This window comes from Cyprinus carpio, unplaced genomic scaffold (assembly GCF_018340385.1).
Source record: "Cyprinus carpio isolate SPL01 unplaced genomic scaffold, ASM1834038v1 S000006746, whole genome shotgun sequence".
NCBI classification, from domain to species: domain Eukaryota; kingdom Metazoa; phylum Chordata; class Actinopteri; order Cypriniformes; family Cyprinidae; genus Cyprinus; species Cyprinus carpio.
Window position 1 is genome coordinate 1,868,464 of NW_024879345.1, and position 144,179 is coordinate 2,012,642.

General features: G+C 36.6%; 4 protein-coding genes and 1 long non-coding RNA gene across 8 annotated transcripts in view; 2 read left to right on the top strand and 3 right to left on the bottom strand.

Moving 5' to 3' along the window:
* The window catches only part of LOC109106380 (E3 ubiquitin-protein ligase HACE1-like), an 18,948-nt gene extending 13,683 nt beyond the window's left edge, over window positions 1–5,265 (bottom strand). The window contains exons 1-5 of the mRNA XM_042755735.1: window positions 4,947–5,265; window positions 3,444–3,498; window positions 3,030–3,119; window positions 2,758–2,862; window positions 514–589 (exon numbers count right to left, since the gene is read on the bottom strand). Coding sequence (XP_042611669.1) covers window positions 514–589; window positions 2,758–2,862; window positions 3,030–3,119; window positions 3,444–3,498; window positions 4,947–5,037 — 417 coding nt within the window. The 5' untranslated portion in view covers window positions 5,038–5,265. The remainder of the gene's footprint in view (window positions 1–513; window positions 590–2,757; window positions 2,863–3,029; window positions 3,120–3,443; window positions 3,499–4,946) is intronic.
* Window positions 5,266–15,376: 10,111 nt separating this feature from the next.
* Window positions 15,377–30,513, bottom strand: LOC109102428 (DLA class I histocompatibility antigen, A9/A9 alpha chain-like). The gene is made up of 7 exons (XM_042755759.1): window positions 30,264–30,513; window positions 26,235–26,492; window positions 23,919–24,197; window positions 16,602–16,892; window positions 16,376–16,504; window positions 16,161–16,205; window positions 15,377–16,072 (listed from the first exon to the last, which is right to left on the bottom strand). The coding sequence occupies exons 1-7, from the start codon at window positions 30,310–30,312 to the stop codon at window positions 16,059–16,061; spliced, it is 1,065 nt and encodes a 354-aa protein (XP_042611693.1). The 5' UTR covers window positions 30,313–30,513; the 3' UTR covers window positions 15,377–16,058.
* A 3,646-nt stretch (window positions 30,514–34,159) lies between these two features.
* On the top strand, window positions 34,160–41,365 carry LOC109104908 (cytochrome b5 reductase 4). The gene is given in 15 exon segments (XM_042755739.1): window positions 34,160–34,270; window positions 34,418–34,571; window positions 35,192–35,292; window positions 36,058–36,178; window positions 36,530–36,602; window positions 36,961–37,018; window positions 37,115–37,208; window positions 37,301–37,333; window positions 37,608–37,730; window positions 38,342–38,482; window positions 38,596–38,745; window positions 39,202–39,352; window positions 40,172–40,258; window positions 40,400–40,561; window positions 40,689–41,365. Coding segments are annotated over 15 exon segments (1,584 nt in total). The 5' UTR covers window positions 34,160–34,189; the 3' UTR covers window positions 40,744–41,365.
* Window positions 41,366–49,389: 8,024 nt separating this feature from the next.
* On the bottom strand, window positions 49,390–71,624 carry LOC109104913 (granulocyte colony-stimulating factor receptor-like). Of its 4 annotated transcripts, none has more exons than XM_042755730.1 (17): window positions 71,477–71,624; window positions 66,669–66,763; window positions 66,002–66,070; window positions 65,322–65,633; window positions 64,875–65,004; window positions 61,405–61,565; window positions 60,463–60,620; window positions 60,233–60,383; window positions 58,676–58,740; window positions 57,657–57,855; window positions 57,368–57,556; window positions 56,716–56,814; window positions 51,931–52,076; window positions 51,714–51,849; window positions 51,162–51,258; window positions 51,002–51,083; window positions 49,390–50,863 (listed from the first exon to the last, which is right to left on the bottom strand). In XM_042755730.1, exons 3-17 carry the CDS (start codon window positions 66,057–66,059, stop codon window positions 50,381–50,383), a joined length of 2,466 nt encoding a protein of 821 aa, XP_042611664.1. In that variant the 5' UTR covers window positions 66,060–66,070; window positions 66,669–66,763; window positions 71,477–71,624; the 3' UTR covers window positions 49,390–50,380. The 4 variants fall into 4 exon arrangements, with proteins under 4 accessions (XP_042611664.1, XP_042611661.1, XP_042611663.1 ...); XM_042755727.1 differs by having other exon boundaries at window positions 66,652–66,763; XM_042755729.1 differs by lacking the exon at window positions 71,477–71,624 and having other exon boundaries at window positions 66,669–66,899.
* Window positions 71,625–95,289: 23,665 nt separating this feature from the next.
* On the top strand, window positions 95,290–97,651 carry LOC122144644. Its single transcript, XR_006159800.1, has 4 exons — window positions 95,290–95,507; window positions 96,742–96,808; window positions 96,982–97,078; window positions 97,194–97,651. It is a non-coding gene; the product is annotated as an uncharacterized LOC122144644 (long non-coding RNA).
* The last annotated feature ends 46,528 nt before the right edge of the window (window positions 97,652–144,179 follow it).

The following is a 144,179-nucleotide window of genomic DNA, read 5'->3' on the forward strand; positions in this document are numbered from 1 at the left end:
TACTATATATACACATTAGACATTTGATTGTACTTGGTGTAATAATAAACATAATCCACATATGTGTTTTCATTTTAATTTAATTGCTGTAGCCATTGCTGTGCTGTAACCCTGTTTATACCTTCATATTAGTTTCTTTGTTAAATTGATTAATAAATGTTAATTTAAAAAAAAAAAAGGTTTTTAAATGGGCCAGCAGAAGTGAATAAAAAGCAGGTTTCCAGCATACATATCTGTCATAACTGTTTACAAATAAAGGCAACTGGCAACTCTGTTTCTTTTGTGTTATATCACAGCTTTGATGACTTTACTATTACTCTAAAATAAAGAAAAAATACAGTATAAAAAAACATTATATATATATATATATATATATATATATATATATATATATATATATATATATATATATATATATAAACAATTGTATAATCATAAGTATGAAAATGTGTTGTCATTATTATTGCTGTTGTGAATTGTCTCTTAGATGTGCAGTTTTGTCACCATACTCACAGCAGTGAGACCTTCATTATTACAGATATTAACATCAGCATTGTACTCTAACAGTCTGCTCATACACTTCTTCTGTCTGTGAAAATATAAGACAACATGAGAAAATGGGACATCAAGGGACTCTGCATAAATGCATTTCTAGGTTACAATTTTTGCATGCAATGCACACAAATGCTTATGCTATGTAAACAAAGCATGCATACAGAAGTCCTAAGAGGCCATGGATTATGATTATTTTTCTTTCTTGTTCTTCTTTTCTCGACATAACAAAAGTTGTTTGTTTGTTTTTTGTTACAATGATTGTTTGATTTTTAAAACACAATGCGACGTGAGTCTTCTGTTGCTATAGTACAAACGCATTTGATCGACGGAGCCGTGTGAAACACTTTTTTATTAAGGATGGGCACTTTTTATTTAACTTCTTTTGAACTGAAGCACTGCAAAACCCACTGAGTGGCATTAAACAGCTTGAAAGATCAAAGACAATTTTAATATAACTCCGACTGGATTTGTCTGAAGTCATATACACCTAGGATGCCTTGAGGGTGAGTAATTTATGGCCAAATTTTCATTTTTGGGTGAAATAACCCTTTAACATTTATAAGTTAATTAAATGTCAGTAATGTACAATACTGCACAAATTATAGGAGGAAGATCCTTATTCTGTCCCAAACGTGTACAGTGAAGTGGATACACAGTATACAACACCTCATCAGTTATATTCTGGTCTACATTGCCACCTGTTGGGGAAGTTGTGTAACTTGGAGAACAACTTTTATATCGAGATCACGAGAAAATAAAGTCTTGATAACGAGAAAACAAGAACGAAAAATAAGAATTATCCATAACCTCTAAAGCCTTCTACACACTGCACGATTTTAGCAATCCTATAAGATCACTGCTGGTCACACTGTGAGACATGGATCTAATAAACTTGGGCACGACATCCATGTAGACTGTACGATGATGACACCTATTGACTCGTAGGCTACGACGCACATTTCTATAGAAGAATAAAACATCATTAGCATGTGCTAGTGGTAAACAAAAAAAGCATGATGAATCACACTTTGACAGTTGTAGTTTTTAGGTGTGCTGAAAAAAAGTGGGATCGGCGAAAGTGGAAGAAATAAGTGCTTGAGGTAAGCAGTTTTATGTTTTAGCGCCATGTCGAGTTGATTTCATTTCAAAATTTTACTGGTTGGTCAGTAAACGTGGGTCATAACTACAAACACACTGTGCAATGAACATGCTGAATTTCTGACACTGCCAGAAAATTATCGTAGGCTATCTTTGGTCGCAAGACTGTGACAATGGTCATCTTTGAACCTCTCTTTGAACCTGTATGACATAGGACCACCGATTAGGAGCCACGATCACAGATATCGCCACGATTGTTTCACGATGCCAATCTTTTGTCTGGGTCAGCTGAAAATCGTGCAGTTTGTCTCGGGCTTAAGACAGTGATCCTCAATTCTGGCCCACGAGATCCACTTTCCTGCAGAGATTAGTATGAGGCAATGACTCTGCAGGCTGTGTTTTTGCACGAAGGCACCTTATGAAACTGATTTCGGACAGACTTCTGAGGCAGCGTAATGGTTTAAAGGTCTACAACAAAATAGAACAAGTTTTTGTGATAACTAAACTAATATTTAATACTGATTTCTCGCTATAACATCAAAAGTGCAAAAAGTTAGTCAGAAATATACATTTACACACAAACGCAACTTTCAGATGCCATCTTTTTTTTTTTTTTTTTTTTTTGCTCAACCATCATGGTATGGAACGCACAGGATTGTGGGATATCAAAGGCAGCGAAGGATACATCTATGCTGCCTTCAAAATTCGATTAGAAGAAGGTACCTCCTGAGACAGGAAGTAAAGGAGAGTTTAGATTCGAATGTGCCTTGATGCCTTCCTGCCTTGGATTCAGTTTTTGGATGCGGCCTTGGTATTTTTTCCTAATCAGACACACACCTGATTTAGTTCTTGCAGTCTCTACTAATGAGCTGATGAGTGGAATCAGGTGTGTTAGATACGGGAGACATACAAAAAGTGCGGGGTAGGAGGGCCTCCAGGACAGGTTTGGGAAGCACTGCTGTAGCGCACTGGCCCTCCAGGGTAAGATTTGAGGAGCCCTGCTCTAGGACTTCTTTACATGCGGGATAAGGACTAAGATATGTAATCTGTTATGCTCCCAGCAGGTGGCAGTACTGCACAGACTTTATAAAACCCTCCATTTACCCATTTCTTGCAGCCAGATGCAGAGGTGTGCAGCCGGAGATATCCTGATAGTTTGGATTCGCTCCACGCCTTAACAGCAGGACAAGACACTCTACTGATCCACAGCTGAAACAACAACACAAACTTCAGAGAACATCATCAAACTATAAAAATAATCTGTTTATTTAGGAAACACCCAGAAACCACTTTATCAAGAGTTTAGGAATTTTAAAAGAGCAAATGTAATTTTGTTCTGTAATTTTGTGAGAATGTGAAAAGAAAAAAACTCTTACTTGGCAGCAATATGTAGAAGGCTTCTTTTAACACGTCCAAATGCGTAGTTGACATCAAACTTTGAGTTTAAAAGCAATTCAGAAACTGATCTATATGCAAAAAAAAAAAAAAATGGCAATAAACATAACACAATTATTACATTCAGCTGTATGGCCCAAGAGAAGTTTAAAGGAGACAACTGCCGTCAAAAGATGATGTTAAGCTTGACATCCTCTTCTTTAACTTCCATTAAATGTACAGCTGTTGATCATTGAGCCAGTCATACATTCTTTACTGGGGAAGCTGCAGGAGTGGGTGGTATTTTTTGTTTTAGACCGGGCCTAGACAAGTTATTGACTGTCTGCTTCTCTTTGCCTTTTGTTAAGTCATCGTTTTTGCTCCAGGTACATTGACAGGGTAACAGTGACGCTTACCTGTGCTGGTCAGCCATGACCATGGGCATGAGGGTGTACACGGCTGTTTCACTGTCTAGAAGAAAACAAAATTAAACATATTTCATATAACATTTTCTGCCAAACTACTTGCAAACAGCTTTGGAAAATGGAAAATCTTGTTTTTAATGTAAAATATGCCACAATAGTATGTATACCGGATCAATTTTTTTTTGTTTTACAATAAAGAAAATAAATTGAGCATCACTACAGAGTGCGAAAAGTACATTTTGCAGATGCATTATAGACATTCATGAGAGTTATTCACAAATCTTACACAAATAATTGCGCACTCTCTTTTTCAATTTGTTTTAAATTACCTTGACGCTCTGTTCTTTCTTAGATTAAGTTTAAATTTAAGAAAATATTTTATTTTGTTCGTGTCCACAAAAATTCTGTCAGCTATGTTACTGAACAAACAACCTCCTGCAACTAAAAATGGTTTATTAAAACACCATGTGACCAGCATCATACAATGCTATTTTCTTCTGTGGTGGACAATTTCAACACATTAATGTAAGTGTCCTCCCACTTTTCCTCATATTTTATCTATAATAATATATTGTCAATGAGTATATCAGTTGAATGTCATTGTCATGGTTTGCAATATTTTTATGACTTCAATTCCAATGCATATTCAAATTTGAGGTTAACCTGATCAAGAAAATGAGTGTGGTTGGCAAAAAAAGGCCCCCCATTTAAATGAATCAATATGGTGAAACTGTCAACTTGGTTCCCAGGTAAGTAAGCTGCCCCATAGAGACAATTTTAAGATAAAATGGATGTCATGACACTTCTGCATGACTGTGTCCACGGATGATAATGAATTGTCATAAATTGTTTATCATAATATTTTTATGTGTCAGAAAATTGTGTGTGTGGGAGCTAACAATGTGTGCGATATTTAATGTGTCGTTTTATAATGGTCCTTTGCCATAATTTTATTGTACATTTTTCATTCACACAGTTTTGCATACATATATACATATACACACACACTTATACATATATACATACACACACACACACACACACACACATATATATATATACACATATATATATACACACACACTTATACATATATACATACACAAAGCAAATAGTATTCTTAAAATTAATTTAAAAGAAACACTGTATTAAAAATCAGTCTGTAGTGATACACAGTAACATTAAACATTTTATTTGCAGAGCATATTTTTTGTAATTTAATAACGTCAATTTTGTTTTTCTTCATCGTTTGATTTTGGTGTGAAATATGACTTGACCGGAAGTGTCTTCGTGTGAATCACAGGAATATAATTTCAAGAATTAAGTAGTGCTTGACTATATATGGATAAAGCGGGATGAACGTCTGTGGCCGTGGACTGGAATTTTTCCCGGAAGCCGAGATGATTCGAATGTAACAAGGGTCTCCTTGACAACCTCAGTAGTCCTCAGAAATAAGGATATTTTGTAAATAGATTGTTTAGCGTGACGTCTCACCTTCGGGGAGTTCCACAGTCCTCGCGCGGCGCAGGGATCGCGTCAGTCGACTCAGCTGTACATTTAAATGCTCCATCGCCCGTTCCATCATATGGGATGCGCACCATAGAATTCAGCTCATTGAAAACACGTCCTCACTCTTTCCCTCTCTCTGAAAAGCCAAAGCCTCGTTCTCTTCCATCTGCTGTTGGCTAATGCGCATTGTTCACGAATCATTCCACCGCACAATATCCCTCCATCGCGCTCTGATTCATTTTGGGAAAAAATTTCCTCATGGTGCCTTTCTTCCTGTTTTCATTGTAATGCAGTATGGGAAGTGTAGTCTTTGGACAGATACACATGTAGACGTAAGAGTCCATGACGCGACGTCATCCAATTAATTGGTCACTGACTTTAAACTATTCAAAGCTTATTTTTAATTTTAATTTAATTTTGATGAGTTTTTTGAATGAAATCCTCACAATTACATAGATCAAATCAAAAATGATATAAATCACTATAAAATGAAAATACACACACATATACACACATATAGAGATTTATATATATATATATATATATATATATATATATATACATACATATTACAACAGAAGCAAAATCTTACTAAAGAGGAAAAGCTAAAATTCAGTCTCAACAAGATATGTTCTGTTCTACTTAGATTTAGCCAAAGGTGCTTTTATTTGTTCAACGACAAATAATGTATGGACCCTTGAAAAATTTCGGTTTTTTTTTTTCATTGAATTTTATCATTCTAAATTTGATCTTGTGAAGATTTCACTCAAATACTGAATCTCAAAGCATTCCTATTATTGATAAAAAAATTCAAGTCCTCTGAATCAAATATAACCTCTCTTGAGATCAAAGATGCACTTTTTGGAATGAAAAAAAAAAAAGGGAAAGCACCAATAGATGGGTTGACCATACAACTTTATTTACATTTTTGGATTGAAAATGCTCTATATAATACATATAATGAATATACTGTATTAATAGTGGTGTAATGTAAGGGTGCTCTGATCGGGATTTTTGGAGCCGATCGTCGATCACAGGATACAGTTTCTGCTGATTCAATCACCGATACAACCACTTTTTGAAGCCTTCTTTTTATCATGTAGAATTATTTATAATGATGCTCCAATAAGTATCTATTTTTACAGACATGCATTCAGGGCCCAAATTTCATTTTTGACAATGGGGGGACTCTTGTGGGGGGGATTTTATTGAAAAACTGGCACTGTTGTTGTGTGTGTGTGGCTACTCAGCATTCCATTTCTGTCATATACTCTGCTCTGCTGTCTAAGATTTGCATTCAGTGCTGTTAATAAAGTGTGTCGACTCGAGTTTGTTTTGAAAACGTACTGATCTGTCGTGTGTTTTATTAATTGCTAAACCTAATAAAGATCCACATTTGATAGAAAATTGGAGAATGATCTCTCTTTTAACAGTTGATTATAAACTAATTATAATTATTTGCACTACTGTATTTAGACATACAGTAACTGATAATTTCCCAGAATGCATTGAAAATCTATGGTAACATACTGCAAACCGTGTACATAGTATGGAACTGTTGAGAATACAATAATACTGTGGAAACAAAAAGAAAACAGTATAATACTGTGAAAATTTGCTAACAGGTTACGGAAAATAAGATTATCAGTGAGAATCAAACAGGCTTTCTAAGAGGTCATCACATAACTAATATTAGACTAGTGCTTGACCTTTTAGATTTTACAGAGAATGTATAACATTTTCCTTTTCAATTTTACAAAGTGTTCGATTGAACACTAATTCTTGTTTCAAGCTAAAGCTTTTTGTTTTAAGGAAGTTTTTTTTTTTTTTTTATGTTTTACACAGATATTAATAGTTCTGTGATACTACATCCATCTCTAAATGGTTTAAGATTAATCATGGAGAATGTCAAGGTTGTCCAATTTCTGTTACATTGTAATGTTTTGTGTAACATTACATTGTGCTATGCTATGCTTTGTTTTGTTATATGTAAATAATAATATTAATATTAATAATAAACTATTTAAAGCATATGTTAAGGTCTTTCTGTGTTAAATGTTATACAATATTTTATTTTGACAACTTATTTAAATACTATCGGAGAAGGTTTTTTAAGTAGCATATTACATCACTGTGTTCTCACAAAAAGTAGGCTAAATAATTATGCAAAAATTCACTTTCAGTATTCTTATAGTTAGTGATAACTAAAAATATCAAAAGAAGCTGATTAATAATATTAGCTAGGTAAATTTAAATTTAAAATAAAGGGTAAAGATGGGGGAGATATACAGTACACCTTAAGAACAATGTCTTACTTTTTGTTTTCCAAATTTACTTTTAAAATGTGTAACATTTAGTTATAGGTTAAGCATGTGCATGATGATGCATCAGTGTTAAACATTCTATTAAACTCTCTCTCTATATATATAATATGTATATAAGTGATATATATCTGTTAACATAAAACAAAGTGTTACCTTTCTTTTAAGTAAAAAGGGCCAAAAAGGAGATATAACGCACTGAAAAGTCAAAAATCATTACATGCCCATGAGAAGGATACAACACTAGTCTAGAAATTGCAAAAAATAAGGTGGGGTCATTGGACAAGATATCCTCATTGGGTCAGCATGGTCTAACTAAGTATTAACTGCAAAAGACTTAGCCTATATAGACTTAAAATAATTAAAGTGGAGAATCACACATGCATACACACATGTACTATATATTCAAATTCAAGTTTGAAACTGAAGTGATCAAGTAATCCCACCTTTACTGTGATCAGGTATGCCAGTCTGGATGGTTTAAAAGTTGTCCTGGTCAGACCAGTATGCACATGCCAATGGACAGGTGCCCTAGCCCCATATTTGATTTCAATTGTCATTAAACTGTGATCTGATTTCAGGATTACATTTATTTACAAAGAGGATGGGCTTATCGATCCTGAAGTATTGATATATATCGAAACTGATGCGAGTATCGAAAGTATCAATACTCAAATAAAAATATTAATACTAAGGTGTTTTATTTACCAGCATTTTTTTTTTTTATTTTTTTTTTTTTTACAAAAAATAAATTATAATAATAATGCATACAATGCTCATTGAATTGGACGAATAACCTATGTTAGCGAATAATTGTGTAGGTTCATATTGATCATGTTTTACTACAGAGTTGGGTATAACACATTACACAGTGATGTGCTATTGGTATCTAATTACTTTTTCTGGTAACACAGTAATGTAGCGCATTACATTTTAAATTAAATTTGATTACAGTTACTAAAGTCAATATAATTGTGTTACTTAAGTTACAAATGTAGTGTTAAGAAAAAAATAAATAATTATATGCCTTTTAAAATCACGTTTTGTGCAGCAGCATCAGTTAACCCCCTGGGTGCGATCACTTGCATTTTTTCCTGATAACAGCGAAAAGAATGTAAAATGCTTGCCATTTTTGATCGTACATATAAGTGTTATACATCGTTTGAATATGTGAAGGGTCTACTTTTATTTGTGTTCACTCTCAATATCAACAAAACATTGTGCCTTTGTAAAATAAAGAAAACAAACAGGGTGCGCTTTCAGCCATCTCAGTCTTCAACTTCTTTCTGAAACACATCACTAAAATGAACTAAAACTCAGAGAATACTTCACACAAAGACATGAGAAAAATATCTATGGAAAGCATGAAGTGTCTCATGTTAAATGAAGTAAATCATATTTAAAACAAATGTTCTCTGATGAAGTAATCCGTATGAAACCAATGCAAGGTCCAGTCTTTCCCGTCCAAGCTCATTATCTGTAATGTAATCACGCCCATGCACAGTGCATGCTATCTATACGGTAATCATCCACGTGAGATGCGCGAACCTGTAAATACCCACATCACCTCTATAAACAAAGCAGCAAGGTTAATTTTTAGCATTCAAATATAAACTGTATGTTCATCAGTACTGTTTTCAAATGTAATCAGGACCATTTTCAAGCACTCTTCAGCAATGTTGTATATAAAACACTGTATAGGCACATTTAAAGGTACATATTTAAAGTTTTAGAAATGGATTAAATCTTTAAGTTGCTGTTTTCATACTTTTGTAATATTTTTCAGTCAATATTGAATTACTGAAAGAACTACAATTTGCACTTTGTAGTGTATTTTTTTTTTTTTTAGGTTTGATATCTTTTCAAAGTAACTTGAAAGTAAAGTAATTAGTAATCTGATTACTTTTTACATGCAGTAATCAGTAATGTAATCAAATTACAATTTTCATGTAGTAATCAGAAATTTGTAATCTATTACTTTTAGAAAAAGAAAAAACGATTATGCAGGAGGGAGATGCAGGGAACAGGGATTGGGTGTTCTTATGCTGATGTTGTGGCTGGTCAAGCAAATGTTTGTGCTTGTTTCTGTATGATATAATTGTTCATATATCTATTAAAATACTGATATTCTGGTCTGTACCTTGGTCTCTCATTGACTGTAGGTCATTGCCGATGTAGTTTTTAGTCAGAAATCATTGCACACAGCGTGATTGTGAATAGCCGACAGGTCCAGATATTTAGCATGCCAAATATTTTGCCGTTGTTGGCGACATGTCTGCGATCCCCTCAGGTCATGTCTTTGATAATTCACACTGCATGATTCTCACTCAGGTGAACGAGCACCGATTTGCCTCCGATTTCGGGCATTTGTCAGCAATTTCGCAAAACTTGTCAGCGAGTGAAAAACCAGCCTAAAATCGTGCAGTGTGAACTCGGCATAAGTCTAAAAGATTTTTTTTTTCTTTTTTTTAAGAATATAATTAGAATATAGAGGGCTAGCGTTAGAGGGTCAAAAAAGATTGAAGAGATGTGTATTTAGCCGATTATTGAAAATGGCTAAGGACTCTGCTCGGATTGTGTTGGGCAGGTCATTCCACCAGAAGGGAACATTTGATTTAAAAGTCAGATAAAGAGATTTTGTGCCTCTTTGGGATGGCAAAATAAAGCGATGTTCACTTGCAGAATGCAAGCTTCTAGAGGCCACATAAGTCTGAAGTAATGAATTTAGGTAAATGGGTGCAGAGTCAGTGGGGGTTTTGTAGGCAAACATTAATGCCTTGAATTTTATGTGAACAGCTATTAGTAGCCAGTGCAAATTGATAAACAGAGATGTGACATGCATTCTTTTTGGCTCATAAAAAATTACTCTTTCTAATTATTATATTAAGTAAATAAGTAAGAGCTGATGGAACACTGATGAGAATGTTACTTCAGAATAATTTGCATTTACAAAGTAAATAAATTTATTATTAAATAATTATTATTAAATAATAATAATCCCTTTTTCTTCCCAGACAATTAATATTTTTGCTTAAATAAGTGAATGACTGATTTACTCTTCAAACATTGTCAAAAGCAAATGTCATGTCGATCCCTTCAACATGTATCGTGGCACATGAAGCATTTTAGTTTGATCTTGTTGTTATTTTCTTGATTCCATGGTCAAAATATATATATATGAACAAATCTCTATAAAAGCCACATTCCATAAATAAATATCCTGACATGCAACATACAAAAATACTTTTGGAGTTTGTGTAATAATCAAAGACAATAACAAAATCACATATTAACATTTTATTTATTTCTTTTGTTTTTTTAAAGGATAATTTTTCTCGCTTAACGATGTGGGAGTGACGCTTGGATCTGGAAATTCTGGCACTGTGTATGAGGGGATTTGTAGGTCCGATGGCCAGAAGGTAGACCACTATTGCTTTATTCACCAAACATTTTGTCTCTTGTTCTATTTTTTGTTCCATTTTCTCAACTATTATGTGCTGAAAAAAATTATATTTGGCAGAATATAAAGTGGCAAGTTGTAAGAAGTGTAATCTTTTTAATATTGGTTTCTCACATATTTGAAAAATGTTTATACCATCAATAATGTGTTTTATTATTATTATTATTATCATTATTATATGTCAAATATTGTGTAAACATAATGTAAAGTGAGTAGAATACCTGAATACATTCCAGAAATTAATTCACTTGAGAGAATCATTATTCATTATAGTTTTCAAGTTCCATCCATCCATCCATCCATCTTCTTCTGCTTATCCGGGGCTGGGTCGCGGACTTCCCTCTCCCTAGACACTTCCTCCAGCTCTTCCGGGGGGATACCGAGGCGTTCCCAGGCCAGCCGAGAGACATAGTCCCTCCTCACCCTATCTCTAAGGGAGCACCCAGCCACCCTACGGAGAAAGCTCATTTTGGCCGACTGTATCCGGGATCTTATCCTTTCTGTCATGACCCACAGCTAATGACCATAGGTGAGAGTAGGAACGTAGATCGACTGGTAAATCGAGAGCTTCGCCTTGCAGCTCAACTCCTTCTTTACCATGACAGACAGGTACATGGACTGCATCACTGCAGAAGCTGCACCTATCCGCCTGTCAATCTCCAGCTCCATCCTTCCCTCACTCGTGAAGACCTCAAGATACTTGAACTCCTCCGCTTGAGGCAGGAGCTCTCCACCAACCTGAAGGGGACATGCCACCCTTTTCCAGCTGAGAACCATGGCCTCGGACTTGGAGGTGCTGATTCTCAACTCGGCTGCAAACCATCCCAGCGCACGCTGAAGGTCCTGGCCCGATGAAGCCAACATGACAACATCATCTGCAAAAAGCAGAGACTAAATCATGTTGTCCCCAAACCGGACACGCTTCGGCCCCTGGCTGCGCCCAGAAATCCTGTCCATAAAAGTAATGAACAGGACCGGTGATAAAGGGCAGCCCTGCCGGAGTCCAACATGTACTGGGAACAAGTCTGACTTACTGCCGGCAATGCGAACCAAGCTCCTACTCCGGGCATACAGGGACAGCCCTTAACAGAGGGCCCCGGACCCCATGCACCCCCCACAGGAGGCCACGAGGGACACGGTCGAATGCCCTCTCCAAATCCACAAAACACATGTGGATTGGTTGGGAAAACTCCCATCAACCCTCCAGCACCCTGGCGAGGGTATAAAGCTGGTCCAGTGTCCCACGACCGGGACGAAAACTGCATTGTTCCTCCTGAATCCAAAGTTCGACTATCGGCCGAATTCTCCTCTCTAGTACCCTGGCATAGACTTTCCCAGGAAGGCTGAGGAGTGTGATCCCCCTGTAGTTGGAACACACCCTCTGGTCCCCCTTCTTGAAAAGAGTGACCACCACCCAGGTCTGCCATTCCAGAGGCACTGTACCCGACCGCCACCCAATGCTGCAGAGACGTGTCAGCCAAGACAGTCCCACAACATCCAGGGACTTGACTTCTTAACATTTAAATAGGCTTCTTAACTACCTCGGTGACTTCAGCTTGGGTGATGGACGAGTCCAACTCCGAGCCCTCGGCCTCTGCTTCCTCAACAGATGACATGTCGGTGGGGTTGAGGAGATCCTCGAAGTATTCCTTCCACCGTCCGACCATATCCCCAGTTGAGGTCAACAGCTGCCCACCTCCACTGTAAACAGTGTTGGCAGGGCACTGCTTCCCCCTCCTGAGGTGCCGTACAGTTTGCCAGAATCTCTTCGAGGTCAACCGATAGTCTTTCTCCATGGCCTCACCAAACTCCTCCCAGACCTGACTTTTTGCCTCCTCAACCACCCAAGCTGCAGCCTGCTTGGCCTGCCGGTACCTGTCAGCTGCCTCAGGAGTCCCGCAGGCCAGCCAGGCCTGGTAGGACTCCTTCTTCAGCTTGACAGCATCCCTTACTTCCGGTGTCCACCACCGGGTTTGGGGATTGTCGCCTCGACAGGCACCAGAGACCTTACGGCCACAGCTCCGAGTGGCCGCATTGACAATGGAGGCAGAGAACATGGTCCACTCGGACTCAATGTCTCCAGCCTCGGTCAGAATCTGGTTGAAGCTCTGCCGGAGGAAAATTTCTCTGACAGGGGGCTCAGCCAAACGTTCCCAACAGACCCTCACAATATGTTTAGGTCCACCGAGTCTGTCCAGCTTCCTCCCCCACCATCGGATCCAACTCACCACCAGGTGGTGATCAGTTGACAGCTCCACCCCTCTCTTTACCTGAGTGTCCAAGACATACGGCCGGAGGTCAGACAAAACGACCACACCCTAGGTCGACCGGCCTAGGGTGTCCTGGTGCCACGTGCACTGATGGACACCCTTATGCTTGAACATGGTGTGACTTGCAAAGAAGTCCAATAACAGAACACCACTCAGGTTCAGATCAGGGGGGCCATTCCTCCCAGTCACGCCCCTCCAGGTGTCACTGTCGTTGCCCACGTGAGCGTTTAAGTCCCCCAGTAGAACGATGGAGTCCCCGGTCAGAGCACTTTCCAGCACTCCTCCCAGAGACTCCAAGAGTGGTAGAGAGTCCAGCCTCTCTCAAGGGGCGTGGTTCCAGAACCCAAGCTGTGCATGGAGGTGAGCCCGACTATCTCCAGTCGGTACCTCTCAACCTCCTGCACAAGCTCAGGCTCCTTCCCTGCCAGGCCAGTTTCTGTGTCCAGAGATCAGGTCGTCGGGGCCCCTGCCTTCGACCGCCACCCGATCCACAATGCACCAGCCCCTTATGATTCCTCACGCAGATGGTGGGTCCACAGGAGGTCGGCCTCACGTTGCTCTTTCGGGCTAAGCCCGGCCAGGCGACGTCCTGGTCCTTGTTTTTTGATCGTTCATAAAGAGCTATTTTCAAGTTATTTTTCAAAAATCATTCATTTTTGAGTCATTAATGTCATGACATTTTCTAGGAGTTCCTCTTTTTTATATAAAACAATTTACAGACTGCCATTATTCAAACATTGTGTCACGCTTCCACTACTGTGAGGAGCGCAGATTAACAGAGTCTGACATTACTCCCCCCTCCCGGAAGGTGCGTCCCCCCCCCCACCACAAAAAAAAATAGGCACCGCAGCAGGAGCCGTCAATGGGCTAAACTCAGGGACAGGAGCCCTCACTGGGATAAACTCAGGGACTGGAGCCAACACTAGAGTGAGCTCTGGGGCTGGGATGAGGGCCGTGAACAGTCTTTTTTTCCTCATCCTCTTCCCTTGGTTACAGGTGAATAGGGTGGCCGGCGGCCCTGACTTCGTAGCACCTGGCGGGTTGACAATGGCAAAACTCCCCATCCAGGGTCTCCCCATCCAGGGAGCTGGCGAGGGCGGGCGGCACAAATGCTTAAATAGTAAACATTTTAATATCAAATATTTAAAATGTGTGTATAATATTTATAAATATCTTGACATTTGTACTTTAATAATAATAATAATAATAATAAACAAATTAAATTAAATTAATTTCATTTCATTAGAATTATATTTTCACATTGAATCTCCAAATGAATGTGGAAACAAAATAAATACAGCATTTAAAATATTTTAGATTTTAAATATCTGTTTAATGGAATATTACTACAGTTAAGTACTACTATGAATGAAAGCCAGTATCACTGATACTAATATTGATTCCTCTTTTATATGGATTTCTTTTTTTCTTCTAATTTCTGTGGATAAAATGAGTAATTATTTACAGTCATTCAACAAGCCTAAACTCAAAATCTTTATTTAATACTTAAATGTAATACTTTACAGTATTCATATATTCCTATTACAATGCATGGCACATTTAGCTTTTAATTAGAGTATTTGGTAATGTTTCTGTCTCTTTGAATACTCTATCAGCACTTGAATAAGAAACTTACATGTAGTTAATTATTATTTTATATTATAATATATTATTTTATTATCTTTCACCTTAAAAAAAAAGGAGTCGTGGCCTAGTGGTTAGAGAGTTTGACTCCTAACCCTTAGGTTGTGGGCTCGACTTCGGGCCGGCACCGAACCCCCAACTGCTCCCTGGGCACCACAGCATAAATGGCTGCCCACCGCTCTGGGTGTGTGTTCACGGTGTGTGTGTTTACTGCTGTGTGTGTGCACTTTGGATGGGTTAAAAACAGAGCACGAATTCTGAGTATGGGTCACCATACTTGGCTGTATGTCACGTCACTTTCACTTTTTTTCACTTTTTTTTAAATTATCACTTAAATGTGTAATTACACTGTAACAAGGGCACCATAAAATAAGGTTTAACCAAATAATGTAATCTGCACATTGGTACTGTCATTACGTTTTTAAAACATTTTATTCAAAAATACAACCAGGCCAAATCTTCTATTCTGTTTGAGTAAGTGTGTGTAATAAAACTAAATAAATCAAACTTCTCAGGGAAATAAAAATAAAACAAAATATCAGCAACACTTTCACATTTAAGCAGTTTAGTGAGATAAAACACTGCATCCAAATCCACTGTCAAAAGGACTTAAAGGTTTCATTTTTGAATTTTCATTTTTGGGTGAACTATCCCTTTAACTTATATGATATAGAAAACATATTTGCAATAAGGAAATAAGCAGGAATAAGCATGCAGATGTGAGGATCTAAATACAGGGTATTTAATATAGTGGCAAAGTAAGCAAATAACGAGGAACACTGGGAACAAAGAACAGAAATATACAGCAGAATAGAAACTATATCATTCAACAACTGCCAAAGTAACACGGGAAACACAAGGGCTATGTATACACAAAGGGTAACGAGCTTTACAAGATAACTAGTTAACAAGACACCAGACCTGGGTAGACTAATCAAGTAGAAAATCTACAAACTGACTACAAACATGGCACAGGAAACACTTCGGCTCTGTAAAATCTTTACTTGCATTTTTATAACACCAAGAGTGTCCCATCACAAAATCAAATGTTCTACACCTGCTTGTGGTCTTCACACCCACTTGAACACTTGGGTCAAATACTGAAAATATGTCATGTAAGTAGACAAATGATAAAGACCGTAAGTGTGGGTATTGGGACAGGCCCAGTGAAACATGAATGTTAAGGACAGTGTTGTGGTGAGGTCTTGTGCCATAGTGGTTAAGAGGGAAATAAAATCTGCATTTTTGCCCAGTGAACCCTTATAACCATTTTAAATAGGGTGCAATGGGCATAAAGATTTACCAGTGTAACAGGAGGACTTTATATTATTTGCTTCATATAGAAGAAAATATATGAATATGTTAAATATTTTGTAATTTGAGGCCATATGTAGGCCAATTTTCATGTATCTTGTGCTGGAAAAGAGAGTGTCATTATTAATGTATAATTTAAGATAAACAAGTGTTATTGATTTGTACTTGTACTGCTGTAATGTATACTCACTTGGAGTAGGGGAGTAATCACTCTGTGACGTTCTGAAGTCTGGTCCTGAGTAAGACAGAATTTACATCTTACACAGAATTTAATATCTTTTTATTTATTCACCAAATTTTCAACTTAAAAACAGGCAGAATATTTTAAATATTGAGCATTATTTCTTATAATATAATACAATGAAAGTATACTGTTATTTCCATTCAGACAGCAGCTAAATTTACCAGCAGAATGTCTCTTCCTCTTCCATATGATCAGACCAGTTATTATAAGAGACACCCATATTAACACCACCAAACAGGTACTGGTAACCACGGACAAAGTTGATGATCCCAGGGCAGTTTCTTCCAGGTCTAAAATAGAGAGATTAATCATTCACTGAGATTAAAAACAGAACTTCACTATATTGAAGGTGAGCCTCATAAGACCTGGCTGAATGATTTTCTGTACCAAACATAATGTCCAGTGTGTTGTCCAGACTTGGGTGATTTATTGCACAGCTGTAATTATGTCTGTCATGTAGTTCCTTAACACTGACAACCAAACTCTTCCTTATCTGGTATGTTCCATCTCCATTGGGCAGAGGATATCCTCCTGTGATTTTTCCATCAACAGCAGCCTGACCATCTCTGACCAGGGTCAGGTTAATGTCGCGGGGATAAAAACCTGTCACCAGGCATGTGATTTGAACCTCATGAGATGCTGCAAGCACCTTTTGTAGGAGTCTGACTCTAGGTTTCACTGAAAATAAGGACAGAAAAAAATGAAGTAACACTTTATTTTACGGTGTCCTTGTTACACAGGTTACATTTAATTACTATACTAATAACAAAAACACATGCATAATTACAGTACATGGAACTAACACTAAATCAAACCCTCATCCTAACCACACAGTAAGTACATGTAGTTAATCAATATTACTCAGTACTTAAATGTATAATTACACTGTAACAAGGACACCATTAAATAAAGTGTAACCAAAAATGTAATTAATTGCATCATTCATTAATGTATGTAACCATAATTTAAATGGCAAGATGACAAGATGATCTATTTCGTCATTTCAATTAGTCATGTCCGAAAAAAAAAAAAAAAATTCCCTACCGAAGAGTTTGGTGTCCTTGAGTTTCGTGTCGAGCTCGTAGAAGATTCTGACTCAAAATATTTCCCAGAAAGTGGTGAATGAATATGGAGTTAGTGATCATTTTATTATTTTTTTGCATAAGAAAGAGTTACAAAATCAAAATTTAAGGATCACAAAACTGTACGGACTAGATTGTTGAAATAGCATCTCCAGTACGCACTTATCCACAAATTACTTAAGTTATTCAGTTTATAAATGTGCCTTACACTCCTTCTGACGCGAAATAAACCAATATCGCGAGTTATTCAGTTACTCCTAACAGTACATTGACTGAACAACTAAAAGAGAACCGATGATGGGATGTGCACGAGCAGAGCAGCTCGACCGAGTCTCGTGCTGCTGGCCTGGGAGACGGCATAGTATGTTAAGGGGCTTAACATTTCCGTCACACGCTTGAGGCATTCGGACCAATCACAACGCACTGGATAGCTGGCCAATCAGAGCACACCTCGCTTTTTCAGAATGATGAGCTTTGTAAAAATCGAACCTTAAACCACATAAACACATTGCAGTACACCAAATACACAAAATAATGTTCTTTTAGCAGCATCATATGACCCCTTTAAAGGTCAAATTAGGTCAGTTAGGTGGGAAAATATTTATGATGTTGAAGAGGCTTTGATGAAATTTAAGAATTCATTTCTTAAAGTTGTAGATAGTAAATCCCCTCAGAGTGATGAGAACAAAAAGCCAGTCCTTGGGTGAATCAAACATTAATTGAATTAATAAAAAGATTAAAAAATAAAATAAAAAATTATCTAAATATAGGAGGACAAAGGATTAAAATGAAACTTATAAAATATTTAAATATTTAGTACAGAAGAAGATAAAGTTAGCAAAGAGTAATTTTATGAATGATCAATTAAAAAGAATGTTTGGGGATTCTACATTTTAATGGAAGGTTTGCACCAATGGCAAAGTCTGATCCTACTTCAACCAATATAAGGTTAGATGTTGAAGGCAGGATAGAATTTGATAAAAGTAAAGTTGCAAATAAGTTGAATAATTTATTTACGTCTGTTTCAAAAACTTCCAGTGAATAAAGGAATCTATGGTATTGAATCTGGTAGATATTTATCTAAGAAAATGTGTGTTGCCAAAATCATTTTCACTTAGTTAGGTTTCAGTAGAAGATATTAAGGTCATTTTAGAACAATTAAGTGTGTCTAAATCAATTGGGTTGGATAAAATTCCAGCAAGGTTTTTAAGGGATGGAGCTAGTATTATTGCACCTCTCACATAATATATCATCAATATTTTATTGGAGAAAGGTATTGTACCAGTAGATATGAAGATATCAAAAAATTATTACATTTTTATTTTTTTTTTTTTAAAGGAAAGCAGAGAGGATCCAGGAAATTATCCACTAGTTTGTATATTGAGTTTGTTTCTAACATAATAGAAAAAGTGGTGTTCAAGATGCAAGATTGTGTGAAGTGCAGATCAGAGCGGGTGTGAGACTGGGCTTTTCAAACCAGCACTAAAACACATTCAGATTTCAGCCAGTTGTTGATTCTCCACAGACTGCGGGGGTTGTGTCTTGTACTTGGTGATGTTTCTCAGTCCATAATGTCCATACTAACTCCTGGTTGTTGGTTGTAAAGGTTTTTTTTTTCAGCTTTTCGGAGTAGCTTTTTTAGTCACACTGATCTCCTTTGTTTGTTTGTTTCTGGCTTGGTTTAAAAAAATATATATATAAAAATCCCCACTTATGCATCTGTTTGCATTTCCCAATAAACCATGGTTTATCATTATTGAATGATAGGAATATCCTGGAAAAAATGCACATATCTTCACAGAAACTGGTATATGAAGTTACAGTATCTGTGAGCTCATTCAGTTTGGTGGCTGCACCTTCAAAAACACTCCAATCAGTGAAGTGAAGTGACGTCTGAATTTGTGCTCTGCATTTAACTCATTCAAATGCACACACACACTGTGAACACACACCATACTGGGCAGCCATATTGCTGCAGTGCCTAGGAGGCAGTTGGGGATTCGGTGCCTTGCTCAAGGGTCTCACCTCAGTCGTGATATTGAAGGTGGAAGAGAGCACTGGTTATTCACTCCCCCCACCGACAATTCCAGCTAAACCTTCGGGAACCCGCAACCTTCGGGTTACAATCCGATTCTCTGTCCATAAAGCCACGACTGCTTGTGCAGATTAAGCAGGCATTTTACAGTCTTTAATAAAGGGTTAGCTAATTTCAGTTTCTGCCTGTAGGTTGGTATAAGATGAACTAGACTGTGATGAGAGAGCCCCAAAACTGCCTGTGGGACAGAGTGATATGCATCCTTTACTGTGGTGTAACAGTGATCCAATATATTACTGTCTCTGGTGGGACATGTAACTTTCTGTCTGTATTTTGACAGTTCACGGGAAACATGTTCTTTTTTTAAATCTTCAACAATGATTAAAAGAGAGTCTGGGTTATTTGTTCAGCCAGCTGTTGAGCTTAACCTGCGCGCCGGCATGCTTCCCTCTTCTGCATCTGATGTAAACAAGCCCAACATGCATGAGCAGCATGGCGGAATGAATGAAGAAAAAGCTTCAGTCCCCCATTGTGTTGTCATTCCCCTTGTAGCACGCGCAAGTGATGATTCTCTGTCAACCAGTCAGCATTCTGCAGTGAGACTAGCTGCACCCTTTAGGTACCGGACTACCTTGAGGTACCGGACTACTGTGCTGGGTACCCCAACGGAAGGATCCCAAAAAAAGTGGTACGGTATGGTTTGCTATTTTGGTGCCATTCACAACTTCTGACAATAGAAACGGACATAATTGCGTACCGTACTGAACCGTACTGCTCAGTGGAAACAATGTAATATAAAAAGGTTACATATGTAACATTGGTTCCCTGAGGACAAGATTATGGTGGAAGATTTGCTTTCAAAACAAATATGCAAAAGTACCTAACTGTTTAGCAATATTTTGGATTTTAAAAAGGCCGTTGACTTTTGCTGTTTTTTTTAAGATGATTTGGAAGTTTTTTTTTTTTTTTTTTTTATTTATTTGGTTCCACAGTGTTTGCTGATTTTCAGTTTGTGTAAGTTATTTATTTTATATCAGGCCTATAGCATGGTGTATTTTTATTTGGTTTGTTAACAAAAGTTTTGTTGTTTTTCATTCAACCAACTGACGCCGAATTGCAGCTAATTTAAAAGTGAAAGTAAAATGTGCACAGGCATTTACAAGCCATTTTAAAGTGAAAGAAAGTTTAGAAAGAGGTAAAACCCCAACAAACCCCACCTCCAGTGATACCGGTATTACTGGTGTTGTCGATTAGGAAAATGCTGGGAAAATTTCCTCACTGTCACAACCCTACTGGCTAGCCAGGCAAATTTCAGTTTAGTTTGTACCAAAACTTGGTTTTAAGCACCATGACAGTGGCTTTTATTGGTGTTTGTTGCTATAGTAACTTATGGTCCACTGATAACCTAGGTTATGTTCTGAGTAAGACATTTTAATCAGCTTTGAGCAAAGTGACACATCCCTAATGCATTAAAGTCACTCCCCAATGTTTTGTTTAAATTAATATAAATATATACAAATGATATGTAATAAAGAAATAAGCTCCAGAATCAATAGATAAACCTTTAATGGGGTCATGAACTGCTTTTTTTATTTTATTTATTTTATTATTTTTTATAATGTTCTCTGAGGTTCATTTTCTCTTATATTATTATTATTATTATTAATAAAGATTATTATTTAGTAATTGGGTTTTTTTTTTTCTTTTTTTTAACTTTTTTTTTTTTTTATAGTGCTGTGATTGGCTTACAGTGTTGCTTATTAAAATAAACTTACAGTATATTAAAAACTCTGCTGTGTCGTACTCTGAAAATAACAGTTGTTTGGGTTAAAAACTTATAAATACTCAGCATATATCAATATATCAAATATTTGAACCCTTTCCAGCAGTGACTGTATAATTTTGAGATCCATCTTTTGACACTGAGGACAATTGAGGGACTCAAACACAACTATTAAAAAAGGTTCAAACATTCACTGATGCTCCAGAAGGAAACACGATGCATTAAAAGCCACGGGGTGAAAACCTGCAGGACGTGCTTTTTCTGAAGAACAGTGCTCAGTTTAACGGTTCAGAACAAACAAGGGACTCATGAACAACCATCACAAAACAAAAAACAGTTGTGGATCATCCAGGTAACCACACACAGTATTGAGAAACTTTTGAATTTTATTTTTTTTTTTGTTGTCTTGTGGACTAGATGTAAACATATTTTATGTAAAATATCTTACCCAGGACAGTACTAACTAAAAAAATAACATGCATTTTGTATGATCTTTCTTATTTTGTTAAAATTACTCACATTTTCACAGACTCTGCAAGGGGTTCCCAAACTTTCAAGTGGCACTGTATATACAGTGCCAGTTAATTAATATAAGCATGTCTTTACTTTTTGAATGCACACTTGTTTTGAAATTGAGGAAGACAAATGTAAAAAAAATTTGTGCATGTGAACAGAAAGGGTCTATCACAGCGTGCGAGTACCACACTAAAATCTCTTTCACGATGTGTCATGCTTGAATGACTTATAACACTTTAATGTTTAAACTGACATGGCTTAAAACATGTGAGAACGATAAACTTTCTTGAGGAAGCAGCACTAGCCCGATCATTCAGATTATTTAAACACTGGAGCATCTGGTTAACAGCAGGTAACGTTAAGCATATTGTATTCACAGGTGAACATAAAACATCTTACATATCACTACTGGTGAACGAGCCAGTGTAATGCCAAATATGTCTGAAATGTCTGACATATACCAATAGCGCGAGGATATCACTATGTTCTCACAAGACCAGTCGTATCTCGTCACACCCCTACCTGTTATATGTCAAAAATCAAGGGAAGTTTGTTTCCTCAGTTCATTACACCTTTAAAAAGTTTTCTAGTTTGATTTTCTGTGTACTGTATCTATATACAGAGGGTATAGAAAAGAATCACCCCCTTTTAAAAAAAATCATATTTTGTTGCTATGCTGCCAGAAATGAAGACGGACACAGTTTTTGGTTTATCCAGCTCTATTTACTCAGTTCAACTTATAACATCCAATTCAAAGATATAACCCCAACATGTCAGACGAAAAAAAATAAAAAATAGACTGAGTTGGAAAAAGGATCACCCCCTTGTGTTAGTACTGTATTTTGGTGAACCACCTTTTACTTTACAGGCTTTGGTCTGTTGGGATTTGTCTCTACTAACTTTTCACATCTAGACTTTGCAATATTTGCCCACTTCAGTTCAGTTCAATTTGATGGTGAGTGTTTGTGGACTGCAGTCTTCAAGTCATTCCACAGTCTGGGCTCTGACTAGGCCATTCACCTTTTTCTGCTTTAACCACAGTGTGCTCAGTTTTGCTGTGAGTTTTGGTCATTGTCATGTTGTTATTTAAACCTTCTTCCCATTGATAACTTTCTGGCAGAAGGCAGCAGATTTTCCTCAAGAATTTGACGGTATTTGGCCCCATTCATTTTTCCTTCTATCCTGACAAGTGCTCCCATTGCTCCTGCAGAGAAACAGCCCAGAACAGGATATCACCACCTCCATGCTTTACTGGAAGAATGCTGTTATTTGGATGCTGAGCTGTATTGGATTTCTGCCAGACTTATTGTTCAGTGTTTGAGGCCATATAAATCAATTTTAGTCTCATCTGCTCATCTGTGGCCTTTCTTGAGGAGTGGCTTTTTTCTTGCAACCCTCTCATGCAAGCCACATTTGTGGAGAATTTGTGATATCGTTGTCACATGCACACAATGACCAGTCTTTGTCATAAATTCCTGCAATTGCTTTAGATTTGCAGTAGGCCCCTTGGTCGACTCTCTGACCAGTTTTCTCCCAGCTCTTTCATCCAGTTTGAAGCGACGTTGGAGCAATGCTTCTAGGCATTGATAGAGTTTGGCATTTTTTTTTTTTTTTTTTATCCATCTCCTGACTTGTGCCTGTCTACAACTTTATTCTGGAGATCTTTTGACTGTGTTTTGCCACCCATAGTTGACTGTTTGATTCAGTTGCTGTACCAAGGACTGAAATGCTCCAGGAAAGCTCCTTTCATGCTGAGCTCATCAAAATGACCACAGCTGATCACAGGTGAAAGTCAAATGGCTTTTTGTGCCAATGAGAAGATGATTAGCCTGACTGAGTTTACAAGTTATATTTAGGAGGGGGGTGATACTTTGTCCAACTCAGTGATTCAGTTTCTTTATGTTTTTATTTATTTATATTTTTTTGTACATGTTGGTGTTAAATCTTTCACTTTGATGTTCTAAGTTGCAATGTAGATTTCTTTTAAATGTCCTCTTTCATGGACAAGTATTTTTCTATTGGTATTCTTCCCTTTGCAACTTATATTTTTCATGCTCTTAATCTTCAGCAGAAGATTAAGAAGCGAGAAGAGAGTCACGGTTTTTCAGTGAATTTTTTTTTTGTGGACCAAATGTGGTAGGCAGTATCACCTTGAGAGGGGAATCGGCCAATCACTGGGACAGGGAAACCTTGCCCCCGTCATGTGATTTTATGGCTTACTCTAAAAACAATGTACTGTAATGTAATGCACTTCTTGTACTGTACTTAATCAGACAAGTTCTCTGTACCTTTTTGCAGAATGCTGCTTTTCTTCATGTTCAAGTTCCTCCTCAATATCTTCAGGCAAATAGGAAGATAAATGTTTTCATACAGAAAATTTACATAAATACTTCTGTGCTGGTCCCATCCACGTATTAATGACAAGTTAATCTGTAATTTTTTTGTCTCTGCGTCAAAGGTACCCCACTCTTTCATTTGACCATTGAATGCATCCCATGTGTAAACTAGACCCGGTTTGTCATTTTCCAACAATTCACATCCAGCAAGCCTCTGATGTACATGTACACCTTCAAATGGAGAGAAAGAAAGTTTATTTAGTTACTTTTGTGGTCCTATTATGTAAGCAATTATGTAAGAACATATTTCCTTACACAGCAAAATTTCCACTAAGTGGTAAAATCAGAATGTGGGGTACAATTAGGTGTGATACTGTGCAACATTTTTGTATCATGTAATTTTGTCTACATCAATAATGCAGTAATATACAAAAAAGCAAATACTGCAACACTAAAAAAAATCAACTGAAAAGACTGATCAAACTGAACAAAAGATTGATCAAATCGCTATTCACTATGGGTCTGTGAATTGTTTTTACCATTGCATAAATGACTAAACGTTAAGTTTATAAAATGATTAATACATTTATAAATTTACTTAGCATACTGATGTTACACATGTTCATTCATGCCTAACATACATACAGGGGTTGGATAATGAAACTGAAACACTATACAGGCCAGTAGAGAATCAGTTGGAATTTGGAATGACTGATACAAGTCCTGCACCATGGCCAGAGGGATTTTCAGCTATTTCTCTTGCATAAGTGTGGCACCACCTTCAAGGTACATACAGTCTTTATACCATTGGGTACACATGGTTCTCCCTGCAGAATAGTTCAGTAGGCAAGTCCTTGGCATGGATGCGCTCATCTAGCACAGTAGGGGATGCCATGATATTGCAGCCCAAACAATTAATGATCCACTCCTGTGCTTCATTCTGGGGAAGGTTCAGGTGGTAAGTCTCGTTGAGGCTTCTCCACACTCTCAAGAGCCCATTCACAAGGAGACGTGTTAAGCTGTATACATAAATATTTTGTAACGTATCAGCATTTCATCCAGACTAAATCCGCCGTTTTGGGAGCCTGAAACCACTGTTTTTTTTTTTTTTAAACCAGGTCTCAGAGTGGATAAATCTGAAAACGACACTCTTACATCTTTGTGTGTGAAACCATGATGTCATCACCCCATGTCTCGTCCCTAGTCAGACACCGCTACGTCAAGTAACAACAGTGGCGGACTATATGCCGGTGTTCATGCTGCAGAAACTACTGAGCCTATTAGCTTTACTAAAGCAAAATCAGAAATTACTAAAGCAGAAATGTTTGTATACAGCAGCAAGGTTTATGTGCATGGTCCAATTCTTATTCCCATTTTTAGTGTATCTCTGTGACAGCGCTGCATACTGGTCTGGCATGTATACTACATTTCTGTATCCAAGTATTTCTTGAGATGACGCTGTGTTGAATGAATATGATTTATTTTATTTTTTTTTTAGAACAAGGGGAAAAAAAGATTGAACAGGGAAAGCTCTGGTTTCATGTGGATGTTGCCTAACTCTCTCTGATGAGTCCAACTTCACTTCACATGTCTTTCCCACATCCAAGAACATCCGAGAAGAGTACATTTACAATACCCTGATTTAAAAACTAGTGTTTGGTATTAGCATGAGTTGGCCAAAGGTTTGGCTATAGTAGCCCAAGCATGAATATTGAACCTGTGGAGCTCCTGATGATCAGTTATGGTGGAAAAAGGAGAGTCAAGGTGCGCATTTAATTCTGCAGTGAGTGGGGCAGCTGTGGATTTATGTCCCTTTCAGACAATCTCTTACATTAACAGTTACTCCTGCTGGATGTGGTAAATACTTCATGGTGGTAGGCCGACATTACCCTGGATACCATGGCTTGCAATACACCAGAGACTTGCTGTCCTGGTCACAGATACACCAGCAAGACACTCACCAACATTTTTTTTTCTTTCTCTTGTTTTTTATCTCTCTTTTAATTCTAATAAGCTGTGTGGATTGCAATATTTTATGTACAGCAGTGCTAACCTTTACACTCTGCTCTTACTGATGGAATATTAAATTAGTGAAGTTTGGCCACTAGTCCAAGCATATACAAGTGTGTATCCTCCAACACTATATCGACCATTGTTTGAGTTTCATTGCCCAGTTTTTGTTTATACTGTATTCTTTTTTCTTTCTTTCCCAAGCCTTCAAATAAATATCCAAACAATATAATTTGAGTATATAGACAGGGAACTCACCATCAGAGAGATTTAGATTGTCCTTCAGATAATATGCTCGATCTTTCAAGTCGTAGTACATATCACGAAATATAACAACGTCATCATTTTGCTCTTCATCATAGTGTTTGGAATCATTCTGAGAGTGACTTACAGCTTTCTGTGTAACTGAGTCATAGTACCTTACTTGCACATCATCAACCATTCCCACAACTGTGAATTCTGGAAAAGGTGTCTGTCCAATTATATATGTTGCAAAATACATCAGTAAGTGAGAGCCTGTGGGTACACAAGGACAGGCATATATTAACTGCAGTGTCATATGAGTAAGAAAGTAAGAGTAGAAATTAAGTAAGGATTATTTCAATTTATAGAACAATAGTTTGATTTATTAGGCAGTAAAGTAAAGATGTAAAGAAGAGCACTTCCTGGTGAAAAGAACAGATTTTTTATATATATATATATTTATTTATTTTTTCACTAAAAAGCATTTCTAAACGATTTATATATGAACAATAAAATATGTGATGTGGCCCAACACAACACTGGAAGACATCTTCCACCATCAGACTCATCTTGTTTCCATATGTACTGTAAGAATCACTATACCAAACCTCTATGTTTAGTAAACTGTGACATATTATACCCAAACATTCCTCATACAGTGGACTACCAGTAAAATTGATAAATAAATAATTAAAAAATAATAATAATAATTGGGACCAAAAATTATTCAGACACTTTGAACTGACCATGTTTTCCTCAAGTGTTATTGACATTATCAAGATTAATTTGTAATGACACAGTTTAACTTTTCATATTTTATTACCATTTTCTAAACTATAGTGAATAAACTGTGATAATGTGTAAAATGTTGAAAGATAATAAGATCTAATAAGACACTCTCTCTCTATGAAATATATATATATATATATATATATATGTGTGTGTGTGTGTGTGTGTGTGTGTGTGCGCGTGCACTATATAAAGACATTGGTAGGTGTAAACTGTAATACATTCCACTAGAGGCAGTGCAGTGAGAATCCAAGTGCAGAATAACATGACAGGCAGAATGCTTAGAGATGGCCTCCATGGCCATGACAGGACAGGCAATGGGTTCAGTAATGACCTCCTTGGACGTGGCAGGACAGGCAGAGAGATCAGGGATGGCCTCCTTGGCCACGATGGCAGACTGTGAGTTCAGAGATGGCCTCTTTAGCCTTGACAGGACTGGCAGAGGGTTCACATGTGACCACTGTGGTCAAAACATGACAGGCAGAACACTCACAGTTTGGTGCCAACACAGTACTGAGCTCTAGGGCTTGAGCAGGCTCTGGAGTGGGTTCATGGGACTGGAGCAGGCTCTGGAGTAGACTCATGGACTGGAGAGCAGTGTACAGCCCATAGATACAATCATGGGCAGTACAGCTGACGAAGGGAGGACTACGGTGGCCCAGTAGTGCACAACACACCGAAATCGCCACAACACATCGGACACAAGCCACAACAAAGCGAAACTGGCACAACACAATGGAAATTGTCTTATACACACCAATATATTGCCGAGGGATTTAATGCAGGGTCTAATTTTGATATCCAATATGTTTTCACAAGCCCTTGAAGTTTCTATGGGACAGTATATTTGTATCACCCCATATTACATTACATTTACATTTAATCATTTAGCAGACGCTTTTATCCAAAGCGACTTACAAATGAGAACAATAGAAGCAATCAGATCAACAAGAGAACAACAAAGGTATACAAGTGCTATGACAAGTCTCAGTTAGTCTAGTACAGTAAAGGTTTTTTTTTTTTTTTTTTTTTTTTTTTTAAGAATATGATAGACAAGAAAAGAAAAGGTAAGTACTAGTATTAGTTGGTTAAGTGCAGGCGAAAAAGATGAGTCTTTAGATGTTTTTTTGAAAATGAGTAAAGACTCACCTGTTCGAAAAGGTCCGTGAGAGTGATTTTGAACCTCTTTGGGATGGCACCACAAGGCGTCGTTCACTTGCAGAGCGCAAACTTCTGGAGGGTGCATAAGATTGAACTAGTGAGTTTAGGTAAGTTGGTGCCGTGCCAGTGGTCGTCTTGTAGGCAAGCATCAGTACCTTGAATTTGATGCGAGCGGCTACTGGTAGCCAGTGTAACCTGATGAGGAGAGGAGTAACATGGGCAGGCGTTGGGCTCATTGAAGACAACCCTCGCTGCTGCATTCTGGATCAGTTGCAGAGGCTTGATAGTACATGCAGGAAGGCCCACCAGGAGAGCATTACAATAGTCCAGTCAGGAGAGAACAAAACTTGGACAAGAAGTTGGGTGGCTTGCTCTGACAGGAAGGGTCTAATCTTCCTAATGTTGTTATATGCAAATCTGCAGGACCGGGTTGTTGTAGCAATATGGTCTGTGAAGCTTAACTGATGATCCATCACAACTCCTAGGTTTCTGACTGTCCTGGAAGGAGTTATGGTTGACGAACCCAGCTGTATAGAGAAGTTGTGATGAAACGATGGGTTAGCTGGAACCACCAGCAGTTCAGTCTTAGTAAGGTTGAGCTGAAGGTGATGGCTATTCATTAGTATTACGGTGCCATTTCAATACCAGAGTGTTTACATTAAGTGTAAATAACCAGCCTTTTTGACATATACTGTAGGCTATTTACACTAATTATGCTCACCAATGTCTGGTTGGGCCACATAAAAATAAAAAATTTCACGCATCCGTGGCGTAGCAAGTAAGGCACGTAAAAGTAGCACCTTTTGCTGGACTCGCTCTTCTACTTTTCCCCCCATCGCATATCAGATCAGAAAGGCATTTACTTTCAATGTAGAAAATATTTGAAAAGTGGAAATAATGTTACAATAATTATATAATAATGACTGTTTAATAATGAAGTACATCAGGGTTAGAGGTATAGGTGTATGAAGGGCTTTATTGTGCCAATAGTGGCATCCATTTAATATTTTTAGTAAATACAATAATTTACACTCTACATCACTATTGCATTGTTAATATACATCAAAACAGAGTAAAAGTAGCACGTAAAAGTAGCATTTTGACGTGAAAAAGTAGCATTTTGACGTGATTGACCTGAGTTCAAGTCCACCTTTTGCTGGACTCGCTCTTCTACTTTTCCCCCCATCGCATATGAGATCAGAAAGGCATTTACTTTGAATGAAGAAAATATTCTAAAAGTGGAAATAATGTTACAATAATTATATAATAATGACTGTTTAATAATGAAGTACATCAGGGTTAGAGGTATAGGTGTATGAAGGGCTTTATTGTGCCAATAGTGGCATCCATTTAATATTTTTAGTAAATACAATAATTTACACTCTACATCACTATTGCATTGTTAATATACATCAAAACAGAGTAAAAGTAGCACGTAAAAGTAGCATTTTGACGTGAAAAAGTAGCATTTTGACGTGATTGACCTGAGTTCAAGTCCACCTTTTGCTGGACTCGCTCTTCTACTTTTTCCCCCATCGCATATCAGATCAGAAAGGCATTTACTTTCAATGTAGAAAATATTCGAAAAGTGGAAATAATGTTACAATAATTATATAATAATGACTGTTTAATAATGAAGTACATCAGGGTTAGAGGTATAGGTGTATGAAGGGCTTTATTGTGCCAATAGTGGCATCCATTTAATATTTTTAGTAAATACAATAATTTACACTCTACATCACTATTGCATTGTTAATATACATCAAAACAGAGTTGCAAACATCTATTTATAGACTTGCATGAAAATGTTTTTGTAGAAAAAATGTAGTTTTTATAGCTACTATATTGATTATTACAATTTAATTCAATCATTTTTCTACCAATGGCCTGTCTCCACCTCTGTATAATGTACTGAAGTAGGCTATTTTAAACATCTACTTATAATGTGTCTTCTATTACTTTAATATAACTTGGTTATACATTGAACACTATTTAACATGTTCTGCTTTTAGAAAGGTCCTTGTTTCACTAAACATGTCACATGTGCTGCAGTAGCAGTAAACACAGTAAAGAGTATCAATAAAAAAGACTTACCTGCATTGACAGCTTTCAAACATAACAACAGATACAAAAGAATAAGCATTTTCTTGTTGATTCATTTGTGTTAGAAATGAAAAGTGTCATGCATGTTCAGCAGCTGATTGTTGTGAGCGTTCCTCCTATGATACAAACCACAAAAGTGGATATGACATACTGGTTTTACCAGTTTCGGCTTATATATATATATTTCTCAGTAATACAAGCATGTCAGTCATTGGTTACATAAGTGTTTATATATGGTATGAAATGTTAATGGCTTGGTCAGCGACAGAGAGAAACTAGTATATTAATTTAATGTTTTTATTTTTATTTTATTTATTTTTTTATTCATTATCTGTCAGATCCCAGATAGTACTTACAGTAGATTCCCGGTTTCTCTTCTTCAGAAGTGGTTTATCTGTCCTACATAGAGCTTTGAGTTTTTCTGTTTGTTTGGATTCATTGTGTTCGACAGCCCTCATCAAACAGGTTATAGTCCTCTGTTTGAAGACAATGGCATTTAGTAAATATATCTCCGAGTAAGGACATGCATGATACAGTAAGTGTGTTAAGTTCTTGGGCTATGATCACACTCAAGTGCTGCTTAATGGCTTTATCAGTCTGCAGTTTTATGTAAAAATTAATTACAGTAATGATCTTAGTGGGGAAAGTACAGCAGTGTATAGCGTAATGAGTTAATGTAATGGACATCAGGCAAGATGGCAACACCTTTCCACACCACGTGTGGAAATATTCATTTCAGTGTGATCAGGCGTATACAGAACTACAAAAACAGATGCCTTTTGTCTTTAGACAAAACAACACCTTCTGCGGAAAACAGGAAAGTTCACATTAACATGCAGTGACAACCACACAGAAACTGTCTTGTTTTTATCAGTGTGAATGATCGTAAATTCATTAGAACCAACAGAAATAACAAGGATTGCTGTGTGGCTTAAAGCCACAAAGGAATGACAGATTTTCACAGACTTTACAGATAATACAATTACGCAAACATTGTAAAAAGTTAATTTGTTAAGTATACTTAACTAAATTATGCAAACTTGTTGCCTTAATTTAATTATCGTACGTTTATTGTATTAAATGTCATCTGAGTCTTATTTACTAATACATTAAAATTGTTATGTACTTACATCAAGTCACGTTTTACTTTTGTAAACTTAACTGAATCTGTGATCTGAGGAATGGTGCCAGTAAAGTCTACTTAGGCAACAGTATATAATAATCATTATCATTTATTAATATTAACAAAATTATATATGCTTGTGAGCAAACCATGCTGATTAATACTCCACAATATAACATTAATACAAGGATGTAGTGATCCATTAACATACATGTCAAGCAACGAAAATAACAAAAATCAGAATTGAAATGTGCTTAGTCCATTAAACAAATATGAATACTGAATAAACAGAACTGAGTCCATCAAAAAGTGGAACTGAACTAGCATGTTTTTTCTTATGACATCATGTTGTGAATGATGTCATCTCAGTAGTGGTCACGTGAACTGCAGGTCAGATGATCTCAACCGTTTAATCTGAGATGTGCTGATTCAGGCAAATAATTGGTTCTTCAAATTATTATGTTTTAGATGATCTCAACCGTTTACTAGATCAAGCATCACTTGCATGAAGTTGAATGTGTTCTTCATGCACTTTGGGTAATCAAGATGGAGTGCATATGAGAGTCCCTGACATGATTCACTACAATGGCTCCCTCTATTATATGTATATTATTAAATCACAACATGTAGACATTAGGCAGGGCTGTACATTAACTTTTTTTGAAAATAGTATTGGTGCTACACAGAGGTTGAAAGTTTTGTAGCACAGGTCACACAAGTGTATCGGATATGTTACATCTCTGAAAATAACCACAATAGTGCAGTTAATCACTTAAACAGGCACCTAACTGACAAAAGACATTAATCTTACATACAAGGCACACAAAATACAAACCTAAACAAGAAGTGTTTTCAGACAAACATCTTCTTAGTTTGCCCAAAATGGAATAGTGCAGGAACGTAACACTTATTACTTAACATTCCTAATATTGTGTATATTGCCCATTACTAATCACATCCAGACATCCATTTAACATTCAACCTCTCAACTATATTTTTTAAATTTAATTAGCATTTTTTAAACACAAACTCATTAGCTCATTAGCCATAATTATTTTTACGTTTATCTTATGGATTATAAAATTAGTTTTATAACAAATTATAGCAGTTTTATTGTACTGAATTATGATGTACAGTATAGCAAGTGCCAGAAAAGTCACAAAGTCTCATGCAGTTTAGATGAAGGATTTAAATATTCATTATATTTTTTTTACAACTATACTTACAAAGCAGACCTTGAAATATTCTGAGGGGTTGTCCCCATGAAGGACAGGGATGCCACGGAGAACTGCAGTGCATCAAAGTGTAACCTCAGTTCCCTGAAACTTTGCTGCAGTGTAGATTTTAGTTGCATTTTTTTTTTTTTTTTTTTTTTTTCTGTATTGTTTATTTTAGTTTGTTTTTTTTTTTTTAATTTTTGATACTTTGCTGGTACTATTTTATGACCCATGAAAGATAGCCAGGGACAGTCCACCCCAAAATAAAAATTCTTAAATCAGTTACTCACCGCCATGCCCAATTTGACTTTCTTTCTTCAGGTAAACACAAAACAAAGATTTTTAGGAAAATAATCACATTTCTGTGAGTTTATATAATGCCATTGACTCAACTTTTATAAAGAATATCTCTTTGGGTTTGAGACTTTAGTCTTTGCAACTTTAAAGATCTTTTTTATGCATCAAGAGCTTGTAACACTGCAAAGAGAAAGGACAAATTGAAATAGCATTATATGTGCGTTACTAGGCATTAATTTAAAGGATGAGTGTTTGAGGAAAGGTGGAAAGACATTAGATGATGTTATCGTTTTCTTGTGGTACAAAATTGTTTTTGTTCACATTTTTAAACGGATTCTTTCTTTAAGTTTGAGACTTTTATTTTAAAACTAACTCTTACTATAAAATCCTATTGGCTATTAATAAAAGTCATGCCGATCGGCATGCACCCCTTCTTATCAAAGAAGAAGAAGAAGAATCAAAGAAGAAGATGCACCCTTTCTTCAAAATGCCATAGAGCAATGCATTCATTTAATCTGATCGATAGTTATGTGTAATATATTTTAAAACCACTGATCGCAAAAGTATTATCACTGGAATGTTAAAGGAAGATGATGAGGACTTTGAGGAAGAAGATGAGAAAGATTGTAGATCTGCAAACAGAGGGAGCATTTCAGCTGTCTTTTCTGTCATCTTCAGTGTTGTGTCTGGTGAGTTTTTAAATACACAATTACTAACAGATTTAAGAAATATTCTGGATGTTGAGACATTAGTAGCAGTTGTAGGATAGCCAATTATTGCACTTTCAATAAAATATGTCAAGTTGGAAAAACATTAAAGTAAATAATACGCTCATGCAATCACTTCCTGCTTTTGAAAACTAATGTTAATATTGATAGATCAATTACATTTTGAGCCATGTCTTTTATTTTGAAATCGCAGTGCTCGCCAGAGGACGCCCAGACGTCATATTTCGGCGTCGGTCTTTTGAATGGGAAAGTGCTGCTCTCGGTTCTGTTGTGAATCACAGCAGTATAATCGCTGGTGGTCGTTACGTTTCTCCGTGTTTCTGTGTTTTTAGAGCAGCTGAACTGGATCATGTCGTCACGTCGGACAGCTCCAGAAGAATAAACCCACCTGCCAAAATGAGGAAGTCGCATTTCACAACACTCCCATAGCACTTCCTCATCAGTGTAAACTCCTCTGATCAGTGACATTCAGTGTATTTTCATCAAATCGGTGATATCTAGTGTGTGTGGGCAGATTTTCTCGGGAACTGGATTTGTTTTAAAGCACCAGAGATGTTAAATGTGCCATCTCAGTCTTTTCCGGCAGCTGGATCCCAGCAGAGAGTCGCACCAGCCGGTCAGTCCAGAAATAAGGTTGGTCTCCTGAACTACAGTATTGTCATAGAAATAATGTAATGCGTGGTTTAAATGCATAGAAAAACGAGACGGCTCTGTATTTACCATTCAGATGTCCTTGTGTGTACAGCGCTGGATGTTTACTGCTGTGTTTAACGAGTACAGGTGGCGCTAAAGCCGGGTCACAGTCTCCTGGACTGGATCCGACTGACCAAGAGTGGACGCGATCTGACCGGACTGAGAGGTCGACTGATTGAGGTGACAGAAGAGGAGCTGAAGAAACACAACACCAGAAACGACTGCTGGACCTGCATTAGAGGTATAACATCAAAATACACATCATGAGCACAACTCATCTCAGTAAAGCTTTCTGCATGCTGAGGTGAATTTAAGGAAGCTTTTGGGAATGTATCTCACTCAAGTTTGGATTCGATAGGACTTTTAAAAAAAAAAAAAAAAAAAAAAAAAAATTTAATAAAATCAAGAACATTTAATTTATTTGATGTAATGATAAAGTAATTTATTTTGTGATGTCAAGTTGAAGTTAATAAATAAATAATAAACCGCTGTCCTTAAAAATCGTGGTATCCACAAAGATATGAAGCAGAACAACTGTTTTTAACACTGATAATAGAAATGTTTATTGAGCAGCCAATCAGCATATTAGAACGGTTTCTGAAGGATCTTGTGACACTTAAGACTGGATTAATGATGCTGAAAATTCACTTATGCTAACAGATAAATAAAAAATACATTTAAAATATATTAAAACTGGAAACCGATATTTTTAAATCGTAATAATATTTTTAACACTATTTTTCATGAAATAAATGCAGCCTTGGTGAGCATAAGTGACCTCTTTCAGTTCGGTTTGTGTCCAGACAAGAGATAAAAGATGTTAGAGCTGTGTCAGATCAGATGTTTGTGTGCTTTCTCTAGGTATGGTCTATAATGTGAGTGCCTACATGGATTTCCACCCTGGTGGGGAGGAGGAGCTGATGAGGGCTGCTGGGATTGATAGCACTGAGCTGTTTGACCAGGTAAATGCTCTCTGGGCAGAGCGTTTGAAAACAGGGCTTTCAGAAAACCATATTTTATGTCCATATTTTGCTCTCAAATGATTTTTGTGTAACACTTCATATAAAGAATACAGTTACAATTACTTCTAAATAATGTGTGTAAAATAATAAACTAGTTAATTCATAGTTTATAAATAGACTTTGCACCCCCCCCCACACTTTTTAATTAGCTCATATGTTAAGAGTTACAGTAGGTTTTTGTTGTCGTTTTTTTTTAACAACATGATCTCATGTGTATTTGTATGTATTTTAAGTGTGGTTCTACTATATGTACATTTACTTACTACTTTATAGATGTGCAGATGTCTGCAAGTATTTATTTAATATGAATGTTGAATTCATGGAATTAATCTGTTGATTCTGCTGAATTTGTGAACAATAAAATAATAAATAAAAAGTTGACTCAATTGTATGTTGAACAGCTGTGCTTTACATTTCACTATGCATCAATTTTTTTTTACATGTAAATATTTCATATGTGTATCTGCATATAAACAATGAGGCTAGTCTGATTTTTAAACCAGAGTTGTTAATAGTTAATGAGAACATTAAAAGTTATTAATTAATACTAAATAAATTTAAAGAAATGTTTATGTAAAGTGAATTGATTCACATTTATGTGAAAATATTCTCTTCTCTTTAGACTTCTCTTTATAAACTATGAATTAACTATAAACTATTAGCTTGCAAATGATTTGTAATTATTGCTGATGTTTGTCTGCCTAAGTCCATCGGTGGGTGAATTATGAGTCCATGCTGAAGGAGTGTCTGGTGGGGAGGATGGCAGTGAAGCCCAGTCCTGCTCTTCAAGGTTCTGTCAGCTCTTTTGATAGTAGAAAATAATTCAGTGAAATTCATTCATTTTTGTGAAAATATATAATTATTCTCATACAAAAATCCTGCCTTTTGGCCAAGTTCTTGTATGAAATAATCAATAGTTTTATTTGTTTTTGTTAAAATGTTTTTATTTTATTGTACAAGAATATTTCTTTTTTTTCAGGTTCCGAAATAAGATTTTTGATGTTGTTGTTTCAGTTTTTGTTGTTATGTCTGATTAGATGTTTATTTGTTTCATGAACGGTATGACATCAGAGCCGTAGTTCAGCTATGCAGATTTCTAGTTATAAATGCTGAGTATTACTTAATTACTTATTTGACTCATGAGGAGTAATTATGTGTTTTGTACTCTTCATACCAGGTTTGTCTGTCCCTCCACCTTCAAGACAGGAGCCTTTATCTGCTCCTCTCCCTGCCAAAGATCATCGCCCTCGGTAGGTTTTTTTCATTATGTCATGATTATGATAAAAATTATACTGAGTGAACCATTCTTGGTACAGTATCATCTGGTCTGCATTTTATGCAGCATTTAGGGCTGGTTGTGGTCAAATGAATAATGGTCTTGGCTAGTAATGTTGAGGTTACATTTAATCCCAGGTAGATTCAGCCTGTGAACCAGAGGTTTTTTATTATTATTTTTTAACTACTCAGAGAGAGTTTAGTAACAGCGCTTCAAAGTATTCGTATTTTATTTATATATATATATATATATATATATATATATTAAACGTATTTTATTTATATATATAGTCACTCTGGCTGATTCTCTGTATATTTATTCTTCATCTTTAGATATGATTGGTTCCAGACAGATGGCACTGTCAATATCATTGTTTACACCAAACGAAAGGTTGGTGTCAACTCATTCTCAAAATGCAGTGGTTATCTGGTTGTCTTTTCTCAAATATAAAAGAAGTCAAATCTGCTGTTATTTTCCCCTCACCAGATTCCCAGTGCTGGCTGTTCAGTGGTGGATCTTCAGGGAGATACTCTTCGGGTGGAGATGCTTTTAGGGGGGATGTCTTACCTTCTCTACTGGCGTGGGTCTTTTTGCATTTCTTCAGCCACTGACATGGCATGAACATTGTTGTGTATTGCTCTATATCAAGTTTATAACACTGTTTCTTTTCAGGCCTATCTAGTGAAGTTCAAGGACGTGTTGATGGTGAGTTGTATGTTTAATTAGACTTTTTTGTGTTGAATCTAGAATTATATTGAAAATTATCTGTACAAAAAGTACTGTGGCCGTACCATGGTGGAGTGATAGTGTCAGCTAATATTACTGTGATTCATTGAAGATTACAGTACCTTGCTACTGATTTTAATTTACTGTGACATTTACATGGTACTATTATTTAAGCTTTATGCTTATTTTAAATAATCAATCATTTATTTGTCTCATTCAAAATAAGTGTTTCCTTGTTGTCCTGTGCTTATAGTCCAGACATCCCACACTGTAGGAAAAGTTCAGGTGTGTCTGCACAAATCTGTGAAAGACAAGTGGATGAAAGTGGGGCAACCACTAGAACACCATGACACATTTATTCAGTGTAAAGATCGTGGTGAGTAACAAATGTATGATCCTAATTGTCAGAAAAGTATCTAAATTTCAGATAATTTGCAGTTTCATTTCAAAAAGATAGAGGCATAGAGGAACACATTTGAGATGCTGTATTGTTTTGTAACATAACATGAAGTAAAGGGGTACCACAAGGCTCAGTGTTGGGCCCTTTATTATTTGTTCTCTATGTAATTAATTTAGTTTTAAATTATTTACTAATTGTTCCTAAAGCAAATTTCAAATTTGTATGTTGATGTTTTTACCATGGTGCTTATACATTAATTTTTTTCAAATCAAATATGCATCAGTGGCTAAAACAAGGAGTCATTTTGGAAAGGTGTTCATATCTACTTTCCTCTTCTTACACAATTAAACTCTGAAATTACAAATCTTAGTACCCTTGTACAGTTCTAGGACAAAGTAAAATAATTTTTAAACACATATTTTGGCTCATACAAATATTTTAATATATAACTAGTTAGTTTTTTGTTCCTTTACCTTACTCCCTCCTCACTTCCGCATTCATTAATTTATTTATTTAATAAATGAAACTTGGTAAAACATAAATAATTAATAATTTATAATAGTTTATTAACATTTGTTTCATCACAGAGCTCTTCTACAGGGAATGTGTGTTGGTTTCGAAATCAGACGTCACACACGACACGCAGGTCTTGTGTTTACAACTTCCTCCAGGGTCACATATGCAAGTTCCTGTGGGGAGACACGTCTACCTCAAAACATCTCTCCAGGGTAATACCACACTTTGTCACACAGCACATGCTCTGCTGATCTGATGAGAACTGATGGAAGGTGATGGTTTTATGGAGTGTTCAGCAGGCTTGTTCTGTGTGTTTGGTGCACAGGTACAGATGTTGTGAAACCCTACACACCAGTGGATCAGTCGCTAATACCTTCCTCACAATCCAGTGCTGAAATGGGCTCAGACTTAAATCTTATGATAAAGCTGTATCCTGATGGATTGTTGACCTCACATCTCGCCAGCCTTCCTATTGGTTAGTAACTTCTCATATCTTTTTTTTTTTTTTTTTAACATGATTTTACACCATGGTTGGGCAATTCATTAGCTGGAATTTGAACCCCTTCCTTGTCCATAAACCTGTTTGCAAGATTTGTTAAACCATTTATTAAAGTTAAATGGATTTCTTTGAATTTTAGTTCACTTTTCTTAACTTTTTTATTTTTTATTATTCAAACTCAAATGCTAATGATAGTACCTGTTTAGTATCTCAGTTCAAATTTGGATTGAATAATAGCTAAAAAGCTTTCTCATTTCATGATACACAACCCTATTTTGCACATACAGAATGAACAAAAAAACAAATAAATAGTACTTAGTAATTAATAGTACAAAAAAAAAAAAAACACACACAAATAGTAAGTTTCACTGGAATTGCATTGGATCACAAACAAAACTTTCTAACTCCTGTCATCTTTCTGGCCTGTTCCAGGATCCTCTCTGTCGGTAGGTGGTCCTGAGGGGTCCTTCAGTACGCGAATCCTGCATGATGTCACTCATCTCTACATGTTAGCAGCCGGCACAGGCTTCACACCCATGGCTCGTCTCATACGGCTGGCTCTACAAGACCTCACATCAATCAGGTCTGCCCTGTACAAATGTGAAAAAGGAAAAAAAAAAAAACAATAACATGCACTATTTACGTCACCAGCCGAAAAGCAAATGTAGCAAGAACTTTTGCTGGTGTCAAGGTGGTTTTAATCGATGAGTAAAGTCAGTTACCCTGGTGTCCTAGCAGCATAAACGTAGCAGTTCATCACATTAAAGTCACTATGAAATCTGAAGAGCTAGTTGTCTATCAAATTATATAATGTTAAAGCCACACTGAATGGTATAAGTGTGTTAGTAAGTCCACTGTTAATCATTAGAGGTTTAGTTTATTCTGTGTATTCAAAGGTTCATCAGGTGCGAGTTTATTCATTATTCATAGAAAAATACTCATACTCATTTACAAAGCTTTAAAACCATTGTTGGTTATTTAAAAGATACTTATACCTCATTTGGATTAATAACGTGCAGTCAGTTGTGATAAGCTTCCCGATGTTATGGACATTGCCATCTTTGATGCCATCGCTACGGTTACCTGTGTATGGTTGAGACTTTAATTGTTCAATTATTAAGATTTGTTTTAAAACAGCTGTTTGTAATCTGCTGAATGAACAAAACTTTGAAGACTCACATACAAGCAAATGCAGCTGTCAATGCCAAACAGTTATCATGGACATTTGTATTACTGATAGATGCCTTTTAATTCTTGGGGCTTTCTTTCTTTCATTAGGATTTTTTTTTTTTTTTTTTTAGAAAATGGTTGTTTTACTGTAAAATGCTTGTAAGATTAGTTGACTTATCAAAATGATAACAATAATAATAATAATAATAATAATTTATGTTTATCTTTTCAGAAAAACCAAGCTGATGTTCTTTAACCGTCAGGAGCGGGACATACTTTGGTGCTCTCAGCTGGATGAACTTTGTACAAAAGAGGAAAGGTATCATTTATCCCATTATATATCTGACTGTTCATTCTATCAGCAATGTCACATTTTTGAATGACAGTACAGTGATCTCAAACGTTGATTCCGTTCAGGCTGTCATTAGGCAGCATCCTAACTAGCATGTATGTTTCTTAGGTTTGACGTGGAGTACGTTCTGTCAGAGCCTACAGACTCTTGGAAAGGCAGAAGAGGGCGGATAGATGCTTGTATGCTGCAGAACTTCCTGGAGAGACCAGAAAAAGCCAAGTGTTTAGTGTGTGTGTGCGGCCCAGCCAAATTCACAGAGTTAGCAGTGCAGTGAGTCATTTTTTAATGGTTTGCACACGCAAACATTTGATATATCTGAAACTGTTTGAGTTATGGCATGTTTTTACTGTTTGGTTAAGGTATTGATTTGTTTTTCTCAATGGATACTCTCTCACAGATTGGTCAGACAGCTGGACTTCAGTGAAGAGGAAATTCACATTTTTCAGGGCTGATTGGGACCCTGAAGTGAAACATGGATTTCTTATACACATACTTGCGGATTATATCTATGCATATAAAATGCACTTCCCAGTCAAAACAAAAGCTGTAACGCCATTCTTTTTTGTAGAAATCTATTGGCACAATCAAAAGCCTGCACTGACAAACATCAGAAGTTTGTTTCTCAACATTTCTGTTATTATTAACTATTATATTATTTTGTAATTTAAAATAATGCTCAATAATTCTCCTATGTTAGTTTTTGCAATGAAAAATATGATCAGTTGGTGTTTTCAGATACATTCATGACATGGAAGATTTAGAGCACTTGTGTAATGCAGCTAAAACATAACATAACTGAGGAAGCAATACATGCAAACAGTTTTGTTGCTGTGTGTTCACATAGCAAATTGAAATGGCTCAGTAAATCAGGATGCAAGAGATGGGTTATTTTACAAGTAAAGTTATTGCTGTGTGGAAATGCTAATCTGACTGCCGTTTTTTTATTTTTAAGTTTATTTTATCTCAGTGTATGTACAGATAAAATTGTAATATGTTAAATTATCAAACTGGAATGCAGTTTCCCTACTGAAATGTAAACTACATAAATATAGTTTGTGAACTGAAATCTGTAAACTTGTATCACGGGTCTGATGTCAGTTTAGAAGGGGATGAAAAGTTTCAATGGGTAAAAAAAAAAAAAACTACTATAGCAAAGCGCTTTCTGTTATATCAGCAAACCAGGTTGTTCTTGAAATTAGGGATGGATAAATGACGACTCTTGAATATTTGAAGCTTTTCCCTATAGGCTATAGTCTTATATTAAAAAAAAATCTTAGTAAATGGACCTCAATAACTGGTTTGGGTTCAAATATTCCGACACACAAGTGGTGCTTTTTCACTGTGTGGTACGATTTGGTTCAACTCGCTTTTCCACTGCAATTAGTGGGTTTGGATTATAGACTAGTTGTGCTGCCTCTGCTGCCGTGATGTCATTGTAAGCGCGTGAAACAAGAGCAAAAGAGCTGATTCTCGGCATGTGGATGTTTTTCCCTGCAAGATGAAAAAGTTTGTTTCAAAGGAGGCTGATGGCAACAAAGAAAAATACAAGAGAGTCTGGGAACTCGTACAGCAAAGCGTAGACGACGACATTACTTGGTTTGCTGTATCACCACAAAGCATATAATTTACTTAGCTGCCAATATTGCGTATTAAAAAAAAAGTATTTTGTGTATTTCAGATCTATCATATTTTGTACAGTGTACTTACTGTGTTCATATTGTATTGCAATAGACTTTTGCTGCTATTGAGGTGGGATACGGATAAGGTTAGGGACAGGGTTGGTGGTATGGGTAGGATTAAGGATGGGTTTAGGTGTAAGGGATGGGACAACAGTGTAATTATAAATGTAATTACAGAAATTAATTACAGATGTAATTGCATGCAGGTATTTTTAAAATATAAGTACAATGTAAAAACATGCATGTACACAATAAGTGCATTGTACCAAATGATTAATTAAAATGTAAGTACATAGTAAGGCCACTTAATATAAAGTGGGAGCCAAATTTGTTTTCTAGATAAGCAGAAGTTTCAAGAAATGGCTGCCTACAACAGGTGGGGGCTCCCACAGTGTATTGGTGTCATTGATGGATCACACATTCCCATCATAGCGCCACAGGACTATCGCTGACTGTTTTAACCTTAAAGGCTGGCAGTCCATCACCCTTCAAGGTGTTGTAGATGAGTAAAGGACTTTTCTGGAATGTTTTCACAGGACTGCCTGAGAGCCTGCATGATGTTCAGGTTTTGAGACTGTCCACACTATGGGGAACTACATACCAGCTTACACCAGCAACATTGGTGGGGTGAATGTTGGCTACTATCCTAGGAGACTCTGCCTATCCCTTGTAGAACTGGCTCTTAAAACCATTTGTTGACACTGTACCGCTGACAGCAGAACAGCAGGTCTACAACATGAAAATCAGCAGAGCACGTGTAGTGGTTTAAAATGCTTTTGGAAGATTAAAGGGTCATTCTACAGACACTTCCACTTTTGGTATGGTAAAATGTCTTAAAATTGATTCATTTTTCTAACATTTAAACTTAGACCACATTATTAGATTACCATTTGACTTTATGAATACATATTAATGACAGCTTGTTTATTTTGCTTTTTTTGTGCAATTATTTCAAGACCACATGTACCATTTTTGTCACTGGTGTTACCTTCCATATTAAAAGATTTTATCAATATTAAAAGATTTTATGAAATATTTGTTTTTTTCAGATGTTGTAGTAGTTGTTGGAGAATAATGATGATGATGGAAGTAATGTGATTTTGTTATGTTTTATTTAATGTGAAAGAAAAAAAAAAACAGTACAGTAACAGTAACACAGCACAGTAACACCAGTGACACATAAGACCTGATATACTGATCTAAAAAAAATTTCACGAAAAATGCAGTTTACAATATGTCTGCTGTAAGGTATCAAACCATATGTTGTCAATCATGGTATACTCACTAAATTAAGTAGTTAAATCCATTTGTATTGTAGTTCTTTTTTTTTTTTTTACAATTCCCTAACAATAAATAGGTCATACCAGTGACGTCAACTAAAAGAGAAAATTTCTGATAACTGAAAAGAAGCAGTGGACTTAACATGGGCCTATTTTTAATAGATCTTTAGAAAATAGGAACAGGAAGTAAAGTGATGTCAGTGTGATTTTTATTTCAAAATAACAGATTTTTGTCAAATGGTAACACCAGTGACACACCTTCAGGGGACCACTGTTTTCATTATATATTTTATAATATTTATTCAGCATTTTTTTATTATGCCATTTATATCATATATTTGATAGATATGAATGCATTATTGTATTTTAAATGGTAGAAAAACCTGTTTTTGACTGCAAAATAAAGCACCTCTGTACATGGCTGTGGGGACGAACAGTTTTGTGGAGCTTGGAATTCTTTATAATTAATTAAAAACAAATATTGCCACATTGACAGCGCAAGAAGGTCTAATTGTTCAAATAACACATTGTTTTATTTTAAAATATATATAAAAAAAGAAAATAAATTGTATCCCTAATGTGTTTTTCAATTGTAATATTTCTGTAAAGGCTAAGGAAAGAAAAATGGACGTTTCTGTAGAATGAGCCTAAAAGGAAATGACCGTGCAGTCAACCTTGTGAAATCTATGGTGCTGACATGCTGTGCTCTACATAACCTTTGTGAGAGTCGTGGAGAGGCCTACAAGAATGCATGGGATTCACCTTCAGCAGCAGAGCCTGTGGTGGCACTGGCACAGGCTGTAGAGGAGGAGGGCAGGGATGTAAGTGAGGGTCTGATGCGTTACTTGAATGGTTAACTATTCATATAGCCTCAACCGAGATGGTACTATTTAAGCGAGCCATACCTTGAAGTGGGAAAGCACCAGAAAGTGAGCAGTGTCGTGCTGTACTGTGCTTTGCAGTGGAAAAGCGCCAAAGCAAGACGTAACAGTGGAAAAGTTCCAAAAGTGAAGCATTCACTGAATGGGAAGAAAGCGAGGCTTCAATTTTTGTTGATGGTGTGTTTGTCTGAAAACAATATGCGCTCCGGCACGGAGCTTCCTGAGAAACTTTGTTGAGTATTCGATACATGCTTTGAAGCTTCAGTGTCATATGTAACATCACTACTGGAAATCTCTGTTCATGGCATGATACATGGGATAAAATGTGTTTGATACGTTGCATTCCAAATATTTATTTCTTGAAGAAAGCTCTGAAATATGAATGACTGTAAAAACTGATGATTGTTTGACTAACTCGTTAACCACTGATGACTTCCAACAGATAGCTTCAAGGTGAGGGTGGGATGTGGTACTAAGCTGTAACTGGAAGAAAAAAAAAAAAAAATACATATATATATATATATACATATATATATATATATATATATATATATATATATATATACATATATACATATATATATATATATATATATATATATATATATATAATATATATATATATATATATATATATATATATATATATATATATATATATATATATATATATATATATATATGTATATATATATATATATAAACCGTTTTCAGACTGCTTGATTAAATGAAGCATGTCAGAATCTTACAGAATAAACCTACATTTTTATGTCCATATTTTAACTATCTAAGGGCATTGTCTAAAACTCAAGGCGCAAGTGCACTTAGGGCATGTCCGTATCCACTTTTGCTAGTTTAAGGACGGGAAAAATGGTCGGCGCACCCCAGCTCATGGTCTAAAAGGGTTGTCCTTATTCTCTTAATGAGTAATCGGTGTGTTTTGGGCATAACATGCCATAAACCAATCAGAGTCTCATCTCCCATTCCCTTTAAAAGCCAGTTGCGCTCACGCCATGGCGGATTCGCTATTTACATGGCGGAATTTGCATAAGCAAAGACTGAATGCTTCTCCAAGTGGAAAGTTTGATCTATGGGGCACAATAATAATCTTTTATATTGTAATACTTTTTTATTTTTAATATTTGCCCTGTTTTATTTGCCCTGTTTTTGAGCTACTGCGCATCCTTGTTTGTGTAATAAGCAGAGTGTACGCACGTTGTTCACCCACCTATAAGCACATATTATTAACGCATTCTTTAATTAACAAAAAAAAAAAAAATGTAAATAATTGCTTCATTGATTTTAGACCAGGTTTCATTAGGTCAATGACGCAGCCTATTTCAGTTGCCTAAAAATGAAATGCAGCCTATTTCAGTTGCCTAAAAATACCAGCATGCCAACAATGTGCCTGAACACACCTTGTTTTCAGACCAGAATGCCCATGGGCACACGAATGCAAGTAGGGCTCAAATGCATTTGCTATTTATACAACGTGGCGCAGGATGTGAAAATGATAACTGTGTCGGGCTGAAACTAGCAAAAACACTTGCTTCGTGCCTGGCGCCACATTGCACTGGGTGTATGATCATCATCAAGGGCCCTTGATGTTTTATGCTCATTTCTGCAGTCTTGTAGTCCATTCCATCACATGCTCACCAATGGATCCTCTGAAGTGAATGGGTGCCGACAGAATGAGAGTCCAAACAGCTGATAAAAACATCACAATAATTCACAAGCAATACACACCACTCCAGTCCTTTCATTAACATCTTGAATTGAGAGGCTTTCATAGCCTGCAATCTAAAAAAATTATTGTATTACATTAAATTCAATGTAAAAAAAATAAATAAATTAAAAAAAAAAAATAAGGATCTTTGTACCAAATATAATGGTAATGCAAGAAAAAAACTTTTTTTTAAGAAACTGGGTTTATTAATGAATCATTCACTAAATGAGGAACAATTGCACTCATTCTCTACTATAGGAAAGGAAGAATTGTGTAAACTTGTTATCATCTAAACCAACAACATGTTAGACCCTATTCCATCTATGCTCGTAAAAGAGGTTATTCCAGAAGTCATAGATCCTCTTCTGACTATTATTAATTCACCATTGCCATTAGGATATGTCCCCAAAACCTTCAAACTGGCTGTAATTAAGCCTCTCATAAAAAAAAAAAACAACAACAAAAAAAAAAAACACAACATTACCCCAAAGAACTAGTTAATTACAGACCTGTCTTGATTGTAAAATTTTCTTTTTAAGGTATTTGAATTTTTATTTTCATGATACTTTTTGTTGTTTTTTAGTGAATATTTTTTTCTTTGTTGGTTTATAGTAGTGTTTTTGAGTGTATCATTGTACTGAGACGGCTCTAATTAGAGGTACAAATGACCTGCTCTTATCATCTGATCGTTGTATCTCTCTATTAGTGCTATTGGATCTTAGCACTGCGTTCGACACTACTGACCACAACATTCTTTTGAATAGACTAGAAAACTATTTGGCATTATTGGAAGTGCATTAGCATGCTTAGAATCATACTTATCTGACCACTATCAATTCATAGTAGTGAATGAAGAGGTATCATATCGATCACAAATGCAGTATGGAGTACCTCAAGGCTCAGTACTAGGGCCATTACTCTTCATGCTTTACATGTTACCCTTGGGAGATATCATCAGGAAACACAGTGTTAGCTTTCACTGTTATGCTGATGATACTCAGCTCTATATTTCTTCGCGGCCTGGCGAAACATTCCAATTTGAAAAACTAAAGGAATGCATAGCTGATATAAAAAACTGGATGACTAGTTATGTCTTACTGCTAATTTCTGAAAAAAACAACAACAACAACAACAACAAAAAAAAAAAAACGGTTGTGTTAATTATAGGACCTAAAACTCTGCATATAGAACACTCTCTATGACTTGATGGCTGCTCTGTCAATTCTTTGTGATCAGTTAGGAGCCTATGTGTGCTGTTTGATAGCAATCTTTCCTTAGAAAGCCATGTTTCTAGCATTGGTAAAACTGCATTTTTATATCTCAAAAATATATCTAAATTACAACCTATGCTCTCAAAGTCAAATGCAGAAATGTTAATCCATGTGTTTATGAACTCAAGGTTAGATTATTGTAATGCTTTATTGGGTGGTTGTTCTGCACACTTAATAAACAAACTCCAGCTTCTCCAAAATGCAGCAGCTAGAGTTCTAACTAGAACCAGGAAGTATGACCATATTAACCCGGTTCTGTCAACAATGCACTGGCTCCCTATTAAACATCGTATAGATTTTAAAAATATTACTTATAAAGCCCTGAATGGTTTAGCACCTCAGTATTTGAACTACCTTTTACTGCATTATAGTCCTCCATGTCCACTGCATTCTCAAAACTCTAGCAATTTGATTATACCTAGAATATCAAAATCAACTGTGGGCGGCAGGTCCGTTTCCTATTTAGCACCCAAACTCTATAACCTACCTAACATTGATCGGGAGGCAGACACACTCTGTCAGTTTAAATCTAGATTAAAGACCCATCTCTTTAACCTGGCTTATACATTACACATTCATAATATTCAAGTCTGTTAAAGGATTTTTAGGCTGCATTTATTAGGTCAACCAGAACTGGGAACACTTCCCATAACACCCAACTACTTGCTACATCGTTGGAAGAATGGCATCCATGCTAATATTAGTCTGTTTCTCTCTTATTCCGAGGTCACCATAGCCACCAGATCCAGTCTCTATCCAGATCAAATGGTCACTGCAGTCACCCGGATCCAGTACGTATCCAACCCAGATGGTGTATCAGCACCTAGAGAGGACCCTTTACAGCCCTGAATGTCAGCGGAGACCAGGACAACTAGATGAGCCCAAGATACAGATCCCCAATAAAGACCTTTTCTCAGACGGCCACCAGGACAAGACCACAGGAACCAGATGTGTCCTCTGCACAATCTGACTTTGCTGCAGCCTGGAATTGAACTGCTGGTTTCATCTGGTCAGAGGAGAATTGGCCACCCCAACTGAGCCTGGTTTCTCTCAAGGTTTTTTCTCCATTCTGTCACTGATGGAGTTTTGGTTCCTTGCCGTTGTCGCCTCTGGCTTGCTTAGTTGGGGACACTTCATTTGCAGCGATATCATCAACTTGATTGCACAGATACTATTTAAACTGAACTGAGCTGGATGACGACATCACTGAATTCAATGATGAACTGCCTTTAACTGAAAAATTAGTGTTTACTATTGTCATTTTGCATTACTGACACACTATTTTCCTAATTAATGCTGTACAGTTGCTTTGACAATCTGTATTGTTAAAAGCACTGTATACATAAAGGTGACTTGACTTGACTAAATGAGCTCACTGAATCCATAAGGGATGCACTTACCAAAAGTACTGTAAAAGAGAGAAGATCGTAGAGACAATTGGTGCCATTCTACGTAGGCTTATGATGCTTTTGGGAAATGCAGCCCAGAGCGATTACAGAATCTGCATCTGACTCAACAAACTGCATGTTAGGATGTCTGTTTCAAAATAATGTTGTGAAATTAAGTTTTGTGCAAATTGCTGATTGTTAGTTCATATGTTTAAAACACACATTTATAAAATATATACATTTTTTTTTACTCTTTTATGGTTTCCTTGTTACAGTGTAATTATACCTTAAGTACTAAGTATTTCTTCTTTAAATATACCGTCTTCCAGAAGTGCTGATATAGGACCTCTGGTTCAACAGCATTGGGACATCCCAGTGTTTGTATAGTTCCTTTTGTGTTCCAGACAAGAGTGTTAGTATGTGCATTGGTGGGGTATTTTCAGATTTTTGAAACTCTCTCTGTGAGAGCATTTGTTCAAACTGCTGATTCATTCAGGTACAAAAGTGACTGAATGTGTCATTGAACCAGTCACTCAACCAATCTGTTTAAAACACTTAACTATTCAGCAAAAAAAAAAAAAAAAAAAAAACTCAAATTCCCCATTGGCAAACATTCCAGAACTAACTGGCATTGCCTCGAAACATCTGCAAAACATAATTAATTCATAATATTTAATATTAGAAATTGAAGTCATGAAATTAAATACTGTGGACTGCACTTTTCATGCTGTTTTATAACCCAGCATCACCTTTATAAAGCTCTACTGTCTGTAAACACAGAGACCATGCTGAGCTTCTGCAGAGCTTCAAGAAAAGAATGTTTTCTAACAAAATTTGCGTACTTAAAACATTGCACTGTCACACATTCCAGTATGAAATTAATTGAGAAATCATTTATTTTGTCCTTTCCAGAGAAAGTTTTGTAACATTGCCAGATGTCACCACAATCTGTATTCTTTTAAAATGTTTAAAAAAAAATAAAAATACTGAATGCAAAGCACCATAAAAGAGATGAATGTATAGCATGTGGAAAATTTTAAGTAACATTAAGAAGTAAATGAACGTAACATTTATCACATTATCAAAATATTTTGAATTAAAAGTACAGCAAAAAAAATAAATAAAAAATAAGCCAGCATTTTTTTTTTTTTTTTTTACAAAAAATAGTCTCATATACGCCCACAGCCCCAACAATAATAACAAACCAGAAATGTGCTCTTTTTTACATATTATACAGGATATCATGTAGCATTATCCTAAATATTATAATTTTTGAAATGCTGCAGAAATTTGCTACAGTTTCTCAGTGCTAAGAACACATGAATGTATTGTTCAGCTATAAAGAAAGAATGAACTTGGAAGGGCAGGATAACATAAAATGCAACTCTGCGATTTCTCAAGACATGTTTTATATAAACACCAGGAAGTGATTTTGTTGACTGGATCTTTAGCTTAGAAAAAGGTGGGATATTGTTTATTAGAGCTGCCATTTTGGGAGTTCCATTTTCTCCCATTCATTGAAATACCAGTGGTCTGGTCTGTTCTACTATATGTTATCTGTTTAATCTATATGCAGTCCCTGGCGATAAGTTAATAATGAAACGAAAGCAAAAAGGAACTGAGTGGCTCTATTAGTCACAGACAGACTATTTTTGCTAATCACTTTCGAAACAGATCTGTCATGTGAGCCAAATCAGTCAAGTTTAGGCCACATTCACATTTTTTGGGGCCACTTCTCTCTCTCTCTCTCTCTCTCTCTCTCTCTCTCTCTCTCTATATATATATATATATACTCAAATTCAAATTGTGACACACATCCTTAAAAAAAAAGAAGCACATAAACAGGAACTTGATGAATTTATCTTTAGATATGATCAGTATTCCTAATCTCTAAGGATCTGAGCATAGGAAAGTCATCCCAATGTTCTTCATTCTCCTCACTTTCAGTGGATTTCTGAAGGAATGTAGCGAAGTGTTGCACTTGAGAAACACCGCCGCTTGGTGACACATTCTCATATGGTGGGGGGCTGCCAGGGTTGTTAGCCCCTAACAGAGGCTGTGTGGAGTCAGAGCGAACGTAGGCTGGTGGAGGGGATGAATGGTTTTGATACGGACCACCGAACACAACTGTGGCATAAGGGACAGATTCCTTGTCATGCTCCGTATCATATATGACACAGGTCTGGAAGGAGGGATGACTCTCATCATGGCTATCGATATCATGTGACCACTGGTCCTCCTTGACATAGTCACTCTTGAATGGCTTGTTCTCAGCCAGATCAAGAAGACTGAAATGGGACAGATACATCAACACAGGCTCCATGTCTTCTTTACAGTGAGGCATGCCCTTGGACAAAAACATGTTAAGATATGAATTTATTCAGCAGTTTGGTTTACTTTTGAAGCCATTTGATTATTATATATTTAAATTTATTTCAGATATTGAGCTAATTATAAAAATTATATATAAGCCAGGGTATCATACCTGCAATGAGTCACTGTCTGTCCACCTCTTAATACTGCTGTTGGCAGGATCAGGAATTATAGGCCACAAACACATCTTCACACTATGAAAAACAGACATAAATTAAATTATAATAGTACTGCCCTTAGTACACGATAATAACAAGCCTGTGGACCCTCACCGTTCATGTTTCCCAACACAGGCAAACACAACGATGATGACGAGAAGTGATAACCCAATGCATGCTGGGATAACAAACAGCACCATTTCAATTCCATCTGAAAAACATTTTCAGTAATGATAAGACAATCACTGTGTCTGAATATTCAGACTTTCTCTCTAGTAAAAGTCTAAATAATTTGTCTGGTGAACTGCATTCACTAAAAATTCTGGTGTACAATCAACGGAAACCAACTAAATCAATGGAAACTTTGCTCGCTCGCTCTCTCTCTCTCTCTCTCTCTCTCTCTATATATATATATATGTATATAAAAGGTTATTTTATTTTATAAATATCATCACTGCTTTTCATATGTATGTGTATTTGAGAGTTATATGTTATTGCCAAATAAGATTTCAATGACAATTTACAAATCATAATCACTGCATCTGAATTTTCATACTTTCATAGTAACTGATAAAGTACATTTAGTCATGTATGAGTGTATATATATTTATATATGTTTAAACAGTATGATCATGCGATCAGTATGGTCATAAAATAAATATTCACCAATTTTTCCAGTTGCTAGGGTCACAACTGATCCGTTTAAACTTCCGCCCATCGTATGAACAGTCACAAGGGCATAATATTTGGTAAGTGGTTGAAGATCTTTCACCTCAACACTGGTCTGCTCAGTCTTTATGACGAAACAGAATAGAAACATTATGGTTAATGATAATACTAATAATCAAAAAAATCTGTTATCAACTTTGAATCTTTGAATACCTTTGATTTTGTCCCTCTCATGCCAAACGAAAACGGTATATCCTTGAATGATCCCATTTCTCTGCTCAAGAGGAATTTCATCCCAGTGAAGTTTGATATAGGAATGACTTATTTCCGTAACATTCAAATATGGGGCCACAGAGGGTGCTGTAATAAAATATGAAAATGCAAGTCTGAGCCCACTAAATGGAAGTACAGTGGGTGGCCAACCTAGAATGTGCTTTCTAACGCTGCGAGCGCCGCCGCCGCTGCAGGGTCTGCAAAGTGCCTTTGCAGCTTTTGACCGCTGAGTGGCGCTTTAACCACAAGTTATCAAACAAAGGCATCAAAGCACATTTTCACAAATAGCCGTCAGCTTAGCCTCGCTGGTGTGTTACATTTGATGGCTGCAGTCGGGGAAAATGAAATAAAAACACTGTAGTTAAAATATTTAATATTCACAGATGAAAATTTAGTAGCCTACTTATAAAGCTATGTGCGTTTCTTAGAACGAATTCAAGCAGGATAAATGTCAAGCCTATGAGCTTGTGCATAGATTTACTCTAAGCTACACAGTATTACACCATATTTTAGATTTGAAACATTTAACTTTTAACATTGTTATATTATCGTAAAGAAATCGTGGTTTACTTTTCCTATTTTAGTGAGCTAGACTACATAAGCAAAATCAAAATGTAAATATTCTCACATATTAGGCCTATATTTGTCACAAGTATTTTTTTTTAATCTATATTTAAAAATAATTTTAATAAAACAGCATGCATTTAAAAAAAAAATAAAATTGCAGCCACATTTAAATGCAGGAATGTATACTATTCCTTAAAATATCAGAGTGCAAGATTTGTGAAATCTGATAATGAAATAAGAAATTGGGGTGCCACACATACATGAGAAATATAGCAAATGAAAGCTTGAAATGTCTACTTTTAAACAAAGCAATTCAAAATGAAAACAAATACTCCCTGATTATGTAATCTGTGAAGGTTACATTTCTCTCGAAAGGCGCGTCAATGTGGTGAGAGTCAGCATCGTGAATTTCATCTTGCAGCCAACAAGAAAACATTAGTCTATTAATAAATAATTATAATTTCTCATTTTTCACAATTATTAGGCTGATTCTTTCTTTGCTTTGTGGCAAACTTAATGCGTGTGCTTGAACGCAGAACATATTAAGGCTCATTATTGATTAGACTGTGTTAATTTAATATAAATGTGCGATTAGTTGAATAATGACTTCAATGAATGACTACTAGTAACTTAAAAAATCTAACATGGGGGTAGCCCTATTAAATTCCTTCTAGACATTTCTGTTAAAGTTTTATAGTTTTATAGCATTATATACGCGTTTGCATATATTCTGCTTTCAGAACGGTCTGTAACGGAGAGATGGCACATCCTTAAAATTGATTTTTCCTCTGAAACACAAAAAGGAAAATTTAAATAAAAGGCCTATTTTATTTTTTGTGAATGGTCAACCCTTCTCCATTCTGCAGATATTGTTGCTTCTGGTTTGTGCATTGTAAATCACAGAAAGTCTACAAAATATGTTGTCTCCCAAAAACTCGGGTCTTTTTTGTCGAGTTCGTAATGCATGTGTATTTCCCAAATCTAAAATAGACTCAAAAACACATTCATAGACAGATACTTTTCTGATGTTTGGACTCTGTTTGGGATTTAGAAAAACATAAAAAGATATATTGGTAATGAATACATTCTGTTAGAATTTATATTTCAGGTTTTGATTGAATGTCATGTCAATAATGCTGGAATTGCCCAATAATGAAACTAAAAATGATTAGGCCTAATGTCTCGGGACGTTTTTCTCTTTGGCAGATGCGTGTCTCTTTTGCCAGTTTCTTTGTTTCTCTCTCAGAGTCTCCTGAGAAAAAACAAACCATATTATATTGTATGTAATACTCTGTATGCCATTGCAAAAATTGCAAAAGCCAAACCAAAGAGTCATTTGTCCTAAAATACACACTTTGACTAAACCTGCTCTGTAAGTTTGAAACACTCAACACACTCTCCATATGAAAGAGCAAGAGATTCACACCTTTATTTCAACCCCCACAATCTATACAGAACTAACCCCAAACCCCTCCAGTGAACAGTGAACTGCAGAATACACACATCTGTATTAATAATTGTATATATTATTTTATTAAAAAACAAAACAAACAAACAAACAAAAAACAAATATTGAGATTTCAGAAATCACTTCTAGCACTGGACAATGGATTAACTTGATAAACCAAACTTCCCTTTTCCATTGTGTGTTTGCGCAAGACATTCATCTCACTTCACAATATTAAAATAACAGTGTCATCAAGCAGATAATTATTGTGTGTTTATTATAGTGTTCTAATGCTGATCTAATAGGCCTAATATGAGAACTGGGCTGCAAGTGAGCAAGCTGCTTTTTTTTTTTTTTTTTTTTTTTTTTTTTTTTCAGCCTGTTCAAAGCACGATAATATTAAAGTTTCACTGTCATTATTAGCCCTTTATGGATTCAGTCTTATATGTATTATATGTAGCTTACTGTGAATATAAACCATCAGTTTCTGACACGGGAAAGCTAAACTGCACCTGCTTTTAGAGTTTTGCATTTCAGCCTGAGTTCGACATGTTCACGCAGACATAGACGGTAGAAAGCGCATCCAGTTTATTTTTCTATTTTACAGAAGCACAATGTTTTGTTGAGTTTACACAAAAAATAAGGGTAGGCCTACACCATTTACAGTTCCAAATTAAATATTAGTCTTATCTGTATGAGCAAAAATGACGGCATACTAAAAGTTATTGCCACTGTTATGAAGAACAGAATGAAGGTATCGTACTGGTGCCTCCGCGCAACTTCCACATTCTCTGCACAAACGCTTAGATATACGCCTAACAGTGCACTTTTAAATGTTTAAACTAACATTGTAATATGCTTTAAGTGTTCTATCTACAGATTTTATTTTAAGCAAGTCTTGATGATTTGAGAAGGCTAAATTGATCAAATGTGATCAACTCAGAATTAAAAAATAAAAAGTTCCAAACATTTTTTCTAATTTAATAATGAAACAATAATAAATATAATTTTTAAATTAAAAACAAAACTGAACTATTTTAATGGCGAGAGAGAATGGGCTCCAGTTGATCTCGGGCTGAGGATACTGGTAAGCTGTCGGCCAAGGGCTGCTATAGGGCTTAGGCTTGTGGCCCGTACAGGGCTCTACCTGATTTCTGTGTTTGGAAACGAATGTTATGAATCAGGGGTTGTTTTCTAATTAAATTACAAAAATCTTAAGTTGTATTGTGTTGTATTATTTATTTATTTATTCATTCATTCATTCATTCATTTTAGTTGTTGTTATTGTTTTTGTGGTTGAAATTCATTTTTTTTTTTTTTTTTTTTTTTTTTTTTTTTTTTAATGATAAATGTAATGATAAATTTCTTAATTCGTGGACATAATTTTCGGCTTGTCATGGGCTCTGTATATGGGAATAAAATGTGTTAAATAAAAGGCCAGATAATGAATAAATATTTATGACCTCATGTAATAAATAAGCAAATTATTAAATGTAAGTTTCAAGCCTTTCATAATTTGTGACATTAATGTGACTATAGTGCCAAAATATGTGTTAGAACAGGCATAGCCTATAACACGCAACAATAAGCCACTTTTTCAATCCTTTTATTTTTTTATGGCTTAATGCACACATCCTTAAATGTAATCTATATATTCCAAGTTAACATCCCATTTTTTGTATGATTTCTATTTTTTCATGTCGCAGGTTTAGCCTGTTATTCTTGAACTTACTTTATTCAAGTTTTTTTTAACTATATATTTATTTATTTTTATGGTGTGCGTCAGAGAAAATTGTGACGCGAATAAAGTCTCATGAACATGCAGCCTTGTAAACATTGATATGTATGTTGTACAGTAGACCAACGGCAGAGGTCAAAATTTTTCGTTCAAAAACTTTCATTAGCCTGTAGACCTACGATTTTTTTATTTGATTTTATTTTGCTATAAGTTTGATTGCGTCATATAATAATTGCTGTTAATAGTGTTCATCGTCTTTTTGATTACGTCTTTAATTGATTTTTCCGTACATTTCTGCCATATGCACATAAACTGACAGTCACCACTGATAAGCTAATACTAAATATTGTAGAAACTTGATTTTCTGTAAAGTTGCTTTACAACAATTTGTATCATAAAAAGCGCTATACAAATAAACTTGAATTGAATTGAATTGAATTGAAATTGAAAGATCAAAATGAAAGCCCCTTAATACAACATAAGGAAATTGTGTAGTTTTAATGGTTTCATAATGAATGTTTAATAACCATAACATGCAGTAAGAGCCTTTGTGTAAATTACTTCTTTTTTAATGCATTAGGATGCAGCCTTAAGGACTATCTCATGTTTTGAAATTAACTTTCTAAAAATTAATTTTAAATCAATTTTCTAATGATTTTTAAGGATGTTGTAATGTTATATTATAATGATATTTTTGTTTTATTTTGTTATTTGATCTCCGTTTACAAAACAAAATATAATTGCAGTCAGTTTGCAAACTGTCCCTTTTTTCGCCACCTGGCGGTAGTTTCGTGACCGACTTTAACACGGGACTGACTTGCAGTTAATGCCATGGCCCTGCAGCGGCGGTTTTAGGCATTTTGGTTGGCCACCTATGTATTGTATCATTATCCAGCTTTGCTTTATTCTACATCACTCCCCCAATTTACATGAAGCACTGAGATATTCATTACTGATTTCCATGCACTACGCACCTTTCTGACTGCTGTATGCCATTAAGGTTTGAGGATGTCCAATCCCGTCAACATATTTGGGATAAATAGAGATCTCATAGGGCTCGTAAGGCCTCAACCCTGAAATTTGAAATAAAGCAGCCATAATTATTTGTACTTGTATTGCATTATTGTAGTGTAAACCATAAGAGATCAAGAAATTTATTTTACTCATTAGGCGCCAAAGATGTCATTTGACACTTGGCTACAGTGTCTAAAACCTAAAAAGTTTGGAATAATTAAGATTTTATGTTTTTGAAAGAAGTCTCTTCTGCTCATCTAGGCTGCATTGTTTTGATCCCAGCACCAAATATATTAAGCAGCAAAAAATGAGCAGCAAATTAGAATATTAGAATGATTTCTGAAGGTTCATGTGGCACTGAAAACTGGAGTATAAATGCTGAAAATTCAGCTTTGATCATAGCAATAAATTAAATATTAATATATTATATATATATATATATATATATATATATATATATATATATATATATATATATATATATATATAGATTTAAAAGTGTTTTACTTTATTTTTGATCAAATAAATGCACGATGAGTGTAAGGCACTTCTTTCAAAAACTTCATTATTAGTAGCGTTTATAATAATTACTATTATTTATTATAAAAACACCTGTTACTATGGTACTGGAGTTGTTTTTGTCCATCAGAGTAAAGGACAGGGGAGCTGCCGGTGTCTCACACAGAGGTCTCCACTCAAGCACGTATCCTGTGACATGGGGGGACGCTGGTCGTCCCCATGTGATGAGCACTGACGTCTCTGACTGGGGATGAACACTTAAATTAGAGACAGAGCCCAGCCCTAAAACAACACAATAAAAGTCATTAAACATCAGCATTTCAGTGGTAATACACTGTGAATAGAACATTTCTCTGAAATATTACATCCAGCAATCAAATACCTCTGTTCGGATACACTGGTACTTTGGTATGATCCGAGCTCCCTATTGCATTAGTGGCTCTCAGGTAAACTGTTTCAACCAACTCGGGGAGATTGAAAAAGCAGTGGTTTTCTCGTGTAACACATAAAGCCTTTTTTGGTTTCTTTGATTCGACAGTATATGACAAATCCCAGCCATTGGCACTGAAATCTTCTGAGGGCTGAAATAAGATGACAGAGAGGTGAAAGGGAACTCGCAGGTTTAAAACAAGTTAGGCTCTGACAGCATCTGACATGCTGTCATTTTTTTATATAAAAATAAATAAATAAGTTTTTGACCTGAATTTGCAAAAACTGACGAACATTTCTAAATATAAGTTTTGCCTCATGGCGCTTCTCGGTATCCGTGCATGTTTTGTGTGAAAGTCACCAGGTTACCAGCATGGCAGAACAGGTTTATTATACCCAACTAAAACTAAACGATTGTCCATTCGTTATTGATCTATCTGTCTATGTAACAATATGTTAACTGAAAATAAAATAAATGTTAACTGAAATAAAATATAATAATAAAATACAATTTTTAACTTTTATTTAAGTTAATGTCAATGCAACATTTATCATTTTCATTTAGTTTAACTTCAAAATAACTAAAACATACAAAACAAACAAAAAATAAAAGTTAATTAAAAAGAAACTATATAGATAGATAGATAGATAGATAGATAGATAGATAGATAGATAGATAGATAGATAGATAGATAGATAGATTTAATAACAAATGACAAAAACAACTGACAGAAAACATAAAAATACAAAAGTCTAATTGAATTCTATAGTAACAAAAACTATAATAGCATAAATTATACTAAAATAACACTGACTGGTCACATATGTGTAGGAGAGTATAATATAATGTTAAACACACACACACACACACACACACACACACACACACACATACACGAACACAATGTAGGCCTATAATTTTAAAATTAGACGTTCTCCAAATTGTGTCAGGACTGTCAGAAGGACCCTCACCTTCCAGTAGAGTTGTGCGGTCTGATCATTCACTTTAAGCCATGTGTCCAAGCTGCCAGTCGGAGCTGAAAAGGAACAACTTTTTAAATATGTTTGCACAAATGTTTTGTTTAATAGAGGACTTTAGAGGTAGTGGAAGAAATGCTGTTGAATGGGTTTCAAAACAAAACTTTTGCTGAAAAACATGCTGTCTTCATATCAGGACAGTTGTGGAACTATTACTCTCTCTCTCTCTCTCTCTCTCTCTCTCTGTGTGTGTGTGTGTGTGTGTGTGTGTGTGTGTGGACATTAGGGTAAATAGTCTTGTTCTGCAATCAAGAACACATTCAAAATGTTCCAGACTGCCAGCTGAGAGTACTATGTGTCAAAACGATGTGTCAAAAATATATTGTGACTATTTTGTCACATATTGCAATTGCAATCTGAACTGTGATATGATAAACATTTCATCATTTCTAGGAAAAATCTCATATTGTTGCTTATGAAACACTGCTCTCTGATGATTTTTAAGGGTGATTGTTTTCACTTTTCTCACCTATTTGAGTGATACTACTACTACTACTACTACTAATGTTTTTACATTATTTTTAATAATAATTATAAAAAATTTAGACAGAAATATATTACCACTATAATAATACAATTTTAAATAAACTGTACTTTAAAATTAATATTTAGTAATTATACAAATGTAATTTTACACTAAGAGTAACAACACTAAAAAGTTTTACATTTTAATGTTAAAAGTAAGCTTTTATTAAACTCACAAGCTTTTATTTTGGCGGAACTCTGCAGGGAGATAACTGAGTTTTAGTTGACAACAGATTTATATGCCTTTTGTTACAAAACTAAAAAAATGATGAAAACCTGCATCCATAAATATGTGTAGAATTATGCAAATGTGAAAATAAAGTAATCCTGATACACACTGTATTCCCAAATGCACATGCAAAGTTCATGTTGAGCAGAGCAGCATTTACTGCGAATAAGACACCGGAACACAGTATAACTGAACACAGTGCCACACTTCACTCTGAAGAATCTGATGATCACGCTAAGACATATTGCTATTTCAATTTTATTTTGATTGCAGTCCTATCTATTTATTTTAACTGGACATTTTATCATTTCATTATTAGCTTTCAATGAACTCATGAAGCCCCCTGCATTTCCTTTGCGAAATTGTTTGGGAAATCATGGCCTATATTATTTAAATGTTAAGGCCTACATGTGCAAATTTTTAAACTTTTCAGGCAAGAGTTTGTCAAGTAAAAATCAAAGTTTCTTTGGTAACACTTTATTTTGATAGTCCACTTCTACAAGTGCCGTTGCAACTACATGTCAGCTAGCAGTCATTAGATTGTTAGCAGACTGTCTGCTTAACTATCCCTTTAAGTTTAGTATGGGGTAGGATTAATTCTAAAATATGGTCATGCAGAATAAGGCATTAACATGTGCTTCATAAGTACTAATAAACAGCCAATATGCTAGTTATATGCATAAACAACTAGTAAACAGTGAGAAATGGTAGTTTATTGTAAGATGATAACTTCTTACCCTTCATAAGTGTGTTGGCTATTTTCAGATCACTCCAATTACTCCATTTACTCAATGAATTATACTTCACTCGCATTGTGGTGCTGTAATTTGTCCCATGAGGAAGGTCACATACATTTATTTTGTTTTCTTGTTTCCAGAGTGGCAAAACCTAGAACAGAATGAATATTTGAGACTCACATACAGTGCAGCTTTTAGACAAACATTTGTCGTGAAAAGCAGTTGCTTACCAGCTCTTTGATTAGCTGGTTGTTCATTGTTTTCAATCTCAACTCTACACATAAAGGTGTCACCAGCCATGTCTGAGACTGTGCAAGACTCCAGCTGTAATTTAAGCAGCCAAACGCATCTGCTTCTATCCTCTTAATCTCCGGAGGGTCGAACTTTGCTGAAATACAATAGATTGAATCAACAAGTGTTGTGATTTTGAAAAGATGAATTTGAATTCATGAATTCATTTGAATACTTCAGGCAAAGTTTGACTAATGCAGCATCAAGCAGGATTGCAAAAAAAAAAAAAAACAATATAAGAAATGGTACACCTAAAATTTTATTGATTTTTTTCCGCAAGATATTGAACTGGATTTGCAATTTAAAAAAGTTCTGATTTCATTAGTGTAACAAAATAATGCATAATTCATTTTGATTAATTATTATTTAACATAAGTTTTTTTTTTTTTTTAATAAATGTATTGATTAATTTATTTTTTTTACAATTTTAAATAAAACAAACTGACTATTCATTCATTATAGCACACATAATGAAAATTACATTATATATATATATATATATATATATATATATATATATATATATATATATATATATATATATATATAATTTAAATGTTTCTGGAAAAGCATGCCCATATTCTATGTTTATGATAGCATGCTTAATGTATTTGGAACAATACAATTTCATACATTTATTCAAAACCCAAAGTACTTTTCTTTCCAAATTTCTTTCATTCCATTTAAATTCATTTCATTGTATTGCTTTACATTCATATTCAAATAATTCAAAATCCTATATAATAATTCATATATACAATTTCAATTTAAAACTATTTCTAAATTGAATTTTAAATAGAGCACAGCCTTGGTATAAAGCCACTAAATTTACATTAGTTCTTAATTCTTGATAGACGAATAAAGCTCATTGCTCTTTTTACCTGTTTCCAGAGGAACCAGCTTCAAGGTTTCAGAGGTGGCGTTCCCAAAGATATTCACTGCTGTAACATTAATCTCCATCTCTAAAAATAAACTATCAGATGGAATCGAGTAGGAATGCATTCCACGTGGGATCACATATCGATCATTTTTCGACATCTCCCTGGAGAAATGGTACATTTATCAAACATGTCAGCAATCAAATTTAATTGACCCAAAATGACCGTAAGAATGAGGCTCACAAAGGTACATGTCATTTTTAACCTCAAAACCCCAAATATTACTGTAATGCAAAATATCACTATATATATATATATATATATATATATATATATATATATATGTATATATTATATATATATATATATATATATATAAAATCTTGTAAGTGTATATATATATATATTAGGGGTGGGACGGTTCGCTGAAAAAACTCGAACCGTTCGGTTCTCCACACACAGTTCGGCACGCGCTGGGACCGCGGTTAAACTTAAATCTGACAACGCATCTGTAATATGGTGTGATATAGATAACACGTAAAACAAACTGGGTTCATGGGTTCAGCTAATATATGTTTCTGTTGATGGATGCGCATTCTGGCTTCCCAGACTACAACAACAGCGATGAGAAAAAAAAAAAAATCCGTGGAAAACCATTCACTCTTGTTCAATGTGAATGAGGTGTGATGGAATATGAGCAGTCATTTATTCCGATACCACCCGGGTGCTGATAGCGCGCGCACAGGTGAGACCTGAACAGCACACATTAATATGTGTTTAAACTATACTCATTTAAGCGCGCAGTGAGAAGATTTGTGCGTGCGCTCATCCGAAGCGCGCAAGCCCGCACCTCAGAACGCGCGCAAATATTAAGCTCTCTCTGAAGTATTGTGTTTAAATGGACAAATTCACACAAACATTATGTCAAAATGCCCGTCTGGGTAAGTATCCTATAGCAGACATAGCCGGCTGAACGTACTGTATCAGTGCACTGGATCAGAATAATCTTTAATTTATACAGCCCAATATGCAATGCTGTTTTACATTTGATTACTTTATTCAATTTCTGTACCTAAAAACTAATGCAAGACCTAGCTAAAAAAAAAAAAAAAAAAAAAAAAAAAACCGGAAAATCACTGTTTATTTTATTTTATATATTTACTCTATTGTATTTATTTGTGCTGTTGCTTGTAGGTCCGTGTATCTTTTGGTCATTCGATTTTTTGTTTAATTTTGTAAGTAGAAAAATGAAAAACAGCTCCTTTTTCGTTTTTTAATTTTTAACAAGAATTCGGCTTAATTTTTAGTTTTTCGTTCAGGGTTAGAAAAATGAATAAACAGCTTGAATATTCGATTTCTACACGTGGGCGGGAATTAAACTCCCCTTTCTGCTGATTGGTCAGACAAAAAAAAAGATCAAACCATGCTGTCATCAGTCCTTCTGCAGTTCCGCGCGGCAGAATAATAATGCTTTGACTTGGGTATATTCAGAGCTGGGTAGATTACTTACAAATTGTAATTGTAAAACCCATTGGTTAAATGCTGTATAGCCACCGGATTAATGACTGATAACTGTGTGAATGTCAACAAACTGGAAAACTTTCTGAGTGTATATAAGCGGTAGACTATTTTAGAAAGGAACATTTAAAAAAAAAAGAGGAATTAGAGAGAATCAATAAACGATGAATCATTTATTTCTATTGTGTGAATAATATGTAATCTATAAAAAAGTAACTGTAGTCTTATTACTGTAGATTTAGTCTGACACTTGTGCACTCGCACACAGGAATGTCACACAAGATTTACATAAATTTAATTAATTGCCATTTGGTTTGTTTCTCACCAAACCTTACTGTATACCTTCAGAACGTTTGGAATATAGCATACGCCACGAGATGCATATTATTTTATGACAGATTTGCATCCGCTTAAAGAATGAAAAGTGAAAGTCACCGTTCTCTCTGCCATTAAATGGGTAAGTGCGAGCAGGACATTTTGTGTGTGTGTGTTTCGGAAAAAAGAAGGTAGACCTAATAAGCCTTTAGAACAACATCTTACTAGTTACCCTAGTTAAAAAAAAACAGACAAGCGCGACTACTGTCAAGCACAGACCAGTATTGAAGTGCACAGGATATATGCAGCAATCTAAGCAGTTTATTTAATTAATATTGAGAATTAGTTGATGTTCACCTGGATTTGTTCCTCAAGAGGGGAAATAATTTAATAAGTTGTCATTTATAGTCATATGGTAAAATGCATATTTTTTATTTGTGTACATTCAAAATGACTACAAAATGTCTTCCCATTGAAAAGTAAAGAAAACAACAGAATGCACTGCTTTAGCGCAAAACATGAACCAATACACAGCTAGTAAGCTGCTTGATGCGCCTATTTTTAAAAGTCTACATTAAGGTTATTTGACGTTAAATTCATTATTTAAGTCATTTTAGAATAAATCACAGTATATATCATGATAAAAAGTGACTTTACAGTTTGGAAAATATGGCAGGCTATGAAATCCCCCCCAGCAGCAGCAGAGGACTAGTATTCTGTCGCGAGGAACTGCAGAAGAACTGATGACAGTTTGATCTTTTTTTTTTTTTTTTTTTTTTTTTGTCTGACCAATCAGCAGAAAGGGCCGTTTAATTCCCACCCACGTGTAGAAATCAAATATTCAAGCTATTCATTCATTTTTCTACCCCTGAAAGAAAAACTACAAAATTAAGCCAAATTCTTGTTTTTCGTTTTTTGCAAAAAAATTAAAAACGAAAAAGGAGCCGTTTCTCATTTTTCTACTTTCAATATTAAACAAAAAATCCAATTACCAAAAGATACACGGACCTGCTGTTGTGGATCGAATATTCTTTTTTTAATATTTATTTTTATTTGAAGGTATAGTTTTTTCATAAACATAGCACACTGTACCGAAACTGTGACTCTAAAACCATGAAACAATCTGAACCGTGAAAAAGTTGAACCGTGCCTCCCCTAATATATATATATATATATAAAACCATGAAACAATCCGAACCGTGAAAAAGTTGAACCGTGCCACCCCTAATAATATATATATATATTCAAATGTAATTTTGTAACTATTTTGTAACATTTTTGACTACCTTTATTCTGATTTAATAATAATAATAATAATAATAATAATAATAATAATAATAATAATAAACAAATAAGAATGTATTGAGCATCAGCATTTAGACAAAATACACAAAAACTCAAAATTAAAACTTCTAGGCACATCATTGTGAGGCATATTTGTCAAGAGAGATGTATATAATTGTCATGAAATTGTCAAAGCAAAACTACTAATAATCCTTAAATTAACTTTGTTTTCTTTATGCAAAATAATAATGATTTCCCCCACCTCTTTGTTTAGATTTTTGAGTGAAACTTTACATTTTTGAGAGATTTATTAATAAATAAGCTGCAGTTCTGAAAATTTCAGCAGAAATTAGTACCTAAAAACGTGAAGAATATAATTTGTAGGAAGATTTGGCATTTCCTGACCAGGATCCCACTGACAACAGAAGCTTTGGTTGAACGTTAGACTCAAAGAGCATCTCAGGTTTTTAGGAACAGATGGAGGATCTTTAAAGAAAGGAAATTAGAAGTCAGGTTAACTTTGGCTTAGACTGACAACAGTAAATAGTCTACATCATTACATTTTTGAAAATGTCATATTTTGTAGATAAAACATGAAATTGACCTTATGAATGATGGAAATACAGTGTGTTCAACATATGTTTGCTGGTTGAATGATCAGCATCAAAGCCTTGTTTCCATTTACTTATTAAATATGGACCCTGATTAAGTCCAAAACTCTATGACTTTAGTTAGTAATTTAGTAATTAACTTGGTTAGTAGCATAGTTAGTACTGAATCAGAAACATTAAAAAGATCCTCACGTCCCACTTTAACGTTAACTCCATTGACAATTTGGCAACTGTCCAAATTCTCTTGTTCTTCACACACAGCACAAAGAATGAATGCGCCTGCGTCTGGTAGACTAGGGATGATTACACCATACGTCCTGTTACTCTCCTGGTAAGAGAGATTGCTGGGGGCAAAATGGTTGTCAATCTTCCATGCCACATGAAAGTTTTTGCCTTTAGTCAGCGGGCAGTCATCCTGGATGGAGCAGGACACTGACACGGGTGAGCCAGCGAGCACCATAGAGGCAGGAGTGTGAATCTTAGCACATGATAATGCTTGGATTCCTGCGGATAATAAATGTGTATGATATTAACATCAAGAATTTAGGGAAAGAAATTGGGCTCTAATAATAAACTAGCTAGCAACACACCAAGCCATTACACAAGTCTTGTGACTTAGCATTGCGTGACAATTCCTGACATCTTCCAACAAACCCATTTCAAAATGTGTGGGTAGTACTTGCATGACATCAAAAAAAAAAAAAAAAAAGTAACATAGGTTTGTCTAAACAGTACTTGCTGCATATAGATACATTTGATAGATAGATAGATAGATAGATAGATAGATAGATAGATAGATAGATAGATAGATTGAAAAACAACAACAATTGTTGCATAATCATGTAGTGAGATTAGTAATAATGCTTTTTCACCTTTTTTCGTGTCATTAATATATATCCACAGCACAAGCACAAGCCAGATTGATGCCATTGTTATGATGACTGAAAGTAAAAGAGAAATCTTGTTACCATTTCAGAGAAATTGCACGTTTTTAAATAACAAAACCTTCAGTTTTGAACAGCCAATATACAATCTAAAACTCTGGAAAAAAGTAAGTGGGAGACAAAACTAAAAAGAAAATTCAATTTAAGACCATTTTTAGCAATAATAAATAAATTAAAAAAAGAATATATATATACATACATATATATATATATATATAACAAATTTAAATAAATAGAAGAGAGAGTGAGAGAGCGAGAGACTATATATCATATCATCATGACTATATATCATATAGTAACGTTATAATAACTTTCAAAAACTCTTAAAAAAGGATGTAAGTGGGGGACAAAACTAAAAAGAAAATTCCTTTAGAAGACAATTTTTAGCAACAACAATATATAAATAAATAAATTAATAATAATAATAATGATAATGATAAAATGAATAACTAAATAATAATAAAATAAAACTTAATGAATATATAAATAAATGAATAAATTATAAACTTTCCACAATAGCCTAATGAACACTGTATAGAACATTAGTTTGATATTAATAAAAGTTATTGTAAACAAACCTGAACACAATACAAACTTTAAAGTGTTCTGGATCTGTAGGTTGTCTGGGGGTCACATTTAAACTCCTGTGTAGTTGCTGCCCGGCGAGGTCTGGCACACAGTTGAACTTTTCTATGAAAACAATTAAAAAAATAAAATAAAGTCTTTGAAATGATCCAGCTACTGTTCTGAGAACGATTTCTCCACTCTGACTAAAGAGTCAATGTTGTAAGTCCTTCCGTGGCATATCGTTCTTACCGTTCTGAACCACAAGTACAAACTGAAGCAGGAAACTCTTGTGAAACCATCTACACTTGTGTCCGTTTTTGCCCCCACTTTTTACTCTTACTTACGAGGAAACTTTAACAAATTGAGACTATTGAATACAATTATTTGTGAGAAAAAAAATAATAATAATAATAAAACAATAATAAGCATGGATTCATTAATCACAGAATGCAGTGATCTCAATAGCCTTTTTTTTTTTTGAACTCTTTTTAATTTGACAAACCACCTTAAAACCATGGCACTCATGATTGTGAGATCGATTTAAAAAAAAAAATGCATATGAACATAAACTAATTTAAAATAAAATAACACAGATATAGTCTGAGCACGTTCTATGAGAAGAGACCATTGATCCACCTCAGACAGACTGACAAACCTGACTGCAAAATGGATTGCTGTGCAAGGTGCAACTGATGGACGTGTGCAATGATATGGAAATAAAACAAACTGTGCTATATACTGACAGTTACTTTTTGTAATGTCTACTCAGTGTTTTATTCAATGGCCACAGTCTTCATTTGGGGGCTCATATGATATTTTTTAGCACATCCCATTTAATCATTCATATGATATTAAATTGATTAAAAGAATAGTTCCCTGTAAACAAAAATTTAAAAAAAAAAAGAAAGAAAATTTACGCACCCTCAGGCCATCCAAGATGTAGATGTGTTTGTTCATCTGAACAGATTTTGAGAAATTTAGAATACCATCACTTGCTCACCAGTGGATCCTCTGCAGTGAAAGGGTACCATTCAAATACTAATTACTAATTCAAGGAATAGTTCAACCAGAAATAAAACTTTGCTGACAATTTAATCATCTCCAGGCCATCAGATATGTATATGAGTTTGTTTCTTCATCAGAACAGATTTGGAGAAATATAGCATTACATTACTTCACCAATGGATCCTCTGCAGTGAATGGGTGCCGTCAGAATGAGAGTCCAAACAGCTGATCTGTCGTTTCTCAACAAAATAGTCCATAATCCATAATTCACTTCCTTCAGTGAAAACTTCCTGTTGTCCTCTCACATCAGAATCAACCAACATATTTTTATAGTATGTTTTTTTTTATTATTGTAAACGATGCTTGATCTATGCATATTTCTCTCCAGATTCAGATGAGATGATTTTTTCACTGGAAAACGCAATATTATGGATAAAGGACCATTAAAATTTCCCAGTGATGGATTTGTTTCTTACAAACACGCAGCTTTTTTTTTGTTTTTTCACAAGACGTAAATTGATGGATTGGAGTCTTGTGGATTAATGTGATGTTTTTATCAGCTGTTTGGACTCTCATTCTGACGGCACCCATTCACTGCAGAGAATCCATTGGTGAAGTAATGTAATGCTATATTTCTCCAAATCTGTTCTGATGAAGAAACAAATTCATATACATCTCTGATGGCCTGGAGATGATTAAATTGTCAGCAAAGTTTTATTTTTGGTTGAACTATTCCTTGAATTAGTAAGCTAATCATGTGACTAAATTAAAGAATTTTAGAATTCCCAGACAAACTTGTCTTCAAATAAACTCAGTGGCTGCACTTCTCACATTAGGCTCTGTGTTAATGTTATCATAATAATATGGTAACAGGCCTGTATTTGATTTCTACAGTGTTGGCTACCTACTGTAATTCAGCTTCTGTCCAGTTTATTTCGGTTACTTATTGCAACATACAACTCTGTCAAACCAATGCAATCAAGCTCAGAGGTATAGAGGTCTGCCAATCACAGAGCGCACACCAAATCAAGCAAACCCACAGTATTAAAGTTCTGCTCCATTCCCTGCTTATCAGCGGCTCACATAAATGCCTTTTCTTCTGTGCTACTGCTGCCCATCATTTCTGCTCCTCGCAGGGGCTAATTGCCTGTGGTTCTCTGCAGCCTACCTGCTACAGAGCAGTTATTATATTTATAGGGATTTATTTTGTCACTGTCTGGCATGTTGCTCCAGGTGCATGATTTAATATGCCTGTGCACAAAAAATTTTTTATTTTTTTTGTTTTTTTGCTTTTCTCTAATTTTTTTTAAGAGAATGTGATACAGTAGCTGATGTTATTTTTATTTTTATTTTTTATTTTTTTGATAGAGAGAGAAAGAATTGTTGGTGTCATTTCTATCTTGGTTTGTGTCTGTAAAAACTAAAGTGTTGTTGCACAATTTTAAAAGAGGAAGGTGCAGATTTCCTCATTCTTTCATGTCCTCTTTACAAGACAACATCAAACATTTTGATTTTTTTTATTTATATATATATCTATATCTATCTATCTATATATATATATATATATATATATATAGATAGATAGATAGATAGATAGATAGATATTTCCCTTTTAATTTTGATCTCTGTTGTTTCTTAAGTAACCTTTTATTGTAAAGCACTTTGGATCAACAATGGTTGTGTTACAGTTGTGCTCTATAAATAAATAAATAAATAAATAAATAAATAAATAAATAAATAAATAAATAAAACATCTAATATACCTTCAAAATAAACATTAAACATTTATACTATATTAATGCAGAGAGAGATAGAACATCCTTTTCTCCTGTTACCAAAAAAATTAAAATAAAAAAGTATAATTTCTCATTTAAATTTTAAAGCTTCAATATTTAGGCCAGGTCAATTTTAGAACTTCTATAAATACGAAACATTAGTTTAGTACAGACAAGTTTTTGTACTAATTTTGCATGTTATTTTAAAGATATTTTGCTTTTGCAAGGATGGGAACATTCTAAAAGTTTATATAACATTCTGTAATATTCTTGTGCTTTCTGGAACATTCAAGAACATAGTGAGACTAGTCGCACGTAAACTTTTGAAGTTCTGGATGACTCACTTTTGGTAACAGTTTATGTTAAACTGATGTTGTTAGCTCAGTATTATGCATGTATCATGGTTTTTTATGCATTAATAATAACAGTTTAGCTTGTAAGTTTTTTTTTTTTTTTTTAGTTTTCACAAACACTGTTAATGATACACAAAAGTAATGTGATTTTTGTATTCAGCATGTCAAACTTAATTAAGAAACATTAAAAAATATACAAATTTACAATTTTATATTTTGGGGGGTAAGAAGTTCTTTGGTAACAGTGTTTCAATAACTCCGTTATAGAGATGTGTGACAATGAAATCTTGTGAAAATGTTTTGTGGTAAACTAGCGGTGGTCAGATCATAATCGCATGATTTTAATGAAAAAGCAACAAAAATAGACTAAAACAAGCATATGAGTCTGGCATAGGGCCTGGTGCTTAGAACACATACTGTGATGTTATTTTATCAAATTTAATAAATGTAGTACTATAAGCAACAATTGTGATCCTTGATCATTTTCTACCTGCAAGGGTGAACGAGACAGAAATGGGTGTGGACTCAATCCTCATTTTTAAGATCATCTGACACATCTGACTCAACTGCAAAATAATTACGATTTACCGACAGTTGCTTGAATGGATAAAGATAGTTTCCATTCCTTGAGCATTACACATTTTCTGTAAATTTTTTCAGAAAGGAAGCTGAAGAGAGATGTGGGTTTGAAACAGGACGTGGTGAAAGAGAAGAGTCCCTACGTGCTAAAATAACAGTGTGTGTGTGATGTGGTGTAAAAGGTTAAGTAGTGCACTACTCTCTCAGAAAAAAAAGGGTACAAAAGCTGTCACTGGGGTGGTACATATTAGTATTAAACAGTTCTGCCCCAGTGACAGAATTTATTTATTTTTTTTGTAGTGAAACCAAACATAACACCAAAAATAGGAAATTGGAAAATTTTCCCATCGGAAAAACTGTATTCTACTTACAGTACATGTTTGCAAAACTTCAAAACCACAGTTTTAATTAAATTTATCTCTGGTAGCACCCTTCAAAATCCTAAGGTCAATTTACAAAACCAAAGAAATCATAGACTAATTTTATTTTAGAAAAGACAAATGTTCAAGACAATTCAGCTAATAATTATGTTTTTCCCCTCATAATTCAAGGTTCAGGTTTCAAGCTAATTTACAGAGATCAGCTTTATGGAAAATGCAAAGTTTCTTCAGGGAACACAGTATTTTTGCAAGAGAACGCAAATGTTTTACAAGAGAGTACAAAGTGTCTCTGTGGAATGTATTGCTTTTGTAAGAAAATACAAATGGTTTGTGAACAAATGTAAAGTTTCTCTGGGAACTCATTGATTTTGCAAGAGAATGCATGTTAAAGAAACCACAAAGTTTCTGGGAGGGATCACAATACTTTAGTTAACATTAAGTTAACATTTTTGCATCCATATTAAATTTTTCTATAACCATGTCCCCTTAGTGGCAAACAAATAAATGCACACCATTTAAATGTTAGACTATTTTATTATTTTTATTGTTTCGTATCAAAATACATTATTTCAAAGCCACTCAGGACATAGTGATTCGGATCATCTCAAGACCATCCCATATATGTGAGTGAACAGTTAGTATGAGAAACTGGAAAGTAGCTCTGTGCACTGGACAGCCGTCTTGATGAGAACAGACAGAGACAGCGGAGGAGGAGGAGGAGAGGTCAGATAAGCTCAGACTTACGCTCTTGCTACTTAAACGTATCCAGTCCACTCCTATTTAATAGCTGTCAGAGGCAGGCCACAAAATGGAATTGACTATTGATCTCCTGCTTAGCACAGGTCAGTGGTGATGGCAGGGCTGCACACTGGGAAGGGCGCGAGGCGAAGGACAGCCGGCAAAGAACACGGAGGAGTGAGAATGAGGAAACAACAGAGTTTTATTAACCATGGCAGATCTGCAAAGCACTGTAGCAAAGAGAGAGAGAGAGAGAGGGAGAGAGAGAGAGAGAGACTGAGGGACATTGGGTGAGAGGGCTCAGCAAAGATCACTGTGAGTTCTGGAGTATGGAGACAGTTTATTTCAGGGGGAACAGACTGAATACAGCCATGATTTAAAAAAAAAAAAAAAGATTATATAACAACTTTCATTTATCTGAATGATATTCAGTGGGAATTCACTAAGCACATTTGTGTTGTTTCAAGCACTCATTTCACCAATCAGCTGGAACTGAACAGCATTCCAGGTCAACATTTGTGTCAATATTCAATTTTACAGTTTTCCAGGCAAGAGCATTGAGTGGTTTTCTGGTCAATATTATTGTTATATTAAATAAAATTCCTGATTACACAATGTAACAAAATTGCTGAAAATTGTTTCACTTAAATGTTTTATGGTTCTTCTGCAATTCCATGGTGATTAGTATTGTACTATTTATTTTCACAAAGCTTCAATATTTTGGTAAATATTTAGGCCAGGTCAATTTTAGAACTTCTATAATTATGAAACATTAGTATAGTACAGACAGGTTTTGTACTAATTTTGCATTATATTGTTTATTATTTAGCAGTGTATTGTACTAAACGTCTGTCCAGACCTGACATACTGTATGTAATAACACATTTGCTTACAATATCTGATTCTTAATAACTTTCAATCCATTATTGACTGGTGTTCTCTTGCCATAAAGCACACAGAAGAAGAAGAAGAAGAAGAAGAAGAAGAAGAAGAAGAAGAAGAAGAAGAAGAAGAAGAAGAAGAAGAAAACATTTTTCCCCATGTCAAGATGATGTTCTGCAGGGCTTTAGTTTTGCTAACTTACTGACAGCACAATTAGGCTCCCAAGATACAAAGTTCTCATAAGCTACAGCAGGTTTTCACACAATCAGTCAAAACTTAAGATGTTTGTTAGGCCAGCCTGAAGATAGCTTTAAGTGTTCTACTGTTTTGTGTAATTTTGTTAGATTCTTACTGACAGTTACAAAAGTTAATATTATGTTCTATCTGACTTAGTATTAAAAAACAATTAGAATTCCAATAAAAAAGAGGTTTCTTAAACTAGTTTATCTCACTAAGACTGTGAGACAAGAGCTCACTCCTTTCATTAACTATCACAGCCAAATAAAACACCAAGCTAGCTGATAATAATAATCACCCCCCTCATTCCACGCTTTCTCACAGAAGCGCCAGTCCGACATATGGTGATGAATGGCCGTGCCGTTCCATATTCACTCCTTTAAGAAAACTTAGTTAATTGCCTCACTTTGTTCTGTCAATTACTGTTCCATTTGCGTTCAGGAGAAAGGTTTAAAACCAGCTCCCTTTTCAATTTAATTGATTTATGAACTGCTCAGCATAACCTTTTTCATCCACTTTCCATTTGCGTTCAGGAGAAAGGTTTAAAACCAGATATATTTTTATTTTTATATATATATATATATATATATATATAGGTCCTTCTCAAAAAATTAGCATATTGTGAAAAAGTTCATTATTTTCCATAATGTAATGATAAAAATTAAACTTTCATATATTTTAGATTCATTGCACACCAACTGAAATATTTCAGGTCTTTTATTGTTTTAATACTGATGATTTTGGCATACAGCTCATGAAAACCCAAAATTCCTATCTCAAAAAATTAGCATATTTCATCCGACCAATAAAAGAAAAGTGTTTTTAATACAAAAAAAGCCAACCTTCAAATAATTATGTTCAGTTATGCACTCAATACTGGGTTGGGAATCCTTTTGCAGAAATGACTGCTTCAATGTGGCGTGGCATGGAGGCAATCAGCCTGTGGCACTGCTGAGTTGTTATGGAGGCCCAGGATGCTTCGATAGCGGCCTTAAGCTCATCCAGAGAGTTGGGTCTTGCGTCTCTCAACTTTCTCTTCACAATATCTTAAGCTCATTCTCTATGGGGGTCAGGTCAGGAGAGTTGGCAGGCCAATTGAGCACAGTAATACCATGGTCAGTAAACCATTTACCAGTGGTTTTTGGGACTGTGAGCAGGTGCCAGGTCGTGCTGAAAAACGAAATCTTCATCTCCATAAAGTTTTCAGCAGATGGAAGCATGAAGTGCTCCAAAATCTCCTGATAGCTAGCTGCATTGACCCTGTCCTTGATAAAACACAGTGGACCAACACCAGCAGCTGACATGGCACCCCAGACCATCACTGACTGTGGGTACTTGACACTGGACTTCAGGCATTTTGGCATTTCCTTCTCCCCAGTCTTCCTCCAGACTCTGGCACCTTGATTTCCGAATGACATGCAAAATTTGCTTTCATCCGAAAAAAAGTACTTTGGACCACTGAGCAACAGTCCAGTGCTGCTTCTCTGTAGCCCAGGTCAGGCGCTTCTGCCACTGTTTTCTGGTTCAAAAGCACACGCCTGTGCACGGGTGGCTCTGGATGTTTCTACTCCAGACTCAGTCCACTGCTTCCGCAGGTCCCCCAAGGTCTGGAATCGGTCCTTCTCCACAATCTTCCTCAGGGTCCGGTCACCTCTTCTCGTTGTGCAGCGTTTTTTTGCCACACTTTTTCCTTCCCACAGACTTCCCACTGAGGTGCCTTGATACAGCACTCTGGGAACGCCTATTCGTTCAGAAATTTCTTTCTGTGTCTTACCCTCTCGCTTGAGGGTGTCAATGATGGCCTTCTGGACAGCAGTCAGGTCGGCAGTCTTACCCATGATTGCTGTTTTGAGTAAATGAACCAGGCTGGGAGTTTTTAAAAGCCTCAGGAATCTTTTGCAGGTGTTTAGAGTTAATTAGTTGATTCAGATGATTAGGTTAATAGCTCGTTTAGAGAACCTTTTCATGATATGCTAATTTTTGAGATAGGAATTTTGGGTTTTCATGAGCTGTATGCCAAAATCATCAGTATTAAAACAATAAAAGACCTGAAATATTTCAGTTGGTGTGCAATGAATCTAAAATATATGAAAGTTTAATTTTTTATCATTACATTATGGAAAATAATGAACTTTTTCACAATATGCTAATTTTTTGAGAAGGACCTGTATATATATATATTATATATATATATATATATATATATATATATATATATATATATATATATATATATATTTTTTTTTTTTTTTTTTTTCCTTTATTCTAAAAAGGGCCTTTCAGATGGAGATGTTCGTCTGGAGTTGTGTGAGGCAGCACTGGGGAAGCACAGGAAAAACCTGCTTTAATTAATCAAAAGCATAAAAAAACCTATTGTGAACTACAATCTTGGCTAGTAAGCATATACTGGAATGTGTGACAGTTTTCCATTTTGTTCCATGTGAGATTGGGGCTTGTCATGGAATTGCAAAGGTAAACCAAGCAGTCTCATTGTTACTTACATCAGCATAATATGGAACAATGTGGAGCAAGGACGGGTAGAAAATGAAAGATTGTCATAACATGAAACTACATGCTGCTTTCAATACAATAGTGTAAACTCTGCGGTGTATTGGGGCTTTACTAAACTTTGATAACATACCTAAAATTATTTTTTAAACAGGCTAACGTAAATTCAGCATTGTACAGATATCATCTTGGTTATGTATGTGACCCTCATTCCCTGAAGGAAAATGGAGATATTACATCAGCACTGATATTAGTGAAAGCATCCCGGCATTCAATGACGGTCACGTTTGTTGCATGAGGGACGTAATGTTCCTCCTTCAGGGAACGAGGGTTACATATGTAACCGAGGTGTTACCTTTCAGTCAGTCACGTTCAACGTTACGTTGACACTGATGTTAGGGGTCCCATATGGAAAGTGCCACAACCAGAACTGTGTTACGAAAATTTAAGGTGCAGGTAATGACAAGCAAATGTATTAGGACAGATGCACCTCAATCCTACCCAACGCTCCATAAGCCAGATCACGTAACAAGTATACAGGCTTACCAGGGAAGCCGAAAAAATGGGCAATTCTAGATTTCAGCAGAGAAACATCCAAAATAAAAATGTGAATTGTAAGACTGGTCGCAGCACATTCAAACAAACTGTCATGACCCCAGTTCAAGGGAACACAACAGGGATTGACAGTAAAAAACTGTCTAGGGAAGACACAAGTTTACCAAGGGAAACTGTACTGTGGAAAAACAGAGGATTACCAAGGGAATCTCATGTATGGCACCAAATCATGTAAAAGGGGGTGACTAATGGCATGCAGCCCCCAGGAGGTATGGCTCGCCTTCTGCCTGGTACACCAAGGTGATGGCATCCACTAGCCAGTGGGATATCCTCTGCTTGAAGACAGCCTTCCCTTTCTGCTGTCCTCCAAAGCAAACAAAGAGCTGCTGGGGGTGTTCCACATAAGTGTGTAAAATGTGAATGGGACACAGCATCACAAGGGCAGGATCTGCCTCCTCAAAGGGCTGTGCTTGCTAGTTCACCATCTGGTCCCGATAGGGAGTGGTGGGAACTTTAGGCACATTACTGGGCCAGGGCCTCAAAGTAACATGAGAATCAGCCAGCCCAAATTCAAGGCACGATATGTTGATTGAAAATATCAGACCCTCTTGATGGATGTGAGTGCGACCAGAAGCAGCATCTTAAATGACAGGAATTTGAGCTCACCTGAGTCAAGCGGCTCAAAGGGGGCTCCCCTTAATCCTGCCAGGACCACGGAGAGATCCCAAGAGGCAATGAGGTGCCATCTGGGAGGATTTAATCTCCTTGCGCCTCTCAGGAGCCTGACAATTGGGTTTTGCATCCCCAAGGATCTTGTATCTACTGCATCTTGATGAGCCGCAATGGCAGCAACATACACTTTCAAAGTGGAGGGGGACAGCCTCTGCTCCAGCTTTTTTTGCAGGAAGGAAAATGAAAAGCTGACCAGAGTTGAAGGAAATTGCTCTTTAATTGAGAATTTGGGTATCATTGACTGAACGGCATAGAGGGCCTTCCATGTTTTGGTGAGCTCTTCATGAACCTCCGGCAAGAAAGGCACTGGGCACATGGCTGGGAGTAACGTCCGGAGCCCAGATACCAATCGTCCAGCCTTGAGCATTTGGGGGAGGAAGGCAGTTCACCTAAAGCCTGATACTCTTGACAGCCTGAAGGAGCATGGCTGCCAACTCTGCTTCCAACTCTGACTGTGCAGTCACTGAAGCCATCTTCAGTCTTCAGCATCAGAAGATGATAACCCCTGCTCTGATGCTGCGATAGAAATCTAAGTTTCCTCAGGAGCCCCAAATGAGACAATGGGTATGCCATGGGACAAACCTGTGAGGAGCAAGACTTCCATGGGGACTGGCCTGGTGGAATTCCTTACCATAATCCTCAGGTCTCCCTTGTCCCTAACCAATCTGGCCCTGAGATCTTTACGACCAGAGGAACCAGACTGGGTAGAGCTTGAGGGAAGCCTCAGAATGAATGAGAGCCGTGACCTCAGCAAAGCCATGGACATACGCTCGCAGTGTAGGCATGAACCATCCATGAAAGCCATCTCAGCATGCTTGCGGCCCAGACAAGTGACACAGTGATTGTGTCCATCATCTGAGGTATGGAAACTACCGCACCCAGAAGCAGATGGTCGGAAAAACATCCCTAAGACACTCTCGTTCATGAAAGCTGTAGGAAAATGCTCTTTTAGGCCGGCGCACCCAGGGGTGGAATATAGCACTTATCTGTGTCAAACAGGGGCAAACACACCATTGAATGTGCTGTATAACGTAGCCGAGAATCTCCTGCAGAGTGAAGGCTTCTTCGTTTCTCCATAGAATTTCTCTTCAAAGAGAGAGAGTGCTCACAATGCGATTAGCTCCAAATCAAAAATCTAAATGAGTGGATGCACAACGCCATCTTATGTACCCATATGTATGGGGAGTGGATTGGCATGCAAATTCCACTCGACAATTGTCATTGGCCATTTCTCATAATGCTCAGAGGTGATTGGAGCTCCCAAGTGAATGGTTTACATAACTTCAAAATGTCACTTGCTCAATCCCCCTTCTCCTGTATTGTCTACAGGAGAAAAAAAAACCCTTCAGATTGTACTTCAAATGCCTTTTATGTATAGATTCTATTGTTTGATCCTTGTTCCAGATAGAGGTCTTCACGGGTCCAAAAATTTGTGCCCGAACCCGAAAGAGACCCGTAATGTACTACACCGAACTGACCCGGACCCGTCTATTATTTCAAAACCCGTGTAGATCTGAGAAATGCATACCCGGACCCGACCTGGACCCGTCTATTATTTGAAAGCTTGACCCGAACCTGCCGGGAAGACACAGACCCGACTGGACCCGATTGTCACATATTCCACCTTAAATTGCTATTACAAGTCAATAAACCTGTTGCGAAAAATACAACTTTTTGTCTTACCTAATTTAAGGAGCCGTAGTCTCTCTTCCTTGTACCTGACTGCCTGTGATGGATTACAATCCTCCGACAAGAAAGTTATCTATGTTATTCCTCTCGTTATTCCAAGTCCAAGTTTAATCCACTCATTATTTCAGCTTCAATAGTCTACTTGATGTCACGGTGACGGATGACAAATGCAACTGTGCACATGGACATTCTGACTCGAGTTAACTCGCATAATAACTTCAACTGTTTGCCCTTTTGAACTAAAATAACGACTGCTCGTTCAGTGCCATGGCCGCTGACGTTATTTATTTGCTATCATCTCTGTGCTCTCTGCTCTGCGTCAAGTCTGAATCTGACCACTAAAACTTTAAGATTAAACGGTTCATTTATATTATTATAAAAATGGGAGAAAATGTAAAGCATAATGTAAAATAAGAAAAGGCGCCACTGAAAATTTTCAGTCAAAACATTTTTACCACACGACCTGGTATGCTTTAAAAGATGCGATGTGCCAGTTTTTGCTGAATCAAACTAAACTAAACCCTAAACTGGGCTGTCACAGAAAAATTTAGGGATTACTATGCTCCCACATTCACTGTAAACAATGATAATAATCCACTCATCTACATCTTGGCAAGTGCAAAGCTAAATGCAATGGGATGTAGATGGGTGGCAGAACTCTCGGATTTTCATTTTAAAGGGCACCTTTTATGCAAGGTGTTTGGACAGAAATGTGTGTTGGAATTGTGTGTACACAGCCATCTTAGAATGATAAAAATCCATCCAGTCTTTTTTTTAAACTTCATAAAACCAAACCAGGCTCAAAAAACGAGAAGCTTGGATCCTGTCTGCAATATGACATCATAATGTCATAGCCCCGCCCACCGCTATTGACTACTGACAGGCACGTATTACCATATTCTCAGCTCTCAGTGTGTTGTGCCATGTCCGCCATTTTGTCTGTGTGCAATTGGCTGTGTCGCATCCATCATTACAAAGCAGCTGTGAAAAACTATACAAGTAAATAAACTATTCAAACTACCTTTCCAAGACATTATCGTTCATTTGCATTATTGTTTCACGAGTTCGCTCTGCAGATAATTGAGTGGGATAAATGGTAAGCGTATTTGGCATGCTGTCCGGGGAGAGGGCTCCGAACTCAGAATTTTGCTCGAACTCAGAGCGCTCCCCACTAGGGTAGGAACAGGCTGATGGTGAGGAGTCGGATTGGAGGAGGGATGCTGAAAGACTTAGAGAGAATGAAGGTAATAAGGTTTAGGCTATTTATAGAGATTCTCTCTCGAGCTGTTAGGATGGACAATGTGATTGCTGATAATGAATTTTCTGGGTTAATTATCTGTACAAGATCCTCCTGAACTTTGTTAATAAAACATTATTTCTTCTGCTGTAGTCTCTCCTTTTTCTGGCTCTGAGTCCAGTTCGTACATGTACGGCTGAATACCGATCCTCTCACTCTCGCTCATGTTGCTTCTCCTCCCTGTTTATTGCCAGAAGCAATATCACAGCTGCATTTGATACCGTTGATCATGGTATTTTATTGCAGCATTTGGAAGATGTTGGTATTAGGGGTACTGCCCTATATTGGTTTAAATCATATTTAAAAGATATCATTCTCGGCCTTGGAGATTTGTGTTAAATTAAACATTGGTGTGCCATAGGGGTCTATATTTGGGGCCAATATCTTTTCATTATATATGGGCCCCTTGGGCTTAATTTTTCTTCATCTCAATACTAATAAGACTGAGTGTATTGTTTTGGACCCTGTTCTGTTTCCAAGGAAATTATAAGTAGGCTGGCCTCTATGAGAATAAGTGTTTCAGATCATGTTAACAGTCTGGGTGTTATAATGGATTCAGCTTTAGTTTTAGATAAGTTTAGTTTCAGACAGGTTACTAGTGTTGTGAAGGCTGCATTTTATCAGCTCAGAATAATTTATAAGCTGAAATCAATTTTCTCGTTTAAGGACTTGGAGACTGTTATTCATGCTTTTGTATCATCACACACTGATTACTGTAATTCTTTATAAATGGGAGCATCAGCGCAAGTTCTACTAGGAAGACTTAATGCCACGTCACATTACAATTAGATCTAGCCAATCGGCACTTAACACGAGGAATATAAAAAGCCCTCTACTCCCACTTCATTGTGTTTGCAGATACTGCCGCAAAGGTTCCCCTCCATCCTCCCCACCACCACCAGGTTGGCCCTGTCCATGCGGGGGTATGCTCCGCCCTGCCTTAGTCTTTGGCAGGAATAGCTGGAATCTACAACGTCTGATTCAAGCTACAGATGGGGCCTACGCCAAAAATAATCTTGTTCTTTTTGTATTGGTTTTGTAAATAAATACTTTTGCATTTCATCTTCACCTCCTGAGTCTTTCTGTTAGAAATAGATATTTCACAGGATCGGTGATCTCAACTTCAATTAGTACAAAATGCTGCTGCTATATTTTTGACTCGCACGAAGAGGAGGGACATAATTACTGTACCCCAGTTCTGGTTTCTTTACACTGGTTTCCTGTAAAATTTAGAATTGAGTTTAAGGTTCTATTGATGGTTTTTAAAGCACTGCATGGTATTGCCCCAAAATATATTGTTGACCTTTGGATTCCTTATCAAAATACAAGAAATATGAGATCCTCAAGTCAGATGATTCTTCATGTTCCCACTTCTAAAGCACATTAAATCTTCCCCATCTGTGGATGATTTTAAGTCTAGATTGAAATAATATATTTTTAGTATGGCTTTTAAAATCCATTACAGTGATCAGGATTTAATTTTAAATTTAAATTTTTGTTTGTGTGGTGTATGTAATGATTCTTTGAATGCACTTTGGTCAACAGCAGTTGTTTCAAATGTGCTATATAAATAAAATAAAATTTGTATTGTATTGTATTGTATTGTATTGCGTCTAGGATCTGCCCCCTTCTGGAGTCAGGCGGGAAGTTGCAGCTCATTTTCATGTAAAGGAACACACCCCTGAAACATCACTTTTTAGACCCACCCCCCAAAAAGACACTTTTCAACACGTTATAATCAGGGGTCTGAACTGGTTCAAGGAACGAAAACGAAAACCGGAAACAAACAAAATTTTGACAGGAACAGAACCAGAAACTAAATCAAATTTTATTGTTCCGAACGGAATCGACAATTTGAAATGGCCATTAACCGGTTAATAACGTTATTTTATCGTTCCATTTAATATTTGAAATTTGCTGTCAACCAATCACGAATTCCAGTAGTACGGCCTATGCAGATATGACGCTGAAGCCAACGAGTGTAATGTCCGCTCAGCTGTGAACTCATCATACAGTAGGTAAGTAGCAATGGCATGGCACCGCCCTTAGAGTTTATCTGAGGATAGTGTAAGATGAGTTCAACAGATCATACGCACCTGCAGCGCTTCTGTGAATGGATGAATGGAGAAAAAATATAGGCTTTAATGATTAAGTAATATGGGATTTTGGAATATATATTAAATATATTTATCTTATTTAATGTTTAATGATTTGTGAGATGAAAATGTGATAATTTATGGTTTATTGTTAATTGTTCCAAAGTTTTCGGAGAGGAAAACAAAACAGCAGAGAGTAGTTTTCTTTATTTTGCAAAACTTTACAGTTTAAATTATTTTGTAAAAGCTTGACAGCTTTGAATAATGTCTTGCTTCTGTATAACCAACCAGCGTTGGTATGACCATCGCGCCGACGCCTTGCACGCACACACAACATAATTTTGCTATACTGAAGCCTGTTCATTATCAAAATAAATTAGACTTAAAGAAAGAAATAAAAAAGTTACACTGCTCCGTTATACAAAATTTGTTGTGTTCAGCGTGAGCACACCTCACTGTGCTGATAAAGCCGATGTGAAGGATGATGTTTTTTGTTGATTGTGGTACAAACACTATATAATAAATAATATTTTAGCATCCAGATACGTCAGGAATATGGAAACATTTGGATTTGTGCTGAATGAGAGAGGCAGGCATCAGCTTCACCTTAAATTAATTTGTTTTTGTATTGAGGTTTTTATAGCCTAAACTTTAGATGATTTATTTTGGAGAGAAACTAATAACTGTTTTTGTAATCTTTGTTAACATTTTGCTTAAGCCTATAGGCATTTTAGCCTTCATTATTTCGGAAAGTAATAGAGCTAATAAAATGTGACATGAGAAGCGAGGTTTTTTTTCACTCTCAAAACGCAATCTTATACAAGTGTTGTTTTTTTTTTTTTTTTTTTTTACAATGCAGCAAACATTTGTAAATATCTTAAAAATACTTTAATGTCTTTAAAGTGTTGACAGATTTTTTTGTTTGTTTGTTTGTTTAGTAGCCTACATTTGGCCAAAATCTAGAAAAGAAGATGCTGTATTGGCTGTGACTAAGCGCAGCGGGTTATTGGCTAACGTTACCAGAGATTATTTTTTCCTTTTCTTTTTGAGTGAAGAAAACTCTGTACTTTATTATTATTATTATTAGGCAAATTATAGGCAAAGAAAATGGTTTTTAAATAATAACGTTATTAACCGGTATTTCTTCCACCCAAACCAGTTTCGGAATGGTAATATCAGAGGAATGCAGGAACAGAAATGTTAAAATATCGATTCTGCTCGGAGTGAACCAAATGAATTTTTTGTTGTTTTCAAGTCCTGGTTATAATAAATGATCTGTATGGTATTTTAAGCTGAAACGTCACAGGCACATTCAGGGGGGGCCATAAGATTAATATCACATGTTGTAAAAAGGGGCATAATAGGCGCCCTTTAACATCAAATACTGGCCAGGCAGAGTAAATGAAAATGCAGGCAGCCTGTCTAGAATGCCCTCAAACATTGAGACAATAATAAGAGAATGCACAGAGGAATTTTCATCTTACTGAGTTAAAGCGACATCCAATCACCAATCACCTCTCCTGGACTGCAATGGTTTCTCTTGACAGCACCATGGGTTCTAAGCATATGTGAGCCATTGCCTGTGGATGAGATCAGACATTGAGCGGGGCATCACACAGCGCAGTGACGACAGCTAGAGGGAGAGTGAAACTGAATACTGCCGGGCGGTGCAATATGCCATTTTTGGCCGATAATTTTTCGGCGGCCAAAATTTCAATCCTTCCCTACACAAATGTTATATAAGTTTCATGGATTTACGAAAGACTAATTGTTGGTGGTATCTATATAGGTGTGCATTTTCAGTGCTTATTTGAATTTTTATTTTTTTCACTCACTAAGGACAATTAGATGTTTTATTTTGGTGCAGCTGTATAGAAGTAGATATCTTTTCCTGTGCATTTTTTTTTTACCTATAATTGTAAGGCGCTTTATACAATACTGGTTGTGTCAAAGCAGCTTTACAGAGTCAAACAGTAAAATAGTTTGTCAGTGATGCAAGAAGATAATAACAGAGTCGTTTTTCAGCTGAAGTCAGTTCATTGATGATTCAGTGATGTCATCATCCAGTTCAGTTGTTTTCTAATAGTGTCTGTGCAATCAGTCAAGCGTCCCCAACTAAGCAACCCAAAGACAACAATGGCAAGGAACCAAAACTCCATCAGTGACAGAAATGGAGAAAAATCCTTGGGAGAAACCAGGCTCAGTCAGGGGCCAGTTCTCCTCTGGCCAGACGAAACCAGCATGGCGTGGTTTAATTCCAGGCTGCAACACAGGTGCAGAGATCTTGTCTGCTTTGTAATAATATGCACTATGATAGGTGCTACTGAAATAAAATAGGATTTGACTAAAAGCACATTGTAGCTAAAATATGCAAAGTATCAAGAGGGTGGAGATTATAAATAGACTTAATGCAAGGGAGCTTAACTCATGTTGAACACTCCCTTTTAAGGTAAGAGATCTTTAAATCATTTGTCATTTATTTTTCTCCTGGTGCAGTTGGAACATGTGGTGAATGTAGGCGGATTACTCCCCTTCTCTTAGCTCTAGAGCAGATTAGACCTGTACACGACTTTTCTTGTGATTTACTTTTATTATCTCCTGTTGCTTTGCTTGTTTGTCACTGAAACCAATCTTCTCATCAATCCAATTTTCTCATCATCAATGTCTGTCTCACTGCTATTGTCAGAGGTGCAGTGCAAGTTTACAAGTCACTGAATTCTTATTATGGCCACTGGACGTCTGTTTTACTCACTTACATAATGGGGCAGTCGTGGCCTAATAGTTGAAGAGTCAAACTTACAACCCAAAGGTTACGGGTTCGAGTCTCAAGACCAGCAGGAATCGTCGGTGTGATGAGTGAATAACCAGCGCTTTCTTCCACCTCCAATACCATGACTGAGGTGAGACCCTTGAGCAAGTCACCAAACCCCCAACTGCTTCCTGGGTACTGCAGCACATGGCTGCCCACTGCTCCGGGTGTGTGTGTGTGTGTGTGTGTGTGTGTTCACTACTGTGTGTGTGCACTTGGATGAGTTAAATGCAGAGCACGAATTCCGAATACGAGTCACCATACTCGGCCACACTTCACACACTTACTGTTCTTCTAACCATGTATTACACCTTTATTGGCATTGGTGATTGCATAAAGAACCCTTAACATCCACTGAGTATTTCTATTTCACAAAATGTTCAAGTTTCTTAAAATTATTCAAATGTACTTTAAAATGTACAAACTAAGAAAAAATGCTTCTTTTAAAAAATGTCTGCCATCCATAAATATCGTTCATAACTGACTCTGAACTTGATATAAATGACTTTTCACTTTCCTGTCCAAAAAACAAACAAACAAACAAACACACAAAAAAAAAAAAAAAAAACAACAACTTGAGCATCACTATTCAGGATTTTCTCAGTCATCAAATCTCTCCAAAATGTGTATGCTGTATTAATGTTTACATTTTTTTGTGTTTTTTTTATTTTTTTTTACATTTTTTTTTTTTTTTTTGTTTTATTTTTATGTTAATGAATCATTCTTTTGAGCCAGTTCTCCGGAAGTAACACAAAATCACAAAATCAAACTGAATCAAACTCGGGTTAATGATGCAAGACAGACAGCCAAAGTAGCATGTCTCAAAAAAGAAAAGACAAGAAGACAAAAAAGAACTAAATACCAGTTCAACCAACTGTTGAAGTTTGCAGAGGATTACCAAGGATTCTGACAAGTGAGGATTCTGGATTCTGTGGTTTATAGTACATGCAGTTTATATTTCAAATTGTTAAGCTAAATCAATGAGTTTATAAGGCTGGTTTATTCTTTCTACACTGAACAAAATTATAAACACAACACTTTTGTTTTTGCCCCCATTTTTCATGAGCTGACCTCAAAGATCTAAGACTTTTTCTATGTACACAAAGGCCTATTTCTCTCAAATATTGTTCACAAATCTGTCTAAATCTGTGTTAGTGAGCACTTCTCCTTTGCTGAGATAATCCATCCACCTCACAGGTGTGGCATATCAAGATGCTGACTAGACAGCATGATTATTGCACAGGTGTGCCTTAGGCTGACCACAATAAAAGGCCACTCTAAAATGTGCAGTTTTATCACAAAGCACAATGCCACAGATGTCGCAAGTTTTGAGGGAGTGTGCAATTGGCATGCTGACTGCAGGAATGTCCACCAGACAGGCGGTTTGCTGATCTCAGTGTTGTGGATCGAGTGGCCCATGGTGGCGGTGGGGTTATGGTATGGGCAGGCGTATGTTATGGACAATGAACAAAGGTGCATTTTATTGATGGCATTTTGAATGCACAGAGATACCACGACCATCACCTCATGTTGCGGCATGATAATGCACGGTTGTTGCAAGAATCTGTACACAATTCCCGGAAGCTGAAAACATCCCAGCTCTTGCGTGACCAGCATACTCTCCAGACATGTCACCCATTGAGCATGTTTGGGATGCTCTGTTTGGGATGCTCCAAATTTTCATGCAAAGAAAGAAGGCGTAATTTTTATTATCGCTGCTGCCCCGGCGCCATGCCGTGGAGATGCATTGTAAAAGTGAAACTACTTTGTTTGGCATTCCAAAAGATTACACAACTAGAAATCAGTGGTTAAGTTGTATTTACAACACTGTTCGAAAACATTTTATGGAGGACAAGGACTGTTTCCTGAGAGAGTAGCCTACAATGCCGATGTCTGTTTCTATAAAGTGGGGCAATTCCAACTTTGAAAGGACAGTCTGGCGTTTCTGACTCACAGCCTGTAAATAAGTTTTCATGTTAAGGACTTGCCACTGATGATTCAAACGCGAGTTGGGGACACGGCATCACAGTATGATAAGGGGCGTAAAATTTCTGTTACACGCTTGAGGTATTCGGTCAATCACAATGCACTGGATAGCTGGCCAATCAGAGCACACCAGGGGCCACTACAGCGAACTAAAGTACAAAATCCCTCATAACTCCTGAAGTGCACGTCGCAGACTCAGGTGTCTTATTTGATATAGGGATCTTTGAACAAAAGGCACGTGACAGATATTTTTGCCTATTTAGGATTTTTTGAAAAACATACTTTTGTGAACTAGTCTAAGGTTTTTCACCCGTTCAGAACAATATCAGTGCAGAAAAAATCTCTGGAGAGTGAACATCAATAATGAAAATCAATAATTATCAAAAAGTTTTTGACTCACCTTTGCAAAGGGATGCCAAAAATTGTCCTAAATGACTATAACTGTTCAATAGAACAAGACCTCAATCTGAGGTCATATGAGTTAGGACAAAAACATAAAAATGGCTATAACTATGCATCCGTTAGTCTGATTGATTTGAAAATTCACATGCAGCGTCTGTGTACAATGTGCCACAGCTGTTTATGAGCATGTCCGTGTATATTGAAAAACACGGCTGCCATGTTTTGGTGTTTTGGCCGCCATGGGGTGATACCACATTTGTCAAATTTTTATTTTGTGATTTTCAACACATACACACGATATTCATATGATATGATACATCTCCTCATTCTAAACAGCGCAAGAACCACTGCTGTCAATCAAATCATTTGTTAATTATTCAAGATTACTTAATAATAATAAAAAAAATCCCTTTGCAAACTAGTCATAGGTTCTTTTGCTCAACCTCAAGAAAACCACTGCAAGACAATTCTCTAGACTCTCTAGATCCATAATTATCAAAAAAAAAAAAAAAAAAAAAAAACAGGTTGACCTTTACACTTTGGTTGGATATAACGGATTGTTTAAAAAATTTCCCTGGCAAAATATACCCAAAAGCCTATAAATCCTAAACTAAAACTCAAAACTTCATGAAACTAGGACAGCACATGCAGCATATGATTCTAAATAAGCATGGCAACTTTTATGGAGATTGTGCTGTAGGAGGCACTGTAACAGTTATACAGAAAACTGTATAACAAAAAAAAAGAAAAGAAAAACATATTTCTATGGTAAATTACCTGGAATTGCCAAAAATGCTATTATTTAATCATTGAAATAGGTGGATAAATGCTAGCTGAATAAAACATAATGTCTTTATTTGTATTTGCTTAAATGCCTTAAAGTGCTTGAACCCTGGTAATTGCTGCTATATTAAAGGGGTGCTATTATGCTTTTTCACTTTTTCAACTTTAGTTAGTCTGTAATGTTGCTGTTTGAGCATAAAAAAAGATCTGCAAAGTTTACAAAGCTCAAAGTCCAATTCAAAAGGAGATATTTTATTTAACATAAATCACTTTCAAAAACTACAATGCAAATTTTCTGGGATTTGTGACATCACTAATATTGACGAATGGGACGATACCTGGTTGAGCTGCACTAGAGAAGGCAACCAGTGTTATCACTATGTCAGATACACGCTAACTTTCATCATCCGGGTTTGAATTGCACTCAAATTGATTGAAATCTATTTTTTCGTAATGATTACAAAATTTGTCTATTTTTTTTATGTAATGAAAAATTTGTCTTATTAAATTAACTATTATTTTTAAGCTTTTTTTCCCCTTCTTGGGCCTAAAAATGGAGGAATTTTGATCAATAATAATAATTAATGAATATTTTGCTAAATGTGTTTTGTGCTGAAACCTTGCCTGGTTTAGGCCTGTCATGAATAAATAATGATGACATTAAAACCATCAGTAGGTGGCAGCAAGTCCCTGTTTTGATAAACGATTTATTAAATCATTCAAATCAAACGATTCGTTCAAAACGGCTGATTCAATTAGAAACGAAACAAGCCTGTGGCCCAATGTGCATACTATCCCATCCTAAATTCTATGTGATATTAATCATTTTCAATAGTATTTAGGCAGATAGGGTGGATAGTCCTAGTTGATAGTCCACATTGGGATGCACACAGGGAAAGTGTCCATCTGAATGTACGGACGGTTGAATCACTGGCTCACTCAATTCATTCAAAAACGGATTCATTCAAGAAACGAAACACCGTGTTTCTATGCACTGTTGTATAAAATTAATAGCATATTTGTGCTCATGCATGTACTGATATTAAGAAAAGTACATTGCTTATGAAAACTCATACAAGGGTATTTTTTCTTTTAATTGCTTGAATTATAAGGTTACTTTACATGTATTCTAAAAGGCTTCATCATGCAGTGAATGCTTTTGGACACTCAAGACGTGTTTTTGTTTGTTTTTTTGCAAGGTCAATGACTTGATAATGTCAGCTCTCCTATTGTCTCTCAATCCCTCACAGTTACACATGATACAGCACAATAACATCATGTCAGGGGAATCTTTAAATTGTAATGAAGGAAAAATCATACCTTTTCTGTTGTTTTCTTTTCAAAGAAATTCAAAAATTGCGCTAAAACCATACTGCTTTCACTTGTGCGCAGCTTGTTATTCGTTAATCACCGTTATTCATGAAATATCGTAAGTAGATAATTGTAACATTTAATTTGCATGATAAGTTTTACATTATTAATTCAAAGGGGATGGTCAGGTGGATGGTGGTTTTACTGAGGGGATGCTTTTTGTCTTTTTTTTTTTCTACCAGGGGGATGCCATCCTACTGCATCGCCCCTCAATTTGAGCCCTAAGTGTACACTATAGCAAATTAGCTCACAAGGGAAATGTATACAAATATTTACAATTAATTATGATTAATTACAATTATTTACCTCAGTTGCCAGTAGTAATTGTAGAATAATTAAATTGCCATCAACCAATTTGTTCATCCAGCGAACATTTAGTGTAATTTCATATCAATTCTAAGAAAGGATATTTTCATGGCCACAGAAATCAACCTTCTTACAGTAGCCTACTAATGCATTAGAACATGTAGCTAGATCGGAATCGTAAAGGGACATTAATTTGCAAGGCAGAATCAGAAATTCAGCCTTAATTTGTGCACAAGAGTTTTATTAACTAAACACTAACACAAACTAGTCTAACAAACAAACAAACAAACAAACACTCACGCGTACATACTAAATGGGAATGAAGTGAAGTGACGTCACATGTGGCTAAGGGAGCAGTTGGGGGTTCGGTGCCTTGCTCAAGGGCACCTCAGTCATGGTATTGAAGGTGGAGAGAGCACTGTACATTCACTCCCCCCACCTACAATCCCTGCCGGCACAAGACTTGAACCAGCAACCTTTGGGTTACGAGTCTGACTCTCTATCCATTAGGCCACGACAGCAAAGTGGATGAAGGAAATCATTAGAAGAACAGCGAATGTTGGATTACGTTCACCGTCACTTGACCCTTGCTTGTTTACCAGACTGCTCATCTTGTCTTTTACATACCTGTTTGCCATTGTTTGACCCATGCCTGTTATGACCATGTCTCTTAATAAAAGCATGCACATGGATCCGCTCGCTTGTCGCCCCGTAACACCCAGTATGTTTATTGGGTCAGGGGTCTCTGATTATTTGTTAGTCTAATGAATAACTGATTTGTTAAATATAATGAAAAAATGTTTCTGATTGATCCAAATGATACAAATAACACCATTTAGTTGACTCTTCACAAAATAAGTAAATAAATAAATTATTACTGAATGCAATTACTACTTTAATGCTTTAACATTTTTATCTCCAAACTACTAAACGCACCTTTAAACACATTCTACAGATAAAGTTAAAGTTTGAAGCACATGGCAGCATTTGGGAGTCATCTATCAAGTCTCATGTAGCAATTCTTGTGAAATGTTGTGTAGCAAGTCTGGTTCCTGTTGCAGCTTATGGTCAACAACCAAAAGCTTAGACAGGAAGAGACTGCCTGACCAACATCACATGAACCGATCTGGGGTGCGTTTCCCGTACAACTACATAACTTGCAGATTAACCACCATAGTACGATGCATCGTTATGGAAACGAACTAGCTAGTCACGACTGTTTCCCGAAACCATGGTACCTGTGTCGCAGATCCATCGTTCAAACTACGTTGGTTTGAGCTGTCGTTCTTCTTCTTCTTCGATCTAATGCCTGACTGGAGCCATGAGCACATACCGCCACCTACAGTAATTTGGTTTTATTTTCTCTTTTCTTAGACTCGAATTACGCTTTCGAAATGACGTTACGTAGGAGTCAAGTAATAACGAATTATTCATTTGTTCTGCAATACATTATATACATATACACACAAAGTTAAAAGAGTTAAAAATGTGCTCTTTTCTGATCCCAATGTCTATAATTTCACAATTTCAGTTGATATTTGTTTTTAAAATATGGTTTTTTAGTGTTGTGGACACCTGTTTCTTATTTTGCTCAATTTTTCCTATTTAAGTCTCCTGGCCATTCAGCCATGTGTTAATGAAAATGACACGATAACCCCAATGTTCAAAGCATGAAATTGCAGTTCTTTTGGAGGAGGTGGAAAATAATAAAGTCCAGCTATTTTCAAAGCTGAAAAAATTCTGCATTACAAATACTGACAAAAATAAAATCTGGGCAGAAATCACTCAAAAAATAAATTATGCTGGCTATGGATACGAACAAAGCCCAGAAGAAGTCAGGAATAAGTGGAGGGACTTCGCAAGGGTGACAAAACGGAGGGCTGCGGCACGTAAGAGGGAAGCAAACAAGACTGATGGGATATCAATTCAATTCCTCCTCTCCCTACAGAGGAAGAGAAAGATTTGGCCATCCTGGGGCCTGTTGCATTGGAAGGATCCTTTGAGGTACAGATACATGTGCATCAACCAGGCCTTTGCCTTCAAAGTTCAGGCCTCCAACATTAGGCCCTCTCCTGCCTGGGCCTTCAACATCAGGCCCCCTCCTGCCTGGGCCACTAACATCAGGCCCTTTCCAGTCTGTTTAGATCTTCAGTCAGCAAAACTGTGACAGCAGTAACACTTTTGCTGTTACAGCTTATGAAGAACATCCTGATTTCCCCCCAAACTCCTGAAGAAATCCAGATGGCCAATCAACTGTATTGACAACATCTCCAGAGTTATTGGCATCACTGATGGCACCCTTATCCCAGTGTCAAACCCCTTGATAAATGAGCCCCTGTACATTTACCGGAAGGGATATCCAGCCATTAATGTTCAAATAGTGTGTGATCACAAGGGTATGTTCAATGACATTTCATTGTAGCAAAATGGCTTGGAAGCACACTTGACTCTTTTGTGTGGGCCACTTCTGCAGTTTGCAGGTGGCTGAAGAGGGTGCATGGCTTTGGTGATAGCTGGCTGCTGGGACACAGAGGATATCTTCTTCGCCCATACGTCCTGACACCTGTGCAGCATCCAGCCACCATTGCAGATTAAACCATTTGTTTAATCTGACATAACATCTGTTAAATATTTTGTTTATTTGCCAATATGTCCCCTGCCCTCTGCCCCGCAGACTTAAATGAACAAAAATAAAAAAAAAATACTTTTGAAAGCAGTGTATATACTGTGTATATACTGTGTGTGTGTGTGTGTGTGTGTGTGTGTATATATACACACACACATTTGTAGAGAATATTCTATATTCTAAATCTGTAAAAATAACAAAATCACTCACATATTTATAGGTAAATTTTTGTTACTTTATTTGGGTACATTCATTTAAAATACTGTGATTTGAGTGTTAACATTTGATATAAGTGAAAACTTTTAACACACTGTTTTACAAATATTGTTATATTAGAAATATGCGTTTATGTAATGTATGTTTAAAAATAATCTTGAAATAAAATCTTTTTTTCTTAGAAAAGAAGTGATGGATGTTTTGTTATAGTCGTGATTATTAATGCTTTCAGAGGGCACTTCGAAGGGACAATAATTGCGAGGACCATGCTGCTATATAGTTTGAAACTGAATTTATTAAAAAATATATATATTTAAAGGTGAATTAGGTAAGATCTATGCACCACAACTTTCTTCCAAATAACTCAAAGTGGATGTTGAGATTTTCGAAAGGAATAGGGCATAGGGTCGATAACTCTGAATAGAACACAGCCCAGGTGCGGCGCAATCAACGACGTCAACACAGCAAACTAACAACGAACTATGCCTCTAACCACAGGTGAAGAGCTGTCATTCCAACGACACAAGTTTGCGATGCAGTTTGCGAATGTTTGTTTGAACTATGGTTTCGGGAAACACTGAATCGTTGGTAACGATGAAACTTGCGACCATAGTTGGCTAACGATGCTTTTGGGAAACGCACCCTGTTTGATTTGTTTTCATGCATCACTTGGGTTTAGGGTTGCCTGAAACATTTAAACAACAAAAACGGAAAGTGTGTCCAATATGCATTAAAATATGCATTTGAGCATGCAGTCATATACAACTAAACTTACTGTGACCATTATTTTCCTTCACTTTGCTTCTTTTAGGAACTCCAGTAAATGATTGGATGTTTATAAAAGCACATAGGCGGAGTTTCACTTTTATGCTTGGGGGGGCACCCACTGGCAGACGAGCCACGAACACTTTTTTTTTTATTTGTTCTATATTTCATATATTTATATAATATATATTCGACAGTAAAATACATAATAAATAAATAAATAAATAAATAAATAAATAAAACATTTTTTCCCGAGGGTACGCACAGAGTTTTTTTTTTTTATTTATTTTTTATTTTTTACTATTTTTAAAAAAAAAAAAATTATTATCCATTTTGCTTTAAAAACAGCTTTAAAAAAAACACTTTATTGCATTCCAGATGCTTGAATTTTTAAAGTACTTTTCACTATAGCCAAATTTTATGCGGGCAGCTTGATGAATTTTAAATATTGTCATGAATTATTTGTATTCCCTTTTTGTAAAATAGCCAACAAAATTAATTGTTGCGGGCTAACCCGATCTCATGATGAAATATAGCACGGTTTTCTGCTTCTATTTGGCGTAATGGTGTATATGCAGAAATTTTACTTTGGGATGCAAAAGACTGATAAATTCATAATTAATGGCATGGCTGGTTCAGTCGACAGAAATGCGGGACACACACTGGCCTATAATAACTGCTGAAATGTTTGCGGGGCAAATCTCAGGTCAGTCTGAGCGCTCATGGTATGCACAGTCATCTTTAAGTTTCTAAAGAGTAATCGACGATGCGATCGCACATTTCACAAGATCCACTTCAGCTGTCACTAGCCAAGGGTGAATAAGCCTTGTGTATGTGCTTTAACTAAATACTGAATCACGCGCCACACTCAAGGCCATCGCTTCAAATCGGCTGTCCAATTCAGCCAGAAATTACTCAGTCCACCACATTTTTATTAGCGAGTTTATAAAGAAAACAACGAATATTTGTTAACTTGCTAAACTGGAAAATAACGAAAAGAGCTCTCATGTTAAGAACCATCCGCGACTCGGGAGGATATGGGACTTAAATAATTCATTTAACCCAAAACGTACTTATTCTAACCACTAAAATAATAAAATAATACAAATAAAATGAGAAAATGTTAATTATTTAATTTTTATATTTTATTCATAGCTCAGACAAAATCATTATTGGCTCTCGTCTGGGGGGGGGGGGGGGGGGGGGGGGGGGGGGCAATGCCCCCCCCCCCCCCCCCTAGCCCCCCCTAAACTCCGCCTATGTAAAAGCAGTGTATGAATTAACGGACCAAGAAAGAATAATGTGAGTCAAAGTTTTATATGTAGTAAGAAGAGAGAAAATGAATTAGAGGTTACAGAAAATGCTTTAATGTATGACTTTTAATGCTCATGATTTGACCTTCCATTTTCAGAGTGATAGATGAATCACAAGTAATTACTGCATTGATTTTTACCATCTGTACGGTGTACATTTTAAGACATCCTCAGACCTCAGTCATTAAATGAAAAGGCGTCATGCCTCAGACTAAAAGGCTTCAGTCATTGGACAAAACGGCATCGCGCCTCAGACTGAAAAGCTTAAGGTCTCAGGAAAAACAACGTCAGGTGTCAGGTCTCATACAATTAGGCATCAGACGAAACGGACTCAGACAAAAAGGCATCAGACGAAACGGACTGAGACAAAAAGGCATCAGACGAAACGGACTCAGACAAAAAGGCATCAGACGAAACGGACTGAGACAAAAAGGCATCAGACGAAACGGACTCAGACAAAAAGGCATCAGACGAAACGGACTGAGACAAAAAAGGCATCAGACGAAACGGACTGAGAAAAAAAGGCATCAGACGAAACCGGACTCAGACAAAAAGGCATCAGACGAAACGGACTCAGGAAAAAAAGGCATCAGACGAAACGGACTCAGACAAAAAGGCATCAGACGAAACGGACTCAGACAAAAAGGCATCAGACGAAACGGACTCAGACAAAAAGGCATCAGACGAAACGGACTGAGACAAAAAGGCATCAGACGAAACGGACTCAGACAAAAAGGCATCAGACGAAACGGACTCAGACAAAAAGGCATCAGACGAAACGGACTCAGAAAAAAAGGCATCAGACGAAACGGACTCAGGAAAAAAGGCATCAGACGAAACGGACTCAGGAAAAAAGGCATCAGAAGAAACGGACTCAGACAAAAAGGCATCAGATGAAACGGACTCAGACAAAAAGGCATCAGACGAAACGGACTCAGACAAAAAGGCATCAGACGAAACGGACTCAGACAAAAAGGCATCAGACGAAACGGACTCAGGAAAAAAAAAGGCATCAGACGAAACGGACTCAGACAAAAAGGCATCAGACGAAACGGACTCAGACAAAAAAGGCACTCAGACGAAACGGACTCAGACAAAAAGGCATCAGACGAAAGGGACTGAGACAAAAAGGCATCAGACGAAACGGACTCAGACAAAAAGGCATCAGACGAAACGGACTCAGGAAACTCAGGAAAAAAGGCATCAGACGAAATGGACTCAGACAAAAAGGCATCAGACGAAACGGACTCAGACAAAAAGGCATCAGACGAAACGGACTCAGGAACAAAGGCATCAGACGAAACGGACTCAGACAAAAAGGCATCAGACGAAACGGACTCAGGAAAAAAAGGCATCAGACGAAACGGACTCAGGTGGAGTATCGCGTTGCCCCGCCCCAGGTGACGTCACACGCACGCGGTTCAGAGGAAGTGGTATATAACGGTTGATTGATGGCAAAAGGAGGTAAGCAGCGTCTGATATATTATATTTTAACAGTTTTATTCAAATGTTACACTAATTAAGTTATATATGGAAGAGAACATGGATTTCGAGAGTCTTGTGTGCACGTTTAAAATGTTAGTTAGCTATATTGCAACTAGCGAGCTTTTATTTTGGCAAAGTGCAGTAAAAATTACCCTTACGAAAAATAACCATGGTTTTACTACCAGAAAAAAAAAAAAAAAAAATGGTTTTGATATAGTTAAATCATGGTATCCACGGATTAACCATGGTTTTGCTATACTAACCATAGTTTAACCATGGTGTTTGTAGTTAAACTGTGGTTATACAAATGCTAATCATTACACTAAAAAAAACATGTTACTACACTTTTACTATAATAAAATCACAATGCATTATATACATATATATATATATATATATATATATATATATATAGATATGTATATATATATATGTATATGTATGTAAACCCTTTATGTTGCTTCATCTCATAAATAATCATAACAACAATTATAATACATTATAAAACGTACTTATTTGTGGATATAACTTTTATGAGTATGATTATGTATAACACGCAATAAACACCATGCTAAATCCACATAATTTATAATGGATTATAAGTCTTATATCTTGACATTATTTATTTAAGATCTGTACAGTATCTTACTATCTTATTGATATTACAGTAAATATAGTTAAAATCAAATGTGCCATATTACACATTCATCTGATCAGATATCTGATCTTATGGCTGTTTAAGGAAAAATATTATTTTTATTTTCATTATTATTGTTGTTATTTATAAGTGGTATTTGTCTGCTTTAAGTAAAGTAACAAGTCAACAATGCCAAGATATGAGACTTATATTATATCTATGGGAAACATAATCCATTGTAAGTTAAGTGGATGCATTATATTCATTGTGTATTATAAATCATAATCTTAAATGCTATAACCTCAAATAAGTAAATATTATAACACATTAAAACTGTTGTTATGATTACTCATTAGATGATACAACATATTATAATGTTTTTTATAATGCATTATGCATTCATTATAATGCCATAAGAATACTCTTATAATGTGTTTTAAATACGGGCTTCATAGAAAGTGTTACCGTTAAGTTTAATCGATAATGTACTGCTTCACTGATGTTAAATATACAATATAGCCTTATACAAATGAAAAAAACTATTTTCATGCTTAATCTTATGCTTTTATCTTGCAGTGAAAGGCGTCTGAGAAGATTAATAAAATCAAGTGAGCCACAGAGATGGCATCGTCCAAGAGCACAGGTAAGTATTTTTCTTTTCTGCACTTGGTAAGAACACTATTAACTCAAAGAAAGTATATGTAAACATTAAAACATCATAGACTAATAATGAACAAGAGTGCAGATCAAATAAATGAAAATCACCCACGATCAGTAAACAATTTTTAACTATTACTGTATTTGTTTTATATTAAGGGAGTACATCCAGAGGCAGTGAGTGAACTTCTTGTCCTGAAACCAAAATCAGTTGGGAATACTGGAATCAAGTCTACCCTACACAAGGCTTACACAGGTAATTCACAACTCTGTTTGTGTGTGTGTGTGTGTTTGTTTCTGTTTGTATGTGTGTGCGCGCACAGCTACAGCTTAATGTCTTCATGACTGATAATTTGTGTTCATTTCTTTAGGTCCCCTTCCAGATGCTGATGTCTTGGCTTCTGGTGCAAAACTAAGTCAGATTAATCCCAAGCCTTTGCTGGCACACATACTTGATGGCATGTCAAAAGTAGAGTTGGTCCCCTCACAATTCAGTCCTGTACCTCATGGCAATCCACTTTCATACCAATGTCTCCCTATAGCTGCAGGTGTTCCTGATGTTAATTTTCCCCCATTACCTGTGCTTGGTTATCAGTTTGGCTGTAATTTTAAATTTGTGCCCACACACCATCAAGCACTTCATCTGGAGTCTATAAAGGTTACCCATAGTTCAGCTTGCCAGATTGAAGAGGCCAAAAGACTACAGTCAAAATGCACTGCTCAGGTTCCATTTATGAAAATTCAAAGAGGACTAGCCAAACTTAAAGTGACCCATAAGTACTACTGGCAGGTACAACGTCAGCTTGCAGTTACTGGTCTACATTGGTGTGACTTTTGTGAGCGACACAAAATCAGATTTCACAATAAAGAGGATCTGGCGACATGATGCCTTCATAGCATCAATGAGAGACAAGCTACACATGTACTATTATAACTTTTTTATGGATTTGTATCTTTCAGTGGTATGAATGGGCAGATTCTGTTCATATTATAGTATAAACTTAAGATTTATTTTTACATTAATAATAAGTATATATTTTATGTAGTTGAGTAGTATGTAGCATTATTTTTGTAGTAGATCTTTTGTAACATATTAGATACATCACAAATTATAACATTAAATATATAGTACTTGCTATTAATTAGATGTAAATATGTACATACCAAGGTGAATACATTGTTTTGTATTAGATCTTCTGTAATGTATATGATATGCATACACATAGTTGTATATTTTTTCAATTGTGAAATAACAATGAACACCAGAATGGACTTTTTTTTTCATGAATTATTATAAAAAGACTTTTCATTGTCAACTATTTCATTGTGTCTGTCAAATTATTTTCGGGGAAATTTTATATAAATAATTTCAATATACATAAGATAAAATTTTCTTTTCAATAAAAAGTAAAAACTAAACTAAAAATAAATAAGTAAAAACACGTTTAATGATGGTAAGTAGTATTAAAGGTATGTACTGCAACTAACTGAAAAAGTAACAAAAAAAGTATTTTAAAAAAACTACTAGCAAAAGTTAACACTAAAACACTACTATTGTAATAATCACAGTCATTCTAAAAAATGTAATATACTAATATACATTCACTGCTCAAGAAACATTGGTCCCTGATAGTTAACCATAAAACAGCAATTATGCCAGATCTGATTAATACTTCCTGACAAGGTGAGTGTGGCACAACAGAATCCCAGATGTGGAACTTCTTCTAATCACCCTTTCCACCAGAATTCTGGGCGTGCAATGGCCTGTGTTTTTTCCACAGTCCTGTTTGCTGAACTGCTTGGCACATTTGAAAGGTGGAATGATCGGTCTAGCACCAACACTGGAGAGCATATCTTCAATAGTGAACCCCTTGTCTGCCATGACCACATCTCCAGGCTCAAGCAGGTCCAAAATGACGGATTTCTTCGTGATTTCTTTGTCAGAGATTGAACCGGTGTAGATAAAAGTCACTGCACCACATGGAGCTACCCCAACCAGACCTTTGAATGTGGTAGTGCTCTTGTAACTGGAGAAGATCTCAGAGTGGAGTATCAGTGATGTAGGGCTTTCACAGCGGATTTCTGTGCAGTCCAGGATGACATGCAGGTTTGGATTGAACAAACGGTAATTCTCTGGCATGGAGGAGCTTATTTGTTGCCTGGACATCTAAATGGGTACTGAACCGGGGTAATTAGCCCAGGTGATAATGGTCCCTGCTCACCGTAGCCATGCTTACCCCGAAAATGTCAGCGATAACTTGATTGACTGAAACAAACAAATATATATTTAGTTATAAGACAGAACCATTGTTTTTGCAAAATCATTTAATTCAACAACTAGTGTTAGACACATACAGGTATATTATAATTAGACTAAGATTTCAATCTAATAGCTCGAAAGAATTTGCTTTACCTTGACATAAAGTGACCATGGTTTTATTATAGTAAAAGTGTAGTAACGTGTTTTTTTTTTAGTGTAATGATTACCATTTTGTATAACCACAGTTTAACTACAAACACCATGGGTTAAACTATGGTTAGTATAGCAAAACCATGGTTAATCTGTGGATACCATGATTAACTATATCATCCAGGGTTTTTTTTTTTTTTTTTCTGGTAGTAAAACCATGGTTATTTTTCGTAAGGGTAATTTTACTACACTTTGCCAAAATAAAAGCCTCGCTAGTTGCAATATAGCTAACTAACATTTTAAACGTGCACACAAGACTCTGTAATTTGATGTTCTCTTAGTTGTTTTGATTGGTTGGTGACCCTATTGGTTGTTTCTTTTATAATATAATATATCAGACGCTGCTTACCTCCTTTTGCCATCAATCAACCGTTATACCACTTCCTCTGAACCGCGTGCATGTGACGTCACCTAGGGCGGGGCAACGCGATACTCCACCTGAGTCCGTTTCGTCTGATGCCTTTTTTTCCTGAGTCCGTTTCGTCTGATGCCTTTTTTCCTGAGTCCGTTTCGTCTGATGCGTTTTTCTTTTTGTCTGAGTCCGTTTCGTCTGATGCCTAATTGTATGAGACCTGACACCTGACGTCCTTTTTCCTGAGACCTGAAGCTTTTCAGTCTGAGGCATGATGCCGTTTTGTCCAATGACTGAAGCCTTTTAGTCTGAGGCATGACGCCTTTTCATTTAATGACTGAGGTCTGAGGATGTCCTAAAATGTACACCGTATTTTATTTTGAGTGTTTTAGATGTGTCAAATGTAATTTATGAGTTGTTTTTTAATTATATGTTAATTGTTATGAGGTCTTGTAAAAAATACCAACCGGTTCTAGTCATAGAGCCCACTCAGCAGAGTGACTGGGTGACTGTGAAGCGGCATGGTTGCGGGACAAAACACCGCTCTTCCATTCCAATTAAACAGGTTCTCCCTACTCAGTGATGCACCCACTGAGAAACTGATTAAAGTGCCTTAGTTATTGGCGATTCTTTTGTACAGAACATGAAAATAGAGACACCAGCCACCATATTCCAGTGTTTACTGGGAGCCAGAGTGCCTGACATTTTGGCAAATGTAAAAGTGCTGGCTAATGCTAAACGTAAATACAGTAAGATTGTTATTCATGTCAGCACTAATGATGTTTGATTACACCAGTAGATCATCACAAATAATAATATTAAAGAGGTGTGTGAACTTGCAAGTATGATGTCAGACACTCTAATATGCTCGTCCCTGCTTACCGTGGTGACAAGATACATAGCAGATTGTCATCACTCAATGGCTGGATGTCTAAGTGGTGCCCACAGATTAACAGTTTTTGGCCTGAGACCTGACCTACTAAAAAGAGGCCTCTGGGGCCGATTACTAGCAGCATATTGTGTTTTTCCGCTTGATTTGCACTTCACATCACAAGCTTGCACGAACATCACAAGCTTGTTTCTGGCATATTTTCTGAAAAAAAAAAAAAAAAAAAAAAAAAAAAAAAAAAACATCTGACGTGTTTATGTTGAGGTATGAAAAAGCTACACTAAATCTGATCTGACTGGTCAGACTGAAACGGATTTCCAGTAATGCGATTTAAATAGGATTCCAAACCACATATGAATGTAGCTCGAAACGGATTTGCAAAAATTTCAAACGTATTTCATGTAGTTCATTGCTGTTTAGACTAGACCATCTAAATATGATCAGATTTCAATCAGATTTGCACAAAAATCAGATTTGGGCTGACAGTCTGAACGAGGATTAAAAACTGCTAGATCTGCATTTATTCAATACAGTGGCTCAATTAATGAAAAAATAAAGCAATAACAGGCTCAGACATTGCCCAACAGCACAGCAGTAATGACTTTATGAACTTATTTACTTCCAAGATCGATACTATTAGAGATAATGTTCTAATCATGCAGCCGTCAGCTACAGTATCACATCAGACAGTGCAGTATAGATCCCCTGAGGAGCATTTCCACTCATTCTCTGCCATAGGACAGGGTAAATTGTATAAACTTGTCAAATCATCAAAACCAACAACATATATATTAGACCCTATTCCATCTAAGCTGCTAAAAGAGGTGTTTTCAGAAGTCATAGATCTTCCTCTTCTGATATAGGCTATATTATTTTGTCAATGTCAAGTCAAGTCAAGTCACCTTTATTTATATAGTGCTTTAAACAAAAAAGATTGCGTCAAAGCAACTGAACAACATTAATTGGGAAAACAGTATGTCAATAATGCAAAATAACAGTTAAAGGCAGTTCATCATTGAATTCAGTGATGTCATCATGCAGCTCAGTTCAGTTTAAATAGTATCTGTTCAATAATTTGCAATCAAGTCAATGATATCGCTGTAAATGAAGTGTCCCTAACTAAGCAAGCTAGAGGCGACAGCGGCAAGGAACCAAAACTCCATCGGTGACAGAATGGAGAAAAAAACCTTGGGAGAAACCAGGCTCAGTCGGGAGGCCAGTTTTCCTCTGACCAGACGAAACCAGCAGTTCAATTCCAGGCTGCAGCAAAGTCAGATTGTGCAGAAGAATCATCTTTTTCCTATTGTCTTGTCCCGGTGGTCGTCTGAGACAAGGTCTTTACAGAGGATTCGTCTCTGGGGCTCTAGTTGTCCTGGTCTCTGCTGTCTTTCAGGGCTGTAGAGGTCCTTTCTAGGTGCTGATCCACCATCTGGGCTGGATACATACTGGATCCAGGTGATTGCAGTGACCCTCTGACTTGGATACAGACTGGATCTGGTGAGAAACAGACTAATATGAGCGTAGATGCCATTCTTCTAATGATGTAACAAGTACATCGGGTGTTATGGGAAGTGTTCCCGGTTCCGGTTTACCTAATTAATGCAGCCTAAAAATCCTTTAACGGATTTGAATATTAGGAATGTATTAGTATGTTATGTGTAAGCCAGGTTAAAGAGATGGGTCTTTAATCTAGATTTAAACTGCAAGAGTGTGTCTGCCTCCCGAACAACTTTAGGTAGGTTATTCCAGAGTTTGGGCGCTAAATAGGAGAAGGATCTGCCGCCCGCAGTTGACTTTGATATTCTAGGTATTATCAAGTTGCCAGAGTTTTGAGAACGCAGAGGACGTGGAGGACTATAATGTAACAAGAGCTTGTTCAAATACTGAGGTGCTAAACCATTCAGGGCTTTATAAGTAATAAGCAAGATTTTAAAATCTATAAGATGTTTGATAGGGAGACAGTGCAGTGTTGACAGGACCAGGCTAATATAATCATACTTCCTGGTTCTAGTAAGAACTCTAGCTGCTGCATTTTGGATTAGCTGGAGTTTGTTTACTAAGCGTGCAGAACAACCACCCAATAGAGAATTACAATAATCTAACCTTGAGGTCATAAACGCATGGATTAACATTTCTGCATTTGACATTGAGATTATAGGCCGTAATTTAGATATATTTTTGAGATGGAAAAATGCAGTTTTACAAATGCTAGAAACGTGGCTTTCTAAGGAAAGGTTGCTATCAAATAGCACACCTGGGTTCCTAACTGATGACGAAGAATTGACAGAGCAGCGTTCTAGGTCATTACATGCAGAGCTTTTAGGTCCTATAATTAACACCTCTGTTTTTTCAGAATTTAGCAGTAAGAAATTACTAGACATCCAGTTTTTTATATCAACTATGCATTCCGTTAGTTTTGCTAATTGTTATGTTTCATCGGGCCGCAAAGAAATATAGAGCTGAGTATCATCAGCATAACAGTGAAAGCTAACACGTGTTTCCTGATGATATTTCCCAAGGGTAACATGTAAAGCGTGAAGAGTAACGGCCCTAGTACCGAGCCTTGAGGTACTCCATACTGCACTTGTAAACGGTATGATACCTCTTCATTCACTGCTACGAATTGATGGCGGTCATATAAGTACGATTTAAACTATGCTAATGCACTTCCATTAATGCCAACAAAGTGTTTTAGTCTATGCAAAAGAATAGTGTGGTCTATAGTGTCGAACGCAACACTAAGATCCAATAGCACTAATAGAGAGATACAACCACGATCAGATGATAAGAGCAGGTCATTTGGAACTCTAAGGAGAGCAGTCTCAGTACTATGATACGGTCTAAATCCTGACTGGAAATCCTCACAGATTCCATTTTTCTCTAAGAAGGAACATGATTGTGAGGACACTACCTTTTCTAGTATCTTGGACAGAAAAGGGAGATTCGAGATCGGTTTATAATTAACTAGTTCTTTGGGGTCAAGTTGTGGTTTTTTGATGAGAGACTTAATAACAGCCAGTTTGAAGGTTTTGGGGACATATCCTAATAACAATGAGGAATTAATAATAGTCAGAAGAGGATCTATGACTTCTGGAAGCACCTCTTTTAGGAGCTTAGATGGAATAGGGTCTAACATACATGTTGTTGGTTTAGATGATTTAACAAGTTTATACAATTCTTCCTCTCCTATAGTAGAGAATGAGTGGAACTGTTCCTCAGGGGATCTATAGTGCACTGTCTGCTGTGATACTGTAGCTGTTGGCTGCATGGTTACAATTTTATCTATAATAGTATCGACTTTAGAAGTAAAGTAGTTCATAAAGTCATTACTGCTGTGATGTTGGGAAATGTCAACACTTGTTGATGCTTTATTTTTCGTTAATTTAGCCACTGTGTTGAATAAATACCTGGGATTATGTTTGTTTTCTTCTAAAAGAGACGGAAAGTAAACAGATTTAGCAGTTTTTAATGCTTTTCTGTAAGATAGGTTACTTTCCCTCCAAGCAATATGAAATACCTCTAGTTTTGTTTTCCTCCAGCTGCGCTCCATTTTCCGGGCCGCTCTCTTTAGGGTGCGAGAGTGCTCATTACACCACGGTGTCAGACTGTTTTCCTTAACCTTCCTTAAGCGTAAAGGAGGAACTGTATTTAAAATGCTAGAAAAGAGAGAGTCCATAGTTTCTGTTACAACATCAAGTTGTTCTGAGGTTTTGGATATGCTAAGGAATTGGGATACATCAGGAAGATTACTTACAAAGCAGTCTTTTGTGGTAGAAGTGATGGTTCTACCATACTTGTAACAAGAAGTAGAATTTACCGTTTTAGCTATATGAAGTTTGCACAAATCTAAATAATGATGAGATATGTATTCGGTTAGTTTTTTAATTTGGTATGTTTATATATGAATTCGATTTGATGGTTTTTTTCAACACCTATGATTTCGAAAATGAGTAGGTCCTGAGACGAGTTGTCTAACCCCAATAGAGTTCAGAATGTCTATAAATGCTGATCCCAATGCATCTTTTTCATTATCAACATGGATATTAAAATCACCAACAATTGAAACTTTATCTGCAGCCAGCACTAACTCAGATGTAAAATCAGCAAACTCTTTAATAAAGTCTCTGTATGGTGCCCTGGTGGCCTGTATACAGTAGCCAGTACAAACATCACAGGGGATTTATCATTAACACTTGCTTCTCTGGATAATGTTATATTAAGCACCAATACTTCAAACGAGTTATACTTGAAGCCCGCCCTTTAAGAAATACTGAAAACATTGTTATAAATTGAAGCAACACTTCCCCCTTTACCTTTTGGACGTGGCTCATGTTTATAACAGTAATCTTGGGGTGTAGACTCATTTAAAATAATGTTATCATCAGGTTTTAGCCAGGTTTCTGTCAAACAGAGTGCATCTAGATTATGATCAGTGATCATATTATTTACAAAAAGTGCTTTCATAGAAAGGGACCTGATATTCAATAAGCCAAGCTTTTTTCATTTGTTTATCCGTATTACATCTGTTTTTTTATTTGTTGAACCTCAGTTAAATTGTTGCTCTTCCATCAAAAAATGGTTTGGTCGTTTTTTGTATTTTCTAGCAATGTCATTTGGATAAATCTCAAAATCCTTCAAAATGGCTGTTATCATATATATATGATATATACAGTGTATATATATATATATATATATATATATATATATACATATATACTGTATGTGTGTGTGTGTGTGTGTGTGTGTGTATATATGTATATATATATATGTATATATATATATATATTTGTTCATCAAAGTTTCTCTTTATATCATTTTATTTAAATAGTTTTTATCAAATGTGTATTTGGATTTTTTATGTGTATTGATATGTCTGTTTCATATTGTTACAAATGTATAAAAGTTATTTAGACTGATTGGATGTTTCACATGTTTGGATAGGAGAGTAGGTGACTGGTCAAAGGGAGGGCAGAAAAAAAGAAGTGAAAGTTGAATATTAACAAAGTTATATGTAAAGTGATGAAAGCATGGTGACAACACACAAGAGGTGATTAGTATTAACGGACAGTTGTTTTCTCTTGTTCATCCTAAGTTGGGAGGTTCATTAGAACAATTTGTGAGTTTTCAAGTAAAAAAAAAAAAAATTTTCATTTTACTTTTTTTTTCTCTTTTCAGTCTTCTGAAATTTTTGGACACATCGTGAGTTAAATATTTTATCTACATTTCCGCGGTGTTACCATTTTAGGTCCGGGCCCACCCATGTTGGCCCAGGCCTATGAGTAGTGAGTGATTTTCATTCTAGTGGTTCATCCAATAAGCAGCCAGAGGAGAGCTTTGAGTGAAAGCTTCTCAGCCAATCAGCGGCCTCTACCCCACGTGTGGACTCTGCATCGTCACCAGCAAGTGATCCAATGAAATGAATGATATATATCCATATATCTGCATATACATGCAGTTTTGAACTATAATCCCTTATTGGCGCTGTTCAGTGAATCTATGTGAACACAAATAAACCGTTGCTGACGTGACTGAATATGAATGCGTGGTGAATTTCTATTCAAAATTTGACATAATACGGATTTATTATTTTGCACTCCTGACATAAATGACTAAATTACTGTTATTGCAACAATGTTTTAACATTTTTTTTTATTAAGTGGTCAAATATCGAAACTAGGGTCTTTAATCTTTCTACTGATTGCAGAGTTTGTCCAGAGTGTGATGTTTAACATGCTGTGAAAGTGAAACAACAATAATCTGGGGCCGTCGCCGATCCTTGAACGGAAAGGGGTTAAAAAAAAATTTCGCCTCCCAAGACAACTCATTATGGAGCTGCTGGACCTTCTCAGACCTGCGCTTGCCAGGCTAATGTGGCGGAATTTTGCTTTAAGCCCTGAAGTCCAGCTGCTTGCAGTGCTAAGGTTTTTTGCTACAGGGAGCTTCATCGAGGTCGTGGGAGAGGGCTACGGCCTAAGCAAGACCTCGGTGTGGAGGTGCATCCACACTGTCACCAACACCCTTCTGCGCCATGCCGGGGATTACATCCGGCTACCGGTGACACGTCAGGAGGTACAGGAGGTGCACCAGGGCTGTCATGCCATTGCTGGCATCCCCAGAGTCTTGGGCCTGGTGGATGGCACACTCATCCCTATCGCCAATCCATCAGTGATTGATCAGGCGTACATATCGCAAAAGGGATACGCGGCCCTAAACGTGCAGCTTATAGTGGACCATAGGGGTGTGATCTCCGACCTGGTGGCAAGGTGGCCAGGTAGCACCCACGACAGTTTTGTCTGGGCCAATTCTGCCGTGGGTGAACAAGCGGAGAGAGAGGGGTTTGGTCAGAGCCTGTTCCTCGGGGATAGTGGATACCCTCTGAGAACATACTTATTCACACCGCTGACCAACCCACAGACACGAGCTAAAAGAGCCTACAATGTTGCACATGTTCACAGGTGCAACGTTTGTGAGTGTGCAATTGGCATCTGGAAGCTGCTCTTTCGGTGCCTGCACAAGCCTCACAGCTCTTGCCCAGTTACGGTGGCAAAGGCCATACTCCATAACATGGCTGTCCGTGGAGGCGCACCTATTCCGGAAGGGGAGGAGGAGGAGGTGGAAGCGGATGAGGAGGAAGATGGAGAGGGAGAGAAGTTAAGGTCCTCTATTCTCCACAGAGGGCTGCCCTGCACGCTGCCGGGGTTGAGGCAAGGCAGCTTTTGATTGCAAATGTTTTTCGTTGATTTATATTTTCTTTTTGGATTAACTTGCTGAACTTTCATTAGCCATCATCCATGATTGAATGTTCTTTTCTTTTGATTCGTATTATGATGGAATTTTTAGTTTTCTGAAAAATAAACGGGAGTTTCAAACCTTGCATCCATTAAATGTTCTGTGTGTGATTCTAATCCTTTAAACCTTTACTCTATCATGCCATTGTGTCCATTCCATAAGTGCTCTATGCAACGCCAATCATTGACATGCTTCTCTTAAGGTTGGTGAAGGAGCCTACACGTTAGAATTTCTGAGTCAAAAGTTGACATATACCAAAAATAACCACGTCACATTGCTGATTAATCTTCATTCATTTATTGGGCATTGAACGCAGGTCACATGGTTGTCAGAGGATTCCCTTTCCGCTGCTTTGCCTCATGCATAGCCTTACGCGTCGTCAAACACACAGATAATGTATATTACAAACAAATGTCTTTATGCAGCCTCTTCAAACGAGCCTTTATATCTGAATGTGCACTTAGATTGACACTGCTTAATTTCCTTGTGGATAAATAAGGTATCTCATAGATAGAGCAAGATTTTATGCGTAGGTTTCCAATGGCAATAGAGAATCAGTTGTTTACTCATTAAGGATGACAGAATGACATACAATCTTGTTGATGATCAAGTATTTTTAATGAAAATGTGCATACAAACACACACAGACACAGTCACTGGTGTGACTGTTGCTCAGCATCTATAAAGACAAACACATACCAAAATCAGATTAGGAACTGTGAGGAAAGGAACATCAAAATCTATAAACCAAGAACAACTGGCTCACCTTCAGCTGGCAGCTAGATTGGTACCGAGATTGAGGGCCTGTTGAATTGCGCCTCTGCTAGGGCATGCTGCTGCTTGCCCAGTTCCAGCTTGGCTCTCTTTAGCTCCAGAGACTGGCGAGCGAGCTCATTTGCTTCGGTCAACTGGCACTGAATGTTCTGCAACACGACCAACTTCTCCTTTTCAATGTTCACCAACTCTTCGCTACACCAACATGGTGAGATTGTGGAGCGACGTTGTGATGTCGTGTAGCGAAGTCCTGGCGAAGACGTGTGTACGGGAGGTGGTGGCGTAGTGCTCCCATGATCGCCAGTGCCTTCTCCTCATGTGCTGTTAAGGGTTGCAACGAACTGGTCCCCGCACCTGTCCTCGCCTGGTCTCTACGGACAGCAGAACCTCTCACCTTAACCTGGCTTGAAAAATCATGCCATTTTTTCCTGACATCCTGCCAGGACCTTGGTGTGCCTGTTCCGGTAAGTTATATCTTTTGAGTCTTCTTAGTGCGCTAAGAGTGAGCGTTATCGGGCTCTGTTCTTTCTTTTGACATATTGCTGGTTCAGATATTGATACAACAACATGGTCTCGGGGCCATGAGAGTATAGTGAAAATTATCGAAAATGACACTGGTTTACTTTATATAAAAAAAAAAAAAAAAAAAAAAAAAAAACTGCTGGCAGGGAAAGACTTACCACAAACCATTGAATAATTTTTGTTATTTTTGGAGCAAAATGTATTTTCGTGTTTAAAATGTTTTTATTAGGGAATCCAACAATTTGACAATCAATGTTACATCGCTTTTTATGATTCCTCATTATAAACATAAGAGACAAAGAAAATAATAAAATAAAAACAAAAAGCAAAACACAACTAACAAGAAGGAAAGAACAGTTCCCATTACTACCCACCCCACCCTAGGGACATAAGTCATATCACACTAATGGGACAATCAGTACTACACACTTGGCCTACTTAAACACATCAACTTAAACTATGCTATCAAGGTAGCGGAAAAGGGGAGACCAAATCTTATCAAACTGATCCAGTTTGTTTGATAAAGAAAAACAAATTCTTTCCAGATGTAATAACCTAATCATTTCATCCAACCACATTTTAACAGTAGGGACATTGATGTTCTTCCAAAACTTAAGTATTAGCTTCTTTGCAATAAGAAGTCCATAAGACAACAACTGTTGTTGAGATTTTTGAAAAGTAATATTATCTGAGAATCCAAATATCACCACAAGTGGATCAGGCTCTAATTCAACATGTAATATTTCTGACAAAGTTTTAAAAATATTAGTCCAGAATGGAGTTAACTTAGAGCAAAGAGCATAACTATGCAAGAGTGTGACTTCCTCTGTCTGACATTTATCACATATTGGGGAAACATCTGAAAAAATTCTATGCAGTTTTGTTTTAGTGTAATGAGGTCGATGAATAATCTTAAATTGAATAAGGCAATGCAGAGAATTAACAGAGCATTTATGAATATTTTCCAATGCATTAACCCATAACTCGTCACTTATCTCCTCCCCCATTTCCTGTTCCCACTGTAATCTTATACCCTGCATAGAAGGTGAAGTTGTGGATAATAAAGAGTTATACAGTAGAGAAATCAAGTAACCCCACCTCCAAGCCCTAACAGTTCATCAAACTTAGCAGAAGAAGCCTCATCAAGACAAGACAAATGCTTTCTTACATAGTCCCTGAGCTGCAAATATCGGAAAAAATTGTTTTTATGCAAACCGTATTTTGCCTGCAGCTGACTAAAGGAGACAAAAGAACCATCAATAAATAGGTCACCAATTTTTCGAATACCCACGTCTCTCCACTTTGTGAAAGCAGAATCCATTGTAGAAGGAATAAATGATGGATTCCCTCCAATTGGTAAGAGGAAAGATAAAGACTTCTGATTTAATCTGATTCCAAATGCGAATAGTACTATGGATTATACAATTATGATTGTAAGCCAATTTCTCTAGCTTTGTAGGAGACAAGATCACTGCCCCAATATCATATGGGCTACATGCTTCTCTTTCCAATTGGATCCAAGTGGAGTGTACAAAGTTGAGATCTAGCCACATAGTATGGAGAGCGCTGGCATAGTAATAAAGAGAGAAATTAGGGAGTGCCAATCCACCATCAGCTTTAGGCTTACAAAGATGAGCTTTACTTATTCGATGGGCTTTTTAATCCCATAAAAAAGAACAAATGATTGAATCCAATTGCTTGAAAAAAAATCTTAGGTAAAAATATTGGGATGTTCTGAAAAAGATAGAGAATTTGAGGAAGAAAAATCATTTTAATAATATTAACCCTACCTACCAAGGAAATGGGAAGTGATCTCCAAAACTGAATATTATTTTTCAATTTAGACACTAGAGGGGGAAAGTTAGCCTTAAATAATGACTGAAAATCCTTTGTAACCTCAATTCCTAAATACTTACATTTTTGCTGTGTTATTTTAAAGGGGAAGCATTGTATAACAGAAAGATCTCGAACCTTTATAGGTAAGTAAGTGATTTATTAAGATTTTCAATATTGTTATGTTTTTTTTTTTTTGCATATTTGTCCAAAGCGCTGAACAAAGTCAAAGATAAACATAAAATAAACAAAACAGATGTTACAGTAAAACAATGGAACATAGATAAAATCCAATTTAAAATGCCTGGGAATAAAGATATGTTTTCAACTTCATTTTAAAAGTTGTGATAGAAGGTGCAAGCCGAATGTCCAGTGGATGTTGGTTCCAGAGACGGTGGGCCGCAATAGAAAAAGCCCTATCACCCTTCGTTTTTAGGCGTGAACAAGGGACAACTAAAAGAGCTCTATCAGAAGATCTTAGACATCTGGAGGATGAAACAGGAATAAGATGATCTGAGAGATAAGATGGGGCTTGACCATTAAGAGCTTTAAAAACAAACAACAAAATTTTAAATTAAATTCTAAAATAGACAGGAAGCCAATGGAGAGAGGCTGAAACTGGTGTAATGTGATCTGTTTTCTTTGCCCCAGTCAACAGCCTTGCAGCAGCATTTTGTACCATCTGCAAGCGTGCAATGGATGACTGAGGAAGACCCAAATATAATGAATTGCAGTAGTCAAGGCGGGAGGTTATAAAAGCATGAATGACTTTCTCCAGGTCATTAAAAGTTAAAAATGATTTTAGTCTTGAGATGATCCGTAACTGATAAAAACTGTTCTTGACAACTGTATTAATTTGTTTAGTTAAGCTAAGTTCAGAGTCCAAAATAACACCAAGATTTCTGACCTGGGAGGAGACTGAGGGGAAATGCTTGCCAAGCCCATTTAGGAGACCACTTCTCAACTTAGGGGGGCCAAAGACAATTACTTACTTCCGTTTTATTTTCATTAAGTCTAAGAAAGCTATTGGAAAGCCATTTCTTGATGTCCCCTAGGCAGGCCAATAAGGGTTGAATGGTATCGCCAGCTTTCAGTGGTATGTATAACTGGGTATCATCAGCATATAAATGAAATGAAACATTGTGTCTCCTAATAATATCTCCCAAAGGTCGCATATATAAATTAAAAAGGAGTGGCCCTAAAATGGATTCTTGAGGCACTCCACAGATAATAGGAGCAACAGATGAAGAAAACTTACCTAACTCAACAGAAAAAGACCTGTCTCTAAGATATGAATTAAACCACTGCAAAGCAATACCCCCAATACCAAACAAATTTTCTAACCGGCAGAGTAGAATATCATGATCAACTCTATCAAAAGCAGCTGTGAGATCAAGAAGCAGCAAAACTGAATTTTTGCCACTATCCACTGCAAGCAAAATGTCATTGAATACTTTAAGCAAAGCAGACTCAGTGCTATGATGGGCAGAGAAACCAGATTGGAGAGGTTCTGTTAATTTAGCTACATTTAAAAAGTGAATTAATTGTGAATATACAATTTTTTCTAAAAGTTTTGATAAAAATGAAAGCTTAAAGACAGGCCGATAATTATCAAGGCAATTTTCCTCCAAACCCTGTTTCTTAAGCAAAGGTTGAACTACAGCATGCTTAAAACATTTCGGGACTACCCCAGCACTTAGAGACAAGTTAATCAATGACTGAATGGAAGTCCCGATTTCAGAAAAAGAGGCCTTAATAATCTCAGAAGGAATGACATCAAGTGAAGAGGCAGTTTTCTTCATCTTATTGACCAAATCACAGAGTTCCCTCAAAGAAACATTTTGAAAACAAGAAAAGGAAGGCAGACTTGCCAGCGAAAACAGTGACAGATCTGATGACTGCAAGGTAAAAGAGGAGTGAATAGCTAACACTTTATCTGAAAAAAACTGTAAAAATTTAATTGATTATTGAATTAATCGTGGAAAACAGAATTTTAGGTCTATGAGAGTGTGTATTAATCAAATCTGAAAAATACTTAGACCTAGCTGATTTTGCAGCTTTCTGAAAGTTAAACAAACATTCTTTGAAAAACTCACAAGACACAGTTAACGAATCCTGTTTCCATTTCCTCTCCGCTTGACGACATGCCCGCCTAAGAGAGCGAGCATTGTCGTCGAGCCAATAATAAGATTTCTGCCTGGGTGACTTTAACTTAAAAGGTGCAATAACATTTAAAATATTAGAACAATTTGAGATAGAGAAGAGAATAGAGAAGAGAAGTCAGTTTATCAGGCCCAATGGAAGACTCAACAGCATTCAAAATAGATCCTTCAACAGTGTTAGCAGGATAGATTTCACTAAACTGAGGAGGAATAGATGAATTTATACAACGAGAGTAATAGCCCAAATGTTTTTTCAATAACTGCAGAATTCTCAGCATGGACATTAAAAACAATAGGGCTATGATCAGAGAAGGAGACATCTTCTATGTTTACATCTTCTACAGCAACACCATTTGACAAAATAAGGTCCAGAGTGTGACCATGAACGTGAGTTGCTCCATTTATATTTTGCATAAAACCAAAAGATTCCAAAATATTACAGAACTCATTGACCAAGAGTCGACCTGGGCAACACACGTGTATATTAAAATCTCCCAATAATAACAGCTGATCATATGATGGCAAGATATGAGTTACAAATTCACAAAACTCTTGTATAAAAGTACTGTCAAAATTAGGTGGCCTATAAATAAGCGCACAGAACATTGCAGTGGAATCAAACTCTAGCACAATACATTGTAACTCAAATGATGCATAACTCCCGACAAAAATGGGACGTATGTTAAGGGTTTGTTTAAAAACCATAGCAACCCCACCGCCCTTGCCAGTACAACGTGGTGTACTAATAAAACAACAGTCCGGTGGACACAGTTCCTCAAAAACTGATGACTCACCAGCAGAGGCCCATGTCTCCGTTAGGAAAAGTATATCCAACTTATGTCCGGTATAAAAGTCATTTAAAATAAAAGTCTTGTTGCACACGGACCTATTAGGGCCATGTTGAGATGAGACTGTAGTTCCGGGTTCCGATCCAGTCGAGCAAAATCCAGTTGGCGAAGATTTAAATGTTCCACGCCTCTCCGGCGAAGTCGTAAACGCGGCAAAGCGGAGGTAGAAGAATCACCGAAAACTGGAAGATGAAAAGCATATATATAATCCCAGGAGCGTCGCGCCAGGTTATGCCCCTCCAAATATGTTGTATCCAGGGAAAACTGGGTTGAGAATGGTAAGGTGGAAGCAATCGCCCGTCTAATTCTCACTCGAACACCGCCACGACAACCTCTCTTTCTGCGGCGTTTCCGTACAGGAGGAACACAGCAGGGTAACTGGTAAACGCACTCTGGCGCACCATGATTGAAAGAGGATTGAGAGCGAGAGTAGAGAACTGGGCAGTTTCTCAGGTAACCAGCTTCCATACAACATTTGATGTTAAAGTCTACATGATACCAGTGCAACACCACACAGAGAACAAACAGTACAGGTAACGTTACTACAGACTGTAACACACAAGAGAGACGGCATGCCGAGTGCACTGGCGCCATCTTGTTTGTTCCAAGTAATTGGAGGAAGTAATTATAGGCATTAATTCGCTCTTAGACCAGTTTATCCGGTACCCTGAAAATGTACCAAAATGAGAGATAGTTTCCAAGATTTTTGCAATAGTAAAATGGGGCTTAGTAACATATAACAGGATGTCATCAGCATACAATGAGATTTTACTTAATGTATTCTCTGTGCTATATCCATGTATATTAGGGTCGGAATGAATAGTGTGTGGTAAGGGCTCGAGTGCCAAAGCAAAGAGTAAGGGAGATAAAGCGCAACCTTGCCTGGAACCTCTGTGTAGGTGAAATGTTGACGAGAGCATCTTATTAGTCAGAATTCTTGCAGAGGGCTTAAGGTAGAGAATCTTTATCCACTTTTCGAAACTATCACCAATATTAAACTTTCTTAAAACTTTAAACAGATAGGACCACTCCAATTGGTCAAAAGCTTTCTCTGCATCAAGAGAAACAATAACCAGGTCATCGGCATGTGTGTTGTGGGAGTAAATTATATTAAAAAGACATCTAAGATTAGAAAAGGAGTGCCTATTTGTTATAAATCCTGTCTGATCCTGGTGAACAAGTTTATCGATTACAGACCTAAGCCTGTTGGACAAAGCTTTAGCCAGAATTTTTTGGTCACAAGTTAAAAGTGAAATTGGTCTATAGCTACTTACTTCTTCTGGATCTTTCCCCTATTTAAGTAATATTGTTATCGTAGCCTCGTTTAATGTAGGAGGTAGCATGCCAACAGTATTTGCATGAGTATACATTTTAAATAAATACGGTGAAAAAAGATCACTGAATTCTTTGTAAAATTCACAAGAATACCCATCAGGGCCAGGGGCCTTTCTGCACTTCATTGACCTAATCGAATCCTGTATTTCAGAAACTGAAAGTTCTGCATTGAGGAAGTCACGATCTTTCTGACCTAGAGTGGGGAGATCACAACTATCCAAGAAATTTTCAGCAGCAAGGGGTTAGCCAACTATGGTCGCAAGTTCCGTCATTCCCAACGTAGTTCAACGATTCGGTGTTTCCCGAAACCATAGTTCAAACGTACATTCGCAAACTGCATCGCAAACTTGTGTCGTTGGAACGACAGCTCTTCACCTGTGGTTAGAGGCATAGTTCGTCATTAGTTTGCTGTGTCAACGTCATTGGTTGCGCCGCAACTGGGCTGTGTTCTATTCAGAGTAATCGACCCTAGCCCTATTCCTTTCGAAGACTTCACCATCCACTTTGAGTGATTTGGAAGAAAGTTGTGGTGCGTAGATCTTTTTTTCTTAATTCACCTTTTATATATATATATATATATATATATATATATATATATATATATATATATATATATATATATATATATATATATTCACCTTTATATCACAAATTCGGCCTCGCAATTATTGCCCCTTCGAAGTGCCGTCTGAAAGCATTAATCATGCCGATTGGAACGCAGCCTTCATTTCAATTGTGCGAAGAAAAGATGAGTTTTTCAAGTGAGTCTTTTAAAACATACATAAACGCATATTTCTCATATAACAATATTGGTAAAACAGTATGTTAAAAGTTTTCACTTATATTAAATGTTAACACTCAAATCACAGTATTTTAAATGAATGTACCCAAATAAAAAATGTACCTATAAATAAGTGAGTGATTTTGTTGTTTTTACAGATTTAGAATATAGAATATTCTCTACAAATGAGTGTGTGTGTGTGTGTGTGTACATACACAGTATATACACTGTTTGCAAAAGTATTTTTTTTAATTTTTTTTAAGTGTTCATTTAATTTTGCGGGGCAGGGGACATATTGGCAAATACACAAAATATTTAACATTGATATGTCAGATTAAACAAATGGTTTAAACTGCAATGGTGGCTGGATGCTGCACAGGTGTCAGGAGGTATGGGTGAAGAAAATATCCACTGTCTCTTCAGCCTCTTCAGCCACCTGCAAACTGCAGAAGTGGCCCACACAAAAGAGTCAAAGAGTCTTCAAGCCATTTTGCTACAATGTCAATGAACATCCCCTTGTGATCACACACTATTTGAACATTAATGGCTGGATATCCCTTCCTGTAAATGTACAGGGGCTCATTTACGACAGGGTTTGACACTGGGATAAGTGTGCCATCGGTGATGCCAATAACTCTGGAGATGTTGTCAATACTGTTGATTGGCCAGCTGAAATTCCTGAGGAGTTTAGGGGGAAATCAGGATGTTCTTCATAAGCTGTAACAGCAAAGGTGTTACTGCTGTCACAGTTTTGCTGACTGAAGATTTGCTGAGCCCCAGGCCATCACCCACCACCTCCATAAAATTTCTAACAGCATAATATTGCAGTGTAGCTAACAACTGAACTTAAGGTGTTGTTTCTTCTTATTGCCCTCTGAAAATGTGAAGCCTGATGTTAGAGGCCCAGGCAGGAGGGGGCCTGATGTTGAAGGGCCAGACTGGAAAGGGCCTGATGTTAGAGGGCTGAACTTTGAAGGCAAAGGCCTTGTTGATGCACATGTATCTATACCTCAAAGGATCCTTCCATTGCAACAGGCCCCAGGATGGCCAAAACTTTCTCTTCCTCTGTAGTGAGAGGATGAACTGAATTGATACCCCACCTGCCTTGTTTGCTTTCCTCTTACGTGCCGCAGCCCTCCGTTTTTTTACACTTGCGAAGTCCCTCCACTTATTCCTGACTTCTGGGCTTTGTTCGTATCCATAGCCAGCATCATTTATTTTTTAAAGGTGATTTCTGCGCAGATTTTATTTTTGTCAGCATTTGTAATGCAGTATTTTTTCAGCTTTGAAAATAGCTGGACTTTATTATTTTCCACCTCCTCCAAAATAACTGCAATTTCATGCTTTGAACATTGGGGTTTTCGTGTCATTTTCATTAACACATGGCTGAATGGCCAGGAGACTTAAATAGGAAAAATTATTGAGCAAAATAAGCAACAGATGTCCACAACACTACATCAACTGTGCTTATGTAGGCCTATCAATATTAAATAAGAAATGGTATTTATATGAAATTGTGAAATTATAGACATTGGGATCAGAAAAGAGCACATTTTTAACTCTGTGTGTGTATATGTATATAATGTATTGCAGAACAAATTAATGATTCGTTATTACTCGACTCCTACGTAACGTCATTTCAAAAGCATAATTTGAGTCGAAGAAAAGAGAAATTAAAACCAAATTACTGTAGGTGGCGGTATGTGCTCATGGCTCCAGTCGGCCATTAGATCTAAGAAGAAGAAGAACGACAGCTTAAACCAACCTAGTTTGAACGATGGATCTGCGACACAGGTACCATGGTTTCGCGAAACAGTCGTGACTAGCTAGTTCGTTTCCATAACGATGCATCATACTATGGTGGTTAATCTGCGAGTTACGTAGTTGTACAGGAAACCCACCCCAGGTCATTGATTGAGGCCCTGGAGGAGTATAATTCCTCATAGAACTGTTTGAATCTACTATTAATGTCCATATGAGATGTTAATATGACACCATTTTCTGACTTAATTTTACTTATAGTATGATCACTATCCATTTTCCTAATTTGTCTAGCCAGTAATTTATGAGGTTTTTCACCAAATTCAAAAAAGGTTTGTTGCGTAAATAAAAATCCCCTAGCTATATGATCTGAAAGAATCTGGTTGTATCTAAGTCTTAATAACAGTATCTTCTTATAAATCTCTATGGATGGATGCACTGCATTTTCTTTATCCAATCTATTAATTTGTTGTTCCAGATCTGCCAACTCAGCCCTTTTCCTTCTCTTTCTAGCAGCCTGAAAAGAAATAATCCAACCCCTAATATAAGCTTTCATGGTCTCGATGGATGTTGTGGGGGACGTTCCAGGAAGATAATTATTCTAAAAGTAATATGAGCTTTCATGGTTTAAAAAATTACAAAATTGTGGTTCCTTTAAAAACTGTGGGTCTAGTTTCCATATCCTATCACAATGAGGCAAGTTAGCTAGATTTAAAGAGAATGAGAGAGGAGCATGATCTGAAATCACTATGTCATTATACACAACCTTACTTGCCAGTGGCACCAATTTAGCATCAGCTAAGAAATAATCAATTCTAGTGTATACATTATGGACATTGGAATGAAAAGAGTACGCTCTGTCTCTAGGGTTAAAAATTCTCCAAATATCAAACAAATTTGAATTATTACAATATTGCTTCATGAAAATGCTGGAATTAGAAGGTGGTGCTCTATGGGATGATCTGTCTAAATAAGTAAATTAGTTTGCGAGATATCAGGGATCTGAGCAAAAACGTGTTTAAAAAATGAAGTCGAGTCTGTATTATGACCATAAATATTAACCAGTGTTATGGGTAATGTATATAAATCTCCAATAACAATTAGATATCTTCCCTCCTTATCTGCGATAGTTGTCTTATGGATGAATGGTGTGCCCTTTCTGAAGAGTATAGCCACCCCTCTTGATCTAACTGCACATGTAGCATGATAAGTTTGACCAATCCATCTACATCTTAGTTTGATGTATTCATTTTTATTAAGGTGCGTTTCTTGAAGAAAAATGATGTCACTAGATAGCATCTTTAGGTGTGTCAAAACTTTGCCCCTTTTAACGGGATGATTCAATCCTTTAACATTCAAAGTGACCATAGTAAATTGTCTCCCCTTATCCCGCTGTGTTAAGTTATCCTGCGTGGTGTAGGCTCATACAATATGCATATAAACCCAATCAATGTGACATATATGGTCATATACTGAATATAGATGTCCCAGAACAACCCTCCCTTTGACATATTCTTGCCTATACTAGGAGAAACCTTCAAAGTAAGGCGCGACCCCACTAAGGAAGTTACGAAAAAAAGAAAGAAAAAAAAAACACAGAACAGCAATAACAAGATCCCAAAAAATAAACATATACCATACTAACTTCCCTCACTTAACCCTTCTAATAATAGAAGTTTAGAACAGCCCCGCAAAAGGCATATATTTTGAAGTAACAAGAGTGTATATATATAAAATAAAGATTTGAGAAACTGGACTTAATATCAAACTAAAAATATGAAAAGAGATAAATAAAAATCTGTGAGGACGCTCCATCCTACCCTATTGGTTTTTTTAAATAAACCAGAAGCCAGCTTCAATAAAGATGGACATAAGCTTCAATAAAAGGCAATCTGTAAATGTAACCATTTGGACACTCTACAGTTATTCATTACTCTCAGACCCTTCTTTCAGCCTGGCTACTCGCCCCTCCAGATCCATGCACTTGTCTGTAAGAAGATTCACTTCAGTACACAGGCGTTTCACCTCCGTTTGAAGTTTGGTTGTGGCATCTGAAGAGTGATTTGCTGAGCGTTCTAGGTCGGCCAGAGTAGAACCATGTTGCGCGGACGTAGTCTGCAAGGCCAGAATGGCGACTTGAGTTTCAGATTTGAGAGCAGATATTTCACCTCTGATAGTTGTGGCCATTTCTTCAATGCGCCTGTCAATCGTCTGACAGATCTCAACTTTGGTAGCTTGTAGATCCGAATGTAACAAGTTAATGGCTTCCAGGACTGTAGCATCTGCCGACCATTGCGAAGCTTCGCCCGACGGAACATCGTCGTCAGGAGAGGTCGGTGCGATAAGGCCTGCCTCGTTCTGTTTTTTGCTTTTTGAGGCTTGTGTCTTCGAGCTCGCTTTCATCTTGTAGCTGATGAGTATCAACGAACCTACAGCAAATCCAGCTTGTAAGAAAAACTCTTTTTATGAAGAAGTTATCGTTAAAAAGTCAATTTTATAATATTTTTGTGGGAGCTGCAGGGGAGTGCAACCTATCGACCCATAGCTCACTAGCGCCCCCCGCAAAATGTATTTTCGATGCTTCAATAAATTCTAACGGACCCTCTGATGTTACATGGACTACTTTGATAATGTTTTTATTACCTTTCTGGACATGGACAGTATACCGTACATACATTTTCAATGGAGGGTCAGAAAGCTCTCGGACTAAATCTAAAATATCTTAAACTGTGTTCCGAAGACGAACGGAGGTCTTACGGGTTTGGAACTTCATGAGGGTGAGTCATTAATGACATGATTTTCATTTATGGGTGAACTAACGCTTTAAGCTTCAGTGGGAGAACAAATACTTGCCTTTTCCCAGTGTTCAAAGGGATAGTTCACCCAAAAATTAAGCCATGACTGGACAATCAGAGAGTTCAAATATGGCCTCCATAGCCGTGGCAGGACAGGCAGAGAGTTCATAAATGAGTGCCGCCACCTCTGGAGGTTCTGGAGTAAGATCAGGAACTGTTGCGGCCTCATGAGCAGATTCAAAGGCTGGAACACCCCCCAGGAGGAGTAATGGAGCAGTGAGTTGCCCGAATGCAAAGGATAGAGACCCCACCATTACAGGGAGCACTGAGTGGAGGGGAATAGTCTCTGGAATAACTGTGCTGAGGCACTTGGAATGCCCACTGCTTTAGCCGAGACCAGCGGTGGATCTGACACACTGGATGCCAGTCTCGGATACCTTGAGACTACGCATGGGCTGGTATGAGATTCTGATGGTATGATAACCTTACATAAAAATATCAGGGTTTCACGTTATTGTGATAACAGCTCTAAAAAAATGTGATTATTAAATGTATGTTTAAAAAAAATAAATAAAAAAAATAAAATATTTGGAACAGTAAACATGTCAGGCTAAATAATTTAATTCGTCTAAATTAAGTGCAAGAGAGAGTATAGGGTCCCTTTTCTCAAAAAGTTTGATTGATGAGGGTCATAAAAGACATCTGTTTGGACATCTGTTTGGACCCCATTCCTGTACAGCCCCACACCCGTGTGTGACCATCTGAAGGAATTTATGATTGGGGGAAAAGCATTTTTGTGTGTGGGGCCGTTGAAAATTGTTCAAAAACTATGTGCTTTAAACTTTAAAATGTGAAATGTGGTATGAATATTAAACGGGATAAGGGAGGTTTTTATTAAGGTTTTTACATAATGCATTTCAAGAAAAAGGTTAAAACATACACACATGCGTATTTAAGAGTTGTTAAAACAAATGAAAAAGTAATTAGAGTTTGTTACAAATTAAATAAAAAAGAAAACTAAGTTACTGATTATCTATCTAAAACAAACAAACAAAAAAGTAACAGATACGTTCGTTAAACAGTACGTGAGAGTCAAAGCTTGTAACATTACAATTTAAAAACTATTTAGAGTTTGTTACCAGTTAGAAAAGAAAAGAAAAATACAGAGTTTTGTAGCATTTTTTATCTTACCTCAAACTAAAACAAAATGAAGCGAACGTAAAGTTTTTCAATGTTACAAATCAGGAAAGTTAGCGTTTTGTCACGCCGGCAGAAAAAGTTAAACAAAAGAAAAAGAGCCGTGTATTTACACTGATCTAAAAGAAAATGCATCAGATGCAGTCGTTAAAACACGAGCACAAGATGCTTGTCAAAATCTATGTTGTAACTATAATTTAAAAATCTAGACTTTGTTACTGACAGAAAGTTAAACAAAGGAAAAAAAGATCCCCAACAAAGCTTACAGAGTTTTCCGTCGGACCAACCTCACGCACAGCTGACAAACTCAGAATGCTTACGTCCGGTCCCACTCAAACCACACCCACTAACCCTCCCCCTAACACCTCCCTAACACCCGAGGCCACAAAGATAGATTTAAATGTATGTTAAAACAATTAAACAAAGTAACGTTTTTAATAAATCGACAGCAATTCTTAATTGATAGAAAACATTCTACCAGTTTTAATAGACCACCATATTTACTCTAAAATTAGGATAGTCTATACAAGTTTTCTTCTAAACAATTACCTCTAAGCCACAGAAAAATGTTGTCAGTTTTGTTTTGTTTTATTTTAGTTTAATTAGTTACACTTAATTTAGTAGCCTATTTCCTTTATTCAGTCTTTTACTTTTTTTGTCAATCTTAACTTCTAACATAGTATATTAGTTAAAACATATGTCAAAACTCAGAATGCTTACGTCCAGTCCCACTCAAACACACCCACTAACCGTCCCCCTAACGCCTCCCTAACACCGGAGGCCGCAAAGATAGATTTAAATGTATGTTAAAATAATTAAACAAAGTAATGTTTTTAATAAATCAACATCAATTCTTAATTGATGAAAACATTCTACCTGTTTTTAACATTAGACCGATGTTTTTACTTAAAAATTAGGTTAGCCTATACGTTTTTTTTTTTCGTCTTGACAAAAGTCCTTGTTAGAAAAAAAGTGTTGTTTTATTTTATTTTGATTAGCCACTCACATTTAATTTAGTAGCCTATATCCTTTAATATGTCTTTTATTTTGTCAATATTAACTTCTGGCATGCTATATCAGTTAAAACAGGCGTATAGGCATACCAAAATCTTACTGGAATTAAATGTTTTGGAAAGTCTTTGATTTTCTTGCCATAAAACTTGTTATCAGTTGAAATTGACGTAGGCTACAAGGTCTAAACTTTTAAATATTAAACAGGAATGAATATGGAAAAATCAAGATAGGATTTTCTTGCCATAAGACTTGTTATCAGTTGAAATAGACGTAGACTAAACTTTTACAACATTACACGAAAGGCTAAATATTTCGTCTCACGTAATGCATTGAAACGCGAACGACGTCTGGTGTCTGGGGACTGTGTGATTACTGGCGCAACCATATCAGTGTAGGTATTTTGAAGCGATTGTAAAACATCTAAAGGTTTTTGGGGTTTGCAACTCTATTGTAAACTAATTAGTTTTGAGGGTTCTGATGTTGTAAATGGTGGTGCTGTGGATCAGCTAAAGCTCAACATTTTGTGTTCAGTAATCAAAGGATGACATTTTAAACTATTTATGACGTAGACCTGTAAGCTTGAGGTTAGCTGAAAGTTCATTTACTGGTCAAAAGGATGTGAGATCTATGATTGTTTTAACAAGTCAGAGTATGGTATATAGGAAAATGTTGTTTAATTTGAGTTAATTTAGTTTATTTTAGTTACATTTATAATTTTTATTAACCCCTAGATCTTTCAATCTCGTACGGAAAATACAGACAAGTACACAAACACAAATATACAACCACACACACACACACACACACACACACAAATATACACCCAAACTCAAACAAGTACATAAATATACAAACAAACAAACTAGGTCACCAACACAAAAAGACCTATATTAGATTGAAAATGAGTTGTCATAAGGTTTCTTTTAAACTAAAAGTACTTCTTATACAAGTTGCTACAAATGTCTCACAGAACTTTTACAACAGATTAGACTTTCTTTCTCACTTTACAAATGGTGTTGTTAACCATGCTGTTTAAAAAAGTATTTTTTTTAGCTTTCATGTAGGATTCATGTCCACGCTCAAGTGTTTTTAGTAAGAGTCCTGGGACAAGTGAAAATAGATGCGTGAAAAGACTTTTCTGTTTAAGATATTTTTAATGACAGACTAAATGCTTTAGATTGTTTAAAACAGTTGAGTTTATGCATTTCTCTAGAATATGTATACAGTAACCTGTAAGTACATGAAGCACAATAAATACATAACCTCATAAATGCATTGTGGTTCTTCCATGTTAATCAATAAAAAAGACTTAATTTATATATCATATCTTACTTTCTTTTCAAAACACAATAAACATTCTTATGTCTTTTTAAATGCGAACAACCGGTTTGTTGGAAATTAAAAAATAAATAAACAGACAAATAAAAACATAGTGTTAAACTAAGCTAAAACATTTTCTTTCAAACACTCTCATGCACCAAGAGCTTTCACAGACACCCCTAACTGCCAACAAGGTCCTTAAGTTTTGTTTTAACATTTAGCTGTAGCTGAGAACCTGATGGAATTATTTTACGCACAGTTTTGGGAAGGTTACTGCGGGATTGTAATAGGTTATAGATTATAAGTTACCCTATTACAAATCTAAAAGGTAGTGTAACTATTTCAACTTCTTTAAAAAGTAATGTAACTGATTACATGTTTTAAGACTTTTCTATGTAATGTTTTCAACCGTTAATCTTTTGAAACATGTAAACCGGCCAGGGTTAACATTACAGTAGGACTCAACAGCTAATGACTGTCAGACTTTCAAAATCCTTCATCACTTAAATTAGGATGGTAATAATTTAATTTTAAAGCACAACCATCACAAAATCCAATTTGCTCTGAGATTGTTCTGAGATTAAATACATATTTAAAAACACAACAAGATCGTTTAATAGCTATGATACTGTTTTGAAATCAAGTTTTTGCATACCTATGAAGGGGAAAGCCTATACATATACCCTAACAAATCAATAGACCTGCTAAGTACACCTAAAATTGTTAGAGTTGTGAGAAAGGAGGAGAAATTAAGAGGACACAGATATGTAGTTTATATTCGACCTGGAATTATTTATTTATCGGCGCTAAAACGTCATATGTACGGAATAGGTCTGTCATGATAGTAGGTTTTTCATATCACGGTTAATATCGTGATATCTATAGAAACCTTGATTGGAAAAAGATATCAAATTATTTTTTACTTTGTTTATTGAGTTTTTCTTTTTCACCCAAAGAACATAAGGATACTGATAAATGCAGGGCACAAGACTCTGGGTTTCTCCGTCTTCTTTGAAGCTGCTATGAAATAACGAGAGAGAAAATACTTTCAAGTTCAACAGTATGATGAATAAATAATAATGGTTACACTTTACAGTGAGATGTAATTTGTTAACATTAATGTATTAACTAACATGAATGAACAATGAACAATACATTTATTTCACAATTTTTAAATCTTTATTAATGTAAATAAAAATAGAGTCATTCATTGTTCATGTTAGTTCACAGGGCATTAATGTGTAAAAATACAACTTGTGATTTTAATAATGCATAAGTAAATGCTGAAAATAACATGAACAAAATTTATAAATGCTGTGGAAATATTCATTATTATATATGTTATTTATATATATGTTAACTAATGTAATCAACTAATGTTAACTTATGAACGTTGATTGAGTGTGGATGAGGATTTGGGTGCCTCACTTTTACAGAGTTTAAAGAGGTCATAGGATGCGATTTCAATTTTTCCTTTCTCTTTGGAGTGGAACAAGCTCTTGGTGCATGAAGATCTATAAAGTTGCAAAGACTAAAGTCTCAAATCCAAAGAGATATTCTTTATAAAAGTTAAGACTCTGCCACGCCCCCTAAAATGGCTCATTCAAACACGCCCCCACATATCTACGTCACTGTGGAAATTTGCGTAATGCTGCCCAAATGTTCACGCAAAGAAAGAAGCCGTGGTTTCAGTAACCACAGTTAGTTTTGAAGTAGTCATGTCAGGGAGATGCTGTGTGTTTCTAGGCGAAAGCAAAAGCAGTTTATTTAGCCTTCCGAAAGTAGATGCATTTAGGAAGCTTTAAGGTTACTTACAACAGAACAGCAACACATTTTATGGATGACCGTTTTGTGAACCTAGGAGAGGAGGTAATTCTGACTTTGCTATGACAATCTGGCGCTTCTGAATCAGCTACTTTAAGTATGTTTTGTTATTAGTTTAAGTATTTGCTATTGAATGTTTAAATGGGGAGTTTTGCGCGTTTATTGTGCGTGTGTGCACGCGCTCTATATGAGAGAGAGAGAGAGAGAGAGAGAGAGAGAGAGAGAGAGAGACACAAAGTGGAGTCAGCTTTCTTAACCGTCCATGGCTTGTGTTCTGCAAACACATACGAGCTTCATCACTGTGTCTGTCACATGACTCTGTTCCCCTTTCAAGCTTGAACTGATGGTAAAACTAAGGACATTAACTGTCTTTACATTTATTCTGAAAGATGAAGCTCGCGATTATAGAAAGGGACGTTACATTTCCGATGAGTGCTTGCGGTATTCGGCCAATCAGATTGCACTCGGTCAGTTGGCCAATCAGAGCAGACTACTCTTGTTGGAAGGAGGGACTTTGTAGAAAATTATGCGTTTGAGAGAGGCGGGGCATAGAGGACCTACAATAATGTACAGTATTTGAAAAATAATGTTTTTTTTTTTTAACATTAAAGCATGTCAACATATTCTGTTACACCAAATACACAAAATAAGGATCTTTAAAATAAAAAAAAGCATCATATGACCCCTTTAATGTAGCAATGTGGTCACTCAAGTTATCAAGATCAGTTTTAATCGTGTAACCGTTAATAGATTTGAACAAAGAAATAGTGTTACTACGCACAGGCCGTATTGATTGCAAAAACAAAAATAAAACGAGTAATGAAAATGCGGTACTTATTAAAATAATCACCGTTTACTTAAATATAACGTTTTCCATTCTATGACTAGTAAAATATTGGCAACATACTCTGCTGAAAACGGCTCTCCACGGAGTAGCTGCGAACGCTGCATCTTCTTGTGTGGCAGATGTCAGCGTTAAGGCACAATACTGCCACCTGGGAGCTCAACCAGGTACTGGCGATGGAGCATTTACATGTGGTGTTATCATAAGAGAACTGTTTATTTTAAATATTGCAGTTATCGATAATACCGTTATATCGCCACACACTAAATTAACCCTCTGGAGTCTAAGGGTATTTTTGGGGCCTGGAGAAGTTTTTTCATGCCCTGACATTTGTGCTTTTTTCAGTTTCTTATAAATATCTAAATGGCTAAAGTCTAATCTCACTGTAATCAGCACAAAACTGGGCTATAATAATAATAATAATAATAATAATAATAATAATAATAATATGTGAGCAGCATGTATGTACATGATTGTGTTTTTGAGAAAAAAAAAATTTTATGCGTGGCAACACTTTTTGTTGGTAAAAGTCATATGCGAGTAGGCGTCCACTATCATGAATATCATTGTGATTCACACATGAGAAGACAAAGGCCTGCATAATCAGCCTTTCAGTCAGCTGTGTGACTGAGAGGGATGAGTTACAAGGAAGAATGTGAGGACAAAATGTATATACTTTTATGTTTGTAGTTTATTTAGAATATATTTATCCCACAACATAATTTAATATTCACTTGTGAGTGCAGTTAAACAGTTTATTAGGAACAATCAAAGCTGACTTTCAAACTGAATTTTTAGCATCATTACTCCAGTCACACAATACTTCAGAAATCCTTTTAACAATCTTATTTTCTACAAAAAAAAAAAACTTTGTTATTATCATTGTTATTATTCTTATTATTATTATTAATGTTGAAAAGAGCTAAGAATATTTTTTTTCAGGTTTTTTAGGGGGGATAAATTTAAAGAACAGCATTGTTTGTTACATTTGTTACAGATACATTTATTTGTTACATTTATATTATTTACATCAAGCTTTTGAATGGTATAGTGGTGTATACTGTTATTGAAACTTCATAATATTTCACTTGATTATACATTTAGTCAGGAATTATAGTTTGGAAAAAGTCTTTGGAAAAAGTCTAACTAGTAAAATGTTTACACATTATGTGAAAACTAGTAGAAGTATATAAATAAATAAGAGACTTACTTATGTTTATGATCTCTGCTGAATAAAGTGCTTCATTCTTTTTTTCTGAGGAAATCCAAATCTCAAATCCTCAACCACATCACATCTTTTTGGGGTGAATTATCTCTTATTCCTCTCATCGCGAAGCAAACCGTAAAATAAAAAAAAAACTTGATGAACAATCTCGCTGCGTTGTCTTCTGTTGTGTGGGCGTATTCAAGCCACGCTTGAAGTTCTTTTCGGGGTTATCAGGAGAAAATGCCTCAAAACACGTATACGCGTTAATCGACTTCAGAGGGTTAACACGATATCGATAATTGTTGCTTTGAATATCACGGTTATCGTCAGTACCAGTATATCGCGACACCCCTAGTACGGGACATCGTTGTGTACTGAACATGGTTAGTCATCCCACACACAGTTGACTCTCACTGACTGCTTGCACCAACCGGAGGGGGAGGGGTCATGTGACTCGTTACACTCGTCACTGCACACAACCAAGGGAGTCCTGCACTTTCTGTCTTTGACGGCATGTAAAAAACCTCCGCATACCGCAGGAACAGTATAATGAAATATTTTAGTGGTTTTAAAAACCTTGACTTTTCCAAACCACAATATACCTTGAAACCAGTTATCGTCCCATGCCTACTTGGGACTGACCTTGTAGCAATGGTAATGGTTGACCTGGCGTGAGAAGACTCTGGATGATCAATTGCGATGTGACAACTCTGGATGAACAGCCGAGACATAACATGGCTCTGGGAGATCAGCTGAGACGTGACGTGACTTAGGAAGATCGGCTGTGACTTGACTCTGAGATGATAGCTGTGACGTGACGAGACTCTGGAATGGCAGCCATTTTGGGGAAAAGCCTCTGAGCTGGCAGCCATTTTGTGAACCTTCTCTGGACTGGCATCCATCTTGGGAAGAGACTCTGGAGTGGGAGATACTGAAGAACTGCTGTGTTCCTCCTCTACAACACCCGCAGTAAATGCAGAGTCACTTAGTTGAAGTGCCAGATCTATGTAAAACTCCAGTGTCCAGTTCGGATCGTGCAGTGGCATAATCGATTGCAGCGACTCAGCTAGGCCTCCTCGGAAAAATATCATGAGGCACATCTCATCCATAGACGTTAAATGGGCCAGTTCAATAAAGTCCAACACCTAATCCTCAGTAGACCACTCACCTAGACAGAGACCAATTATTTTTGCTGTTGGATTCATGGCTGGCCTGGATACACTCATAAAGCTGCTGGATCTGGGTGTGGGCTGATTATTCTGTAACAAGCAGAACGAGACATTAGACTTGTGGATCCATCTGCAGGCTTTTATTAGATAAAGAGTAGTCAAAAACAGGCTTGGGTCAAAACAGGTGCAAACAGGTACAATCCCGGTCAAGAAAAAAAAAAAAATAGGAGTAATCCGATAAACAGTCCATGGTCAAAAAACAAGAAGGCAAGGAACAGAGTACAGGCTAAACGATAATCAGCACTGTGTGTGTGGATAAGTGCAACCTTTATAGTGTCACTGATAGGAAACAGGTGTGGTGCAATAATGAGTTCCTAGGCAGAGGTTTATGGGGAATGGAGTCCAGAGAGAACCAAGACAAAACCCCTTATCCTGACAATATAACATGCTGCCACAAAACTTGTTCAAACCTAACTGGACAAAGTAATGGTGACAGGAGCTTTGGTCAAGTCACTTAATGAACATAATAACCTGCTTAGCATATTAAACTGCACAGTCAAATTAAAATCTTTTACATTTTTTGTAGTACTTTTATATAGCACCAAACCTGCGTTTGAATAAGCAAGTGAATACCAGTTAAAGATACTTTCTCATCTAAGTTCTTTTTTTTCTCTTCATTTTTAGATAAACACAAACAAAAATATAAGATTGATCAAAACGATAAGTGATAAATCACACATAAATGGACATTATTTGAAGTCTGTATTAACCCTTTAAAGCCTGACATATGAAACCTTTAGACAAAATATTTTTAAAAATAAAAAAATTAAAAAAGAAAAATAGTTTTATTCAGCGGCCCAAACTGACCAATTTGGGATTGGGTGAAGTTGCTGATATTTATATGTTCAAAAAAATAAAATGTAATGTAATATAATGCAAATCAATGAGTATAAGAGTATATTTAAGAGTATAACAGACTGTTTATTAAAAGATATGGTAACACTTTAGAATATGGAACACATATTCACTTTAATATTAAGAGTTTTCCCTCAGTAAACTAAAATCAAACCTTTTAGGCTTACTAACGGTTAGTAAGGTAGTTGTTGGATTTAGGTATGGGGTATATCATAATCATATTCCTGATTAATTATTAAAATTCCCTATATATCATTTGAGCTAACGTTAATGTACTACCCAGTGCGGTTACAGCCTCCCTGTGCGAGGAGCTGGTACGCAGAGGGGGCTGCTCCCTGCAGCCCCTGGAGCTAGAGAGCGGCAAGGGAGGAACCGCTGAAATCCTGCCGCTTGTTTACGGGCCTCCTGGTACCTGTCGACGACTGAGTATCCTTGGTGGTGCGGAGAGCAAGATCAGAGCAAGATCAGCGTACCCCTTGCCCACCAGCGCTGGCGTTGAACGTAGCGGCTTGGAGGGCAGTGCCGGATCCTTCAGGGACGATGCCACGCCTGGGGACAGATAGCTGGCTAGCATCTGTTCAACCTGAGGCATCGCCCTGTAACCATGCTCACTCAGCCCTGCCACATTTCCATAATAATCAGAAGCAGGGATGAAGAGGCGGGCCGAGAATGGCTTAGCCCACGATCTCGACACCTCGGTGTGGAGGTCGGGAAAAAATGGCAGGCTCTGGTATGGAGGTGGTGGCCTTGACCGCAGGAAGCGTTCATCCAACTTGCTTTGCTGTGGCTCAGTCTGACTGTCGGTGGGCCAATCGATATTTAACTGGGCTACCACATGAGTCACCACCTCCACTAGCTCCTCATACTGGGGCACGAGCGAGACCTCATCAACGCTCTCCACGTCAACCTTCTCAAAAGAAGACAGGCATAGCGCCGAGTGCTGTTGAGTGCTGTTGTAAAATCATGTTTTTACCATATCTGTCAACTTTCTAAAGTGAAACCCTTCTTATCATAGAGTAATTTCCAAATGGTGATCCATGCTTTTGTAACAACAACTCGCTTAAATTATTGCAATTCACTTTATTACAGTGCTTCTCAGTTTTCTCTCTCCCATCTACAGCTAGTGCAAAATGCAGCTGCGACACTTTTTTCTTGTTCCTGCAAGTATGAGCCAGTAACTCCTATTTTCATCTGCACTGCACTGGTTACCCATCAAAAATAGAATTGATTTTAAAATTCTTCTATTTGTGTATAAAGCTCTCATAAAGCTCTGTACGTGACAGACCTGCTTCATCCATACACCCCTTCTAGCACACTGAGATCTTGTGATCTCAGTCTAATGTGAGGTGATCCCACTTTTGCGACTGCAAGTCCAAAACTCTGGAATAGTCTACTTCTTCATATCAGATTAGCCACCTCTTTTTCTGCTTTTAAGTCTGCTCTAAAGACATATTTCTTCTCTCTAGCTTTCAGTACCCCATGATCATTGGTTCAATTGTTGTTTTGTTAGTGTTGTGTTTGAAATTTGATAGTCTTGTTTTATCCATCTTATTTTTGAGTTTTTTATTCTATTCTGTGCAGCACTTTGGTCGACTTTGGTCATTTTTACATGTGCTCTACAAATGATTATTGTATTGTATTATTTTATAAGTAATAATGAACAGCCAATATGCTAGTAATATGCAGCTAGTTCATAATGTGATTGGTCCTTAAAGTAAAGTGTTACCAAAAATTAATATAAATATCAGTTATCACTATACATTTCCCAATAATGAGTTTTAGTAAGATGATATTTAAATGCTCAGCAAACCTTTGTAGATTTTATTATGAGGGTAAATCATATAATTTAATACAATGCAATAATGATTTAGAGATGTACAAATAAATGTTCCTCAAAAGCCTGATGTGTAATATTTTAACATAATTTTTCTAAGAAATGATGTATGGATAATATGTCAACCTGAACTGTTTCAGTCCATTAAGTGATCATCTTGAAATATTACTGACAATATAAAATATTTGTATATTTACTTTATAAAAGTCAGTAAACGGTCTACAGCAAAAAGACACGTGAAGTACAAGCTGAAGTTGGACATTTTTAGAATTACACTAAAGGGACTTTTACTAGAAGTCATGTAGATTGTGCAAAGTTTTGATAATGTTGATAATTTAGAGGTCTTAGAAATGTTTTAAAACTGATACAGTAAGCTTTATAGAGTTAATGAAGTACTGTATGTTGCAATAAATCTCTTTTAACCATTTTTTCTAACATCACATGGCAAACCATTATACTGCCCAGCTTTGTTACGGCAGAAAGGCTTTCAAAATTTCCTTTGAATTATTCAGTGCAAATAACCTTGCTTGAACAAAATAAGATAAATTGACTCATAAGTAGATAATCCAAAAAAAAAATAAGATACAATGAGAGAGAGAAAAAAAGACACTTCTTGTTACATTTATATGCAAGCAATTTGTCTCTGAAAATAAAAAAAAAAATAAACAAATAAATAAACAAATAAATTCTGTCTATTTTCCTGCTAGAGTGAGTCAACAGCAGACATCTGCCTCTATTACCCAGCAAAGTGGGCAAAGGTGAAAGAGTGAAAAAAGGCACACGAGACACACATAACAGAATGATAATTACCTGTGACATTATGATGCCACCTTTACATTCAGCTCTAATTTAGAAAAATCCTTTTGGCAGCGATTACAAACAATCTTTCTCAAACTGATAAACCCACATGTCCTGAGCAGCAGTTTGTGTCGGTGAGCAATGACAGTTCATTTGAATGGTGAGAGTCGGTGCATCTGTGTGGTACCACAGTCCTGGCCTTTGAGTATCAGCCTGTGCCTGGGGACTAATTAATCTGTTCTCATGTCCTCTATGTGCTTCAAACTCAAAGGAAAGTTACAAATGCAAAGGTTCAGCTGTGAGCTCAAATGTGGCTTCTGAAGATTTACATCACTGCAGCAGTGCACACTGAGTGCTCATTAACAGCTTTAACATGCATGGCAACAAAGTAAATTATAGAAGTAGTAAATTATGCATCACTGTCTACGCTGCTCAAAGTGAAAATATAGTGGTCAAAAGTCTGGAAACCATTATTATTAGTAGTAGTAGTATTTTTTTTTTTTTTTTTAAGAATCACCAAGACTGCATTTAGTCATTGACAAATACAATAAAAAGATTGCAATTACAATTTAAAATAACTGTTTCTATTTGAATATATTTTAAAATGTAAGTTATTCTTGCAATATAAAGCAGAATTTTCAGCATCATCACTCCAGTCTTCAGTGTCACGTGATCCTTCAGAAATCATTCTTATATGCAGCTTTGCTGCTCAAGAAACATTTCTTCTTATTATCAGTGTTGTAAATAATTCACATGGGCCACATGGGTCACAGAGCAGAATTGCTTGCTTTCTCTTTCTCTCTCTTGCTCTCTCTCTTTCATAGCTAGCAGAAAGTAAGTGCAATTTGCCTCACCGACCATAGCAAAACAACAACAAAAGAAGCTTGATACCTATCTGTATCACGTGAACAAGTGCTCTAGTGATAGCTAGCTACCTATTGAGCCATTGAAATACCTTTTAGTCTTACTTCATCAGCAGAAAAAAAATATGCCATCTCCGCATCAGTCTTTAATCCATTCAGATCTCGGAGTTGTCACCACTTCTCAAGGCCATGACCATATTTACTCTCATTTTACTGCAGACTTCTGGGTGGTGTTAAGCGACAAGGGCCGTAAGTCGGCCGACTGGAGCAGCTCAAAGGGCCCTAGCTAGGGACCGTGGATAAGTCCCAGGTCAGCACAGTATCAAGATAAGGGGAATTTAGTCTCCGAGCTCCCCCTAAGAATTTAACAATGAATTCGTTTTGGGCGACTGACTGGCCAGCCACAAAAGTTTGATTCACTGCAATGGCTGCCACATATACTTTGAGCTTGGAAGGGGTACATCCCTTATCCAGCAGCTCTTGCAGAAAGGTTAGAATGAATGACAAGCCACATGAGGACGGGTCATCATTTCCGACTGCACACCAGTCAGAAAACACAAACCACTTAAGGGCATAAAGGCATCTCATAGGTTGGGCTCCAGCCTCCAGAATGGTGTTAGTTACCCTCGTAGAGAGCAGTAAAGACTCCCATTGAGGGGACAAACATCAAGGCTCCACAGCTTGTGCCAGATCATGCCTATTGCTTGGGAGAGGAAGTCCTTCCTCAGTGGGATTGACCAAGGGGCTGCCCACAGCAACTGAATCAACTGAGTGGGGCCCCCAGGAAGACCAAGCATTCTTCTAGACTTGCCTGATGACAGAGGAAGCAGGGCAATCAGAGTGAAGTTTAGGTGAGCACTGGGGCAATCGTTGGCCAGAGCATCTAACACCTTTGAAAAAAAATGAAAATTTGGGCAGTAAGAGTTGTCTTCTGAGACAAAGAGGTCCACCTCTGCCCTCTCGAAGACCAACCAAATCATCTGAACCACTTGGGGGTGTAGTCTCCATTCTCCTGGAGGTACATCTCTCTGGGACAGCATGTCCGCTCCCTGGTTCAGTCTTGAGTGAACGCAGGTTACAGTGTGCCCATAGAAGGTAGAGGGAGTGTGACATGAGACCACCTTGGCGATTTATAAAGGCCACCACCATCATGTTGACCAAACGGACAAGGACATGGTGCCCCTTCAGGGCTGGTAGGAAGTTTTTTAGAGCCAGAAAACCACCAACATTTCAAAGCAGTTAATCTGCAGCTGTTGCTCCAGGATGGACCCGAGTTGGATGCATCTGTCATGACTACCCTTCTTTTTGGAGGCCAGTCCCAATGAAATGCCTTTTACAAGGTCACCTACAAGGCGGCTGACATTAGGTAGAGCATCCTCTGGAAAAACTTGAGGGGGCGAGAAGCCCTTAATGTGAACAACACCATTATCTGCTGAATTATCAGTGAGTGTTCCGGCACGAGCCAGGCCTGCATCTGGGCCAAATCGATAACTTCCCAGAAAGATGACCCAACGGGCGGGAGATAGAGCTTTTGGCCAAATTTACTTTGAGCCCTAGGAGCTCCAGGTGGCTGAGCAGCAGCGGTCTGTGAGCAAGAAGTCCCTGCTTTGACTAACACAAGCCAATCGCCAAGGTATTTAAAATCAAAAGTGAGATCTCTTTAACATCTCAAATATTTCTCCTAGACAGAAATTAGGTTACTTTAAGATCCAATGGAGATTTTTGCTTGAGTCCCCTGCTCAGATATTTGTCCTTAGCTACAGACTCTGGTGGTCTCACATTTGTGACCCGTCACGGAAACCAGTGACACAAGTCGGCAGCACAACTTTCGAGCAAAATGAGAAAGAAGCATTTTTTTGCAGAATCTGTTAGTTGAGATCACGAAGAAGCCTCTCCGTGTTTGAGATAGCAGTATTGGTATATTTAAAAGCAGTAGGGGCGTGTCATTGTCTGTGTGTATTTCCATACTGGATAAGCCGGCTTTTGTTTCTTTTGTTATTGCCCCTGCCCTCCAAGGGAAGTGTGGCTAATTATTATGCAGCGCTCTGGCCGGCGAAAATGTTTTGAAGTACTTCTTTCGACAAGCCGGATGCTTATGAACAAGCGCTCACTGATTCTGAAGACGATCTGAGCGACGATGAAAGCGGCATAATAAGACTGAATAATATCCCTAATCTACAATTGAGCGAAGATGACGACGAGGAAGAATGTATTGGACTGGTGTCAGACGAGTTGGACCGTAAGATATTAGAGGCTATATCGATAGCAACTTTTGATGGGATAAAGACAGAGAAATGGGGAAAATCCGTAACTTTGACTGTAAATGCTACACGAGGAGAAAAGAGAACTCTCTGCATGGGAGACAGTCCTGTAGCCAGAAGCTTTCTCCAGACATTATGTACAACATACGGCTGGATTCTTAAGGTGCGGAAAAAGAGTGGCAGGACATGCGAATTATTGGACATTTAGAGGCAAACAGACGCACAGTGCAAACTTCGGAGATGGTAACATCCACGAAGAAGACCCCGACAAAGAGAAAGTGTGCCCGAACGACTTATTTCATTGGAGGCAACGAGATCTGCAAGAATACTTTTCTGTTTCTTATGGGGTGAGTTTCCATAAACATCAAAGTTTGTCATTTTGTGTTAAAAATTAAAAATGATGGCCAGATTTTAAAGGAGTGTCTTGCAACGTTATCTACAATGCACAAGTTCAAATAGAGTTTTGACAAAAAAGGTTTTATAAAAAGATAAAACTCACATAAAAGATAAATTACTGACATTTTACAATGCACATTATCCTTTATTATTAATAGTATGCGGTCTGATTTATCCCGTTGCGTCTGTCGTTGTTATGCAACCATGCAGCTTTACAGGGGGTATGGCTTATCTAAATGAGATGTAAATGAGCCCTATTGTCACTCCCAGCAGGTGAGAACAGGTGAGAACTGCACAATCTTAGAGGCCATTTTTCTCCCTTTTGAGCTTTTTTGAGTGCCTACCTTCAAATGGCCATAACTTCTCCAAATATGATCAGATTTCCATGTGTTACACATCGTTGGAAGGCTTGGAGACTACACTTTCAGAATATGTGAATAACTCAAAATGCCCCAGAACCGACTTGTGTCCGTACTTTCCGTGATTGGTCACATTTGTCTCCTCCAAAGTCTCAAACAAGATCTCAACAGCGACACAAACTGTGCTCAGATATTTCTCCTAGTCTAAAGACTCTGGTGGTCTCACATTTGTCTCCTCCAAAGTTTCAACAAGACCTCCACAGCATTGCACACTGTGCTCAGATATTTCTCCTTAGCTAGAGACTCTGGATCTCTTACATTTGTCTCCTCAAAAGTATAGATTAGAGCTCTCAAGAACATCACACACTGTGCTTAGATTTCTTAGATCTCTTTATCTTAATAATCTGGGGATCTCATATTTGTCTCCTGTAAAGCTTTAGAAGATATCTCAGCAACTTTATAAAGTGTGCATTAAGTCATGTACTTGAAAGGCACTAAATGGGGGGGGGGATAATAAATTCAGAGTCAGAGGCTATATTGAGAGAGAAATTATGCAGAAATAAGGATAATGTTACTTTTTATAAGACAATGTTTATGTACACCCGATTCCAAAGAAGTTGGGACACTGTACAAATTGTGAGTAAAAAAGGAATGGAATAATTTAATTTACAAATCTCATACACATATATTTTATTCACAATAGATTATAGATAACATATCAAATGTTGAAAGTGAGACATTTTGTAATGTCATGCCAAATATTGGCTCATTTTGGATTTCATGAGAGCTACACATTCCAAAAAAGTTGGGACAGGTAACAATAAGAGGCCGGAAAAGTTAAATGTACATATAGGGAACAGCTGGAGGACCAATTTGGACCTATTTGGTCAATTGGCAACATGATTGGGTATAAAAAGAGCCTCTCAGAGTGGCAGTGTCTCTCAGAAGTCAAGATGGGCAGAGGATCACCAATTCCCCCAATGCTGCAGCGAAAAATAGTGGAGCAATATCAGAAAGGAGTTTCTCAGAGAGAAATTGCAAAGAGTTTGAAGTTATCATCATCTACAGTGCATAATATCATCCAAAGATTCAGAGAAACTGGAACAATCTGTGTGCGTAAGGGTCAAGGCCGGAAAACCATACTGGATGCCCGTGATCTTCAAGCCCTTAGACGGCACTGCATAAATGCCAGACCACATACTGCATCAATTACAACATCATGGCTGCGTAGAAGAAGGATGTGGGTACTGAAATGGGCAGCCTGCAGTCCAGATCTTTCACCCATAGAAAACATTTGGTGCATCATAAAGAGGAAGATGCGACAAAGAAGACCTAAGACATTTGAGCAACTAGAAGCCTGTATTAGACAAGAATGGGACAACATTCCTATTCCTAAACTTGAGCAACTTGTCTCCTCAGTCCAAATTCAACTTACTTTTCCTTTAAAATGATACATTTTCTCAGTTTAAAGGTTAAAGGTTTGTGTATATATATACAGGTGCTGGTCATATAATTAGAATATCATCAAAAAGTTGATTTATTTCACTTATTCCATTCAAAAAGTGAAACCTGTATATTATATTATTTCATTACACACAGACTGATATATTTCAAATGTTTATTTCTTTTAATTTTGATGATTATAACTGACAACTATGGAAAATCCCAAATTCAGTATCTCAGAAAATTAGAATATTACTTAAGACCAATACAAAGAAAGGATTTTTAGAAATCTTGGCCAACTGAAAAGTATGAACATGAAAAGTATGAGCATTTATAGCCCTCAATACTTAGTTAGGGCTCCTTTTGCCTGAATTACTGCAGCAATGTGGCGTGGCATGGAGTCGATCAGTCTGTGGCACTGCTCAGGTGTTATGAGAGCCCAGGTTGCTCTGATAGTGGCCTTCAGCTCTTCTGCATTCTTGGGTCTGGCATATCGCATCTTCCTCTTCACAATACAAATATCTGACATGCATGAATTTTACATGCAAGATTTCAAAACCTATTTCAGGCATGCTCACTGAACCGCAAATTAAAAATTAAGGTCAGGCGAGTTTGCTGGCCAATTAAGAACAGGGATACCATGGTCCTTAAACCAGGTACTGGTAGTTTTGGCACTGTGTCCAGGTACCAAGTCCTGTTGGAGAATGAAATCTGCATCTCCATAAAGTTGGTCAGCAGCAGGAAGCATGAAGTGCTCTAAAACTTCCTGGTATATGGCTGCGTTGACCTTGGACCTCAGAAAACACAGTGGACCAACACCAGCAGATGACATGGCACTCCAAACCATCACTGACTGTGGAAACTTTACACTGGACATCAAGCAACATGGATTGTGTGTCTCTACTCTCTTCCTCCAGACTCTGGGACCCTGATTTCCAAAGGAAATGCAAAATTTACTTTCATCAGAGAACATAACTTTGGACCACTCAGTAGCAGTCCAGTCCTTTTTGAAGCGAGACGCTTCTGACGCTGTCTGTTGTTCAAGAGTGGGCTTGACACAAGGAATGCGACAGCTGAAACCCATGTTTTGCATACATCTGTGCGTAGTGGTTTTTGAAGCACTGACTCCAGGTGAAGTCCACTCTATGTGAATCTCCCCCGCATTTTTGAATGGGTTTTGTTTCACAATCCTCTCCAGGGTGCGGTTATCCCTATTGATTGTACACTTTTTTCTACCACATCTTTTCCTTCCCTTCGCCTCTCTATTAATGTGCTTGGAAACAGAGCTCTATGAACAGCCAGGCTCTTTTGCAATGACCTTTTGTGTCTTGCCCTCCTTGTGCAAGGTGTCAATGGTTGTCTTTTGGACTGTCAACTCAGCAGTCTTCCCTGTGATTGTGTAGCCTACAAAACTAGACCGAGAGACCATTTAAAGGCCTTTGTAGGTGTTTTGAGTTAATTAGCTGATTAGAGTGTGGCACCAGGTGTCTTCAATATTGAACCTTTTCACAATATTCTAATTTTCTGAGATACTGAATTTGGGATTTTCCTTAGTTGTCAGTTATAATCATCAAAAAAAAAAAAAAAAAAACATTTGAAATATATCAGTCTGTGTGTAATGAATGAATATAATATACAAGTTTCACTTTTTGAATGGAATTAGTGAAATAAAGCAACCTTTTGATGATATTCTAATTAAATGACCAGCACCTGTGTGTGTGTGTGTATATATATATATATATATATATATATATATATATATATATATATATATATATATACTGTATATATATATATATATATATATATATATATATATATATATATATATATATAGATATATATATATATATATATATATATATATATATATATATATATATATATATATATAATATTTCAACAAAATAAGAAAAATTTGGACATCTTCTTCATCCTGTTCAAAGGTTTTCACCCCCGGCTCTTAATCCATCATGTTTCCTCCTGGAGCATCAGTAAATGTTTGAACCTTTTTTAATAGTTGTGTTTTTGGGACTCATGAACAACCAACCCCTACCCATAAAAAAAAAAAAAAAAAAAAAAAAAAAAAAAGAAATTTGTGGATCATCCAGGTAAACACACACAGTGTTAAGAACCAATGGTTCCCGGTTATTTTAATAACTTCTGCTATTTTTATTTTTTTTTTTTTTTTGTCTTGTGGACTAAATGTAAACATCTTTTATGTACAATGTCTTACTCAGGACAGTACTAAATAAAAAAATAACACGAATTTTGTATGATCTCTCTTATTTTGTTAAAATTATTCACATTTTCACAGATTCTGCAAAGGGTTCCCAAACGTCTGCATGCCACTGTGTATATATATATATATATATATATATATATATATATATATATATATATTATATATATATATATACTGTATATACTTCAAGATAAATGCTTGTTACATGTTTTTGTCTAAACCAGTGTATTGAGGTTTATATTTATAACAAGGTCTAAAAAGGTTTTTTTTTTTTTGTATGTGGTTTTTCACAGCACTGTATAAAACAGAAATAGGTCATGTTAAATTAAAAATATCTGACATGCATGAATTTTACATGCAAGATTTCAAAACCTATTTCAGGCATGCTCACTGAACTGCAAAATTAAAAGCGAACCTACATAACAGTCCCAGTGCAGGTGTGTAACGCAAGGATTTCCATCAGAGAACAAAAGAGACATATATATGTTTCCAATTTAATCATTCTCATCATTTCCAAAGACTTACTACTAAGTATGCTCATGCATTGGTTCAAGATTTATGAAATTTTTCAGAATACTTGTGGCCCATATTTTGTAATTTTTACATGTAGAGTTGTAAATGTACTATATAGCACAACAGGCGCAATAATATGTTTAAATTACATTTATTATGCCTATTTTAACACATTTCCTTAAAAAAAATAACATGCCCTCATGCTAATTTGTCATAAAATGGTGTGATAATATAATAATAATAATTCATCACATCTATACAGCGCTTTTCTGGGCACTCAAAGAGCTTTTACATAGAACGGGGTAATCTCCTCAACCACCACCAGTGTGCAGAATCCACCTGGATGATGCAACGGCAGCCAAATTGCACCAGAACGCCCACCACACACCAGCTTATTGGTGGAGAGGAGACATAGTGATGAAGCCAATTTGGCCTTGGCCTGGATGCATTCCTTAGATGAGTTTTACTGAAGCTTCGATGAATAGTCACAAACAGACATTGATTGCTGTGAAGTATTTCTTATATAACGAGCTTGAAAGTGGCGCATAATCATGCGAGCTACAATTGCAGTCTGCCATTATGAAATATCCATAATTATTTCACACTGGAGATAGAGTTAGTTTTGATTTCCTTTGTCTTCAGGCAATAACTTTGCAAATTGTTGTATTCTTTTCGGACCTGTGGTTTGGCTCGAAGAAATGGGAAATTACAAAAGCTTTTTGAAAAGAAAATGTTCCAGAGGGAATAAACGCTGTGATTTTCTCTACAGCCTACATCAGATTTTGGAATCCTGGGCACAATGTCGGAGGAAACAATGCATAGCTGATGAAAGACGAGCACAAGGCTAAACATCCTTTCTTTAGAGTGTTTGTCTAACTTTCTAATGACTGGAATTTATGCATTGGTGAATGCTCAGGTCATCCAGTTCATAGCTCGTTTTACTGGCATTCCACAGGTGCTGTAATTAGATTTGTATGGTTTCAGTGCCCCTAATGGCAACGGTTAGGGTTACATAATGACAACATTATTTTGCAATGGCAAAAGAAAATAAGCTTAAAATGTATTCATCCTCAGGAGATCCGAAATGTAGATGAGTTTGTTTCTTCATGGGAACAGATTTGGAGAAATTTAGCATTACATCACTTGCTCACCAGTGGATCCTCTGCAGTGAATGGGTGCTGTCAGAATGAGAGTCCAAACAGCTGACAAAAACATCACAGTAATCCACAAGTAATCCACACAACAAGTCCAATAATTAAAATAATGTGAAGTGAAAAGCTGAGTATTTGCAGTAAATCCATCATCAAGGCATTTTAACTTTAAACCATTAGTTCTCAACTCTGGCCCTGGAGGTCCACTTTCCTGTAGAATTTAGCTCCAACCCTAATCAAACACACAGGAACAACCTAACCTACATGCATAAAAACTATAAATGTAGTAACCATGTCTAACAAAACCGTCATAAATGAAGCCACATCAGGTTTGCCATTATTGATGGCAAACACCAATATGCAAAGCAATCATATTTAGCAAGTAATCTATTTTTGGTGCTGATCAGAGGTTTGCATCTTGCTGTGTAGCTTCTGTAATTCTGTGTCAAATTCTCCTGCAGACTAGTGTTGTTTTTCGGCAGCCTGTTTTAATTTTAGTTTTAGTCTAGTCTGTGTGAAGCTGTCATTTGAGTTTTTATTAGTTTTAGTCACATTCATACTCTTTTTAGTCTAGTCTAGTTTTAGTCAACGAAAACTGATGACATTTTAGCCTAGTTTTAGTTGACGAAAACTGATAACAGTTTAGTCTAGTTTTAGTCAACGAAAACTGATGACATATTAGTCTAGTTTTAATCAACGAAAACTGATGACATTTTAGTCTAGTTTTAGTCAACGAAAACTGATGACATTTTAGTCTAGTTTTAGTCAACAAAAACTGATGACATTTTAGTCTAGTTTTAGTCAACGAAAACTGATGACATATTAGTCTAGTTTTAATCAACGAAAACTGATGACATATTAGTCTAGTTAGTCAATGAAAACTGATGACTTTTTAGTAATGCCATTCTATTTAACACAGTCAATATAATAAAAGTAACTAGTAGTAATAGACGAAACCAGCATTTTCTTTTAGCCAAACCCATTTCAAACAAGGTTATCTTATTATATTATTGTTACCTTATAGACTCAAGGATACATCCATTCCAGACACGGAAGACTCTCTGATTTGATTTTACAACATTTATTTTACCAACCAAACATGTTAGAAATACACACACATAAATTTAAATAAAATAAATAAAGATCTGCAAATTTTTCTCCCAAAGACGAACCCCGGCTGGCTGGCCATCCGTCCCTTTCTCTGTGTCAAGGCTGATTTATACTCGACGCGTCCGCAAGTTCACTTGGGTAAGCGCGGAAAATATGATGTCATCAAACTCCATAAGGTGAAGGGGGAACATTTTTTTGCATAGTTTGTCCAAGGCTTCTTATTTGAAGTACGTTTTAATTTATATTATATAAAATAGAATTAGAATTAATTTAGATATAAATTATACACTATTTGCTTCAAGTTGTCTTGTGTTTGATGCAAAATACAGCCAATAGTTTAAGATTGTTTTAAGTTTGTACATAAAGAAATTATTCATTCATTAACTCATTCATCACAAGACTTGTACTGGCAAATGACTTCTCACCAGTGATTCCCGACGGTTTTAGAGGACAATTACTTCTCATCGCTCCCCTGTCATTATAAAGAATAGTACAACGGCGAACGCGACAAGTATAAAAGCCTCGTCCATTTGGGAAGGTGCGCGCGCAGTCAATGGAGTCAGGCGAAAGTATATATCCAGCTTAACTTTTGTTTGTTGTCATCTTCTTAATAATCCCGGAAGTGATGTCGGTCGCATCTGCGCAGTGCGACTTGATGCAGCCCTGAAGTGAGACGCAGGAAACATAAATACTGCATAATAATAATAATAACGTGACTAAACGAGACGAAATAACGTTATAACATTTAGTTTCATCTCGTTTTCGTCCACGAAAATGAAGAGACATTTTAGCATAGTTTTTATTTTATAAACCACATTTAGTCTCGTTTTTATTTGTCACCAATATTGCATTATACATTTTATTATAGTCATCGTCACATGACCAGCATTTACGTTGCATCTCGTCTCGTTTTTGTCACGTGATAAAGGTTCGTTGACGATGATATTTAGTCATAATTTTCATTGATGAAAGCAACACTACTGCGGACTGTAGATTGACAGAGCATCACCCCAGCTTTCTGGAAGTTGTTGGCGATTTTACAGACATGTATTTTAGGGTTCATTTTCAAAATTTTTATGATTTGTCTATCATCGACTACTGTTGTTTTTTTCAGCCGATCAGGTCGTCGTTGGTTGCTGATGTCACCGGTAGTTTCCAAACTCTTGATTTCTCCATGCCCTTTGTTTTTCCTATAGTTCTAATTGACATCCCCTTTTCTTTTAGCATCCAAATTGCTTGCTTTTCTTTCAGAGTCAGCTTCCTCGTCTTCATCCTGGTTTGTGTGTCATCATCGAATGCAAGACTTAGAATGCAGAAGCATGGATATAACTGATAAGACACATTCCCTGCTTTTAATATCTAAAGAATTAATGCAACAGGACACAGCTGAACACTTGAGAAGACCTGTGAGGCAACTGTTCCAATACTTATGCTCACATCATATAGGGAGATGAAACTCTAAAAGTGCTGATCTTCTTAGATGGTAAAACATCTTTGTTAATTCACCCAATAATAAAATGTGACATTCTGTAGTTTTGTCTCATATTCATCTTTTAATCATATTTACAGATTTCTTGACTCCA

Excerpts from the sequence above, each read along its gene's own strand:
- LOC109104913 (XM_042755730.1), bottom strand. The coding sequence starts at position 66,059 with ATGGCATCAATCTGGCTTGTGCTTGTGCTGTGGATATATATTAATGAC. Across the intron at positions 57,557-57,656 it reads ACCAGTGTATCCGAACAGAG|GGCTGGGCTCTGTCTCTAAT; the intron begins GTATTTGATTGC and ends GTGTTGTTTTAG. Across the intron at positions 51,259-51,713 it reads CCTAGCAACTGGAAAAATTG|ATGGAATTGAAATGGTGCTG; the intron begins GTGAATATTTAT and ends AATGTTTTTCAG.
- LOC109102428 (XM_042755759.1), bottom strand. The coding sequence starts at position 30,312 with ATGCTTATTCTTTTGTATCTGTTGTTATGTTTGAAAGCTGTCAATGCA. Across the intron at positions 26,493-30,263 it reads TTTGAAAGCTGTCAATGCAG|GCTCTCACTTACTGATGTAT; the intron begins GTAAGTCTTTTT and ends GTGTACCCACAG. Across the intron at positions 16,206-16,375 it reads GAGGAAGAGACATTCTGCTG|GACCAGACTTCAGAACGTCA; the intron begins GTAAATTTAGCT and ends TGTCTTACTCAG.